At 48.5% G+C, this 142,714-nt stretch overlaps 1 protein-coding gene and 1 long non-coding RNA gene across 6 annotated transcripts; one reads left to right on the forward strand and one right to left on the reverse strand.

The window, feature by feature from the left end:
- The first annotated feature begins 9,727 nt into the window (after positions 1–9,727).
- On the forward strand, positions 9,728–108,440 carry CRTC3 (CREB regulated transcription coactivator 3). 5 transcript variants are annotated; one of them, XM_088024933.1, is made up of 16 exons: positions 9,728–9,965; positions 20,050–20,148; positions 22,854–22,925; positions 69,265–69,384; positions 77,297–77,358; positions 78,973–79,035; positions 81,083–81,183; positions 87,109–87,144; positions 88,824–88,909; positions 90,559–90,608; positions 95,492–95,709; positions 98,274–98,572; positions 103,207–103,407; positions 103,495–103,575; positions 104,865–104,967; positions 105,278–108,440. In XM_088024933.1, the coding sequence occupies exons 1-16, from the start codon at positions 9,834–9,836 to the stop codon at positions 105,481–105,483; spliced, it is 1,929 nt and encodes a 642-aa protein (XP_087881059.1). In that variant the 5' UTR covers positions 9,728–9,833; the 3' UTR covers positions 105,484–108,440. The 5 variants fall into 5 exon arrangements, with proteins under 5 accessions (XP_087881059.1, XP_087881061.1, XP_087881058.1 ...); XM_088024932.1 differs by having other exon boundaries at positions 9,744–9,965; positions 105,275–108,440; XM_088024935.1 differs by lacking the exon at positions 22,854–22,925 and having other exon boundaries at positions 9,737–9,965.
- Positions 72,393–74,186, reverse strand: LOC114223269 (uncharacterized). Its single transcript, XR_003612120.2, has 3 exons — positions 74,065–74,186; positions 73,538–73,804; positions 72,393–72,680 (listed from the first exon to the last, which is right to left on the reverse strand). It is a non-coding gene; the product is annotated as an uncharacterized LOC114223269 (long non-coding RNA).
- Positions 108,441–142,714: the final 34,274 nt, after the last annotated feature.

Consider the following 142,714-nt stretch of genomic DNA (forward strand, 5'->3'; position numbering starts at 1 on the left):
TCAAAGTTTTGGGGTTCTTTTTAATTAACTAAACTCCATACTTGATTCAGATTTCCTTGGTTTTTACCTATTATCTTTTTTCTGTTCCAGGATTCCACATGACATTTAGTCATCATGTCCCCTTAGGCTCCTCTTGGCTGTGATGGCTGGAGTTTCAGTTTTAAGTCCCAGAGAGTTAGACCAGGAACCCAAGCCAGGACCTCAGGTGTATTGGGAGAAGCAATCTTCTCTGGGACCTGAGCGGTCTTGGACATGCTGGCTGGTTATGCCGCAAACGCAAATCTCTGATCATTCTTTACTGGGCCATTTCTCAGACTTGTGTTTGCAGCAAGCAGCTTTGAGAGATGAGGTAATGCCTTCTTCTGGCACAAAGAACGGGCTCATTCTTCTCCCGTGACAGAACCCACTGCATGTGTAGGCATCCATGTGGGCCCTTCTGTATCACCCCTGTCGGACTTGGAGGGTAAAGGGAATTGACACAAAAATGATGCTCATGCTGGAATCTCTTGCCTCCTGCCAAAATCCACGAAACAGTGCAGATTAATGCATTTGCTTGTAAGGTAAAATTTCAGCTGGAAATAGTGAATGCTACCCAATGGTAAAGTTAACAAAGAAGCTTGGCTATCTCTGGCTGGGCTCTGGGGGGAAAAAAAAAGACAACCCTTGAGAAACCAAAAATTTGGCCCTACATAGGTTTAGGGTCTGCATTTACAAATCCATGTAATAAAAATCCTCATGTCTAGTAATTCATTTTTCTGTAGCTCATGGAACAAAGCATAAATACATCTGAGTCATATTCCCACTACCCAGGATTCCCATGATACCCACAGGACCAAAAAGAAAAAAAAAAAAAATCAAGCCCCCTTAAAGATGAAAGCATAGTTAAAAACTTTAGGAAACAATCCACCATAAGCAAGAGCCAGCAGATGCAACAAATAGGATCAGAGCTCCCCACACTTGGGCTAACAGAACGACATGCTGAAAGAGAATGTAAAATTGTATAACTAAAGGCATAAAAGAAGGGGAAAAAACATAAGAACAGGACTCTGAATAAAGATCAGGCTAGATTTGAAAAGCTTAGATGGAAAAACATAGTCCTTTTTGAAGATTTTATTTATTTATTTGAGAAAGAGTGAGCAAGAGAGCACAGGCAGAGGGAGAGGGAGAAGCAGGCTCTCCACTGAGCAGGGATCCTGACACGGGGCTCCATCCCAGGACCCTGGGATCATGACCCGAGCCGAAGGCAGCCACTCAACCGACTGAGTCATCCAGGCGCCCCTAGGAAAACATAGTTCTTAAAGAAGACAAAACTCAATGAGCAGGTTAAACAGCCAGTTAGATAGAACTGAAGAGCAAAGCTAATAAAGTGGAAGATGGATCTGAGGAAATCACCCAGAATGTAGCACAAAACTAGAGTGGAAAAATATGAAAGGTCGGTAAAAAGAAACAAAAAATAGAATGAGAACGTTTGATAAGCATCTAACTGAACTTCTAGAGGGAAAGAATGGAGAATATGGAGAAGAAGCAGTAGTCGAAGAGATTTTAGCAAATTTTCTAGAACATTCGAAAGGTGTGTAGTGGAGTCTTCTAGTTGTTCTCCAGTAGATGTTCTCCCCTTATCTAATGAAATGTTCCTCAAAGTGAGGTCCCAGAGCAGGCAGCCTTGGCATCACCTGACAACTTGTTAGATATGCAAATTCTCAGCCCCATCCAAGACCTCTTGAATCATACACTCAGAAGTGGGGCTCAGGAATCTGTGTTTTAATAAGCTCTCCAGTGATTCTGATCAACACTAGAGTTTGAGAACCACTGGTCTATCATAATAGAATCCTGATTTTTATTTATTTATTTATTTATTTATTTATGATTTTATTTAAGATTTTATTTATTTATTTGACAGAGAGAGAGCGAGAGAGGGAACACAAGCAGGGGGAGTGGGAGAGGGAGAAGCAGGCTTCCTGCCGAGCAGGAAGTCCGATGCGGGGCTTGATCCCAGGACCCTGGGATCATGACCTGAGCCGAAGGCAGATACTTCACTGACTGAGCCACCCAGGTGCCCCAGAAACCTGATTTTTTTTAAATGTATTTATTTATTTAAGAGAGAGAACACAAGAGAGCATGAGTGAGTGGGGGAAGGGGAGAGGGAGAGAGAGAAAATCCCCCTTTTTTTTTTAAATTATTTGTTTATTTGTCAGAGAGCACAAGCAGGGGGAGTGGCAGAGGGAGAAGCAGACTCCCCGCTGAGCAAGGAGCCCTGACGCTGGACTTGATCCCAGGACCCTGGGATCATGACCTGAGCTGAAGGCAGACGCTTAACCGACTGAGCCACCCAGGTGCCCTGGGAGAGAGAGAATCTTAAGCATGCTCCACACTCAGCAGCATGGAGCCCAACCCAGGGCTCGGTCTCATGACCCTGAGATCATGACCGGGGCCCAAATCAAGAGTCAGATGTCTAACTGCTCCTTGTACACACTTTCAACCAATATTTGTATTTTCAGCCCTGTCCCTCCCCTCCTCTGCTGCCTCTGGTCCACTTTCTGAAGTTCTTTGATGTAAATTATCTTGCTTCTTATTAGCTTGTCCCCTTTCCCTTGGTTCTCAGGCACTTTTTTTTTGGTTTCCTTTGTTCTGCTTTGGCACTTACCATTGGTCCATGTGTGGTGGGCCATAGCTAGGCCTTCCAGCAGAAAGCCCCCACCTGGACAAAAGTGAAAAGTTAAGGCACAGGTAAGCAGACGTTGCAGAAGTTGGACACACCAAGAATTTCAAGACCCTGAACCTGAGCCCAGACTCAGGACCCCCATGACCCAAGCTGTTTCCAGGTGCTGACACGGACGCTTCAGCAGAGGTGGAATTAAAACCTGGGAGCTTTATTTTGAAGCTTCTCGGGCCTGTTGACCATAGTCGCCACCTCCCCAAGCATCCCCAGGTTGAAGACCAGAAGGAAAAACCTGGGAATTCACACTTACTAATATGTCTCCTTTGTCTGAGTCAGGCGTTGGCAAACTCCTTTGTGTTAAGGGCCAGTGAGTAAATATTTTGAGTTTTGCAGGCCATAGGGTTTTATTTCCTTGTCGCTCTTCACCTTTGCCACTGTAGCAGGAAAGTAGCCATAAACAGCACATAAATAAATGGATATGGCAGCTCTCCAATAAAACTTCATTTACAAAAACAGACAGTGGGACAGATTTGGCCCATTGACTGTAGATAACTGACCCCTGGTCTTAAGTTATTCTCAGAACTTTTCATGTTTGGTAAAGATTGTAAGAGAATTGCTCAGTATTTGTGGGAATCAGTTGTTTGAAAATGCAGAATTTTGAAGACTTTTAAAAAAATCTTCTGGCTTCTTTGGTTGCTGGCGCTGTTAGCTTAATTACTGTTCCTTCATCGATAAGCTTTCTCTTCTCTTTTGTTACTTTACAGTTTTCTACTATGTTGAGTTGTGGGTTTTGATTTGTTTATCTTGTTTAGAACTCAATATATTTCTCTCTGAAGATGTGTATCAGTTAGGATTAGATTTAGCTATAACAGAAAAACCTCCCAAAAAGGGACCTTAAACAGGATGAAAGTTTATTTCTCTCTCGTGTAAAAGTTAAGGTATAATTGGGGCACCTGGCTGGTTCGGTATGTAGAGCATGTGACTCTTGATCTCAGGGCAGCGAGTTCAAGCCCCACACTGGGCGTAGAGCTCACTTGAAAAAAAGAAGTCAAGGTGTTTATCTTGTTGTTCTGCTATTCAAAACCTCAACTTTATGGTGTAAGATATTGGCATCTACATTCTAAGCAGCAAGATAGAGGAAGGTGAAAATAAGGAAAAGGGCACCTGCACTGTGTCTCTCTTATAAGGAAGGTTCTCAGAGGCTGCGGCATGAGCTTCTTTTTATATCCATCCCATTGAACAGAACTTACGTGGCCACACCAAAATATAAGAAAGTCACATGCCCAACTCAAAATCAGGATTCTATGGGACCCCCGGGTGGCTCAGTCGGCTAAGTGTGGAACAAAGCTCATGGAACAAAGCCTACTCTTCATCTCAGCTCAGGTCTTGATCTCAGGGTCATGAGTTCAAGCCACGTGTTGGGCTCCACGCTGGGTGCGAATGCGAAGCCTACTTAAAAAAATAAAAAAGCCACACACATGCACACACAGCTTACAGTCAGTTGTTTAAAACTGAAGGGTGTTTGTTCTTTCTTACGTTTTCTTGATGTTAATAGTAATACATACTTGTTTTTTTAAACACATATCATTTAGAAATGTGTAAAGCAGAAGATAAAAGTCTCCCAGTAGTCCCTACATCCCCAAAGGCAACTATTGTTAACCATATCTTGATATGTTTACACAAATTTTTCTATTTAAGTATAAAAGGTCCTGGTTTGATTCCTGTAACAAAGGCCAAAATAACAGGGCTTTAAACAAAATCGGTGCTTATCTTTCGGTCATGTAATGATCTACAAGCAGTCCAGAGCTAATATTGTGGTTCCACAGTGCTGGGATCCTAGGTCCCTTTGCTACCATTGTCCTGTCATTCTCAACACAAGGTTTTTATCTAATGGCCTAAGATAGCTGCTCCTGATCTAGTTACCACATCCATATTCCAGCCAGCGAGCAGGAGAGAAGAAACAGACTACTCCCCTTTTTCATGCAACTGCCTGAGAAAGTTGCCTATACTTCTTCTGCTCACACCCTATTGAGTGGAACACAATCACATGACCATACCTATTTGCAAGGGAGAGTGGGAAATGTAGTCTTTAGCTGGCTTTAGTTGGGCGTGATGTACCCCTCTAAAACTCCGGGTTTCCTTTAATAAAGGAAGAAGGAGAGAATGAGTATGGGGAGACAGCCACCAATCTCTACTACAGAATATTTAAATATATATATTTAAAAACATTTTTATTTCCAGAAAAAAGGAATCTATACATATTTATCATCTCTGCCTTAATTATGATTATGATTTTATTTTATTTTTTTAAAGATTTTATTTATTTATTTGAGAGAGAGAGAGAGTGAGAGAGGGAGAGCCCAAGAGGGGGTAGGGTCAGAGGGAGAAGCAGACTCCCTGCTGAGCAGGGAGCCCGATGTGGGACTTGATCCCGGGACTCCGGGACCATGACCTGAGCCGAAGGCAGTCGCTTAACCAACTGAGCCACCCAGGCGCCCTATGACTATGATTTTAGAGTCAAGGATCACCAGAGATCTGGGGAAAGCCTCTAGATGGAGGTTCAAAATGAACCAAAAAAAATGAACTCAGACAAAACCGAGGCAGACAATGTAAGGAGTAGAAGAAAATGTAAAAACAGAAATAACCTGTAATTAATAGCTCATCCATGCAATGAGTACAGGATGCTATTTTTTTTAAAGATTTATTTATTATTTATTTTGAGAGAGTGAGAATGAGAGAGAGAGAGAGAGTACATGAGAGGGGGGAGGGTCAGAGGGAGAAGCAGACTCCCCGCTGAGCAGGGAGCCCGATGCAGAACTCGATCCCAGGACTCCGGGATCATGACCTAAGCTGAAGGCAGTCGCTTAACCAACTGAGCCACCCAGGCGCCCGAGTAGAGGATGCTATTAAAAAAGAAATATTCAGGGGCACCTGGGTGGTTCAGTCGTTAAGCATCTGCCTTCGGCTCAGGTCATGACCCCAGGGTCCTGGGATTGAGTCGCAGGTCGGGCTCCCTACTCAGCAGGGAGTCTTCTTCTCCCTCCCCCTCTGCCCCTCCACCCACCCCCAATCATTCTCTCTCTCTCTTCTCTCAAATATGAAATCTTAAAAAAAAAAAAGGAACATTCAGAAACCAGGAAAAAGCTCTTAGAAGTTAAAAATATAGCAGAAATAAAAGTTCAATTAGCAGGGTCAGAGGATAAAGTTGAGAAAATGTATCAGGAAACAGAGCAACAAAAAAAGAAAAAGAAAATAGAAGAGAAAATATATGAAAATTAACAGAGCAATTTTTTTAGAAGAGCAATTTAGAAGATCTATTAACTGATAGATTTTCCAGAAAGAGAGAGCAAAGTAAATGAGAAGAAAATTATCCGAAAATAAGATGATTTTGGGGGTGCCTCGGTGGTTAAGTGGCTGACTCTGGATTTCAGCTCAGGTCATGACCTCAGTGACCTCATGACCCCACGTCGGGCTCCACGCTCAGTGGGGAGTCTGTTTGAGGATTCTCTCTCCCTCTGCCCCTCCCCTTGCTCGTGAGCACGTGCTCTCTCTCTAAAATGAATAAATCTTAAAAAAGACAATTTTTCAGAACTGAAGGACACAAGTGTCCAGTTTGTAGACACATATCACTGCCCAGCACAGTGGACAACAAAAACCCCATACCAAGGCATATCATCATAAAACATCAGAACATTAAGCCTTCAGAGAACAAGGGTGACAAAATAAAAATAAACAATAAGGGCCCTCAAAAACCGGGTCACCCACAAAGGAAACAGAATGTGAATGGCCTTCTCAATAGCAATGTGAGAAGTGAGAAAACAGTGAAGCAATGTGTTCACAGATTTAAGTGAACAGGATTTCCAATGAAGAAGACTATTCTTAGCCAGACTATCAATCAAATATGAGGGTAAAATAAACACACACACACACACACACACACAGCTGCAGGGGTTTTATGTTTTATGTACTCTTTTTTTTCTCAGGAAACTAGTGGGGACTGTTCTCCACTACAGCGAAGGAGTACATGAAGTGCGAGCACAACGGGGGATGATGGTGGGGGCAGCAGTCGGCCCCGCAGAGCAACTGGTCCAGGTGGAGCAAGAAGTCCAAGTGCTCTAGTAGAGAAGATCCCCCCAGACGACCATTCATAGACTCAGCCATGTCTTCCACTATTCTGCTGGAGAGTTTGGAGGAAGGATTTGTAATGGGTTGAGAGAAATGTAAGCAAATAAAAATCAGAGGCAGTAATTAACTCCTCCTGCCCCCACAACTGTAGAAAAATGGAACTATAGTATGCTATGTAAGCACTTACTGCTGACTTACCAAAAATTATCATATAACCACACTGGAAGAATGGGAGCAGGGAAGATCATACTTTTGTTGAGGATACAAAATGGTCAGAGTGTCCTTTTCCATCATAGAAAATGAATAGTCAATATCTAAAACTGAAAAAAAACCCCACAAAACAGCAGGACAAACTTATATATAGAGGGAAATGGGAATTACTTCTTTTTAAAATTATAGGCTTTGGGGCACCTGCGTGGCTCAGTCGTTAAGCATCTGCCTTCGTCTGCCTTCGGCTCAGGTCATGATCCCAAGATCCTGGGATCTAGCCCCGGCCCCGCATCAGGATCGCTGCTCAGTGGGAAGCCTGCTTCTCCCTCTCCCACTCCCCCTGTTTGTGTTCCCTGTCTCTCTCTCTGTCAAATAAATAAATAAAATCTTTAAAAAAAATAAAATTATAGGCCCTGTAAAACTATTGACAATTTGCATGTATTTATTTGATTAAAAAATTGAAAATGATCAGGCTAACTATAATAAGAATAGAAATGGAATGAATATCTTCCAAATCATAGGTCTTGTAAAACTATTGTTAAATACTTCGCATGTATTTATTTGATTAAAAAATTGAGAATGATCAGGCTAACCGTAATAAGAATAGAAATGGAATGAATATCTTCCAAATCATAGGTCTTGTAAAACTATTGTTAAATACTTCGCATGTATTTATTTGATTAAAAAATTGAGAATGATCAGGCTAACCGTAATAAGAATAGAAATGGAATGAATATCTTCCAAACCAGATCAGGGAAATGTGGAAATAAAAACCATTCAATGCAATAAAATGCAGGCATGGTAGATAAATGCTGGTGAGTCGCTGGATGAATATGGTGGAGTTAGCTCATTACCCATTCCTGTGTCCTCCTGGGCCTTCCTGTAGTTCAGAAGCTAGGATTCTGGATGCACTTTTGGGTCTTCCAATCACATTTTCTCTTATTTGATTTGTAAGGTGGAAGTGAAGCAGAGCCTGGGTCTGTGCTATTTCTGTGGGTGAGGACTGCTGTGGAGGTGTCTGATTTTTCTGTGGTGGCTTCTTATCATAACACTAGCCGTACGGTTCAGGAGCTGGCAAATGCAGCCACAACTTTCCCGTTCAAGAAGTGGCTTCCAGATTACAGAAGGGGCAGTGGCTCTTTTGGTGGCCTGGTTCTGCAGCATGCCTCTCAAACTCACTCCTGAAGGTTCAACCTAGAATCTGCTTCTTCTGCCCTCCAGAGAAGCCCTTTAGCCATTTTATACCCTATAATAAATCCTTTTGTACTTAAACTATCTAGAATGAATTCTATTCTCTGAAACTGAACCCAGAGGATATAACAGGAATGCAGAAAATAAAATATAAAAAAAGTATGAAAAATACCCCAAAATACAACAGAAGAATTCAATGACAATGAGAATTAACCCAATTATAGTTATTAAGACAAGCTTAACTCTAGCTAATAGAGATATACTCTCAAATTAAAATTTCTTTAAAAATCGAGCTATATGCTATGAAACACATGAAAAACAAAGAAATACTACACAGTAGTTAATCATACACACAGATGAATCTCCAAAACATAATGGGAAATGAGAAACGTTGCAAAAGATTATTCAGCATGACGTCATTTTCGTAAACCTGAAAAACAAAAATTGGTATTCTATACAGTTGGCAGATCCATACATCATATGTAATGAAACTATAAAAACGTGAGTAAGAATGATATGCACCCACTTGAGCCCAGTGATTGGGAGGAAGGGGAAATAAGGGTGGGGTTTTAGTTAGGTCTAATTTTATATTTCTTTAATAAGTACCAAGCAAATGAAGCAAAACGTTTTAGGTTTACTCTTGAGTGGGGGGCGTGGGTGTCATCAGTATAATTTTCTGGACTCGTCCGCGTGTCCGGTGTTGCCTAGTTGACAAAACACAGCCCCACTCTCGGCGCGGTCCAGGCGCCGTCGTCGGGGAGCAGCTCCTGGGCTGCAGAAGTTGGGGGGACAGCGGGGAGACGGGCCCCTGGCTGGAGCCGGCGTCTGCGGAGGCGCCGGGGAGACTCGGAAAGGACCTGGAAGAGGGGCCGGGGCTGAGCAGCGCAGAGCTCGCACCAGGGCGGGGATGGCGGCTCCAGGGTGTGCACATCACGAGATGGTTTTGGGGAAAAACAGCTGCAGGTTTGGTAGCGCCGGCTGCGCGCGCCCGGGCGGACCGTGAGCGGAGCCCACCGAGGGCGGCGCGGGCCGGGAGCGGGCCTGGCGGGCGGCCGGAGGCCCCGCAGCGCGGGAGCCGCGGGAGGGAAGGCTCAGGCTTCGGGCGCCCGGTCGTCTCCCCCGGGGGCGAAGCGGCGGCCCGGGAGAGGGGAGGCAAGAGGCCGGGGGCGTGGGGGGGGGGGGCACAAGCCGGTTCGAAAGTCGTAACGCGAACCGCGAGGCCACGATGCCCCCCCGCGCCGGAGCCCGTCGGTCACACAGCTGCTCCCACACGGCCGAGCCGGCGTGCTCTGCTGACCCGGCTCGCGGCGAGTCTCGGCGCCCCGCGGGCCGGGGCCGGGCTGGGAGCGCCGGCTGCAGCCCTCGGGCCGCGAGCGCGGGGCCGGGCGGCGGGGGCCAGGGGCGGGCGGCGGGGGCCGGGGCCGGGCGGCGGGCGGGCCGCGGCGAGGGCGGGGCCGGCCGCGCGGGGGCGGACCTCGGCGCGCTCCCGGCCGCTCGCTGGCTGTGGGGCCGCGGCGGCTCCTCTGCCGGGTCGCGCCGGAGGACGGGCCTTCGGGCGGCGGCTCGGGCGGCCTGCGGACGGACGCGCGGGCCGAGGCGCAGGCCCCGCGCCCGCCGTCTCTCCCTCCCGCCGGGCCGGGCCCGCGCCATGGCCGCCTCGCCGGGCTCGGGCAGCGCCAACCCGCGGAAGTTCAGTGAGAAGATCGCGCTGCACACGCAGCGGCAGGCCGAGGAGACGCGGGCCTTCGAGCAGCTCATGACCGACCTCACCCTGTCGCGGGTGAGCGCCCGGGGCCGGGGCCGGGGCCGGGGCCGGGGCCGGGGCGCGCGCGGGCGGGGGCGGCCCCAGCGGCGGGCTGGAGCCGGCGGGGCCGAGGCGGCGGCGGCGGCGCGGCCGGGGCCGCGAGGCGGAGCGGGCGCCGGGAGCGGGGCCGGCGCGGCCGTGGCCTCGGCGCTTCCCCGCCCGCCGGCCCCCGCCGCAGCCCGCGGAGGCGGGAGGGTCGCGGGGCCGGGTGCGCGGGGAGAGGGCAGGGGCCGGGCGGGGCGCGGCGGGCGGTGGCGCGAGGGCGGCCTGAGGGGGAGGGCGAACGGAGCCCCGGGAGGAAATCACAAACAGCTCGGAGGCGGGCGGTGCGGCTTCTCGTGGCTCCGCACATCCTCCGCCCGCCGGCCCTTCTGGACGGCGGGCCGAGGAGGGCCGCGGGGCCCGGGGTGGGGTGGGGGTGGGGTGGGGGTGGGGAGTCCCGTGCACCCTAAGCCCGGGGCCGGCGCGGGCCGAGGCGGGCTGGCGGGGAGGGAGGGGGGGTGCCGGGAGGGCATTGCGTGCCGAGCGAGGCTTTCGTCTCGCCGCGGAGGTGCCTTCTCGGGCCGCTTTACCGTGCTCAGCCCGGAGATTTAACGAGCCCTGGCAAGGTGCACAGCGTCGCTGGTGACGGAGGAGGGTCCAGGAGCAGTGAGTAAGGCGCGAGCCGGGACAAACACCCGGAGGTTGGGAAACTGTTGAGTGAGGCAGTGGAGGATGGAGAGCCAAGAGGAGTGTCGGCGCAGGGCTGCGGGGAGGAGAGTCAGCGGGAGCGGGCCAGGCCTTGAGGCTCCCTAATGCTGACCTTGAAGGACCGTCGCGAGCCCGGGGGAGGATATGCAGATGCTGGGCAGGGGGCAGGCCTGAAGGGGAGCTGCGAGCGGAGTTGCACGCTGCGGGGCCCCGCTCACTCAGCTGCAGACACGTTATCTTTCTTGGCCAAGTACAGTGTTTGGGAAGACGTCTTGAATCTGTTGCCAGAACTTTTTAATTGGAAGATTTTCATATAAAACCTTTCCCTCCTCTCTCTCTTCCTTTCTTCTTTCCTTCCTTTCCCTCTCTCTCTCCCCCCCTTTCCCTCTCTCTCTCCCCCCCTTTCCCTCTCTCTCTCCCCCCCTTTCCCTCTCTCTCTCCCCCCCCTTCTTCCCTCCTAGGTCTCTCCCCTCCTTTTCTTCTTTTCCTATCTTTAGATGTATATTTAAAATTGGGAGACCTGGTAGCAGTCATCCTGAATTCCCATATGACAGCTTTTGGCTGGAGCTGGGTGGTGGTTGCCCCCTCAGTTGGAGCGTGGACTCTCTAGTTGGCCACAGTTCACACCACACCCTGTCATGAGCTCCCACACCGAAGCTAGGTGTCATTTGCCATTTATCATATTTTTGATGTCTTCTTTTAATGAAGTAAATGGGAAATGAAATATTTCTTATATACGTATATATATATTTTTTTACAGATTTATTTATTTATTTTGAGAGAGTGAGAGAGAGAGAGTACATGAGAGGGGGGAGGGTCAGAGGCAGAAGCAGGCTCCTCGCTGAGCAGGGAGCCCGATGTGGGACTCGATCCTGGGACTCCAGGATCATGACCTGAGCCGAAGGCAGTCGCTTAACCAACTGAGCCACCCAGGCGCCCTATATACGTATATTTTTATGCTAAGAAAAATATAGAGAGATAAGGCTGAGGATTTCTTTTATTTATTTATTTTTAAGATTTTATTTATTTATTTGAGAGAGAAAGAGGGAGAGCACAGAAGGAGAAGCAGACTCCCCACTCAGCAGAGAGCCTGCCATGGGGCTCAGTCCCAGCACCCGAGATCATGACCTGAGCCAAAGGCAGATGCTTAACCTACTGAGCCACCCAGGCGCCCCAAGGCTGAGGATTTCAATAAATTTTTTTCCTCATGCCCTGAATAGCTTCACTCATTTATTTATCAGCCTGGTGTCCACAGGCATATACATGTGTGACCTTGGTTAGATTCAGGGATGAGCGTGATGAGCTCAAAGCACATTGGGAATGGTTGGGTGAAAGCTGAGAATTAATGCTGGGGCATGGGTTGTTATTTGTTGTTTAGATAAAGTGTGTGTACAAATACAGGCACTCTGTCTGTCTATATACCTAGAGTTAATCCAGTCTCACCCAATTCATAAGCCCTCTTTAAAGCATCCCTGATAAAGCCGTTGAGTAATGTATAGGCTGTTTTAAGGCAAAATTTTTTCGCAGATCCTCTGAGATTATTTAAACGAGTTTGGTTATGTTACTTAAATATGCTCAAACATCCACTGTACATAAAGTCCTTTGATCATAGCTGTGTTACAACCATAACTAAAAGACATGCACAAAATGAATTCACTCAACCTTAAAAAATGCAGTAAATTCAAATTCACATCATTAATTTGTTATGACATATGCTATTTTGCTGAACTCAATTGAAAATCTCAGTACGGATATGGTGCTAACCCCTATAGTTCAGGCTTTCTTGAGTTTAGCAAGGCTGATCAGGTATGCCCCATAGGGTAACTCAATTCAGCCACCACTTTTCTGTGTTCTAATTACTACAAAATTATGATGTCACTTTGCCCTTCCCCTGGTACAGGACATCATTTACGTGTTAATTCCTCCTGTGTTCTTTCTGTGCTACCAGTTGCAGGTAAAGTAATACTACTTTGGTCCACTGTGTTTATATTTTGTAATGTATTTTTAATTTTATTTTTGAAAGTAATCTCTACGTCCACCTGGGTCTTGAACTCACGACCCCGAGATCAAGAGTTGCATGCTCTTCTGACTGAGCCGGCCGGGCACCCCAGGGTCCAATGTATCTATAAACACAAAGGCAAATGAGAACACTGCATTTGCCGAGTTGTATTTGCTTATTTAAAAACTTTAAGGATTTGGGGCACCCGGGTGGCTCAGTCAGCTAAGCGGCTGCCTTTGGCTCAGGTCTGAGCAGGGAGCCTGCTTCTCCCTCTCCCACTCTCCCTACTTGTGTTCCCTCTCTCGCTGTCTCTCTCTGTCAAATAAATAAATAAAATCTTAAAAAAAAATAAAAATTTTAAGGATTATTTTCATAATGAAATTTACAAAACTAAACACTTCTCATAGAGAACTCTTAGATTCCCAGGCATATGTCTGTAAACGTCCAAGCGTCCAAAGATCCCAGATGGAGAAGAATCTGTCCAGCTCATTATATTTACTTATTTTTTATTAATTAATTAATTATGAGAGCCAGGGGAGAGGGAGAGAGAGAATCCTAAGCAGGCTCTGTGCCCAGTGTGGAGTCAGTCTCACAACCCTGAGATCATGACCTGAGTTGAAATCAAGAGTTAGATGCTTAAGCACTGAGCCACCCAGGCACCTCCAGCTAGTTCATTATTGGTCACTGGACGGCAGATATACTGACTTTCCATTATCAGCCCGTGACAGACATCGATAATCAATCTAGATATTCTTTCCTCTCTGAGCCTGTGCTGGGCTCCAAGGCGTTCTCTACATAATCAGAGCCAGTCCTTAGAGTTCGAGTTAAATCCTATTTGCCTGGTAGGTGGGATAGACTAGATTATGTGGAATTTTTCACTCTAGCTTCAGGGTTCAGCCTCATTAGGAAGCAGTGGGAATATTTTGAGAAGAGAATGCTAGCGGGGTTACTTAATGGTGTACCTGGGATGGTAAGAAGGGTGAAAAAGTAGAGGCAGGCGTGCCTGGAAAGAGGCTGTTCCTTTGTTCATTCATTCATTTGTCAGTCCTGGAGTACCCACTGTGGTTAATGGGGTCTGTGGGGGGGGGGGGAGGTGAAGTCATGGTGTCTTGCTTCAGAGGTCTTAGCAATTTGTTCATCCAATACTTACTGAGTCCCCAGTGTGTGCCAGAGGTTTAGGATGGACATTGGGGATTATAATAGTGAGCAGGCAAAACACAGTCTCCTTGTGGATTTTAGGATTTAATGGAGAAGATATTCTTTTGACAAGTTAAGGACACATTTTAATGAATATTACAAAAGGGGAAGCATGTAGCTCTGGAAATGAATGGTAGGGAGTCCTCACCTCTTCTAGTGGCCTAAAGGATTAGTGAGGGTAGGGAAGCCCTTTGAGGGTATGAGGTTCAGCAAAGGGACAAAGAGGGTGATTTGAGTTGAGGCAGTTCACAGGGATCAGATTGTAGAGACAGGAGATTTGGGACTTGATCCTAAGGACAATGGAGAGTCATGAAGGGGTTGAAGTAGGGGAGGTTTGCATTTTAAAAGGATGCCTGTAGCTCCAGAGTGGTGGATAGAACTGAGGGGAAGGTGGCAGAAAAGCCTGAGGGGGGAGGGAGGTCGAGATAGTGGTTCAGGAGATGTGATGATCGCCTTGACACTGGGGTGGTAGCAGATCAATACGTAGGAGCTAGAAATGACCAAACTTGGTGAATGCGTGTTGCCTGGCTTTCAGACTTGAGCCATTCAAGGTTTCCTCCGTTAAGAGGGGGAGCGCTGGTGGGGGCAGCGGGCGGGGGGCGGGGAGCAGATGCCTCAGTGTCAGGAGACTGCAGGGCACTGAGGTAGAGATGGTCCAGCAGGCCATTGTTCATATGGCCCTGAAGCCATATAAGGATCTCCAAATAAGGAGGCAAGTCTAGACTAGTGATAGAAATGTGGGAACCTTTGGTGTATAGTTGTGCTGCCTAAGAAGAATTCCTAGAACACATCTTGCAAATTGGTGACCTGAATTCTAATTTGGTCCTTGTGGGGGTGTAGGGTGCGTGTGTACCTGGATGCTTTTTTTTTTTTTTTTTAATTAGGACCAACAGTGAATATTGGGATTTTATACTAAAGTTTGGATTCTGGCTTCTTTTGAAAAATGAAATCATCTAACAACACTCACTACATTTCTGCATGACAGCAGTTGCCGGGAGCTCCCATAGTGGCTTCCCCCATTGCAAAGTGCATATATGTGTTCAGTTTGCCACAGTCCCGACCACTGCTCCCTGTGGTGTTCCTCACAATGACTCCAGCTACTTCACTTCTCTTCTGCACTTGGCACCTGCAGACCTTTGAGTTTTTGAGCCCTGCTATAGAGTGAAATGTGGAGAGACCAAGAGAAGCCCAGGGAGCCCCACCATGTAAAGGGGAGGTGGAGGAAGGGAGCCAGCAAAAAAGACCAAAGAGCAACCAGAGAGGGAAAGGAGAGCATGTCAAGCAGCCGAGCCCAGTGCTGTCGACTCAGTCTGACATGATAAGGACGTGTCCTTTGGTTTAGTCAAGTGGAGGCCATTGGTATTCTGGGTGAGAGCCCCTGTGTTCACAGTGAGGTGGTTGGAAGGGAGGTTGTGAGGTATCCAGGACCAAACGGAAGGAAAGAGAGACTGGATCGGGAGCTTGTTCCAGAAGTTCAACTTTGAAGGACAACTTGTAGTTTTCAGAAACCACGGGGTAAACACGGCACATCAGCCTGGAGTATTAATTTAGCTTGAATATTTGGGGAGAATCATTTTTATATTAAAACAAACAGATATTAGATGTGTTCTGTAGCAGTGAGGAGAGGAGAGAGGAGAAAAGAGGGGCGCCTGGGTGGCTCAGTCGGTTGAGCGTCTGCCTTTGGCTCAGGTCATGATCTCGGGGTCCTGGGATCGAGCCCCGCATCAGGCTCCCTGCTCCGCGGGAAGCGTGCTTTTCCCTCTCCCACTCGCCCTGCTTGTGTTCCCTCTCTCGCTGTGTCTCTCTCTATCAAATAAATAAATAAAATATTAAAAAAAAAAAAAGCTGACACACAGGGGCTCCTGGTGGCTCAGTCGTTAAGCGTCTGCCTTCGGCTCAGGTCATGATCTCGGGGTCCTGGGATCGAGTCCCACGTTGGGCTCCTTGTTCAGCTGGGAGCCTGCTTCTCCCTCTGCCCCTCCCCCTGCTTGTGTGCTCTCTCTCTCTCTCTCTCTGACAAATAAAGTCTTAGAGAGAGAGAGGAGAAAAGACTAGACATACTGGATTTGGGCTAAATAGTGAGTGCAGTCTCTTTGCCAGGTCCTGTGCTGACTCCTTTACATTCATTATCTCCTGTGGTTTTTCGCAATGACCCTAGGGAATGTGTATCTAGGTTATTCTTCATTTTGCAGATGAGCAAACTGAGGCTTGAGAGGTGCAGTTGCATGGCTGATTAGCGGCAGAGCTGGGGTTTGAATGTGGCTGTCCCCTTGAATGTCTCTGTGCCCCACTGCCTTAATCGCCCCCCCGCCCCCCAAGGATATCTGCTTATACCAGCAGCATCTGTTGAAAACACTTTCCTCATTGAATTGCTATGGTACTTTTGTCAAAAATCCACTGGCCAGATACTGTGTGGGTCTGTTTTTGGACTCTCTCTTCTGTTTTATTGATCCCTACATCTCTCTGACAGTAGCACATGCTTGAATTATTGTAGCTTTATAGTAAGTCTGGAAACAAGGTAACAGCCTTCCAACTTTGCTCTTTTTAGTTTTTTATTTTATTTATTTATTTTTAAAGATTTTATTTATTTGACAGAGACACAGAGAGGGAACACAAGCAGGGGGAGTGGGAGAGGGACAAGCAGGCTCCCCGCTGAGCATGGAGCCCGATGCGGGGCTTGATCCCAAGACCCTGGGATCATGACCTGAGCCGAAGGCAGACACTTAACAACTGAGCCACCCAGGCGCCCCAACTTTGCTCCTTTTAAAAATTGCTTTGACTATTGTAGGTTAGTCTTTTGCAGATCTGTAAATTTTAGGATTATCTTGTCAGTTTCTGTAAAAAGGTCTGCTGAGATTTTTGTTTGGGATTGGCTGCTGTGAGACTTTTTAAAAAGGGAATTAGTGAGGCGTGGCTCTCATTTCATATAGACATTGAAGGACGTTCCCCTAAAGTGTGTGGCTGCAAGCTGGAGGTTGCTAACTTAAGTTTCAAGGTGAGGCATGTAGGGAAAAGGAGTGGAGGAGCCAGGAATGAGTAAGTAGTAGCTGATCTCAGGCCATGGTGGAGGAATAGTAGGGCGCAGTGAGGTCTTGGACAAATGATGCCTCAAGCCCTGTGCAGGGGGACAGCTGCTTCTCAGTTCCACGCATTGTTGCCTTATCTTTCTGTCAAGAGAAGTTGGAGATCCAGGTTTTTATACAGTCTTCCAATTCAAAATGGAAGTGTAAAGCATTGAGTGGGTCAGTATCATGTGGGTCAAACAGAATTCTCTAAACATGGCCCCTGACCTGCCAACCTGTGACCTCCGCCTTTGGCTACTCATTCTTCGGTGCCCATTTTCATCCTCAGGAAGCATGACGGCGTTGAAGACAGTCTCTAAAGTTCTTTCTAGTTCATCGATTCTAGATTTCAAAAGAGGAATATATCCCGGTTACTCAGGGGTTTAGGAGGTAGCTGAGAATATCAACAATGATGATGATACTTTGAGAAGTTGTGCAGAGCTTTCCATTTTACACCCCACTGTCATATCTGTTCTCTCTTTTAATCCTTACGTTGTCTTTGTGAAGTAGATGGCAGAATAATTTCCCCAACCGCGTGGGAGCTTCAAGGCACACAGTCAGGTCTTCCAGTTCCGAATGCAGTCCTCTTTCCCCCATAACTCAGCAGTCTCTGAAGACTCTAGAACAGGCACTTTGGGAGGGAGAGCAGGTATGGGAGGTTGTGGGAGGGCCTTAGGCTCAGGTGAAGGCAGGTGTCTAGCTAGATTTAGAAACTTAGCTTGGTTGAAGTGTCAAGGCTTTTGGGAACAAGTTCAAGCCTTTGTGGGAATGCTCTGAAGGCAGGAACCTTGGCATGTATTCATCTTAGCAAGGCAGTGCTTGGCACAGTACCTAACACACACAGTTAAAAGTTTTTGTATAAGTGAATAAATGGATGGATTGATGGAAGAAGGAATCAAAGGCTTGAGATCAAGGGGGCCAAGAATTTTGTCTAGAGAATTTCAAGGACGGATAGTCAAATGCTTCTGGTAAGTGCTTTGAAAATGTTAAGATCAAAAGCTGACACTTTATTGTTATAATTCAGCTGATAGATGGAAAAGGCTAACTATGTCCTCCTCATATTTGACTCTTGGATCTGGGTTCTGATGAATAGATTATAGCTGCCTCCCAGTGCAGTGTGTTTGGGAAATCAAATACTGCGGGTACAAGGAAGTTAAGGCTGCCAAGGGGTTTTGTATGCCTTTAAAACTTCCAGCCAGATGTAGGCTCTTATCTTTTGGAGATGCATATTGAAATATGGAATGATACAATGTCTGGATTTCTTTCAGTGGGGTGCCATGGGTAGTCAGGGGGTAAAGATGAGTCAAGACTGGACATAAGATCATCGTGGAAGCTGGAAGCTATTAGATGGGGTTTCATTGTATTCATCTTTATTTTGTATATATTTGAAATTTTTCATAATGTAAAGACTGAACAAAACCAGAGAGCTTCATAGGCCCAGCAATGCTTTTGATCAACCAAACTTCATTTTTCTCTGAGCTTGTAAATAGTATGATCTTTGAGAGAGAAGTGGGGGTGGGCGTGCCTGGGTGGCTCAGTCGGTTAAGCCTCTGCCTTTGGCTCAGGTCATGATCCTGGGGTCCTGGGATCGAGCCCCATGTTGGGGGGGGGTCCCTGCTCAGTGGGGGGTCTGCTTCTCCCTCTCCCTCTGCCCCTCCTCCCTCCCTGCTTGTGTTCCCTCTCTCAAATAAATAAATAAATCCTAAAAAAGAGAGAGAGAGAAATGGAGCAAAGAAAAGGACCATGGCAGATATAAGAATGTGTGTGTGTTGTGTGTGTGTGTGTGTGTGTGTGTGTGTGTGTGTGTGTGTGTGTGTGTTTAAGAGAGGGAAGGGGTGGGGAGAGGGAGAGGGAGAATCTTAAGCAGGCTCCATGCCCAGTGTGGAGATGATCTGACAACCCTGAGATTAGAACCTGAGCCAAAACCAGGAGTCAAATACTTAACCACCTGAGGCACCCAGGCACCCAAGAATGTGGGTTTTGAGGTAGCCATAGCTTGGCCTCCTCTAGCTGTGTGACCTTGGGCAAATATTGAGCTTCCTTAAGTCTGGGTCTCTAGGTCTGTAAAAGCAGGATGATATGGTCTCCCTTGATGGTTGTGGAGAGGGTTAGCGATGAATTGGGCAAAGCGCCTGAGGACAGTATCTGGCTCATCTTAGGGGCTTCTATCTGGTAGCTTTTTATTACTATTAGACAAAAGATCAAATGATGAAAGCCTTCAGGGTTCCCATTGCCTCTTTCTTCCCCACGTGAATTATAAGTGCCAAGGGTTATATAACCACAGAGGTAATTTATTGTTTGAGAAACAGAACTCTTAAAGACCAAATTGGACCACTTTGGGGTTTATAAGAACTGTAACCAGTTTATTGCCTTTTGAAAAACGAAGCAAGGAAGAACTTCCAGAAGAAAGGCATATGAAAGCAGTGGAATGCCATTTGATACCTATTGAGTTGGCCTCCTCCTTTGCCCCAATTAAGGATGATATTCAGTGTTAGTGAGCTTTCTTGTGAAACTGTTTTCTCATACATACTTCGTATGTATACCCGCTGGGACTGCATTTTGACGTTATGTATTGAGAGCCGTCGAAAGGCCCGCGCACAGAGACTCAGGAATCACTCTTTGGAATGTGTTCTTAGGAAATACAGCCATTAAAGATGATTAATATCCTAGGAAAGAGTTAAGATGTAAGCACGCAGGATCATACCTGAGTTATGACTACTGCCATGCGGGTATTACACACACACACACGTGAGCGGAGACTGGACAGGAGAAGGGAGAACAGTTAATGTGTTAGAGACCTAGAGAATGGCTTTATTTTCCTTTAAGAGACTCTTTTATTGCTGTTAGAGGTTGTGCCCGCCTACACACAAAGACCTTGCAAAGACCTCACTATCATGGCGCATGGGACATTTGGAACATGGGTAGATTCTTTCCAAAAATAGACTAGTCAAAAATCAGAAGGCACTGGAAACCTGAAGGTTTTAGGTAGAAAAGAAACTGAAACCAAGACTTTCACTCTTGAACCTTTCTGCTACAAAATACCCGCACTTCAGTGCTTCCCTCAGATCTTTGCTGTCATCTCTCAACCATCTTGAAATCTCTTTGTTTCCAGGTCCAATTTCAGAAGCTTCAGCAACTGCGCCTCACGCAGTATCATGGCGGGTCCTTACCGAACGTGAGCCAGCTGCGGAGCAGCGCAGCAGAGTTCCAGGTACCTCCAGATACTTCCTTCCTCCAGTCTGAATCGAGTATAAAAAGATAGGCGGCGATTGTCCTTAGAAAGATTGGATCTTGAGGGATAAACTGGGCCTAGATACAGTTCAGTGTTCTTCTGGGAAGCCCGTCATTCTTTTTCCTAGTTTCTGTAGCCTGACATAGTATTATCTCATGGGCTGGCTAAGGCGGCACTGTCCAAGAGAAATATACTGTGAGTCACATATGTAATCCAGACTTCTCTAGCAGCCACATCAAAGACAAACAGGTGCGATTAATTTTAATATTATTTAAATAAATTATTATTTAACCCTGTAGATCCAAAATATTATCATTTCAATGTATAATAAGTATAACAAACACAAATGAGATATTTCACATTCTTTTTAAAATTTGTACTAAGTCTGAAATCTGGTGCATATTGTACACGTACGCACGTCTCCCTTGAGACTAGCCAATTTTCCTGCCTTCATGTGGTTGGTTTCTACCATATTGGACGGTGCAGATCTAAGGGCCAGATAGGGTCTCTTGCATTTACATTAGTGCAGTGTCACACGGTGCCTTAATCATTCATAGCATTGAAGAACTTTGTTCAAAATAACGTGGAATCGATATTTCAGACAATGGTATAGGATACTGTTGTTAAGATCCGAAGTAGACATCCGAGTCTGAAAAATTAGGAGCCTGTCATAGTTCTAATTAAACAATTTAAGATTTGGTGTCGAAGTTGGGAACTTCAAGACAAGATGTAAGTTGATTTATTTGGATGCCTGTCCATTTTAAAAGCACTATCTTCTTTCTTTGCTGTGAAAGCTGGGTGTATTTGTTTGATGATGGTCCTATAAGGCAAAAGTATTATTTAAAATAGAGACTTCCGTTTGAGAGTGCTAACAGGGGCTCTTAAATATAACGGTTATTAGAAAAAGCACAATGTGAACACACTTGTACCCTGTCATACTGGGTCTTAATTTCCTACATTGGTGTTGGAATCTCACTATCCTGCCGCCTATATCAGAGGCCTACCTCGGTAGACCAGATGATCTTCTGCATTGGCCTCTTGGATCATTCAGTATCCAGATAAAGCAGGTCTCTGCTTTATGCTGGATTACATGCTTCTGAAATCAGAGCACTGCCAAGGTGTGCTGTGTTTGAGATCCTGATTTTGTGGTACTTGGTAGTCAACTTTAGAGGAATATAGATAGAACTTACCATCCTGCCCCTGTCCTGTTGCAGCGGGAGGTGGGATGAACTAACAGCTATTGGCCTTCCCGGGATTCTTTCTTTGAATATGTTGGGTTTTTTAAAATTTTTTTTAAAGATTTTATTTATTTACTTGACAGAGACATAGAGAGAGAGAGAGAGAGAGAGCACAGATAGGTAGAGCAGCTGGCAGAGGGAGAGGGAGAAGCAGGCTTCCCGCAGAGCAGGGAGCCCGACGTGGGGCTCGATCCCAAGATCCCGGGATCATGACCCGAGCTGAAAGCAGATGCTTAACCGACTGAGCCACCCAGGCGCCCCTCCCCCTTGTCTTTTAAAGCCACCACTCATTGGATCAAGGGCCCACTCTAATCCACTACGACCTCATTTTAAGTTAATTACCTCTGTCAAGATTTTGTTTCTAAATAAGATCACATTCACAGGTACTGGGGGCTAGGATTCGAGCATATCTTTTCAGGGGAACATGATTCAACTCACTGCATTGCATTTATCTGTAGTTCATTCTTTTTTATTGCTGAGTAATATTCCATTGTATGGGGGTACTGTAATTTCTCTATCCATTCATCAGTTGATGGACATTTGGATCATTTCCAGGCTTTGGCAATTGTGAATAAAGATACTCCCATATAGTTTTTTTTTTTAAGATTTTATTTATTTATTTGAGAGAGAGACACAGCGAGAGGGAACACGAGCAGGGGGGTGGGAGAGGGAGAAGCAGGCTTCCCGCGGAGCAGGGAGTCTGATGTGGGGCTCGATCCCAGAACCCTGAGATCATGACCTGAGCCGAAGGCAGACGCTTAATTGACTGAGCCTCCCAGGCGCGCACATACAGTTTTTATGTAAATACTTAATAGAGAAATGGCTGGATTATACAGCACGCGTGTATCTTTAACTTTATAAGAAACTGCCAGGCTGTTTTACAATGTGTCTGTACTGTTTCACTTTCCCATCAGCAGTATAGAGAGTTGCAGTGATTCTACACTCCTCTCCAGTATTTCAGGGTGTTTTTTTTTTTTTTTTTTTTAATTTTGGCAAAAAACACAACATAATATTTACCATCTTAACCATTTTTAAGTCTATGGTTCAGTGCTGTTAAGTATGTTCACATTGTTGTGCAACTTTTTCATCTTACAAAATTGAAACTCTGTACCCATTAGACAACAGCTGATTCCCTCTTCCTTCCTCCTTGGCCCCAGGACCACAATTGTACTTTCTGGCTCTATGAATTTGACTGCTCTAGGCACTTCGTGCAAGTGGAATCCTACAGTATCGTCTTCTTGTGACTGGCTCATTTCACTTAGCATGGTGTCCTCAAGGCTCACCCATATTATGGAGTGTGGCAAGATTTCCTTTTTATTTAAGGCAGAGAGTATTCCATTGTATATAGAGACCACATTTTGTTTGTCCTTTCGCCCATTGTGGACACCTGGTCACTTCCACCTCCTGGCTATTGTGAATGATGCTGCTACGAACGTGGGTGTGAAGATATCTCCTAGAGATCCAGCTCTCCGTTCTTTTGGGGTGTATGCTCAGAAGTGGCATCGCTGCGTCATAACGGTAATTCTATTTTAAGTATTTCAAGTAACGGCCGTACTGTTTTCCGTGGCGTCTGCACCGATTTCTGCCTCCCACCAGCAGGGCACGAGGGCGCCAGTGTGTCCACAACCTCACCAGCACCTGTCACTGTCTGTGTGTCTCTGTTGGTTTGATAGTAGTCGTCCTGACGGGTGTGAGGCGGTGGTATCTCAGTTTAAAAGATTTTTGTTATTCTAGTACATGTGTAGTGCTATCTTACTAGGTTTTAATTGGCATTTTCCTAATGACTAATGATGTTGAATATCTTCTTGTGTGATTATTTGCCACCCTGATCTCTTCTTTGATGAGATGTCTGTTCAGAATTTTTGTCCAGTTTTTAAATGAGTTGCTCATTTGCCTGTTATGTGTGAGAGTTCTTCGTATTTTTTTGGATGCCATTTCTTTTTTTTTTTTTCTTCTTCTTTTTTCTTAGAGAGTGAGCATGCATGTGCGTGAGCGGCGCTGTGGATGTGGGGGAGGGGCAGAGGGAGAGGGAGAGAGAATCTTCTGCAGGCTCCAGCACGGAGCCCGAGGCAGGGCTAGATCTCCTGACCCTGAGATCACGAAATCTGAGCTAAAATCAAGAGTCGGGCGCCCAATGGACTGAGCCACCCAGGTGCCCCAGATGCCATTTCTTTATCAGATATGTATTTTGCAAGATATTTTCTCCCTGTCTGTGGCTTATCTTCTCATTTTCTCAACAAAGTCTTGAAGAGCAGATGTTTTTACTTTCAGTGAAGTTCATAAATTTTGTTGTTTTATGATTTGTGCCTTTCATGTCTTATCTAAGACTTATTTGCTTAAGTCAAGGTCACAAAGATGTTTTTCCTGTGTGTTCTTTGGGAAGTTTTATAGTTTTAGGTTGTACACTTAGAAAATTTCAAGTTAAGTTTTTTTTTATGTAGTGCAAAGTATGGATTGAGGACCACTCTCTTTGCATATGGAGGTTGAATTGTGCCAGCACCATATGTGAGGAGACTTTTCCTGCTTATTGAATTGCCTTCTCACATTTGTTCAAAGTCATTTGACCATGTATGTGTGGGTCTGTTTCTGGACTCCATCTTCTGTTCCACTGATCTCCATGTCTCTCATTTTGCTAATACCCCACTTTTTATCTATCTGCCTATTTATTTATTTTTTAAAGATTTTATTTTTGAGCAATCTCTACACCCAACGTGGGGCTTGAACCCGCAGCCCCGAGATCAAGAGTTGCATGCTCTTCTGACTGAGCCAGCCAGGTGCCCCTAATACCACACGTTTTTAAGAAGTATAATTGACATATAACAGTGTATTAGTTTCAGGCATGGAATATAATGATCCGATATTTGTATGTATTACAAAATGATCACCACAATAAGACTAGTTAATGTCTGTCACCATACCGTTACCGAAAAATTTTTTTTCTTGTAATGAGAAATTTTTAAGATTTACTCTCTTAGCAACCTTCAAATAGGCAATACGGTGTATTAAGTATAGTCACCAGGCTGCACATTATATTCTCATGACTTATTTATTTTATACCTAGAAATTTGTGCCTCTTAACCCCCATAACCCATTTCATCTGCCCCCCCTCCCCTTTAAGATTCCATATCTAAGTGAGATCCTACTAATACCAAACTATCTTGAGTGTTGTACCTTTACAGGAAGGCTTGGAATCAGGTAGTGAGAGTCCTCCAACTTTGTTCTTTTTTAAAGTTGTGTGGCTTACTTTAGTTCCTTTACTTATCCATACAGTTGTAGAATCAGCTTGTTGATTTCTACAAAGAAAGCCTGCTGGGATTTTAGGTGGGGTTGCGTGGAATCCGTCGATCGGGTTGGGGAGAATTGACATCTCGACGATAATGAGTCTCCCAATCCATAAACGTGGTACAGAAGCACAGATTGTGATTCAGGTGAAGTTGCTTATAATTACTTTTTAAACACAGTCCTCTTTCTCTTATGTTTATAGATCACTTCGGAGTTTACCAAATGCTTTCACATCTTATTATTTTACTGCTCTTTACTACAACATTAGTTTGGTGCCCACAGTAGTGTTTGAATATTGGTTAAAGATCAATTTTCTATCCTGATGGAGGATCTCAAAGCACATTCTTCTCCTCTCACCCATTGGGCACTTGTACAGAGAACAGAGACTTATCAGATGAGTAAGCCCAAAGCGAGCTTTTCAGGCTGCCTTCTGATAATCCTCCATGAGGGGTGGGTCATCAGTCAGGGGCGGCTGGGGTTACAGCCTCCAGTCTCTAGGCAGGGCCCAGCATGTGTCCACTGGAGGCCGAGAGAGGAAGCGGGATTATCTTCTCTGAAAGCTAGGGCTGTGTCTTTTGGGGGGGGACACGGGGGAGAGTGGACTGTTCTGCAGCGTGTCCCAGCCTGCCTGAGAGCTAAGGCACCTGTGGGTGGTGTGGCAGCTACAGAGAGACGGACAGACGGCTTCTCTCTGTGTAGGGCTATTTGGGTGTAGTTATAACCCTTCAGAGCCTCCACGAAACCTACCTTGTCCTTCTGAATTCTATCACTAAATCTAATCACACTTTTTGTCTTTCTGATTACTACATTTTAACAAAATTGTGTCGTCTTGTTTATAACTGAGGGTTTATAAGTTCTGATTCAGGGAACAGTCTGGTAGCTAAAGGGAGAAAGCCGTGTCGCACAGCAGTAAAACAGGGAGGGCCAGGTCCAGGCCAGTGATTTTCTTGGGGCCTGCTGCCAACGTGAGAGCGTATAATGAGGCTCAGAGTTTGCACAGTAAGTTTGTGAGAAAACCAGAACTTAAAAATCAAGTCTGGCTCCTAGTTCAATTTTTATGGTTTTCCCTTCAAATTTTTATAAGATTCTTAAAAAAAAAAAAAAAAAAAAAGATTGGCAAAAGATAATCTGAGTCAAATTCCAATAAATGGAAAACATTAGTAGTAATATTAATCTGAAAGTACTATGGATAATAGCTACCATTTATTGAGCAGGTTTCACGATTTGTTGCTATGTCACTTCAGCACATGAAACTCGAATCGTGCCACACAGTTGCCAAATCCACAGAAAACAGGTAACATCCCTGTTCACATTTTGGCTCTTTTCTTTCTCTCCTTTTTTTTTTTTTTTTTTTTTAAGAGTTTATCCGTTTATTTGAGAGAGAGAGCACAAGCAGGGGGGAGGAGCAGAGGGAGAGGGAGAAGCAGACTCCCCGCTGAACAAGGAGCCTAATCGTGGGGCTCAGTCCCAGGACCCTGGAATCATGACCTGGGCCAAAGGCAGATGCGTAACCGACTGAGCCACCCAGGCTCCCCTTTGGCTCTTTTCCTTCAGTAGTTTTTGCTGGGACCATAAATATTTTTAACAAAATCAGCATCATATTTACTGCATGTATAATTTCATATCTTATTTTTTCATGTCATAAACATTTTTCCATATGTTTAAATGGTCTTCAAAAGCATAATTTCCGGTGACTTAACAATATCCTGTCACACGGATGTCCCACAGTTTAACTGCCCCCTTATTATTGGACATTTGGGTTGTTTTCACTGTTTATTCATAGGATGCGTGTGTGTGTGTGTGTGTGTGTGTGTGTGTGTGTATAAATTGATCGTGCACTAGGCCAAAGAAATTCTCAGGAAATTAAACAAGAGAAATTGATTTCAAACATCATTTAAAAAATTGTAATCAATAATTTAAAAAAATCCAGCCACTTGATCAAACATTTACATCTTTTAAAAACTTATTGCATATGTTGTCAATGGCAAGTTAGAATATATAGAGGGAAAAAAGATCACATTTGTAATAGCTTAATAATATGTATGTGTATGTGTATAAAACATTTGTTTTACTAAAGAAACTTTTAAGAACTGTGTGAAAAAAAATCTATACAGCCTGAGAGAATATGAAGAGCTAAAAGTTTGCTTTCACTTTGAAAATCTGATGGAAGCTGTGAGTCCTGCCTGAGAAAAATATGTATACATGTACACATGCTCTCATTCACTTTCTTTTTTTAAAGATTTTGTTTTGTTTTTATTAATTTTTTCACAGGTTTATTTATTTATTTTTAGAGACGGAGAGTACAAGTGGGGGAGGGGCAAAGGGAGAGGGAGAGAGACTCTCAGGCGGACCCCCCGCTGAGCACGGAGCCCTTCTCCGGGCTCGATCCCACAGCCCTGAGATCGTGACCTGAGCCGAAATCAGGGGTTGGCTGCCTAACCGACTGAGCCACCCAGGTGCCCCGCGTTCACTTTCTTCAACTTTTTATTAGGGAAAATTTCAAACATGTTACACTCATGTTTGCACGTATTTTGATCCCATGTGAAGAATTGTTGGCTTAAGACGATTTACACTTATTTGTAAGTTTGTATTAAATATTTTAAAAAATCACTTGCCTTGTCTTTCTATGCCTGGTTTTCTGATTCTGTCAAATGCATCCAAAGAAAATTGTGGACAGTGTTTCAGTAACTTGGTACAAGGTTGGAGGGGCAGAAAAGGAGTTATTTAAAATCTTTGCTTTGCTCCCTTAATCCTCAAGCGGCCTTTTAGCAGCTTTTGATACCTCCTCTGTCCTCAAGCAGAAAATCCAGTCCTGTACACATTTTTTAAAATTATTTATTTTGGAGAGAGAGAGAAAGAGAAAGAGTGTGCGGGGCGGGGGGGGGGGGAGGGGGAGAAGGCGAGGGAGTGAGAATCTCAAGCGGACTCCCCATGAGCTTGAGCACGGAACCTGACGCGGGGCTGGATCCTGGGAGATCCTGACCTGAGCCGAAAACCAGAGTCAGATGCTTAACCCACTGAGCCTCCCAGGCGGCCCCTAGTCCTATCCGTGTTACTTGAAAGCCAGATCTTGAGAGCTGCTTCTTTGAATTTCAGAGTAATATTGTAGGTAGCGTATAGGTATCAGCATGCATGATCTGAAACACCTTCACTTCCTGCGGCCAAAGCTCCTCTCTCAGAGCTCTGCCCAGCTCTTGTCCGCATGGTAGACTGTGAGCGCTGGAGAGGGGGTAGGGGAGGGATGGAGCGTTGAGATCTGCCTGCCCACCCCATGGCACAGGGAACACTCCCAACCTCAGGAGCTGAATTCCAAGCAGGTGAGAAGCTATGCAGTGAAACGAGAGAGAATGATTCTCACTGACTATCCTCCCAGATTGCAGAGGGCGGAACATAGCATGAACAGCACACTTGGGCACCTGGTAGTCCATTTTCCCGGAAGGAAGGGCTGAGGCTCCTCCCTGCTACCTGGACGGCTCTGGAGGGGCTGCAGACCACCCTCCCACTGAGTCCCCTTAGGCGAAGCACAGAATTCTCTGAACCTTGTGATCATAATGACAGTGACTCCTTGTTAAAAGGATTTAATGAATGCAGAATAAAAGCAGAAGGGCTTTGGAAACTGTGATGGCCAAAGCAACCATCAGTTATTAACAGAAATACTGCTTAGAAACACTTTTGAAGTAGGAAGTTTGTATCTACTCATTTTTGTCTGTGCTCTTAAAGATTTTGTTCATTTATTTGTCAGAGAAAGAGCCCAAGCAGGCGAGCGGTAGGCCGAGGGAGAGAGAGAAGCAGACTCTGCTGAGCAGGGAGCCCGATGCGGGGCTCGATCCCAGGACCCTGGGATCATGACCTGAGCCGAAGGCAGACGCTTAACTGACTGAGCCACCCAGGCGCCCCAGCAAACTCTTTTTATTTCCTCTCCCTGCACCCCCATGACCTATGCTGTCCAGGGATGGTAGTCACTAGCCATATGTGACTATTTACATTTAAACGAATTAAGATGAAATGCAATTCAGAATTCGGTTTCTCTGTCACACAAGCCCCATTTCCTGTGCCCAGTAGCCACATATGGCTGGCAGCTACCATCCTGGGCAGCGCTGCTCCAGCCAGGGAGCATTCTCATGCCGAGCTCTGGGCCCCAGTCTCAGCCCCAACTCGCCCAGGCTTCCCCTTCCCATCCTGGCTGGTGCTTGAAGACCATCTTCGCCTCCCTCCTTTTCTTCATCAGCCAGTCAAGAGTCCTGTGTCCTGGCTAGCGTGCTTATTTGGCTGGTAAGAAGAGCATTCTGATTAAATTGCTTACAAAAAATTTTTGCAGAGTGCCTGGTTCACTCTGCCGGTTAAGTGTCTGCCTTCAGCTCAGGTCATGATCCCGGGGTCCTGGGATTGAGCCCCACATCGGGCTCTCTGCTCAGCGGGGAGTCTGCTTCTCCCTCTGCCTCTGCCCCTCCCCCCTGCTCGTGCTCTGTCTCTCTGTCTCAAATAAATAAAAACTTAAAAAAATTTTTTTGCCTCCTCTGTGGCCCATGCGTTTCAAAAGAGGATGCTTGCAAAATCAGATCTCTAGTGGGCAGAATTTCTCGCACTGAAAGGTGGCAGTTAACCTGAAAGCCTGTGTGGAAGGGCTCATCCTTAAGCTATATTGCAAGTGCGTGTGCACACACACACACACACACGAGTAGGTGTGCATGGAAATGAACAGGCTGTCCCAGAGAGGGCTTTGTGTTCTCCTGTTCCCTCTTCTAAGTGAGGAGTTCACTACTCTTCTTTTTTACTTCTCATTAACTGGCCGGTAGATAAATCATAAATAAATTCAGCGCATATTTCTTAAGCACCTGCTCTGGTGGCAGAAATCTAACACTTCTGCATAAGGTATGGGAAACAGAAGCGATTAAGCCAGCCACGCCACAGAAGATGGCGGCCCAGTTCGTCCTCGTGAACCACCACCAGCTTTGTGTCCTCAGGTTTGGTGGCCTGCATCCAGCCACTGCCCCTCACCGAAGGAGGGCTGCCCTGCCTCAAGCCGTGAATGATCGAGGAGTCTTGGAGACTGTCCCCAAATGGTTATGTCTTGAGTCACAGGTGAGAGAGTCTCCACAGAGGCCTCAAAGCTGTCTCTCTTGCATTCCATTGTTCTTCAGACATTCTGTCTCTGCCTTCAGCCCCCAGCTCCTCTTTCCTGACCGTCCCATATCAGTTCTTTTGTCCCCTGGAGTTTTGGCTGCACTGGCCACAAGCCTCTGCTTCTGCTGGGTGCTCCCGGGGTGGGGGTGGGGGGCGGCTCTGGTGTAAGGCGGGGTCTGGTGGGTGTGCAGCGGCCCGGGTGTGAGTCCTGGCTGCACGACTGTTTCGCTCTGTGAGCCTGGGCACCTCTTCAGCCTCTCTCAGCCTGTTTGTTCATATGTAAAATAAGGACCGTAGTAATTACTCATAGGATAAGCAGAGGAAATGGGGGACATGGAGGCACTGACCAAGAGATGTGGGAGCCAGAGCAAGTTCAGGGAGCGAGGATGTGGAGATAACTGATTCCTTCCCAAGCCGCTAACTAACCTCTGTTTATGTGTGCTCATTCGTCACAGCTCGTGGCTTCTGTGGTGTAGTCATCTGCTCAGAAGTTAAAAGTGAGAGGGAATTTTGTTCCCAAGGTCATAAGCCTTAGCCAGCCCTGCTCTTGGGTACAGCATGCTCTCTGCCAGCCATGAAACCCTTTTATCCAAATACTAGTAGATATAATGAGACAGGGCAGTGACCTTCTGCATGAGATTTAGAAGACATTCACACGTTATCTTAGCATGTTTTACGGAAAGATTTTCACTGATTACTAATAGCTATTTTATGTTATGTCTTAGTTTCTTTTTCAGAGAATAACATTTTTCTGACCTTGTCCCTAAATTCTCTTTAGGAGTCCGTACCTCCTAATCCACATGCACTTTGCAACTGAGTTTTTTTTTTTTTTCTTTCTTTTGTATTTTGTTTCTATCTCTGTTTGACTTGCTTACTGGTTTACCTTTGACTTTTGACTTCCAGCAGCATGTTCGCCTCTTCTGCTTGAGGAAATAGTGAGATGCACAGAAAGGGGCTTATTTAATAGATTTGGAATACGCATCTGTCCCCAAATAGGAACTGTGTGACCAAGAGTATGGTAGTCGTATTTCTTTTTTTTAAGTAGGCTCCACGCCCAGTGTGGAGCCCCACGCAGGGCCTGAACTCATAACCCTGAGATCGAGACCTGACCTGAGATCAAGAGTCCAGTGCTCAACTGACTGAGCCACTCAGGTGCCCCAGTAGTCGTATTTTTAATACAGATTTGGGTAGCACTTTTCCCCTTCCTTTTTATCTAATGTGTTGAATAAAAGACTTAGGAAATAAAAGAGAAAAGTAGACAACTCATGAATCTCTAGCAGTCAGGAATAAAGGTCTTTGAAATCATACAGGGGGCAGGAAAACATCGGCCCCACACACCGAATTAGGAACATCTGCATCCATGGGAACTCGAGCATGGGGACTGGAATGATGCCACGTTCATTCTGCCTTTCACGTGCTCCCAATTATTCATGCACTAGAGGGTCAGGGAGAGCATGGGTACTCCAAATAGAGCTTTTGTAGCTGACTTGTATTCCGTTCATTTAAAGTTTCAATGCCAGGAAGGTTGTAAGAGATGGGAACTTCTGCAAAGTCCATCTTTTGGGTGAAACGAATGAAAAGAAGCACCGTGAGGACTAAAGCACCAACGTAAGTGTTGTTTTAAAATTAAAGCTTTAGGGCAATACAGAGGCTGCGAGGTTTGCTGGCTGGAAGGTCAGAATTCAAATCCGGCCTCTGCCACTTCCAGCTCTGTGACCTCTGGCCAATCACTTAACGTCTCCCATTGCCTCAGTTTTCAGCTGCGCAGGGGGCATGGTAGTCATGCTCAGATCAGAATTTTGTTGTGAGGAGTAAGTGAGTTAAGGTATCTTACGCTCTTAGAGCAGCGTCTGGCCCAGGGGAAGCACGGTGGCGGAGTCTCCTCTCACTCTCAGGATTGTCGCCACCCCCGTCCCTGCTGTAGTCCCCTCCGCAGCCGCTCCCGCACCGTGGGCTTGAAGTCTGGCCCTGCCACTTACCAGCTGGCTGTCCTACTCAAGTCTACAAACCTCTAAGAAGGGGTGTGAATAAGGTACAACAGCACATGGGAGGCACCGAGCCCCGCCCGAGCAGCCGGTGCCACCACTTCCCTGTTGTGACTGCGGTGGCTCTCAGTGGGGGCGGCACCCTCCACTGCAAGTTGTGTCATAGGTTAATTTGTTCTTACTGACAGCTAAAACTTAACAGGTTTAATTTTAACAGGTGAAATGTATTTTTAAAAAATCATGAGAGGGGCTCCTGAATGGCAGAGTCGGTTAAGCGTGGGACTCTTGGTTTTGGCTCAGGTGGTGATCTCGGGCAGGTGGGATCCAGCTGGTAGTCGGCTCGCCCTCAGTGTGGCATCTGCTTGGGATTTTCTCTCTCCCTCCCCTCCTCCTGTGGACACATATGTGCATGCTCTCTCTCTCTCTAAAATAATTAAATAAATTTTTTAAAAAGATTTTATTTTATTTATTTGACAGAGAGAGACACAGTGAAAGAGGGAACACAGGCAGGGGGAGTGGGAGAGGGAGAGGCAGGCTTCCTGCGGAGCAGGGAGCCCGATGCGGGGCTCGATCCCGGGAGCCCGGGATCATGACCTGAGCCGAAGGCAGACGCTTATCGACTGAGCCACCCAGGCGCCCCATAATTAAATAAATCTTAAAAAAGAAAAAGTCAGAGCTAGGACAAGGTTATCCCCACCATAACATTGTTGCTGTTCAGTTCTATTTTGGGAAGTGAAGAGCACCTGTAGAAAGCAGGCCTGCTCCCCCAGGGTTGGGCGCACCCCGGGGACACCGGTTGGAACACGGGCCCAATATTGGAATGTTCAGTGTCCCATGTGGGGGCAGAAAACATGTTTGAGAATCTCTGGTGGTGGAGTGCTGTGCTTTCTGCCGCAGAGGCCACGACGCACACTCTCACATCCACGCTCCTCCACGTGGCAAACCTCTGCCCCCCCCCCGACTGCTTGCCAGGTGGCAGCCCCCCATGCTGAGCCGTTCTTTCCTGTCCAGACATATGTGCACACAAGGAAGAGGCGTATTTGACTGCTGAAGTCACTTTTCACTATAGTAAACAGCTACCGTAACTTGCCCTGACTTCTTATTCATTAACTGATATTGGTTGAGTGCCTGTTATGAATGAGATATTATTGGGTTTATGAGGATTACTGAGATAATGTCCATTTAAGAAGCTTATAATTAAGCTTGATGGACGACAGGTCATAGACACAAGAACTGCAGCTGAAAAACCTTTTTCTTCTTCAGCTTCCATTTTTAGACTTTTACATTCAGGAAAAGTAATTCATTGCTTTTGTTTATAGCTTGTTCCATAGTTCTTTGTTGTTCATTATAAAAGTAATACATGCTCATTGTATACAATTTGGAAAATATGTAAAAATTACAAAGGAATAGAAAAAAATTATATTTCATCAACAAATATTTCCACTTTAATGTGTTTTTTAAAATTTCCATGCATGGGGCGCCTGGGTGGCTCAGTCGTTAAGCGTCTGCCTTCGGCTCAGGTCATGATCCCGGGGTCCTGGGATCGAGCCCCGCGTCGGGCTCCCTGCTCCGCGGGAAGCCTGCCTTTCCTTCTCCCACTCCCCCTGCTTGTGTTCCCTCTCTCGCTGTGTCTCTCCCTGTCAAATAAATAAATAAAATCTTTTTTAAAAAGCTGTTAAAAAAATAAATAAAATTTTCATGCAACTTGTATATAGGTAATATCACTCTCCATATTTATGTTATGTCCTGTTGGTTTTGTTTTTCATTTCAGCCATTATATAATCATTATTTCCCTATGTTATTAAAATACTTTATAAGTAGAATTTCATTTTTTTAAAGTAAGTTTATTTTTTTGAGAGAGAGAGGGAGAGACATGGGGGGAAGGGGGAGAGGGAGAAAGAGAATCTCAAGCAGACCCCACACTGAGCACAGAGCCCAACGTGGGGCTCGATCTCACAACGCTGAGATCGTGACCTAAGCCGAGATCAAGAGTCAGACACTTAACAAACTGAGCCACCCAGGTGCCTCTATAAGTATAATTTTAATAGCAAAATATTTCATATATGATTTAGAACCACTCCCCCACATGTTGGACGTTTTGGTTGATTCCAGTTTTTCTTTATTAAGAGCAATATAATAATAAACACCTTGGTGTATGAGTCATCTGTATTTCTGATCATAGATTTCCATAGGCAGAATTATCCAGCCAAAGAGTAGAAATATTTGTTGTTTTTTTTTAAGAGTAGAAATATTTGTAAGGTTATTAATACACGTGGCTTCATTGCTTTTCGGCACAGATACTTAACCTAACAGAATTGTTTTGTTTTGCTCTGAATATTTATTACCTGAACTATAAGAGATCCAAAGCCTTTTTTGCACATGTAGCATTCCAAGTGTTGACTATTCAAGAGTGACTCCAAAGTTCATGCATAAAGTCATTTGCATATTTACTGAAGCACAGAATTAATCACATGGGCCTCGCAGCTGCTGTATGTAGTTAGGTCCCTTGGTTGTGAGTGACTAGGGCTGCCGGGCAGTCTCTGGAGTAGCTCATACGTGGCTGTAGAACTGTGCTTATTTTTTTTTTAAAGATTTTATTTATTTATTTGACAGAGAGAGACACAGCGAGAGAGGGAACACAAGCAGGGGGAATGGGAGAGGGAGAAGCAGGCTTCCCACTGAGCAGGGAGCCCGATGCGGGGCTCGATCCCAGGATCCTGGGATCATGACCTGGACCGAAGGCAGATGCTTAACCAACTGAGCCACCCAGGCGCCCCCTGTGCTTATTTTTTTTAATATGGAGAACTTCTGTGAAAACTGAAATGGCTGTTAATTTATGGTGTACAAATATGCAGAGAATATCTGTGTCCGAGAAATGTGACCCAAGAGCAAACCAGGAGTTTGTACAGATGTTTACATATTAACAAGAGTGAAGATTTGCAAAAGTCTCCTGGTTTCTAATTGCTTGGTAGTCTGTGTGAACCTGTCATTTCTGGAAAATAAGTGCAATTTCATTTTTAGTGCCAGCTGAAGAAATTCTTCTCTTTATAATAAATCATGAGATGGTTAATATGTATCTTTATAAGAAAATAGGAAAATAAGTACACAGATGAAATCATCCGACAGTGAGCTGCTAATAGATATTGTGCCCTTACTTGCTTTAATTTTAAAACAGAGTTCTCTGTATTTTGGTGGGAGTGTCTTGTCCTCCAGCTAGGAAAGAGAGTGTGGGGAAAATGATTTCATCAGTGTCTAGGAGTCTGAGAATAAGCGTAGCAGAAGAGACCTCGCTTGGGCCAATCACACATTAATCTGCTTAACCTTGCGCTTCTGAGCGGAACAGCCACCCCCCCGCCCCCCCCCGCCCTCCACGCCACAGCCTACGAGCAGCTCCCCCTCACCCCTTTGTCTGAGCTGTTGCTCCTTGAGCTTGCTTTCTGTCCTTTCAGTGACAGGGAAGTGGTGGTAGCTACGGATGCCTCCTGTCTGGCCCCCAGAAAACTAGCACCCCTGACTCTTCTCCCCATGAGGATCTCGGACACATGCAAAATGGGGCCTCCTCATGGGGTGGGGTTTTTGCACACCTGGACCTCTCAAAGAGTGACTGGCCTCGTGGCCTGCCCATGTTAAAGGTCTAGAATCAGTCTGTAATATACCGACGTCACCTGATGATGTGGCTGCGGGTGCAGATGGAGTCAGGTCTGTCTGGTTTCTGGCTTCTGTGGTAGCCTTCTTTCCCGGACTCCGGGGCCACTTGACCCCTGACTAGCCAGCCTATCGCCCGTCTCTAGGACCCAGCTCCATTTGAGGCCGAGGGACTGAGGCCGCCTCACACTCTGTAATTTGGCTTCAAGTCACTACATTGGCCTCGTGCCTCAGCTCTGATAACTGGACTCTTGTCTGGCTCCTGGGTGCCAGAATCCCATGGTAACCTGCTCATGTCCCAGTACCTCGTTTTTTATCAGCTTTCCTCCCAGGAACTGAAGTCCTGCCCTGAAACACAGTGACCGATGCACTTTCCTGATTTTGCCTCTCGGGCGGGATTCCAGAGTGCCCCAGATCTCTCACTGTTCTGCAGTGCCTGCAGTCAGGAAGCCTCTGTTCTGGACACTTATCGCAGCAAATGGCAACTCCATTCTTCAGTTAGTCAGGCCAAAACCTTGGAGTCATTCTTAACGCCTCCCCCCCACCCCTACCCCCCGCGCCGCCGGCATACCCTGTCCCACATCTGAGCCTTCAGCAAATTCTCGGTGCTACATTAAAAATCTGTCCAGACTCTGAGTACTTCGATCCGAGCCCCCCGTCATCTCTGCCCCAGATTCTTGCAGAGAGCCTCCAGACTGCCCTCCTGGCTCCGGTCCTTGTCCCTTCCAGTTAGCCTCGACACTGCCATCTGAGTGACCTGTTTAAAATAGGAGCCAGACCATGTCACTTGTCTTTTCAGAATCTCCAATGGCTTCTCCTCCCACTTGTAGAGCCAGAGTGCAAAGTGCAGTAATGCCTGGGAAGGGCCCGATTCCCTCTCCGTTCTTTCCCACGACACATCTGTCTAGCTCCTGCCTCGCTCGCTCCACTCCAGCCACACTCCCCGTTTCCTCTGCTCCTTGAGCCCTCCCTAGGATCTCTCTGCCAGGAACAGCCTTCTCTGGCCATACTGTATGTTTCTGTTACTCTATCTTGTTTATATTCTGGGTCCTCATTACAGTGCATTAGAACGCAAGCTCCCTGCGGGCAAGGGCACTTCGGTCCACTGCCTTGTTTTCCAAAGCCCGGAACGGCGCCCGCCCAGAGTCTGAGCTCATTGAATATCTGTTGGGTGCACGCGTCAGGTCATTGCAGATGTGCCACACGGCAGCCCTGTCCCCACGCACTGTGTGTGCGTTATCTCATCCAACCCTCCCCGTACCCTTGGGTGATGGTCCTTTGGTGATTCCCATTTTGGCAGTGAGGAAACCGAGTCTTAGGTTAAGTGACTTGACTAACAGGATCCGAGTTGTGACACAAATATTAGGATAGGGCAGCATGTTGGGACAAACATAGACTTTGTTAACAGAGTTATTGGACTCTGTCAGCTATCATTTGAGTTAAAACCTCTTCAGGCTTAAGTTCAGTTATGAAATGTAGGTAGTGATTCTATCTCTTGGGTAGAAGGACTGTGTGAGATCGTGGCTTTGTGACTTTCATATGTATTTTCTTGATTGCGGGTCCAAGGTTGATATTTTGTTCATGTATTTATTGGCCGTTCACATTTCTTCTTCTGGCAATTTCCTGTCCATAAGCTTTGCCCACTTCTCTCTTCTTTCTCTCTCTCTCTCTTTTCTTTTCAAGTTGCAGGAGTTCTTTGAATGTGTTATACAGAGTTTCTCCCACAGTAGCATTTGTCTTTTGATAATGTTTTTGGAATCTTCCTTTATTCGTATAGTTAGAAGTCCAGTGTTAGTGATTGGTCAAGTCAGTGAGAATACAGATTATTCATTCAACAAATATTTACTGAGTGCTAGAACTTTGTGGGATATTCTTTCAGTTGGGACAGCTCTAAATCCTGGCTTTTGGTCTGCGTCACTGACGGTGGCTCTCTGCTTCGGTTTTAGCAGATTCTTGAAAGAGAATGTGTTTTCTTAGAGTCAAGTAGACCCAAACATTTCCCAGACTTTGGCCACATAATCAGAAATTTCAAAAGAGTTCTGGAATTTATGGGCTTGGCTCCAAATGGTCAGGCATACGTTGTCTTCTCTGCAGGCAGTTTGCTTTCAGCTCACCCCACCCTCCCGGCAACTACGCAGCGTGAACAGGGCAGCTGATGAATACCTCAGACATCCCCTGTGGGGTGAACTGCACAGGCCGCCCCAGAAACTGGGCGCACAACTCATGGTCAGAGCCCGAGAGGCTCTTCCACAGCATGTGACATAACCTCAGGCGCGGCCCCGCAGATCCTCACGGGACTGGGTGTCGCAGCCGTGGGGAACGGGTGCAGTGCCCACAGGCTGCCTGCCCGCCACGCAGGTCCAGTTTGAGTCTGAATCATGGAAGCACCTTGACAGTCACCTGTGTTCCAGTTTCAGTGTTAGTTTGTGGAGAAATCTCAGCCAAGAACTGTCCTGTCAGCCACTTGGGAGCTCAGCCACACAGGTCCCTCACAGACCTTTGACACCACGCCGGTCCTTGCTCTGAAAACGCAGCTTCGGGAAATCTCTTCCGTGAGTCTCTGTGACCTGCCCCCCAGTGCGTCAAAGTAAACCCAGTTTTCATGCTGTGCTTCAGTGTTTCAGCATGGTGGTCAGGAGTCACACCAGGGAACCTGGTTACCGGTCTCCCCACTAACCAGCGTCGGGCCTTCGACACAATCCTTAACCTCTCCATGCCTCAGCCCACTCCTCTCAGATGTGGTTGCTCCTTAGGACCTACTAGAAAGTTGGTGTGAGGCATAAATTAGTTAATGCATGTCTATCCTTAGAACCACGCCCAGCACGTAGTTATTGCTCAATAAATGCCGTAGAGCTCCTGCTACAGACTCTGCTCCTGTTGAGCAAAGTACTGGCAGCTGGACCTCCCAGCCTTCCAGTTTGACTCAGCAGATGGTTGACACCACTGTTCGTTCGTTCTTTCCTTCCTTCCTTCCTTCTTTCTTTCTTTTTCTTTCCTTCCTTCCTTCCTTCTCTTTCTTTCGATTTATTTATTTATTTGAGAGAGAGAGAGCATGCAGGGGGATGGACAGAGGGAGAGGGAGAGAGAATCCCAAGCACACTCCTTGCTAAGCACGGAGCCCAGTGCGGAGCTTGACCCCACAACCCTGAGATCACAACCCAAGCGGAAACCAAGAGTCGGCCACCCAACGGACTGTGCCCCCCAGGCACCCCGTCCTCTCTTTCGTTGCAGTTACCCTCTCTAGGGCCAGAGACCGAAGCTTTGGCTATTTATATAAAGCTGCTTCTATTCCAGATGCCTGGTTACATCCTACTCATTCTTCGCTGACTAGATGAAAACACTTTGACTGAAAGTCTTCCTGAGCCTGTCCTGGGTGTCGATTGATGCCCTGATCCCCTGCAGCTTCTGGGAGATGCAGAGGGAAATGCCCAGAGGGAGGACAGGCCTGGGGGGCGGCAGAGCCAGCGCCAGGACCCAGCCCAGGTCCCTGGATTCCCTCGCCCTTTGACTGCCCGTGAAGTTCAAGTTATATTAATGTGGAGCTGAAGCTGAAGTCATATTAATGCGAAGCAGCCCTCCCCCCTCTCTTTCCCAGTCCATCCTTGGACTGCCAAGTCATAAAAGGGAGGGAGAAGCACTGTGTGGAGAGCCGCGGCCGTCTCTAACTGAACTTTCAAGTTCTCACATTTTTTTGGCCATGGAACCTGCCAAAGTTTTGTCCCCATTCCCTGTAGTTTCACAATAGTTGGGAGTCAGAATCGGTCCCTCTGTTATGAAACAGCCAGTTTTCATACTTTAAACTTTAAAATGAAGCTTTTACTTATTTATGATTACTTTGGACGTTTTCCAGGAGTCACGATAACATCTGTGGAAGATTCTACACAGGCCTTGATGCCAGATACCAAAGTGGTTTCCCTGTTCAAAGGCAACAGTCTGTGCCTCAAGGAACTCCCTGGGTATGGAAATTGGCTGCCTGGACAACAGCTAGCTAACGAACGCCTAGGCCCTTCTCCGTCTGTACCCCCAACCTCTCGGGGACGTGACTGCAGAAAGCGCTGTGCCCCCCGCCCTGGTTTCTCCTGCAGCCTCTGGGGGTGGGGTGGGGGTTGTCACCGTGGTAACCACCTGCTTTTATGCTGGTTTGCTGGGGCGCCGGGGAAAACCCCTCCCCACAGACGGTAATTAGGGAGAAGAGTACAGTCAGAGTCCCGGCCTCCCCTTGTCCTCACATCAGCCCTCCGACACAAGTATTGTTAACCTCCCTTCCACTGCTACATTAACAGTCATGTGCCCAAGGTCCCACGAAAGTTCAGTGACAGGATTCAAACCCAGATTTATCTTTCCCAAGCTTTTGCTCGTATTTTGCACATTAAACAAATAGGGACACACAAAACCAATTCGTTGTCAGTTAGGAAGAGTGTCTTCTTCCTTTTTCTCAGCCTGGATAGATGCTTCTTTCTGGTCACCGGGGGCCCTCAGATGTGCAGTTCCGTGTGACCTTTGCTTGACTCCTTTTAGATTAGGCTATTTTCTGTTTGTTAACTCCCTCAGCCACCTGAGACGTCTTTTTGCTACTTTAATCCTACTTTCAGTCCATGCCTGACTATCGAGGAAATCTCTCCTTAGGTTAGTCTTACTCCCCCCGAACTAGGATTTTCACCCTGGAATGTGGTCTGGAGAGGCCAGCCCTGGGACGCCAAAGGCAGGGTGGAGGAAGTGGATCGGTTAGCAAAGGAAGGCGCAGGCCGGTGGGGGTCCAAAAGGTTAGAGTCAGTGGGCGGCTGTCCACAAGAGCAGACATGGCCACACAGGCTGTGATTCGTCCTCCACTCTTGAGGCCACGGATGCCTGTGGCCTCAGGGGCCCGGAGACCCGATGTTGAATTAGAGACTGTGTTATGTCTCCTCAGTACCTCTCCTCCGCCATCTTGTCGTTCATGAAATGGCCCAAGAGATGCCCTCAACTGGTCTGCGCCTGTTCAGTCTCTAAGTAGTTTTGGGCGTTAATTTAGAATTAATTAAGTCAGGGCTATCATTTAAAAGGTTTGAAGCAGCTTGTAAGTTAAAATGTAACTCAAAACAAAGCAGAGAGAATATTAAAGGGGAAACATTTATGGGAAGCAAAACAGCCTCACTTGGGCTTCTGCCAATAATGGATGGCTCTAATTTGGAACAGAGGTATTTCCAGGACTACTTGCCCTGGCAGATGAATCAGAATTCTTAGAACCAGAATAGACCCTGTAGCTCTTTTGATGTAATACTCTCACTTTATAGGTCAGAAAATTGAAAGCAAGAAAAATTAGGTAATTAGTTTAATGTTACTCAGCTAGTACAGGAAGTGGCCGGTGCTAGAATCAAAATCTGCTTACTTAGTGTGGAGATTTTCAACTACTTCATACCATTTGACCAACACAGTTTGCACTTTGTTTCTGAATGCAATGGAAAAAGAAGTTTCCTCCCTCCCTCCCTCCCTCCCTCCCTCCCTCCCTCCTTCCTTCCTTCCTTCCTTCCTTCCTTCCTTCCTTCCTTCCTTCCCTCCCTCCTTCCTTCCTTCCTTCCTTCCTTCCTTCCTTCCTTCCTTCCTTCCTTCCTTCCCTCCCTCCTTCCTTCCTTCCTTCCTTCCTTCCTTCCTTCCTTCCTTCCTTCCTTCCTTCCTTCCTTCCTTCCTTCCTTCCAGACAAGGTTACCACTCTTAGTATAAGTGCTACTGCTAGTTCTTCCACTCCCACTGTTGGTGGAAATGTCCTGAATCGGCACCAGGCACTATGGTTCAGTGCTTTGTACACATTATGTAGTTTTCCTGGTACTCCCAGAGGTAGGTAGTTACTGCCTCTATTTATGGGGGATACAATGGAGGCTAAGAAGGAGTTCAACTTCCTTAGATCTGGGCTCTAATCAAGAGCCCAAAGTCTGGGCTCTTTGATTCTGGAGTCCACACTAGTAACTGCTAGTTATCCTTCTGGCAGGTTTTTTTTGGATGTTTTTGTTGTTGTTCTTTTGTTGCATTACTAAAACAGAACTATTTTCTCTGAATGCAGAAGTTGAAACCTGTTGAGGAAATTCAACCAGCGTATTTCTTGAAGAAAAAAGAAATCATTTCCTGATTTCTTCATTTGTTAGCCCCATGACATCAGTAGGGCTGGTACTAGCTGCTCTCATCCTCACATACAAGACCGAAGTGGGAATAGTTCTGTAAAAACTTCAGATGCTGCTTGGAGAATCAGGCCCTCGACTGTCCTCTTTGGTTCTGTCTGCTCTGCATCTGGCTTTTAAGCCTGGGGAGCTCACCATCCCAGCCACTGGGGAAAGACAGGCTGCGAAGACCCCAAGACTTCTCTCTGCAGTTACTGTGGACATTCTCTTCTTGATTCCGATCTGCTTTTACTATAAACCCTGTCTTGCTCATTGTCAAAACCATGGCTCTGAAATGGCAGCTCTCAAGCTAACTCTGAGCCTTTGGACTTGTTAGTATTTGCCACGGGTGGAAAAGTCAGGAACTAGGAAATTCACCCGGCAAAGAAATCTTTGGGAATATGTTTGTTGTCGCTATAAGCCATGACACATGCATTAAAACAGTAATGAGACACCAGAGGCAAGAGTGGTTAGCGTATGGGCACAGGATATAGGCAGCTTGGATTCAAAGCCTCCTCCACCCTTTATGAGCTTCACAGTCAGGAACATAAGATGAGGGTAGTAATGGTACCATTTCGAAGGGCTGTCGTGATGCTTCCATGGGATGATGGATATGAAGTGCCTGGTACTGTACCTGGAACACTGTAGATGCCAGTAAAGGTTAATTATTATCCAAGTGACAATTTAGCATTTTTGCTCATTAAATCAGGAAAAAATTTTTGAGTTAATACTCAGTGTTGGGGAAAGGGCGATGAAATTTCCTCTTGTATGCATTCTTACAGTTATTGTCAACTGGTATACATCTTTCTGAAAGCAGTTTAGGAATGAAGAGTGAAGATATTTAGTGTGAAGAGTATTGAGATAGGTTTTTTTTTTTAAGATTTATTTGTTTATTTTAGAGTGAGCATGCATGAATGGGGGGAGGGGCAGAGGGAGAGAGAGAACCCCAAGTAGGCTCCTCGCCCAGCATAGAGCCCGACTGGTTTGATCCTGTGACCCCGAGATCATGACCTGAGCTGAAATCGAGAGTGGGACATTCAACCAACTGAGCCACCCAGGCGCCCTTAAGGTGTTCTTACTCTTTGATGAATTCTATTTATGGTACTTTATCCTGAGAAACTATTCCAGGGTATAACAAGAAAACTTTAGGCCTGATAATGTTGTGGGATTATTTTTCATTGCAAATCATTGAAATGTATGATATTTCATTCATTCTGCTCAGTACAGTGTAAAATTTTGAATGTAAAGTCTCTGCAGCTACCTGAGGAAGCGTTGAGCAAAAATTTAAAAGGAGGTACAAATCGTATGCCCCGGCGATTACAGGAGCATATGAAGTTTCTGCATAGCTGCTAGGATGTAGCTGGTTTGTCTCCAGGGCCTTTCTGACAGGTGCCACTCTGAGACTACTTTTTCTTTTCGTGGAGTTTAAGAAAGAAAGAAAGAAAGAAAGAAAAAAGAAAACCTCACAATGAGCAAAACATAGAACCTAATCCCATGCCTGGGTCTCATCCACCTTGTCAACCTCTGATCTTGGGCCGGGGGTAGCGAGGGATGAGGCAGGGCTCTGAGGATTCGCTGGTATCTTATGTGGCTTTCTCTTCCAACTCATCCTTCTCTGGGTAGACCCTCAATAGGGAGGCAGGAAGGGATATTCGGGCATCAGTGTGATCTCTTCCTGTCTCTCACCTCACCACTGTTAGGGGTGTCCTCAATGAAATTCTTAACAATTTCTTCAGTAATACATTACATTAATGTTCTAATACTTCTTTATAATGACAATTTTGGGGGTCTAACAGTAAGTTTTAAAAACAAGCCACTAGACTGTAAACTAATTAGTAAGTACAAAGCGAAAGTCCTCAGGGATGAGAGGTAGGTTAGTGGTGAGAAAGGGCCCGGGATGCCTGTGGTCTCCTGTACACATTACTTGGTTATAAAAACAGTAATCTTTACTTCGGCTTATAAAAGCCTCATGTTTTGAAAGGGTGCAGCAAAATGTTCTCCAACCAAAATGACTGTGTCCCAAGGGCCTTGTCAAAATGTCTAGCTTGGGAATACAGCTATGAGAAAACATGCCCAGGAACATAACTCTTGGAGGAACACTGTGGTTGTGTTTGGATGGAAGGATCCTAATTCCCCCTTCCCCCTTCTGCTCCTCAGCTGTCTATGATGTGGTTTTATTTCTACAAGTCCAGTCTGACAAATAACTACTGAATACCGTCCATGTGTCAGACCCCGTCCTTGCTGCTGGAGATAGGACAGTGACCCATACAGGCATGGCCACTGTGTGGTTGAACTTCAGTGGGAGAGGCAGATGTTTTTACAAGTCACTGTGAGACCACGTGAAAGACGCAGGGTAGAGGAGTTCAGAGACTGGGTTGAATGCATCTTAGTGCTGCCTAACTGAGCCTGGGGGTGGCGGGGGGTTGGGGGGGCGCACCAGGGAAGGCTTCCCGGAGGAATAGACGTCTGAGCTGGGACCTGAGCAAAAGCAGCACAGTTTGGCAAAGTTGAGAGGCAAGAGAAAGTTTGTCCTGTTTGAGGAAGGGGAAGTTGGGTGACACTGGAACATAGCTGAGTGTGAGATGTGGTGGTGAGGGATGGCTGGAGGTTGAAGTAGGAACCGCATCACGAAAGACCTTACTTTCTCATTTAGATTTTGTCTTAGGGGCAGTGTAAAGCTATTGGAAAATACTTATTTGCTTGCCCACTTGCTCACTTATTCTTCCAAATTAATTTTTTTAAAGATTTTTAAGTAATCTCAAAAAAAGAAAAAGATTTTTAAGTAATCTCTACAGCCAGTGTGAGGCTCAAACCCACAATCCTGAGATCAAGATTTGCATTCTCTTCCAACTGAGCTAGCCAGGCACCCCACCAAATTAATTTTCATATGAAAGTAATACACATTTTTTGCAAAAAACTCAAATAATAGAGAAACATATAAAATGAAAAATATAAGTTTCCCTTTCCCTCACATCCTCCCCCAATCCTAATCCCCAGAGGTACCTACCGTTTCTTTAGCACCCTTCCAGAAGTTTCCTGTGTAAATGCAAGCATATATCGTATACACGTACTTGTTCTTCACACAAGTGAAAGCTGCACTAAATAATTTCTACCTTAAAAACGAAACTTGACATCTTGGACATTTTTTCCGATTAGTATGTAAAGATACATATTCTTTTCAATGGCTGTATTGTATACCTTCAAATCGCTCCCCCATTATTTACCTAACCAGTCTCTTATTGAGGGACATTTAGACTATGTCTACCTTTTCACTGTTACGAAGCAACACCGCCATGAGCGTTCTTGTTACGTATATCTTTGAGTATTTCTGAAAGGGTGTCTGTAGGATATGTTCCTAGAAGTAAAACAACTGGGTAGGATTGTTTGCATATTTAAAATTAAGGTAGATATTGTAAAATTATTCACTATAGATAAAACATTTTTGGCTCCCACTGGTATCATCAGAGTGTCTCTTCTTCACCCCAGAATATACCCATTTTAAAACTTGTCAGAAACATATAAAACTTACCATCTTTACCATTTTTCAATGTACAGTTCAGGAATGTTATGTACATTCACACTGTTGTGTAGCCAATCTCCAGACATTTTCATCTTGCAAAACAGAAACTCTGTACCCATTAAACAACAGCTCCCTATTTACCCTTCCTCACCCCCACAACCACCAGTCTATTTTTTTTTTTTTTAAGATTTTATTTATATATTTGACAGAGAAAGACACAGCAAGAGAGAGAACACAAGCAGGGGGAGTGTGAGAGGGAGAAGCAGGCTTCCCGCCGAGCAGGGAGCCCGATGCGGGGCTCGATCCCAGGACCCTGGGATCACGACCTGAGCTGAAGGCAGACGCTTAATGACTGAGTCACCCAGGTGCCCCCCACCAGTCTATTTTTGTCTTTGAATTTGACTTCTCTATGTAACTCATATAAGTGGAATCATACAGTACTTGTCTTCTTGTGGCTGGCTCATTTCACCTAGCATGATGTCCTCAAGACTCATCCATGTTGAAGCATGTGACAGGATGTCCGTCCTTTTTAAAGCTGAATAGTATTCCATTGTATGTATATGTCACATTTTGTTTATCTGTTCTTCCATCAATGAACGTTTGAGTTGCTTTCAGGTCTTGGTTATTATGAATAATGCTACTGTCAACATGGGCATGCAAATATTTCTTTGAAATCCTGCTTTCAGCTCTTTTGGGTATATACCCAGAAGCAGGATTGCTGGATCATATGATAATTCTATTTTCCATTTTTTGAGGAGTGACCATACTGGTTTCCATAGTAGCTGCACCACTTTATGTCCCTACCAGCAGTGCAGAAGGGTTTTAATTTCTCCATATCCGTACCAATGCTCATTATTTGGTGGGGGCGGGTAGTAGCCATCCTAATGTGTGTAAGGTAATAAATACCTTGTTGTGGTTGATTTGCAACACAGCATCACTGAGCATCTTTGCATACGCTTACTGACCATTTGTGTATCATCTTTAGAGAAATGTCTGTTGTCTGTTCAAGTTGAGTATCCATCTTTTCCATATTTGCCAGCCTAATGGGTAAAAAATTGTATCTTGTTTTATTTGGCATTTCTTTAATTATGAGTGAAATGTATTCATTTATTCAGCAAATAATATTGAGTGGCCCCTGTGTGTCTGGCACTGCTCTAAGGACGTAACACAAAACCCAAATGGAGCCTCTCTTTACGCTTCTCCGGCCATTTGTACTTCCCTTCTGTAGACTATGTTCTTAAGCCTTTTGCCTATTTTTTTTTTTTAATCCTAGTGCTTTCTTAAAATTTTTTTTAATATCTTTATTTATTTGAGAGAGAGTGCATACACACAGAGGGAGAGGAGAAGCAGACTCCCCGTAGAGCAGGGAGCCCAATGCAGGACTCGATCCCAGGACCCTGGGATCATGACCTGAGCCGAAGGCAGATGCTTAACCGACTGAGCCACCCAGGCTCCCTTTTTGCCTCTTTTTCTATTGAGTACTTTATTTTTTTATTGGCCTTTAAGAAGTCTTTATTATATATTAGGGAAATTGTCTCTTTGTGTATTGGTTTTCTATTGCTATGTAACAAATGACCACAAATAAAATAAAAATTACCTTTTATTATCTGACAGTTTCTGTAGGTCACAAGTCTGGCTATGGCTTATTTGGTCTGTCTACTTGAGGGTCCCCCCAGGCTGCAATCCACATATCGATTGGGGCTGTGGTCTCCTCAGAGACTGAGCTGGGAATATGCTTCTGAGCTCCTTCAGGTGGTTGGCAGAATTCATGTCCCTGTGGTTGCAGGACAAAAGCATCACTTTCGTGCCAAAGACTCCCTTAGCTCCTATGGGTCCCCGACACTTCCTTGTCACGTGGGCTTCTCCAACATGGCCTCTGACTTCATGGCAGCTGGTTTCTTCCCGGCCAGTGAAGAAGAGTCTCTCTAGCACCACTGCTAACAAGACAGAGTCTTATAAATATCATAACGTAATCATGGGAGCAATATTCCATCCCTATTGTGATATCCTGTTGATGAGAAGCAGGTGACACGTCCTATCCTCACTCACGGGCAGGGAATTACACCAGAATGTGAACACTAGGAGGTGGGGATCATCGGGTGACACCTTAGAATCTGTCCACCACAGTCTGCCATTTATAATCCAAATATTCTCTCCATTTAGTCATTTTTATTTGGGAGTTTTCTGCTCTAATTTTTATGAGACAAATGTATTGCTCATTTTTGTGGCTTCTGTGTTATAATTTGTAATATGTTTAGAATGGCCTTCATCACTCTAAGATTTCTTAAACTTCTTTTTTTTCAACTCATATTTTGTTCTAATACGATTATTACTTTGGAATTTACGGGGTTTTTTAAAAGATTTTATTTTTAAGTCATCTCTCCACCCAACATGGGGCTCGAACTCACAATCCTGAGATCAAGAGCTGCACGCTCTGACGGAGACAGCCAGGCGTCCCACTTTGGAATTTATTTTGATGTGAGATTTGAGACAGAGATCCCACTTTCCTCTACGACCAGTCTATTGTCTCAGTTCTTGAATAATTTAATTTTTATATGGTTCTTTCTGTTTTCTTGCTTTGTTCCATTGATTTGGCCATTTGGTCTCCTTTCCATTCCACATCAGTATAGTTAACTGTGGCTTTATGCTATGTTTTTTATTTTAATGTTACTTGTTTTTTGAACCTATATATGTACATATACATTCAAATATATATATATACACATATATATAAAAGTAGACATTCATCTTTGATATTTGTCTTTTGGCTTTCTTTATGATGGATTCTTTTTCCATATGTATATGTTCATGCAGTTCAAGATTAAAGATAATCAAAAGAGTGTCCAGTGAAAAATACTCCTGCCATCTCTATTCTAGACACTCAGTTCACTCCCCAGAGGCAATCAGTATTGTCGTGTCTGTTTATTCTTTCAGGGCTATTTTGTGTAGATATCAGCAAATGTGAATGTGTAATGCACTTTACCCTACCTTTTACCCTGAAGATAGCCAGCCATACACATTTCTGTACCTTGTTTTTTTCCACTTACTAGATCTTGGAGATCTTTCCATAACAGCTCACATATAACATCCTTATTCTTGGGTTTTGTTTTGTTCTTTGAATACTCAGTAGTAGTCTGTTTATGGATCTACCATAATTTATTCAACTAGTTCCTTGATTATGAACATTTATTTACATACTTGCAAAAAATACACACCTTATATACATATAATTTTATACACATGCAGATATATCTGCAAGAAGAAATTTCTAGAAGTGGAATCTCTGGGGCATTTATAGTTTTGGTAGATAGTGTCAGGTCTCCCTCCATAGAAGTTGTATCAATTTACATCCCTGTCTGCCATGTATGAGAGCATTGTTTGCCCACGTCCTCCCCAGCTCAGTATTTTTCAAACTGTTTGATCTTTGTCAGTCTTATAGGTGAAAAATCATGTTTCTGTGTAGTTTTAAATTGCATTTCTCCTATTATGAGTGAGATGCATTTTTTCCATGTTTATGAATCATTTGCATTATCTGTACTGTGAGCAATCTGTATCTTTTGACCTTAATTTTTTTGGGTGGTTGATCTTTTTCCTATTGGTGTTTTTAGGAGCTCTCTATGTATGAGTAAAAGTAGACATTTATCTATGAAATTTGTCTTTTGGCTTTCTCTATGATGGATTCTTTTTCCATGCAGACATCTACATCTTTTTATGCAGCAAAATTTAATGTTTTTAAATGGCTTCTAGGTTTTTTGTCATGCTGTGTTCTCTGATTCTTGTAATACTTTATGCCTTCATTTTTAGATTTAAAAATCTTTGATCCATCAGGAGCTTATGCTAATGTAAGGCATGCAATGCAGGTCTGACTTAATTTTGTTTTCAGTTCGCTTGCCAGTTGTCCCAACACTGTTTATGAATAATCATCTTTTCTCCACTAATTTAAAATGCCACTTTTATCATATACAAAATTCCTATGTATTTTGATTATATTTTGAGACTTCCTGTTCTCTTTTATTGATTTATGTGTCTATTCATACACCAGAATCTCATTGTTTTAACTGATTTTTGTAGCTTTATGTTATGTATTATAACTCTGGTAGGGTTAATTCGCTCTCATGCTTTTTTCAATGATTTTTCCAGGCTACTCTTGCATGTTTATTTTTCCGGGTGAACTTTAAAATCGGCTTGCTAGGATCTTTTTTTTAAAAATCCTGTCATTAATGGGTTTTACGCAGCTGAATAATGTGATCAGATTTGTATTTTAGGAAGATTACTCTGACTGCACTGTGGAAACGGGGTTGGAGGAAACAAGATTAGAGACAAAAAAGACCAATTACAAGGTTGTTACCGTAATCCCGAGAAGAGTGGACAGACCGAGAACGGAGAGTAGTAGTGGGTTTGAGAGGTGTTTAGGAGGTTAGAGTGGCCAGACCTGGAGATGCCTGGGATGGGAAGGTTTGGGGGAGGTAACACTCAAGGATGACCCCAAGTGTCCTGGGTTAGGCAGCTGGGTGGGGCCGTTCCCAGAGATCCAGAACAGATGGAATCGGGCTGGTTTTGGAGGAAGAGGGCAAATGCACTTCCAAACGTGTTGCGTTTGAAATGCCCGCGGGCTATCCTAGAAGAGTCGTCCGTGGGGCTGTGGACCACACAGTTCTGAAGCGTTGGAGAGAGATCTGGGCTGCAGAGACAGAGTTGAAGGACAGCTGTGAGGAGCCTCAGCATTCAGAGGGTGGTCAGGAAGTCCAGGAGTATGCAGAGAAGACTGGAAAGAAACACCCAGAGACGCAGGAGGAGTCATAGGAAGCCCGAAGAACATTTTTAAGAGTGAATTGTTACTGATTTCAGACGCCACTGAGAGGTTGAGTAACCGAAGCGCTGAAAAGTACCGTTGGATTTAGTAACAAGGAGAGTCCACAGTTACCTTGGGAAGAGACATTTCAGCGGAGTAGAGAGGGGAGGGGGCCGCGGGAGGGACTGGGGGGGGGAAAGGAAGTCTTGGCTGTAAGCCCTTCCTCTTTTTTTTTTTTAAACAATTTTTTTCTTTTCTTTTTTTTTTTTTTTTTAAGATTTTACCTATTTATTTGACAGAGAGAGACATGGCGAGAGAGGGAAGGAACACAAGCAGGGGGAGTGGGAGAGGGAGAAGCAGGCTTCCCACCGAGCAGGGAGCCCGATGCGGGGCTCGATCCCAGGACCTGGAATCATGACCTGAGCCCGAGGCAGACGCTTAACGACTGAGCCACCCAGGCGCCCCAGCCCTTCATCTTGACGCTTGGCTGCAAAGAAGAGAGGGGGACACAGATGGATGAGCCCATAGAGGGGCAGAGGGCTGGGATCCTCTTTGAGGACAAGGCAACACTGACATGGTTGTAAGGACTTAGAGAAATTGGCCAACGTGAATGGTCTAAAAGAGAGTGATCCCGTTAAGATGTTGGCATATGTTCTCTGACAGTTTTGACTTTTAATTTTGTTGAGTTTTCTAAATTTTTGTTTGGCTCTTCTTACATTTTTCAAATTCAGACAAAGAACCAAGAAATTGGAATCAGGTTTACAAACTTCATTGGCGATGAAGCTTAAAAGCAAAGTACAGAGAAGTGTACTAGTATGCCACCATGGGTGTAAAAAAAGGAGGAGCAGAAGTAATAGATATTCTTACTTGCTGTGCATGCATAATCCGTATTTGGAAGGACTTGAAAGAAACTAGTAATCAAGTTTCCCGTTGGGCGGTGGGAACCGGACAGAAGGAAAACAACAGTGGGAGGCCGCCTCTTCAGTGTCATCTTCACATCTTTTTATTTAAGAATGTAAACATTACTTATTCAGATCATTTGATCTAAGCTGGTTGGTTATCTCTAAAAGCAATGGTTCTGGCAGAGCCTGAATTTTTAGTTAGTGATAGCTCTAATTGTCTGTGATTTATCTGTCCTCTGCCTCCAAGAACCACTAAGAAGCCCTCCTGCCTTAACGCTGTGAGGTGTGGATCTTTGCCCCTTTCTCTACTCTTCCCCACGGGACACCAGAACCCTTGGGGAAGCGGACAGTCCCGGGTCTTGGGTCAGGGAGAAGGACTGTGGCCTGGCACCGCCTGGCCCTATTAACCACAGCTTGACTGTGTGGGCGGTTAAGGGTTGTGCGCCCAATCCCACCATGGGCACCGGGGAGCAGTTCTACAGTTCAGTCAGTTCTGACGCTGTCTACCTGGACACAGGATCCGATCCTACAGATTAAGGGCTCCGTCCCACCTGACTGCTCCCCGCCCCCTCACATGCACACACTTCAGGTCCCCAACTTACCTACAACTTCTGTCCAACTTGGCTACAAGTCAGAAGTTCTTAGGACCTCCTCCCTCTTTGGATTCAGTTAATGTGCTAGGGTGGCTCACAGAACTCAGGGAAATAGTACTTACGTTGACCAGTTTACTATAAAAGGATGTGATAAAGGATGCAGATAAACGTCCAGATGGAAGAGAGGCATAGGGCAAGGTATATCGGAAGGGGCACAGAGCTTATGCTTTCTCTACTCTCCCCAAATCTCCATGTGTTGAACCCCATCCTTTTGGGTTTGTACACAGGCTTCCTTACTAGGTATGAGTGATTAAATCATTGGCCACTGGCAACTGAGTCAAGCTCCAGTCCCTCTCCCCTCCAGGGAGATGTGAGGGGCCCTGAAAGTCCAGTCCCCAACCATGTGGTTGATTCTTCTGACAACCAGCCCTCACCTTTAGGTGTGTTCCAAAAGTCACCTAATTAATATAATAAAAGTCATCTTTGTTGCTCTCATCACTTAGGAAATTACAAGGCTTTTAGGAGCTCTGTGCCAGAAACAGGGATGAAAACCAAATATTTGTTATAAATCACAATCTCAGTTATAAAGCTGGTTTATGGGGAAAGAAAAGGAGAAAGGAGATCAGTCCTTACCCCGATACAGGCAGAAGCTTCACCCTGGCTCTCCCGTTCCCGGCTGTGGCACATCCCAGTGACAGTCCTGTGACTTTCCGTCTCTCCATGATCATTATAAATTATTCCCAGGGAAACGAAAACAGGATTTTAACAAGATATCTGCACTCCCATGTCCATTGCTGCGTTATTCACAATAGCCAAGATACGGAAACAACCCAAATGCCTGTGAGCAGATGGATGGATAAAAAAGATGTGGTCCATATGCACAATGGAATATTATTCAGGCATGAGAAAGGAGGACATCCTGCCATTTGCAACACCATAGACGGACCTTGAGCACATTACGCTAAGCGAGATAGGCCGGAGAAAGACAAGTCCTGTACAATATCACTTATATGTGGGATCTAAAAAATTAAACTTGTAAAAGAGTAAGACAGCGGTGACCAGGGGGTGAGGGGAGAAGAGTGACGGTGTTTAGGGGTACAAGCTTGTCATAAGTAGTAAATAAGCCATAGAGATGTAATGTACAGCATGATGAATGTAGACAGTATTACACTGGAATTATTATTATTATTTTTTAAAAGATTTTATTTACTTGACAGAGAAAGACACAGCAAGAGAGGGAACACAAGCAGGGGGAGTGGGGGAGGGAGAAGCAGGCTTCCCGTGGAGCAGGGAGCCCGGTGCGGGGCTCGATCCCAGGACCCTGGGATCATGACCTGAGCTGAAGGCAGACGCTTAATGACGGAGCCACCCAGGCGCCCCTACACTGGAATTATTAACGTGGTAAATAGTGCCATATCAGCAATCATACGACAATATATAACATGTATTAAAGTAACATGCTGTATACTTCAAACTTACACAATGTTAGGTATCAAATTTATTCAATAAAAAAATAAGTGTAGAAATGGAAAAAATTATTGCCTGGAACTCCAAAAGTTTTCAAAAGATCTCAAAATTTTTCCAAAGAACAAATAAGTAAAATACACTGAAAATGAAAGAAAAAACCATTAGCATTGCTCAATGGGTTTCATTGTGGTTTTAGAGCAAATATCTGAATTATTGCACTGGTTAAACATATTTTACTTTTAATCTCTAGTTTTATAGTCGATGCTGATCGCACACCCCACTGTGCAACATCAGATGAAATACAAAAAAAAATCACCGCAAAATGTTGAAATCCCACAGACGTAACCAAGTTCATTAGTGCTAGTTTTCCTTTTCCACTTTCTAGGGTACCAGGTCCCGTGGGATAGGTGAGGTTAGGGCTGTGTTACTACCCAATCTGAGTCCGCTGAACTCACTCTTCTTGCAACTAAGGAAGCTGGTTGATGACCATTTTCTTTTCTGGGCTGCACTAGTGGGGACCCAACACAGGATCAAATCATTAGCTTTATGATCTTCATTCCTGGCCACTCAGTAGCTCCGCAAGCTCCATGGGGCTGGGCCCTGGAATCAAAATGGGACATCCACACCCCCCCTTCCCTCCTCCCTCTTCCCAGAAGTGAGGCCATCTGAGCCTGCATAGGCAGGGCCACCCTGGCTCATCCCTCCAGTCACAGGCCAGAGCTGGAGAAAGGCCCACCTTCCTTGTAAGGGGCAGACCCTGCCGACCTGTTGGGAACCAAGACGCTGTCAGTGCTGCCCCCGGCGTGGAGCTCAGTAGCCCATCCAAAGGAGGGAGAGCAGCTCACGTCCGTTTTCCCCCTGCCCTGTCTGTAGGCAGAGGTGGGCACTTGCAGATAAGAAAAAAAGGCTTCCTTTTATGAGTTCTGCCCATTTTTCTATTTGGTTGACAAAAGGAATGCCCAACCAACTGAGCTCAGTCTCCAAACAAGCAACCGGACTCGCAGTTTTAACTCAAATTCAGTGAAGAAGTTGGTCCCACCGACACATTCTTCCACTGATGTAGCTTGCTTGCTTCCTTCTGGAGAAGAACCTCTGACGATGATGAATTTTTAGAAACCTCTCATCCGGGCAGATTCCCTCAAGAGATTTCTCCAGGGATATGTCCCAGCTCCGTGTAAGGGAAAACATACCAGAAGCACGGCTGCATGAGAGAGGAGTGGCCGGCCTGGGAAAGTGGTCGGTCCCGTCTCTAGCACGGCTGCCGGGGGGCTGCACGGGCCTTCCCAACTCTCGTGAGTGCGCGTGCGGCCGGCCGGGTGCTCTGTGCGCCTCTCCCTGAGCACAGGCCCACATGAGAAGTACCCTGGGCTCTTGGAAATCGAAAACAGGATATATTTTTTTAACTCAGTATGCTCTATTTAGAATTGCCATGTGCTATTGTAGCTAACTAAATGTACCAGATTATTTTATTCCCCCCCAAAAAACATTTTCTCATGATACTTTTTTAGCTCCTTTGTGAAATTATGCACTGATTTTGTCTTTTAAAGTCATGTAAAAAAAATATTTTAGTCATAATTTTTGCTGGCTGTGTGGTAGAGAACCTCAGCTTTTGCATGTCTTTGGAAGTTATTGGGGTAAAGCTTAAAAAGTGTTACAGCGCCACAGTTTTAATTTTTAAATAGTAAACTTTTGTGGGCGCCTGGGTGGTTCAGTGGGTTAAACGTCCAACTCTTGATTTCGGCTTAGGTCATGATCTCGGGGTTGTGAGATAGAGCCCCCCCGCCCCCCACGTACCACACAAGCTCGCACCCACTCTCTCTCTCATAAATAAATCTTTAAAAAAATTTGAACTTTTTTTTTTAAGATTTTATTTATTTATTTGACAGAGAGAGACACAGCGAGAGAGGGAACACAAGTAGGGGGAGTAGGAGAGGGAGAAGCAGGCTTCCCGCGGAGCAGGGAGCCCGATGCGGGGCTCGATCCCAGGACCCTGGGATCGTCACCTGAGCCGAAGGCAGACGCTTAACGACTGAGCCACCCAGGCGCCCCCCCAAAATTAAACTTTTTATTTGGAAATACAAAATGTACCCAAAAGTAAGGAATAGAATAATGAATGCCCCCCTTATACTCATCACCTGTTTCAATATTTTTTTCCAGTTTTATTGAGATACAGTTGACATGTAAATTATAATATAATATAATATAGTTCAAGGTGTACAACATAATGATTTGCTGTATGTATATGTTGTGAAATGGTCGTCACAATAAGTTAACATCCATCACTTCACAGTTACATTTTTTTTCTTGTGATGAGAACTTTTAAGATCTCCTCTCTCAGCAGCTTTCCAATGTACAGTATTGTTAACCACCGCTACCGTGCTGTCCATGACATTGCCAGAACTTACTTACCTTAACCTGGAAGTTTGTACCTTTGGACCACCTTCACCCACTTCCCCACCTCCCATCCCCCAATAATTTTCAACATTTTGTCAGTTTTATTTATCTCCACCCTTGCTTTTATTTTTAATTCAAAATTACAGATTTCTTCTAGACTCAGCGACGTGTCTTAGCACGTTTCATCACAGTGGTTTAGGCAGTGTGATTGGGAACGCAGTGATTGTGATTGGGAAGGCTGTGTGATTGGGAACGCAGTGATTGTGATTGGGAAGGCTGTGTGATTGGGAACGCAGTGATTGTGATTGGGAAGGCAGTGCGATGGGGAACGCAGTGATTGTGATTGGGAAGGCTGTGCGATGGGGAACGCAGTGATTGTGATTGGGAAGGCAGTGTGTTGGGGAACGCAGTGATTGTGATTGGGAAGGCTGTGCGATGGGGAACGCAGTGATTGTGATTGGGAAGGCTGTGCGATGGGGAACGCAGTGATTGTGATTGGGAAGGCTGTGTGTTGGGGAACGCAGTGATTGTGATGGGGAAGGCTGTGTGTTGGGGAACGCAGTGATTGTGATTGGGAAGGCTGTGCGATGGGGAACGCAGTGATTGTGATTGGGAAGGCTGTGTGTTGGGGAACGCAGTGATTGTGATGGGGAAGGCTGTGTGTTGGGGAACGCAGTGATTGTGATTGGGAAGGCAGTGTGTTGGGGAACACAGTGATTGTGATTGGGAAGGCAGTGCGATGGGGAACGCAGTGATTGTGATGGGGAAGGCAGTGTGTTGGGGAACACAGTGATTGTGATTGGGAAGGCAGTGCGATGGGGAACGCAGTGATTGTGATTGGGAAGGCTGTGCGATGGGGAACGCAGTGATTGTGATTGGGAAGGCTGTGTGTTGGGGAACGCAGTGATTGTGATTGGGAAGGCAGTGTGTTGGGGAACACAGTGATTGTGATTGGGAAGGCAGTGCGATGGGGAACGCAGTGATTGTGATGGGGAAGGCTGTGTGTTGGGGAACGCAGTGATTGTGATGGGGAAGGCTGTGTGTTGGGGAACGCAGTGATTGTGATTGGGAAGGCAGTGCGATGGGGAACGCAGTGATTGTGATTGGGAAGGCTGTGTGATTGGGAACGCAGTGATTGTGATTGGGAAGGCTGTGTGTTGGGGAACGCAGTGATTGTGATTGGGAAGGCAGTGTGTTGGGGAACACAGTGATTGTGATTGGGAAGGCAGTGTGATGGGGAACGCAGTGATTGTGATTGGGAAGGCTGTGTGTTGGGGAACGCAGTGATTGTGATTGGGAAGGCAGTGCGATGGGGAACGCAGTGATTGTGATTGGGAAGGCTGTGTGATTGGGAACGCAGTGATTGTGATGGGGAAGGCAGTGCGATGGGGAACGCAGTGATTGTGATTGGGAAGGCAGTGTGTTGGGGAACACAGTGATTGTGATTGGGAAGGCTGTGTGATGGGGAACGCAGTGATTGTGATTGGGAAGGCAGTGCGATGGGGAACGCAGTGATTGTGATGGGGAAGGCAGTGTGTTGGGGAACGCAGTGATTGTGATTGGGAAGGCAGTGCGATGGGGAACGCAGTGATTGTGATTGGGAAGGCTGTGCGATGGGGAACGCAGTGATTGTGATTGGGAAGGCTGTGTGTTGGGGAACGCAGTGATTGTGATGGGGAAGGCTGTGTGTTGGGGAACGCAGTGATTGTGATTGGGAAGGCTGTGCGATGGGGAACGCAGTGATTGTGATTGGGAAGGCTGTGTGTTGGGGAACGCAGTGATTGTGATGGGGAAGGCTGTGTGTTGGGGAACGCAGTGATTGTGATTGGGAAGGCAGTGCGATGGGGAACGCAGTGATTGTGATTGGGAAGGCTGTGTGTTGGGGAACGCAGTGATTGTGATGGGGAAGGCTGTGTGTTGGGGAACGCAGTGATTGTGATTGGGAAGGCTGTGTGTTGGGGAACGCAGTGATTGTGATTGGGAAGGCTGTGCGATGGGGAACGCAGTGATTGTGATTGGGAAGGCTGTGTGTTGGGGAACGCAGTGATTGTGATTGGGAAGGCAGTGTGTTGGGGAACACAGTGATTGTGATTGGGAAGGCTGTGCGATGGGGAACGCAGTGATTGTGATTGGGAAGGCTGTGTGTTGGGGAACGCAGTGATTGTGATGGGGAAGGCTGTGTGTTGGGGAACGCAGTGATTGTGATTGGGAAGGCTGTGTGTTGGGGAACGCAGTGATTGTGATTGGGAAGGCTGTGTGTTGGGGAACGCAGTGATTGTGATTGGGAAGGCAGTGTGTTGGGGAACACAGTGATTGTGATTGGGAAGGCAGTGCGATGGGGAACGCAGTGATTGTGATGGGGAAGGCAGTGTGTTGGGGAACACAGTGATTGTGATGGGGAAGGCTGTGTGTTGGGGAACGCAGTGATTGTGATTGGGAAGGCTGTGCGATGGGGAACGCAGTGATTGTGATTGGGAAGGCTGTGTGTTGGGGAACGCAGTGATTGTGATTGGGAAGGCAGTGTGTTGGGGAACACAGTGATTGTGATTGGGAAGGCAGTGCGATGGGGAACGCAGTGATTGTGATGGGGAAGGCTGTGTGTTGGGGAACGCAGTGATTGTGATGGGGAAGGCTGTGTGTTGGGGAACGCAGTGATTGTGATTGGGAAGGCTGTGCGATGGGGAACGCAGTGATTGTGATTGGGAAGGCTGTGTGTTGGGGAACGCAGTGATTGTGATTGGGAAGGCAGTGTGTTGGGGAACACAGTGATTGTGATTGGGAAGGCAGTGCGATGGGGAACGCAGTGATTGTGATGGGGAAGGCAGTGTGTTGGGGAACACAGTGATTGTGATTGGGAAGGCAGTGCGATGGGGAACGCAGTGATTGTGATTGGGAAGGCTGTGCGATGGGGAACGCAGTGATTGTGATTGGGAAGGCTGTGTGTTGGGGAACGCAGTGATTGTGATTGGGAAGGCAGTGTGTTGGGGAACACAGTGATTGTGATTGGGAAGGCAGTGCGATGGGGAACGCAGTGATTGTGATTGGGAAGGCTGTGTGATTGGGAACGCAGTGATTGTGATTGGGAAGGCTGTGTGTTGGGGAACGCAGTGATTGTGATTGGGAAGGCTGTGTGTTGGGGAACGCAGTGATTGTGATTGGGAAGGCAGTGTGTTGGGGAACACAGTGATTGTGATTGGGAAGGCAGTGTGATGGGGAACGCAGTGATTGTGATTGGGAAGGCTGTGTGTTGGGGAACGCAGTGATTGTGATTGGGAAGGCAGTGCGATGGGGAACGCAGTGATTGTGATTGGGAAGGCTGTGTGATTGGGAACGCAGTGATTGTGATGGGGAAGGCAGTGCGATGGGGAACGCAGTGATTGTGATTGGGAAGGCAGTGTGTTGGGGAACACAGTGATTGTGATTGGGAAGGCTGTGTGATGGGGAACGCAGTGATTGTGATTGGGAAGGCAGTGTGTTGGGGAACGCAGTGATTGTGATTGGGAAGGCAGTGCGATGGGGAACGCAGTGATTGTGATTGGGAAGGCAGTGTGTTGGGGAACGCAGTGATTGTGATGGGGAAGGCAGTGCGATGGGGAACGCAGTGATTGTGATTGGGAAGGCAGTGTGTTGGGGAACACAGTGATTGTGATTGGGAAGGCTGTGTGTTGGGGAACGCAGTGATTGTGATTGGGAAGGCAGTGCGATGGGGAACGCAGTGATTGTGATGGGGAAGGCTGTGCGATGGGGAACGCAGTGATTGTGATTGGGAAGGCAGTGCGATGGGGAACGCAGTGATTGTGATGGGGAAGGCTGTGTGTTGGGAATGAGAGAGGGAAGGGAGCAGGGATAAAGGTGGTCAGCAGCAGTGGGGGGGGGGGTGTTCCTTACCTCCCATCCCTACTGCGGGAGGAGGCCCACGCTGGGATGCAGCTAGGCTCAGGCACCCTGACCCCCTTTCCTGCCTGATCTGAAGTGCCCCCCTGACCCGTCTGGCCTGCAAGGACACCGCGGCCTCACTCTGCTGACCAGCTGCGGTCCTGTGTACCCTTGTATAACCCGCCTCTGGACTGGCCTCCTTTGCCCCTGTTACTGCTCACGTGGTAGCTCGCAAAAACCCCCTCTCTGCTTCCACAGCTCCGTCTCATCATTGTTGTCATCGTGAGAGGCAAATCAGCTTCTTCTGGAGGAAATAACTGGGCAGGCCCGGTTTACCCAGAACTAATCTCTGGGGTCACGATCATAGCCGCAGAGTTAGAGGTCAGACTGCACTCAACAGAAGGCCTCCCTCTCTACCAAACACATCACACCAGGCAGGAGAATGGGGTGGCAATGGACAGCTTCAGACTTCTCCCTTTGTGGGGGCTCGTGTGGCATTTCTGGAAAGACAGCAAGATGCCTTTAGAGGCTTGGGGTCTGCATTAACCCTTGCCGTGCCCACACTCATCCCGGAGGGGCTGAAGGGAAACTCTTCATTTTATTATGGAAAATTTTAGCTATCCACAAAAGTAGAAAGAGAATAATAAACTCCCATATAGCTGTCACCAGTTTCAATAATTATCAACATTTTGTCACTTAAACTTTCTGATCATGCACCCTAGCAGTAAAAAAGAGCTTTATATCCGCAATCTGGGTATCTCTGTTTGTTTATAAATTATAGACACATACACTCTACTGTTATATCATGTACACAAAAAGTAGAAAACTGAGTGGAAACAGAGCTTCTAGTGTCTTCTCTACACCCCATACACATCTTACACGCCCCCTGAGAGGCGCACACTCTGCTTTGGAGCCCAGTTATTTGGAAACATAATGATAGAGCAAATGTGTATGGGAACCCACTGTGCTGAGAGGGAAGACTCTGGGGGCGGTCGACAGGTCTCACTGCTTCTAGCCACTGCATCGGAGGGATGTCATCCCCACCTCTCCAGATAAGAAGGTGTGCAGTCTGGCCCAGGACACTGACCCGTCAGCCCCTTCCTGAACAGGAGCCCGCAGTGAACCCTGGGCCCCACACTCTGGGTGCGTTTTATGCTTTGCTGTTCTTTCTTTTCTTTAAGATTTTATCTATTTATTTGACACAGAGAAAGAGAGAGCACAAGCAGGGGGAGGGGCAGAGGGAGAAGCAGACTCCCCACTGAGCAGGGAGCCTGACACAGGGCTCGATCCCAGGACCCTGGGATCATGACCTGCCTTATTTCCCACAGTGTTAAGTCTTTTAACCGATTGAGCCACCCAGGCACCCCGCTTTGCTGTTATTTCTTATTCTGACAGATTATTTCTCCTGGCCCTCTAAGGTCATTTTGATTGCTTTTGTGTGTGTGTGTGTGTGTGTGTGGGTGGGTGGGTGGGTGTGTGGGTGTATGTGTGTGTGTGTGTGTGTGTGTGTGTGTCTGGACCTTTGAGCCATAAAAAACAAACTTTTATCTCTGTCATTTTTTAGAGTAATCTTTTATCTTAGTTTATCTCATTAACTTTACTTCCCTTTTACTTTTCGTTTATAATAAGGAGGAGGAAGGGGCAACATAAGGGCCCCAGATGTGGTGATAGGGCAGGTCCTCAAGGTGGGGTGCCAGCACCTCCCCACCCCAGGCCTGCTCTGTTCTTTGTAACTTCTTTGCACCTTCATGGTAGGGCTCGTTTGGTCCTTTGGAGGTCACACCCCAAATTCATTTGATCAAAAAGGGCATAGTCTCCAGGGTAAAAAACACACAAACAAAAACCAAAACATCCCTGTGGTGATTCAGGGGCTCTAAGGACCAAATCATCCTGCCGGGCTGGGGTAAGACTGGCCCGCTGCTGAGAGAGAAGCCTCACCTCGTTCCCCGAAGTTAGGAACTTTACAGTCTGGTGGACCCAAGACCTTACCCTCTGGCAGGTGTGTAGGTGCCAGCTCCGGCCTGGTCCTGACCCCACAGATGGCAAAGGAAGAGCCTGGGGCCTGCGGTGAGGGAGGAGGAGCAGGTCTGACTCTGCAGATTTGTAAAGGAGTTGGGTTTTTTTGATTTTTTTGGTAGTGGTATAATAAGAGTCTCTAATCCAGCTATGAAATCGTTTTTCTTCTTCACAGTTTATAAGGGAAAATTAAAATGGTCCGTGTAACCCCAAGGCAGTGAATTAATAGCCTCTTCTCTGTTGTGGGCAGGTCCATACAACTCCCTCTCCTCATCATGAGAACCAAGGGAGATATAGGCTGTGGCTGGAATGATCGCCAACTGGGTTCACAAGAGAGGCACAGTTGTCCCTTTGTTAGACTTGCCCTTTGACAAAGAGGGGGCCTGTAGCAGCTTCCATTAACTAGAGCCGCAGGCTCAAGGAACCTGCCTTATTTCCCACACGTGTTAAGTCTTCACTCTTCCCCACGAGAAGTTCCATCAGTCCTAGGGGCCAATCTTTCATAACTTCCCAAGAACTAAAGCTGTGAACTAAAGGACACCATCACGGGCAGGCCGGAGGTCCTGCAGAGCACAGGAGTGAGTATAAGTGTGACCTCGAGGCCACGCGTGAGCTCGCCCTCTCCAGGTGAAACTTCCAGCCAGTCCGCTGTCCCACCCCGCCCTGCTGGAGAGGAGGGACACAGGTTCGAGCTCCAGCACACAGAGGAATTTAGAATGATTGAAGAAGCATCTTAATTCTCTAGGAGGAAGCGTGGGATGGTCAATAAATAGCCTTGGGACTTTCAGCTAACCTTTTATAAAATACGAGGTTCGATACCTACTGCAGCTGGCACTGCTGGGTCCAATAGCAAGTTGCAGGTGTGCTGTTTATGCTGCAGGACAGTCCGAGATCCCAGCAGGGCTGGTGTCCTTTCATCAAATCTTAGCTCTTCAGTAGATTTACGAGGATGTGATTTTATCTGGAAAATTTCTCACCTTTTTACTTTCTTTCTGTGGTGTGCCAGCAAAAATCCACTCACAGTCTCAAAAACAACTGATTTTATGTAGGCTCCTTAGCCAAGGAGGCAAAATGGCGAGGTGAGTCCAACCCTGCAGGAGGCTCAGGGTCCCGAGTTCAAGCTTCTAGTTGTTACTAGCTGTGTCACCTTGAGAAAAGCCCCTCCTCATTCTGGATCCTGGTTTCTCATCTGGAGAAGGAAAGCATGGAGCTGGGGGCTGGTGGGGTCAGCAGTCCCTTTGCTTTTACTTGTGAAGCTCACCCTAATGAGCCAGCAGCCCCCATTCCTTCCTCTTGCTCTTCCCCATGAAAACGGGGTGGCCCGGTTTGTTAGGCTCAGGTAAGACATGATGGAAGACCTGAGGGGGCTCCCTTCTGAGTGCTCCCCTTGGGTGTTCTTTTTTTTTTTTAAGATTTTATTTTATTTGAGAGAGAGAGAGCACAAGCAGGGGGAGCTGCAGAGGGGAGAGAGAAGCAGACTCCCCACTGAGCAGGGAGCCCGATGCCGGACTCAATCCCGAGACTCCAGGACCATGACCTGAGCCAGAGGCAGACACTTAACCGACTGAGCCACCCAGGCGCCCCACCCCTTGGGGGTTCTTAACCGATTCTGTTGCTTAGAGGCTTTCTTTGCTTCCTGGTTCGCTGCTGAGATGGGTGAGGTTACTGCCTAAGTCACCCGTAGTTTAGGCAAGTCCCCTGTCCTCACACCATAAGGTAACGGGGACATCACACGGAGCACATCCTCTGTATTGTCGAAGCTGCCTGCCAGGATGTATTTCTAGTGTTGACAGTGGTATTCCAGGAGAACATACGCTTCTCTTACAGGAGTTTTATCTTTTTTTTTTTTTCTTGATCTGTAGTCATCATGCGTGCCAGTGGAGCTATTGAAAGTTGCCTTACGTAGAATTGTTTCTGTTTGAATACCGTTTGGGCACCCCTTTGTAAAGATGCTGTGGTTAGGATATTCTGGATCAAGGCTTTTCGAAGGAACTGTTTACATGCTTCATCCTGGTATTCTGCATGTTTTGTTTTTATTTTATTTCATTTTTATTTTTTTGAGAGAGAGCGCACACATGCATGTGAGCTGGGGTAGGAGGGGCAGAGGGAGAGAGAATATTTAAGCAAATTCCACACTCAGGGCAGAGCCTGATGTGGGGCTTGATCTCACGAGCCCTGAGATCATGACCTGAGCCGAAATCAAGAGTGGGATGCTTAACCGACTGAGCCACCCAGGCACCCCATGTGCATGTTTTAAGTACATTTTTATTTATTTTTTTAAATGCATTTTAAAAAACTCACTAAAGCTTCTTTTTTTTTTTTAAAGATTTTATTTATTTATTCATGAGAGACAGAGGGAGAGAGAGAGAGAGAAGCAGAGGGAGAAGCAGGCTCCCAAGGAGCAGGGAGCCCGATGCGGGACTCAGTCCCAGGACCCTGGGATCATGACGTGAGCCGAAGGCAGACGCTCAACCATCTGAGCCACCCAGGGTGCCCCTCACTAAAGCTTCTTACAATGTAAAAATGTATTTAGTCATCCTTTTTCACTTGAGAAAATTTGCAAATTATAGTTCTCCCTTTTTTTTAAGATTTTTATTTATTTGACAGAGAGAGAGAGAGCACAAGCAGGGGGAGCTGCAGAGGGAGAGAGAGAGAAGCAGACTCCCCACTGAGCGGGGAGCCCAACGCAGGGCTCTATCCCAAGACCCTGGGATCATGACCTGAGCTGAAGGCAGACACCCAACTGACTGAGCCACTCAGGCACTCCAGTTCTCCCTCTTTTAATAACATCGTATAGAAATACCATCAAAAGCTAGAATTGACCTTTGTAGCGAGAAAAAAGTACCACTTGGTCCTTCATGGGTAAAGAATATACTGTAGCCGGGTGCCTGGGTGGCTTAGTCGGTTAAGCGTCTGCCTTCAGCTCAGGTCATGATCTCAGAGTCCTGGGATCGAGCCCTACATCAGGCTCCCTGATCATTGGGGAGTCTGCTTCTGCCTCTGCCCCTTACCCCGCTCATGCTCTCTCTCAAATAAATAAAATCTTAAAAAAAAGAATATACTGTAGCATAAACAGAAGGTGTCTATATAGAATATACTGTAGGATACTTTCAATAATGATAATCTCCTGGAGTTGACAATAAACAGCTCTCCCACTCTCAGACTTGAGCTCATTTCATAACAAGGGCTTAGTAGGAATCTGCTTATGGCTTATTAGTCACGTGGAAAGATCTGGGGTTTCTAATTAACCACAAACTTGATATGCCAACGATGTGGTACATTTGCTGAAAGGGTTAATGCAAATATAGGTCACGTGGATAGATCAGCAGTGTCTAATTGGAGGAAGTGTTTTTCCCCCTCAGAAAGGTAAGGAAAGTCAGCTGCAACTTTTCAGCCCTTCATGCCAGGCTGCAGCTCTCCGAGGTGATGTGAGGTGGGCAGCAGATGGGTGCCTACACACAAAAGATGCCTAAATGAGATCTCGGTTCTCTGGGGGAGTGCTCAGAGCGCTCTGTCGTCTATGCCATTGGCTCTGGACTTCTCCCCGGAAATGCACAACTCTGCTTCTTTGGAAGATTTAGATATCCTGTTTCATCTCAGAAAGAGTTCTCCATCAGTACTGGCCCCTTCACACCACCCTCCCCCCAGCAGCCATCCCAACACCTGCACGCCTGAGCCAATTTGCCATCCACACGCAAATATTTGCAGAAACAATCAGCAGCCCAAGACCAGGGCTGTGTGCACGTGGACATTCAGTTCTCAGCAGCGCCTTGAACTCAAGATATGCCTCCTTCCCCCCGAAGCCCAACCACAGAATTGGTGAGAATTGGCTGTAGCCAACTCAGGAGTCACTCTGACCCCCTGCCCCCCACTCCGAACCCCACTCATTGCCCTTCACTGTTGAGGTCCTGTGGACCCTTGGTGTTCGGGCTGCGCTCCAACCGCAGTCTGCCTTCTCTCAGATTTGGTGACTGATGCCCAGAATCCACCTTTCCCTGCCTCGGGTGACCACTCTGTCCTTTCTTCCCACACTCAGCCCCTGGCAGTTAGGTCACAATGTGAAGCAGAATTTGATAGCTTACCCCTTTGCTGCTAAGGTTCCTGGGTGAGCCTCCTGCTGCCAAACCTCATCGTCAGGCTGCTGACGCGGGCACCTCTGCATTATCTCGGGCTGCCACTGAGAACATTGCCCCCCGGTGTGCTGCTCCCGTCTGCTTTCTAGTGCCCAGGGGGCCGTGTGAAGACTTGTGCTGACTCAGGCCCTGCAGAGATTATTGGACCCCCCATCCATGTATGTATTTCAGAATAAAAACCATTAAGCCATCCCAAGACAAAAAGGAAAGGAAATCCAGCTCAATTCTGATTTTTCCCACAATGATACTTTGAACGTTATTGGGCACCCTCTCAAGTAGATCCTTCCCCTTCTGCGTTGCCCTTGCCTTGCTGGTGCCCTAAGCATGTGCTTGGTCTATCTGTGGGTAGTCCAGCACTGGCGCCCTGACATCAACGGGGAGGAGCTCTTGTAGATGGAGGCACAGAAGCTTTCTCGCCTTCATTTGGTGTCTGGGTCCCGTGTTCCGAAACAGGATGGCATTTGGCAGAGTCCAAGCCTGAGGCCATCCTCAAAACACATAGGAACCAATTTGCAGGCTCTTTTGACTCGGCACCCCTCTTGGTGCTCTTCAAAAAATATAGGACTCTCTGTCTCACTGAGGCCTCTCTCTGCTGTCACTATTGTATTAGTCAGCTTTGCTTGGGGAATGGTTATTCCCCAAACTCTGGGACTTTGAGCACACTTTTTTTTTTTTTTTTAACTCTTCTTTGCTGCTGTTGTGGCTCTCCTCCACGTCTCTTCTCCTTCTTCAGAGGCCGAGGGAGCATCCCTGTCTGGGTCATGGAATTCTCATGGCAGCAGGAAAAGAGTATGAGAGGTTCTGTTTGGACAAACTCATATCAACGTCTGCTCATGAGCCATTGGCCGAAGCCAGTCACAGGGCCCTGCCAACGTTCGTTTCAGCCCTTCGTCCCCAGGTGGCAGCTTTCAGAGGTGACCTGGCATGGGCAGCAGATGGGTGCCTAATGAAGGTCTAGGTCCCTTGGGGATACTTTGGGAGGCTCAGGGTACTGGGTGAGCCCCTAACAGTGGTGCTGCTCTTGTGGTCCATAAAGGGACTCTGTAGGGTAGCCTCACCTTTAACAAGATGCTTCCCAGTGTCCACCCACCTGGACATGCACCCTCTGCTCATGCCCAGTGGTCATAGTCGGCTTGGGCTGCCCTAACAGAATACCACAGACCTGATGGCTTAAACAACAGACCTTTATTTTCTCACAGTTCTGGAGGCTGGACGTCCAAAATCAAGGTGTCAGCAGAGTTGGTTTCTGGTGAGGCCTCTCCTCTTATAAGGACCCCAGTGCTATTAGATGAAAGCCTTATTACCTCATTTCACCTTCTTTACCTTCCTGAAGGTTTTGGGTCCACAGACAGTCACACCGGGGGTTAGGGCTTCAACCTGTGAATTAGGGTGGGGGTGGGGGGACACTTCAGCTGGTAGCGCCCAGTATCCCTGGGATAAGGCAGCTTTCATGCGCGTGATCTAATTTCGTTTTCTCAACAAGCCTGTGAGGAAGTTATCAGCGGCATCATTTCCACTTTACAGATAAGGTGAAGTGACTTGCTAGTTAGTAAGGGATTCTGGACTGGAATCGTTTGACTCCAAATCACATGTTCTTTGAACTGCAGCATGGAGGGTGGGCCTTAGAAGGTTAGAAGTGAAGGACTGAGCACCTGCTGAATTAGTAACTATAAGTGTTATAGAGTATCCAGAAAACTGTTTACAAAATACTGTTGAGTACAGAATATAGACCATGAAAATAGATGTGCTCTGTGGGTACAAGCCTTGTAAAAGCTGAATAAAACTTGAAAAGGAACAGAAAGCATGATGTACTTGGCCTTCAGGGTGCCAGGGTTCTATTTCTTTTTGTATTAAAGTTGCCCTAAGAGATACGTTGTTTTTTTTTTAAGATTGTATTTTATTTTAGAGAAAGAAAAAGAGTGAGCGCGAGCAGGGGGAGAGGGAGAGGGAGAGTCCCAAGTAGACTCCCCACTGAGTACAGAGCCCGATGTAGGGCTCAAGCCCACGACCCTGGTATCATGACCTGAGCCGAAACCAAGAGTTGAAGGCTTAACCGACTGAGCCACCCAGGCGCCCCAGAAATACATTTTTAAATAACAGAATCTTAGCTCTCAGCAAGCCTAACACCATAGTGTTTCACGGGCTTCCTTGCTCCAAGTCCACTTCAGCCCCTGGCTTCCCTGACTGAACACCAGATTGAGCTCATTTCAGTACCATTTGGAGGGAGATCAGCTACCACAGGGGTAGAGAGTTGCAGTAGTGCCACAGTGAGGAAGAGAAGAAAATTAAAATGTTAGCAGAGACCATCCCCCCTGCCCCCGCAACTGAGTCCAAGTAGCAATACAGGATTTGGGCCCATGGGGATGAATGCAGAAGAGGCAAGTGTAAATAGCACATATGGGTATCATAGGAAGTCTGTAAGACGTTCCAAGAACTTTCCTGCTTTTTCGGAACCCCTTCTAAAGACTCTCAGCCCCACCTCTCTAGGCTGGCCTCTGAGAGCCAAGTCTGGAGTATTTGTGCTCTGAGACTCCTCAGTGAAAATGTGTTTTCAAGTACATTTAACATCGCTGTAGTGAATAGTGGTTGCATTACCAGAGAATCCTCCCTTTTATCCTGGAACACAGCCATCTGTCCCTTCTGTCTACTGTGTAAACAGGCTCTGAAAAAGTGTGGGTATGTATCCTCTTGATTTACAAAGGTATTTCAACTTGTCACTCCCTGGAAGAGTGTGCTGTATCGTCTGAGATCAACAGCCCGCTTATCCATCACGATGGCTGTCTCTCTTCCAGGCCCTCAGAAGTTGTTGCTCACCAAGATCTCTTTATTTTAGGAGTTAACAGATTAAGGTTGTAAAAATAGATTAGAACCGTTAGACTCAATCAGCCCAGACATTTTATCAGCCCACTGAGGAGAAATAGGAGTCATCCCCAAATCCAGGGTGAGAAAATCTGTATGTTTAACAAAGAAAAATTAATGACCAATTCTTAGCTAAAAGAAGCTCCCCTATAAAAACATATTCCATTATGTGATTCCTTTCAGAGTAAGCTAACTATTCATATATGATTCCATTTACATAAAAGAAAATCTGTTTTCATATGTTTCACAAACACAGCCCTTGCAGAATAGTGTGTGCACATCGCCACACATCATGTGTGTGATACAATGGCCCAGCCTAGTGTTTAGTCTTCGACAACCAAAACTAACTTGCCTTTTATGGTGCCAGTCTCAAAAATGTTACAAATGGACCCTAAGCCTCCTTAACAAAGGACTTTGGATTTATTGAGCATGGATTTACCCTGAATCTGTTTATATTTTCACTTGTGCCATTTGGGGGAATAATGAGTTGCACATTTTCAACTTGTGTTGAGGTAGTATTCTCTTTGCTTAACGCAGGGGCTAACATAGTAAGTCAATCCCGGGGTCGGGTGTAAGCGTTCAAAGCCTGAGAATGGGTGTCCCACCCAGAGAAAGCAGCCGCTCTCAATTTCTGTCCCTTCTGCTGTGTGGGAACATGGGACTGGCATGGCCAAGGGGTTCGGGTTTTTCACTGGAAGCCTCAAACCGGAATTTTTAAACATTGTCAATTCAATCAAAAATTTAAAAAGACTCTCTGCAGAACAAGTAGTCCACAGTCTGTAGGTGTCCAGCTTATCTGTCTTAGATATGTTCTTGTGCATTTCAGGTGTACTTCTGAGTGTCTGGGGTGTGATGTATGAACCCGTAGTCCCACCTCTGAATTATGACAGCTTTTAATATTATCATTCTTTCAGCTCTCACCTTAACACACAGAAGACTGTTTTAAATTGCTCTGTAACCCTTAAGGAAGAGCTCCACGTGCCGCGTGGTTGGATTTGCCTTGACTCGAGGCCCAGTCGTGAACACCTGTAGAAACCTGAAGTCGGTCCTTTCATCTGCTGTTGTTCCCTGTTGTTGTTCTTGAGGGTGAATGGCAATTTCATGGTCACGGGCCGACTCCTACCCCTTCTCTCGGCAGCCCTCCCTTCACCAGGCTGATAGCGTGCGGGGGACCCGCCACCACGGGCTGGTAGAGAGGCCATCCAGGACCCGCTTCCACCCTCTCCATCGAAGGTCCGGGGACAAGCCAGGACGACAAATATCCTTTTTCGTTGTCTGGGGAGGAGGTATGAGTTTTTGAAATGTTTGAAAGGTTTTCAGGACTTATCTTCCCCACAGTTCCCCTTTGGCCTCAAAGCCTTCATTTTATCTGATGAATGGGGGCAATAAAAATAAATGAGTTGGAAACTAGAAACATCTCTGCAGCTAAAAGTTGGAAAGATCATCGCGGGTATTTACTTGATGAAAACATTGATAGAGTTGAGTTAAGGGACGGAACATAAACAACCTGTAACCTAGCCCTGTTGCAAGGCCTCCTCAGCATTTTCTTCAGAAAGCAGCCAGGTCAGAGCTAAACCTGACTTTGAACCAGGTTAGAGAGAGTTAGTCTATCTAGCTCAAACAGAGAGACAGATAAGTGACTAATTTTTATTCCTGTTGACCTGGTAACCTGCCATTAGAACTTAGAGAAGAAATTTCATAGGATCTTCTCTATTTTTTGAGTTCCAAACTCAGCAAAGGACACCTGAGATATAAAGCTGGTAGTTAGGAAAATTCTTACACTGTCCATCCGCCAAATCCTATGCTGTTAAGTAGGAATAAGGAGAAGGAGATTGTGAGTTCCCCTGGCAATTTCGTTTAACTGGGGGCCAGGGCCGCGGGGGGGTGGGCGGAGGTCACCCGCTGGAACACCAGCTCTGTGCTCAGGGCTTCAGGGACACAGGACTGAGCTGGGTTTTGTGGAGGTTTTGTGGGAGAGGACAGAGAAGCAGTGTGCCAGGAAGGCTGGTGCTCTCCCTGCACGCTCCTCACGGGGGCGGGGGGGGGGGCACAGGAAGGCGGGGCGAGTGTTACTGCAGAGCCGAGTTCCTGGCAGTGATGGTAGAGCTGGCTTCACGAGAAACCAGGAAGTGGGGGGAGGGCACGCATGTTTGCTGAGCACCTACCCATGCCAGGCACTGTGCTGGGCAATTGATGCGTCACGTAGTCCTCAAAACTCACTGAGTAGTTCGTTTTTGTTTTTTTTTTAACCTCCGTTTTCCAAGGAGGAAACTGCGCGTCAAAGTCACTTGTCTGAGATTCCACTGCTGAGGTTGGAAGGGCACAGACTGAGCCCCGGGGCAAGCTGAGCCCCGGCCTGGGCCTCTCCCCTCAGGGCACCACTCGGTGGGTCGGCCCAGGCCCCCCCCCCCCCCCCCCCCCCCCGCCGCCCCGTCAAGAGAGGCCCTGTGGGAGGAGTTGTAGGACCCACCAAGGGAGCCAGGACCTCTCTTGCCTCCCCCACCCCCGTTTCTTGCTGTTTTCCATTTGGAGGCAGGGAGAGTGACCCCAGGAACACAGCACTTTGGTCCGTGAGAGACGCTGACTTGTAGTCTTCGTGGATTTCGTGACCACTGGTCCGGGACGGTGGGGATGACGACTGAGTCCTTGGGTTCGCTCTGGAACTGTCCTAACTTCCATGGAATCCAGCTGATTCTTCCGCTAGTGCACACGTGTGGATGGACTGAGTACATCAGACCGTTGTCCAGATGGCTGGGAGTTTTCAAGCAAAAGGCTTTGAGTGTTTCTTTGCCTGATTTAACAATATATCTTTCTCCAATTCTCCATTCTCTTTTTCTCCTGTAGGTGTTCTCTCTAAATATGATAATATGTACGTGGCATATTTATAAATACCTGTTTGTAGCTATCTCAGATCCTCTTTGCAGCAAGTGTGGTCTCAGTACTGACATGTGCTCACTGCTTTTCTAACTGAAGGAGTGACTTAGAAGAGGAGGGGGTCGAAGGAAAGTGACAGGACGAGGAAGGTACTCGTTCACGGAAAAATAATTTAGGTGTCCACCAGTGTCAGGCCCCGCTCCGACCCTGTAGGTGTAACGGCGAGCGTGATAGGCTCCCTGCCCTCACGGCGCTCTCGGAGATCACAGCACAGTGTGCTGAGTCGTAGCCAGGACCACGCGGGCTGCACGAGCTCATAGGAGGGGCAGCCTGGACCAGTGTTGGCCGGAGAAGGCATCCTGGAGGTAAATCTGAGGCTTGAAGAAGCAGCAGGTAAGGGGATAATGCATTCATGTGTTCAGCAGACAGCTACAGTGTCTCTTCTCTGTAGAAGTACTGTTCTTTTTTTTTTTTTTTTAAGATTTTATTTATTTATTTGAGAGGGAGCACGAGCAGGGGGAGAGGCAGAGGGAGAAGCAGGCTGCCGGCTGAGCAGGGAGCCCGACACGGGGCTCGATCCCAGGACCCTGGGATCACGACCTGAGCCGAAGGCAGACTCTCAACCCGCCTGAGCCACCCAGGTGGCCCTGTACTGTTCTAAGCACAGGACACTCGATGGTGAATAAGACATGTCCCTGCCTTCATGGGTTTACAGTCTGGGGGAGGGGACAGCCAGCAAACAGTACAGCAATGATTAAGGCAAATGACCGCACATGGTGGTAAGTGGTACAGAGAGAGGAAGACAGCTGGAGAGGGAACATTCCAGGCCGGGGGAATGTCTTGTGCAGAGTCGCGGAAGGAGTGACTACACTGTATGTTAGGGTGTAACTTGACCCCATGTACGAGTCACCTTTTGACAGCAACAGCAAAAAGCAGGTCACCTCCAAAGGGGAGGGGAAGCAAAAACTAAATATGCCCATAAATTAAAGTTTATCAGACGGTACAGGTCTGAAACGTCTCTCCGTATGCTCTTCCTAAGCATCTAGCTGGGGCCTGGGGACTGGACTTCTGCTCGTTCAAAAAAGCTTAGGCCTGTCCATAAATGGACAGCACATCTCTCCTGCAGAATCAAGGGACCATGAGTCCCATGAAATATAGGAGAGGGATGATTTTATGTCGAAGATGCTAATAGATTCAGGAGAACTTAGAGAAAGATTCCATCTTTCCTTTCACGCCACATTCATTTGATTTAGAAATAATTTGCTTTAAATGGTGGCCTTTCACGTGTGTGTCTGTTACCTCCCTAATGCCGCTTACCCACTTCTGTCCTTTGCAAGTGTTAATGCTGGTTTGAACAGTTTGTTAGGACAAAGAGAAAAAATGTATTCAGACTTGTCTTTTTTTTTTTTTTTTAAGATTTTATTTATTTATTTGACAGAGAGAGACACAGTGAGAGAGGGAACACGAGCAGGGGGAGTGGGAGAGGGAGAAGCAGGCTTCCCGCGGAGCAGGGAGCCCGATGCGGGGCCTGATCCCAGGACCCCGGGATCATGACCTGAGCCGAAGGCAGACGGTTAACGACTGAGCCACCCAGGCGCCCCAGAGTTGTCTTCTTACAGCTGCTTCTTGGCTTGGAAGTTATTTTAGAAGGGGCAGATCAGCCTAGACAAGGGTTCAGTCCTATGATACACAAAATGAACATTGTTTCATAAATATTCTGGCTTCCGCCCAGAGCGGGCAGCTAGAGCAAGCAGAGCTTGGGCTGGGGAGATTCCTTCTGCAGTGGGCGGCCGTGGCCTCCGAGAAGGCGAGTGCCGTGGGCTTTGTTGCTGGCATGGGTGGCCGCCACAGGCAAAGACCAGGATGCTGTCCCTCTGGGCTCTGGCCTGGGGCCACCCTCAGGGCACAGGAGAGGCACTGCCTGGTCCCTGGCTGGGGCCTGGGTTTGAGAACTCAGAATACAGGCTCTTCAAGCGCTCATGCCTTCAGCAGCCCTCTTCACTCCTCGAGGGCATTAGACAAGGGTCCCAAACCCCATCCTGCTGAATTTCTGAACAATTAACATAAGTATTATCCCTGTGGATAATGCAGTGAGAAAGAAGGGGACACACTGAAGAATCATAGAAAATGCCTTCCCCTAAATGTATTTTTAGAAAGAGAGAAAAAAGAGTGAATGTCTGAGAAATTTCTGATTTATATTCCCAACAAGGTTCAAGAGTGTATTGCATCTGGGAAACCAGCACGGACAGTCGTGAAGAGAGGCATTAAGACTGGCCAAAGTTAGGAATGGCTTTCGTCTTTGGAACAGGCTTTGCTTTGATTCTTTTCATACAATGAGATGAAAATTTTAGGGCACTGGTTTATAGAACACTTTCTTTGACACGCATGGCCTGTTAGGTTTGAGGAAACACTACTCTCTGTCCCCCCACCCTGAGCTTCGCAGTCGAAGCTGGGGCTCCGAGAAGCCCTGCAGTCAAGAAACGGTCTCTTCACCCAGGACTAACAGAATTTATTTGATCACAACACCCGATTTTTACCTAATACCCATCAGTGATTTCCATCGTGAAGGACGAGGAAATGGCTGGGGTGTAGAGTTTTCAGGGGAACCGAGTCAGACTTCAGAATTGCCCATGCCGTCTGGCTGTCACTCGTGTGCTGAGGGAAGCGGGAGGACGTTCTCGTACACGGGAGGACTCCAGAGGACCCCGCTCCTACACTTCCCTTAACATTTGATTTTACGATGTGTTCTAGCGGGACGTAGTTGGATAATCAAGGACAAGAGGAAGTAGCGTGATGGCAAAGACCTGGTTGAGAAATGAGGAAGGAACCAAACTGTGACCAGCTTTAGGTCTTTAAATCTGACCCTGGAACTCGTCTTGGTGGGCGGGTTCTATCAAGCCGACTCGGGGTTCCCTCGCCCCGCCAGCTACACGGGAGGTCACAGGCCTGCCCCGCGAAGGCCGGCCCGGGAGAACCCGGAGTCCTCGAGGCTAGGAGAGAACGTGGCCGGCGTCCAGACTGCCTCCAGCAGGCCGGTCCCGAGCCCTGCCCCAGGTGCACTTACCACAGGGGAACAGGAAGCCGAAAGAAGAAGCCCGGCTGTGCTCTCCAGCCACGAGGCAGGGAGCACAGAAAAGAGGGTGGAACTCTCTGGCGCTTCTGTGGCTCAGTGACCCCACCCATGGGTACGTGGGCCAACAGATGTCCTGTCTTATCAGCAGAAGAGCTACTCCCCTTCCTTTGGGGAAGAGTGAGTAAGAAGCTTCCCTCTGCGGCTGCCCATGTGGAGAAGGAGTTAGGGGCGCCCCTTTGTCGCTGGGTTGAGGCAGGAACACGAGGAGGAGTTTCCTCTCCAGAGCTGTAGGCACTTGGGGAGCACCTCGGTCAGGGAAATACTGAAATACGGGCGGGTGGGCTAGAAAAGGGGCAGAGGCGCCAGGGGGGAGGAAGGGGGGGGAGGCTTTCAGGTGGAGGCTGAAGTACTTTTGTTGTGAAGCTGAAGGGGCAGCAGGAGACTCAGACTTGGGGTCCGCGTGCTGTTGGCAGCCGGGGTCTGGGTTTGTGACTTGCTGCGCTCCCAGGGCCGCCTCGAGCCAGAGGCCGGGGTGGGGCTACCCAGGCGAGCTTGGGTGGTCCCAGCTCTGTGTCCTCAGCACGCCGCCCCAAGTGTCTCCGGCCTCCGGGGCTGCCACCGCTGCAGGGCACCCAGCGATTCTGCGGCCCTTTGCCCCGGCAGCTCCTTGGGGAGAGGCTTCGAGGCCGCAGACCTCCAGGAGTGGCAGGATTGGAGGCAGAGGAGGAGGTCGCAAAGGAGCTGGGAAGGAGTGCATTGGGTGGGGCAGATACAGAGGTGCAGGTGGAAACGTCTTTAAGTCTTTAACGTAGGCTAACTGACCAGGGGGTGGCGGGGGGTGGCCTAGGAGCTGGTCTGGCTTGCTGAAAACCCTGCGTTTCTCTTTGGTTGCTAGCAGCTGGTAGGCATTCCAAAAATGTTTGTTGAATTAATGGTAAATTCAGGTTTACAAATAAGGCTATTTTCCCCATCCTAAGGTTGTTCTGTAGGACCTGTCAGTGTGGTGGAGTAGTCAGAGCCACCTGAATGAACCTTTCTGAAATCAGCAGAAGAAATGAACCTTTTCTAGGTTTCCCTTTGGTTGACTTTTTTTTTTTTTAATATTTTATTTATTTGATAGAGCAGGAGAGCACAAGCAGGAGGCACAGCAGGGAGATGGAGAGGGAGAAGCAGGCTCCTCGCTGAGCAGGGAGCCCGATGTGGGACTCAGTCCCAGGACCCCGGGATCGTGACCTGAGCTGAAGGTAGACGCTTCACCGACGGAGCCACCCAGGCACCCCACCCTTTGGTTGACTTTAACCGTCAGCCGATGATAACATTGGTGGTTCTCTTGATGCCAACAGTTCTCGGGCTTTTTTAATATTCAATAAATGAGATGTGACAGTGAGAATTAAGAATGCTCAGAGGTCACATCTCTTCACATTTGATGCCTCAGCCGGGTCGTATTAAAAATCCCAGCCGAGCATGGTGGTGCGTCCGGTCCCTGGCCCCTCGGGAGGCTGAGGGGGGCACGGCTTGAGCTCGGGAGTTTGGGGTGTAGTGTGCCATGCCGGTCAGGTGTCCAGGCTCAGTTCCGCACCAACACGGTGACCTGCAGGAGTGGGGGACCACCCGGTTACCTAAGGAGGGGTGAACCTGCCCAGGGCGGAACAGAGCAGGTCAGCAGGGGGATGACTCCTGTCAATAGCCGAGGAGCTGCAGCCTGGGCAACATAGCCAGATGCCCGTAAAAAATAAATTTCAGGAAATCACTACACTTCATGCTGTTAATATACATCGGAGAGCTTGAAATGCTAATTGGAACCTTAACATTGAAGTAATCGGTGTTTGATCATGATGTTCCTGTTCTATCCCTGCACGCTGCGTTGTGTTAGCTGGATGGAGATTCATCAAACTGCAGGGAAGGGAAAGGTGGCTAACCACAGGTGGTGGGAGTCAGCGCCTCCTCACTAATGGCTCTGTTGGCGAAGATGCTGGAGCGTTTCGTCTCAGGGGGAGGGGGAGCTGCTTATTTCATGACCACATTCGCCTCTTCTGTCTCCTCCTGTAGCATATTCTCATCTGCCCTTCGTCTACGTGAAGCTTAACAGTTAATGTTGAAGAAATGGTTCTCTTTTGAAAATCCTCTCTTCTATTGTATTTACTTCGATTCAGATGAAGGAATAAGCTAACTGGATGGGACAAAATGAATACACAGAAAGTGAAACTTGGGATCATAACGCTTCTCCTCACAGAGGAGGCCGTTCACACCAAATCACTGGGAACCCGTGAGTGCCACCTAGTACGAGTGCCAGATCCTGGGGCGCCCAGCCCAGGCCTGCGTAATAGGCCCCTCCCTTCCCTCCTGAGCCCAAGCAGGTGGCGGCTTCTATATAGAATCATTAAAGATTTTTTTAGCAGGAGAATATTATGATTAAAAAATTTTTTAAAAGATTTATATATTTATTTTTAGAGAGAGAGAAAGAATGGGGGGGGCAGCGGGAGAGGGAAACCCAAGCGGACTCCACATTGAGTGCGGCGCCTGACACGGGGCTCAGTCTCCCGACCCTGCGACTACAGCCCTGAGCACACGACAGATCTCATGCGACTCTCTTATGGTTATAAGTAATGGGAATCCTCTGCTCGAGGAAAGGAAACTCACTGGCTTATGTCACTGGAAGCCCAAGGGCTAGATCCAGGGGTTCATACGATAGCATCTGTGAGGTGCCACGTCTGTGTTGACTTCCCGCAAGGACAGGCTCTCTCTTGCAGAGCTTTACAGGACTCTCAGGCTCAGCACCCCAGCTGAGGGCACTCCCTTTCCTCCTCTGAGGCTCTCTTGGGCTTGTTTGTGTCATGAGCCCATCCCTGAGCCGATCACTGTTCCCAGGGGTATAAGGTACCTTGACTGGAAATACTGAGCCTGGTACATCCCCCCGGGACAGAGGGGCCCACGCAGAAGGATGTCGTCACCAGGTTTGGGGTGAAGGGCGGGAGCAGTTCTTGAAAACAAAAAGATGCTATGCAGGCAAAAAAAAAAGACCCCCACATAAATCACAGAGGGCGCTGGTGGGAGGAATAGGTTTTCCAGAGGAAGGTTATCAGAGAGAGCATGGAGGAAGAGCTGTTGGTGTATAGAGAGATAAGAACCAGAAACTCGGGTGTTTAACTCTCCACAGTTCTGGCTTCTTCATTCTGCTTCACCTTTCCATTAATTTTATTTTTCCTTTATTAAAAAATTTCACTTTGATGGTAGTACGTTCGGAGCCAGTTACTCCTCACAGCCCCTGGATGAGAGTTGGCCAAGGTAAGCAAGCTGTTTTAAAAGCTATGGTGGGCACGTGTTGTTTGTCGATTTCACTTTCTCTTATCTACCTTGAATATGGTTTTGGAAATTTCTGATATGAATCATAGACTCTTGTTTTCTCTTAGAAAACGTAGGTCTTTCAGGTAGACTCATAGGCTGATATGGAAGTCTAAGATGAAAAATCATTTTAAAAATCTAGATCTTCATATTTAAAATCAAATGGAAACACACTTGGACTACATCTACCAGTAGGATACCCTGATTTGGTATTCTTTTATTTTTTTTTATTTTTTTAAAATATATTTTTTAAAGATTTTATTTATTTATTTGAGAGAGAGAGAATGAGAGAGAGAGAGCACGAGAGGGAAGAGGGTCAGAGGGAGAAGCAGACTCCCCGATGAGCAGGGAGCCCGATGCGGGACTCGATCCCGGGACTCCGGGATCGTGACCTGAGCCGAAGGCAGTCGCTTAACCGACTGAGCCACCCAGGCGCCCCGGTATTCTTTCATTTGAGACATGGAAAAATAACTGTCTTCGCTCAGGGTGTCTTAGCCGCTGGAAGGAGTGAAAGATTTAATAAGCTTCTCAAAATGTAATTTGCACAGTGGATTTGATTTAGGGTCTCTGAGTATTTTTGTATACAGAGGATATATGCCCCCCAAAATTGAGTATTTTTGAGTATAGAGGGTGACAGAACCTAAAACTAACTGCAAAGACGGGTGTATCCATTGCTTGTGTGGTATCACTCTCAGATCACCAAGTCAGATTTAGGAGACATTGAAGTGTACGTATCAAAAAAGAGACATTCAAAGTGCTCTCTGCGTTGAGGTTGACTCTCCATCCACCCTCTGGGCAAACCCTGACCGCGCACTTACGGTGAATAACGTAGTCAGGACCTGGGAAGTCCGTATGAGGATGAGTAACAGCAGGCTCCCGCCTCCGGGCGGGTCTCGGCTGCCCCCAAGAATCCCGGGATCCAAGGTCGTGGGGTCGATACGATATGGTATGTTCGGTCATAAAAAGACATCTCCAGACCGATTTTCGAAAATTTGTATCCAAGGAAAAGGTGTCTGCAGCTGCCCAGAGCACCGGGAGTAGTGAGAGAAGTATTTTCGTGAACCGGACACCTGAGCCAGCTGTGTCCCTCCTCACGGCTGTCTCTGGGAAGGCACTTTTCACCTCCGGATTGTCAGGGCTCCCCCTGCACACACTCTCGGGGTGTGTGCTGAGCAGTGACTTTTTACACATCTGGACTGAGACCTCGTATCCCCTAGAGAGGAGTCGGTCATAGATTTTGAACTATTTCAAAGATGCTTGTCTGCCCTTTTTAAGACAAAACAAAACCAAAGCTCCATATATGCCTCGCTGGCTAATCCTGTTCTCATGGACTTGTGGTGGTTTTTAATCATGGAAATCAGGAATCATAGGAATCGGAGAGATCACTCAGTCTGACCTCATTTTAACGATGTTGAGCAAAATGAACGAGGCATGGAGTGTTTGAAGTGACTTTGCCCAGGTGAGTAGAAGAGCCAGTTCTCAAACTCAGGCCCGAGGCTCCCCTTTGCTCCTGTGAATTGAATGTCTTTACTTTTTCTGTCATTCTGGTTTTTAAAGGCAGCAGCATCCTTGGAAAGAAGAAAAGCACCCTGGATTCAGGCTGACATCTGCTCTTAACAGGTACCCGGGTTGATTCCTAGTAGAAAGAAATTTAAAGACGACCAATTTGATTGTCCTGATGTTCTTTATATATTATCCAGTTGCCAGAGGGTATTCATGTCACATGTGTTTATAGGAAGTATTTTTTTAGCCTAGATCTCCCGCCATTTATTGACTGTCTGCACGGATAGTACCGAATACCTAGAGGGGGTCCCGGGGGGACTACAGGGCTGGCTCTTACTGTGTGACTTTGACTAAGTTACATAACTTCTCTGTGCCCCGGTTTACTCATCTGGAAAAGGTAGATAACAATACCTCTCTCACCCTGTGAGGGTGGTGGGTGGCTGTGAGGATCAGCTAAGATTTATAAGAAACGGGGGAAGCATTAGCACTCAGTCAACGTTAGCTCGTGTCGTGATCGACCTGGGCTGGACTCCAGGGGTGAGTGTTCTGTGGAGGTCAGTGTTTTCAATCCTGACAGCAGCCTTCAAGAATGAATATTATTTTCTGTTTTAAGAGATTAAATGACCTGTCCAAGGCAACGTAGCTAACACGTGATGGAACTGGGATTTTTTTTTTAAACTGTTTATAGTGCAAAATATAAAACACACAAAAGAGAAAAGCATTGCTAGAAGGCCCCGTGCCCACGCTTCGGCTTTGGTCGTCATCTGAGTACTGCCGTAAACCCCCGCCGCAGCCCCGCTAGGTAGACTGTTGCACCTGTAAACGTCTCTAACAGGAAAGGTTGCTAAGAACTTCTTTTAAAGAAAACACAACCACAATGCCATTATTACACTTAACAAAATTAACAGCGATTCCTTACTATTAGCCAATACCCAGGCTATATACAGATTTTCCCAGTTGTCTGTCTGCATTTGATTGATACTCTCTTGCACCTCTTTGCATCTCTAAAGGAGCTGGAATCCAAACCCGGGGGTCTCTCATCCCAGGGTCCGTACTCTTCCTGCTGCCTCACACGGCTTCCGAACCCTCCCCCGCTCCCCGACCCTTGTCTGAACACAGCAACTGCCGCGGTGCCCATGAGGCTGTCACCTGGAACAGACCACAGAGAAGCATGTTAGGCTAATTTGAAGTCTCTCACAAGTTCTTTTTATGGCAGATAGTTTGACCCTTGGATGAGAAAAAGTAAATAATCATCCCTTACAGCTAAGGCTATGCAGAAATTGGAGCCATCTGGGGCAATTTCCGAAATTTGCTATATATCAGGGGTTCCCAGACTTTTTGTCTGAGGACTCCTTTACAGTCTTAAAAAACCACTGAGGCCCTCCAAGAGTGTTTGCGTACATGGCTGTGGCTGATATTTATCTATTGATATTGGAAATGAAATTGAGAGATTTATAAAGGATACTTGTTAATTTAAAAATTAAAAAATAGCAGTAATAAACTCATCACATGTCAACATAAAAGGTACCTTCTTTTAGGAAGCGCAGTTATGTTTTCTGAAACAAAGAAGACTTTATTGAGAAGAGTGGCATTGTTGTACCTTTTACAAAGCTCTTGAAGATAGCTGGCTTCTCTGTTTATGCGTTCCATCCACGGTGACCTCACAGCCTCACTGCTGGCAACTCTGCCGTGCTCGTAGGAGAATGAGAGCGGAAGGGCAAAGAACGTTCAGTATTATTTTCAAAGTTGTCTCGACCTTGCATGCTCCCTGAACGACTGCTGTCAGGGACCCTTCATACAGGAGGATTTACTCTCAGATGGAGAGAATCTGGTGCAGAGAACGTGCTGGTCCCAGCTGTCTTCTGGGTTGCAAGGGAGAATGGGAAGCTCCTTAGGGGAAGCTGTGAGTCCAAGCTCTGCATTGTTGAAATAGATCATTATGCCCTTAGCCTCAAAGTGTAAGACCATACAGGTACAGATTAAAATCTTTTTGGGTGTGGGCGATCCTCAGAGGCTGTTACCGATGTGAGGGACTTCAGGTAGGTTCAGACTCCTCATCTTAAGGGTGCTTGACTTCTCTCCTTTGGTAATTTGCAGCAAACAATATTGCATTCTTACTAAGGAAAAATGGATTTTCAGTAAGACTCTCTCCTCCTCCCCTTAGGACCAATTCTGATTCCGCTCTTCACACGAGTGCTCTGAGCGCCAAGCCCCAGGACCCCTATGGAGGAGGGGGCCAGTCGGCCTGGCCTGCCCCATACATGGGTAAGACACACAGGCCCCTGCTCACAGCGTCTGTGCTTTCTCATTCTGTTTGGAATGACTCGAGCTCCGGGATTTGGCCCTCAGTCACCTCTGTTGGCCACGTGAACCACTCTTGATGCGTCTTCCTTTCCCTGTCTCTTCCTCTCTGATCTACCCCAGCCTACCTGACCAACACTCATGGCTTTGTTGTCACTTCCGTGGGGCCATCCTTGACCTTCCTCCCTTTGCCAGCCCGGAACTACCCGTGTCCTTGTCACATGCCAGAGTTCCTCCGGGCTCAGGCCTGTCTTGGCACCTGTGCCACTCGACTGTCTTCTCTCCCCCTGCTCAGTGGGGATTTCTTGAAAAGTCAGCATCTTAATGGTCTCACCGCCAGCGCGGTGCCCGGCACAGAGGAACCCTCAGTGATGGAGAAATTACCCAGTGGCTTGCAGGCACAGAGCCCTTGCTAGAACACACGCTGGGTGCTGACATCTCACCTGCCAGGAACCGAACCTGAACCTGGCTCGCTGAGACGCACTCCACGCCTGCCTTTCCTTCTGGGGGTGATAATCTAGTAGGAACAATGGTCTTGAATTACCCGTTTCATATGCAGATTGACTCTTGTCCACAAACAGGGCTAGGTGTTTGGTCTTAAACCTGGAATAAGTAAATCTTGGTCAAGATAACCCAGGCTTTCTCGTCGTCTTTATTTTTCAGACCATTTGAACCCGAAATAGTCTCTGTTCGGAGAACGTGCAAGGTCTTGTTTCCTTGCACATAGTAGGGGCGGGATTTAGTAATAACTGTCGCCGTATCTCTTCCCTTGATGGAATTCATAGATGACCGCCTTTGCCTAAACATTCCCTTACTTTTCAAGTGTGAGATCTACGAGAGTCGGTCTGGGCCATCTAGCCATGTTTCCCCCCATGGGAATGGGAGCGTCAAGCTGGCACAATGTGGGAACTGGACGGGGAGCCTACTGCTCACTGCTTAGAGGAGTGGGGTCTATGGGGAGAGGTGCTAGTTTAGCTCCAGGAGAGGCAGATACAGGAGCATATAAACAAAGGCCAGAAAGGCAGAGACTGTGATCACTGGGGGTGCCAGGAAGTACAGCGACATCCTGGTCTCCCTGGATGGGGAGGGAACCAGGTGGATGGGTTTTGACCCTGGAGCCCTGGATACAGAGCTGCCTCTCTGCCTCTTCCATTGCTTCGTTTCTCTTGTCCTATCTGCAAAGTTTGTGCTTCTGCAGAAAGAGCCAGAAGCGTGGATCGCAGAAGGCAACCATAGGTGATTTAAATAAAGAGCCTTTCAGGCCTGCACGCAGAGAGAAAAAGCGCAGAAAGGGATTAACTGGGTGCAGTATTTATGCCAGGAGCCCTGTAGCCTTTGAGGGGAGAGAGGAGAGATGTCGGAAGGGGTGCATGAGGAGGAATCAGGCAGAACTATGTCAGTGTTGCCCCTGGCAGACAGAGCAAGAAAGAAATCCGGGAGGAGAATTCCTGGGTTGACTTGAGAATCGAGGTGGTCACTCCTTGTCAAGTCAGCGGCTGGAGGTCGTGGGTCCGCAGCGTCTGACGGGCGCGGGGGGTGTGGGGGGGTGTGGGCGGGCCCCCAGCTCCAGCGTCCGAGCCGTGGGCCTGCTCGTGCACACTTGCCGTGCAAGTACAGCAGAGCTCAGAAACACGGCCAAATATGGATGTGTTTACGTGGGAAAGCCAGTGTGTTTAAAATATTATTCAAGTCTCCAAGGATGGGGATTATTTCTGGAGAATTATATTTGTTGGTGGGAGCTATTTTAAATGGTTTCGTGTATTTTCCCCCTGTAATTCATTAAAAGTTTTTCATTTTCTTTCCTTTTGGATTTTAAAAATACCAGCTAACTTTGCAAAAAGGTATTTATTATAGAACCAACCAAATAAAGTAAAGATTTAAAAAGCAATGGGAAAATACAATTGAAGCCCAGGATTCGGGCTCTAGCAGAAGTAATGGTAATTGCTCTTTCCCTGGGAATCCTTCCTGAGCAGAATGATGCAGCCTCTGTGTTCCCACTATCTGTTTGTTTGTTTCTTTGCAAGCTGATGATAAGAGAGCATCTGCTCTTACTTAACCACATGAGTAATAAACTGGTACGTCCACGAGCAGGAGTTTGTGTCCTCAGAGAATAAAGCCATTAGTCTGTTCATGCTTCGTAATTTTCACAATGGTTATTGAGTTGCATGACAATTAGGTGTCAGTGGTAAGTGGTCGATGTAAATGACAGGAATAAGCTTATACAACCAGACAAGGTTTTTAGTTTCTTCTCATTTCATTATCCAGAATCTGTGAAGAGAAGCGATGACCAGATTTCCCTGGCGACAGGTGTAGTTTGCCATTTCACATGCACACTGCCGGGCAAGCGTAAGGGCTCCCTGTGGCCCTGGCTGTGTCCCATAGCCCAGAACTGTCCCCTAACAGCCCTCCGTTCCCACGTGGTCATGGAGGTGGGGGCTGGGGTGGTCCCTGTCCTTTCCGGGAACAGTCTAGAGCTCAGGACCGAAGAGTGTGGGAGAATTGTCTTCTCTGCACCCACAGCTGTAGATAGATAATGAGTTGTACCAGCTTTGGGAACCGTAGCCCCAAGCTCCTCCCCTGGGGAAGAGGCAGGTCTTGGACCTCCGTGACCTGTCAGCAGGCAAACGCTATGACCCGCATGGTTAAGGAGAAGGTCTAAAATGCAAACAACCCCAAAGGAAGTGAGCCTGTTAATGACCCCTGATTGCACAGAGAGGACAGAGAGGGGAGGGCACAGGCATCCCAGATCTGAAGAGGGGCCGAAAGCATCACCCAGCTGGCAAGAGTGCCCAAGTGGGGAGGCTGAAGCCCCAGACGCTTGTTGTGAAGGGACCCTGCTCTGCAAATCCAGCCGGTGCGAGGAGTCTAGATCTGTCAGGCAGGGGAGCGGGTAGAGGGTACATGGTCTGTGTTGCACTCGGGAGGTCAGCGATCAGCGGCTCGGAGGCCTCCAGGGTGCTCGGAACCCAGATGCAGCCCTGGCCGCGGCCACCCCTTAGCCCTGTGGGACGGATGTGAGTGAGTTTCCTCTGTTTCCAGATGTCCAGTCACAAAGCGTTCCCTTTTTAGTTTTAACGCTTTATTTCTAGTTATATCCTACAGTATTTTGTGACCCAGTAATAAAAGTCCAGGCGTGGCTACGCCGGTTCTGCGTTAGCTTGGCGCCCACACAGCAGTTAGCGCCACCACCCTTGTTCTGCTTACCGGGGCGCTAAACCCGGGAGCCGGGTGTCTGTGATCACCCTCATTCCCGCAGCCCTCACACCGTCAGCAGCCAAGCCCCGGCGCTCCTGCCCCGCAGCGAGCCTCCGAGGGCCCCTTTCCTGTCCTCATGCCCGGCCCCTCCTTCCTTCTTGCCTGGACTAGCCTCCCGGTTCCCCACATCGTCTCCCTGCCTTGGGGGCCTTCCCCTTCCATCTGTCCCGCCCCCCGCCGCTAGAACACTCTCTCCAGAGCTCAGCTGTAATCCTGTCAGTCCTGTTTCCTGCGTCCTGCCGAGCTACCGGCAGCCTGCTTCAGTGCAGCCCCCTCTGCCGTGCCTCTCGTCTCATGCTCCAGCCCGACACCGTTCCTGCTCCTGCCAGACACACTCGGCCTCCCCTTCCCTCTCCTCCTCCTCCCGTCTCTGCACTGGGGCGTCCCCTTCCGCCTCACTGCCCAGAGTCCGCATCCCTCCAGCCGTCGGACATTCTGGAGGCACACAGGCCCGACCACGCATGGTGCGGTCTCGGGGCTGCTCTGAGGACGACGCGGACTGCCTCACAGTGCTGTGAAGCCTGGCCCGGAGGACGTGACCCGTAATGCTGGCTCTTAACTATTGCCATCCTCGTCATTATCCTTCAGGGCCTAATTCACGTACCACTTCCTCCATGAAGCCTTCCTCCTGTGCCCGTCTGAGGGAGAGCGGTGGCACTAACGGGAGAGCAGGTGGGGTTTCTGCTTGCCACTCAGTTCCGTCAGGTAGCCCTCAGCTGGGCCCCCGTGTTTCAGGGCCAGGTCGGCCTGACTGAGGGAGCCGAGGGTGTTGGGGTCTTGATAATGAACAGGTGTTGCAACATACCATACCAGGTTGCTGTTTATTATTTGTAACGGGATAATCACTGTTTCGTGGTCAGAATGGTCAAGTTCCCAGCCCCTTCCCAAGATGAGGGCTCCAAGGAAGACAAGAGATGAATCCGAAGTTTCTCTCCCCTCCTCCTGACAGTGCTGACTGTAGAGCTTCACCTTTTGTCTCTCGGCACCTCATTTTCTGATGTTCTGCTCACCTTACTTTCTTTGTTTTTTGTTTGTTTGAAAATTTTATTTTATTTATTTTTATTGAGTGGGCTCCATGCTGGGTGTGGAGCCCAACATGGGGCTTGAACTCATGACTCTGAGATCAAGACCCGGACTGAGATCAAGAGTGGAATGCTTAACCGACTGAGCCACCCAGGCGCCCCTTAAGATTTTAAAGTACTCTCTCTATCCAGTGTGGTGCTCGAACTCACGACCCCAAGGTCAAAAGTTGTATGGTCTTCCCGCTGAGCCAGCTGGGCAGCCCTCACCTTGCTTTCTCCGGATGTGTCAAATCGGGATTAAGCTCTGGCCTTGTCCAGGTCCCTCAGTAAGCAGGCCAAGGACGGTCTGCGGACAGTCCTCAGAGGTGATGGTTAAAAACAGATTCCGGGGCCCATTCTCACACCCTCTGAATCAGTCTTTGAGGCTTGGGCCCACGAAGCTGCATTTTAACAGGCTTACCCAAGTCTTCCCGTGCACTAAAATAAAGTCTTCAATTACTAACTTAGGTTCTGCTTCCATGGGCTGAGAGAAGTTCTGTCTTTATGAGTATGCTTAATTTATCAACCTGTTGGTGCTCCTGGGGATTTTCAGTGTTGCCCCTGCCCCTGGGCTCCACCGAAATCGTCTGTCTTCTACCTGTTTTAGAGAATTTGCTTCCGCGTTCCAACTTTTCACCCGCGCTCTACCACCTGGCCACGCCTAGCACTCCCTCAGTGCAGGAACTTGACGGATGCATGTTGAATGAATGATCATTAGACCTTGTGTGGAAGCTGTAGTGGCTCATCAGGTTAACCGATAGACTGAGCATCTCCAGAAACTTTATCTAAACTTTAAGCAAGCACTTAAGTATATTTAAAGGCCCAGAACTTAAAACTTTGGCCTGATTTTATACTGAAAACTCATTTAGTGCGTTTGATTGTCTCCAAGGTGGATGGTCACACATCACATTCTTGGCATAATTCATGGGTTTTAGCTTAGAGCAATGGAAAATATTATACTTTGTAATCTGGGGTATGTTTTATGGATTAAATATATTTGATTCAGCCAGAATTTATTCCAAGTCAAATGTTTACAACTTTGTGAATAGCTCTCATACCCGCTATTTGAATTGACAGAGACTGCAGATAAACTTCTTTTAGAAAATAATTTGATTATTTGCAAGCAAGATATATATAACAACATACAATATGGGACTTGTAGTCTGTCCCTCTAGACATGCATGGTACGTGTGAAACAGTCACGTAGACTTTTGGAGTTACCTGCCCTTCCCCACCACCACAACTTACAAGAGTTTCAATCTGTATTTTTTTATTTTGTGATTTGAATAGAGGTTCTCAGACTGCGTATATTGTTCTTTCAGGACAGGCAGTTAAAAAAAATTAAGACTGAGATCATTTTAAAGGAAAAGTAGAAAGGAGCCAACTTTAGACTCAAATAGGCCATACCTATTTTAATTTTAGTAGAAACACTAATGGACCTTGAATGAGCATCAGTGTACCAAAATTGCCTTGGAATTTTCACAATTCTATTTCAAATCAGAAAGAGTCACTAATTCTTAGATAAAATTGAAAGCACCACATAAAAGTTGTTTTTTTTTTTCTTTCCCACCAGGTTTCTGTGATGGTGAGAACGATGTACATGGGGAAGGTATGAACTGCTTTCACCTACCGGCGCTGAGCGAGATGCTGACCGCAGTGTCTCTAGCCTCCCTTCATGCTCCCGAAACTCCTGTTTTCAGGACTTCCCCAAGTGCCGATGGCAGCTGATCGGTTCACTTTTCTAAGAGGCTGTATAAAATCCAGGCTAGCCACAATCAAGGGCACAGGAGAGGAACCGTGTACTTGGATCACAAAGACTCCCTGTCATCCGAGTGCCCACACTCCTGTGGTCACACGGTTGTGCAGGGAAGCTAAAGTTGTAACCACATGAAAATATGAATGAATCGGTCGCTCAGACCCTTAGTTATCCCAAGACCCTTTCCTTCTCAGCTGTCTGTCTCTTCCTACTTTAGAAAGTTTTGCAAGTCAGTGATTGACCAACGTAAGTAAACAATGCCAGAGAAAGGCAAATTGATTGCAAAACGAAATTGCAGAAATTATAGGAGATAACTGAGTTTCATAAAGCCAGTTGATGTTGGAGATCTACCGAGATGACACTGAGAGCCAGTGACAAATGAGTGGCACAGTTCTTTTATTCATTCGGCACCAGGCACTGTTTTCTTTCTTTGAATCTTTATAACCTCAAATTTGACTTGGCCAAATAAGCTCTTCAGAAGAGAGCTTGAATACCAGGATTAAGAGAGACACCTGGGAGCGTGGGGGCACCCCAGAATATCCGGGCAGACATGACGGCCGTCTTCCTGGCACCGAGTAAAGAGCATTGCATCTCAGAATTTGCTCTGCAACTTTGGTCTCTGTTTCAAGTGACTTCTTTCCGGGGTCTGTTATCCTTGGGTGCACGGACTGCCCTGTGTGGGGCTAAGACGGGGCAGCCGTGACCCTCACCAAGACCTGACAGCATCTGTAGTTTCAAGCAGTCACCAGTGTCTCTCGTGATGCACCCTCTTCCTGAGATCAGATGGCATGATCCCCGTTTCTCCCGGCCAGACAGAGAACGATAACGCAGAAAACCCTGGAATGGTCCCTCGGCGCAGAGCTGGCCATCCTGCGGCTCTGCCTTAAGCCCTCTGGGTTCTCCGTTCCTGTCCACGCCCCGCTCCCAGCCCATCACCAAGCAGCCTCACGGCCGCCCCGTCTCCCCTGTGGTGTTCCTCTTCTCCTGACTGTCCTCATTTCGTCCCTCCTGGGCCACTGTGGTCCCTCCCCATCCCATCGGCTTCCACGCTCTCCTTGCCAAGCTTGCGGGGCCCGCTGATCTGGCCTCAACCTTCTAAACCTGATCTCCTGCCTGTCCTTTACTTAGGCCAAGCTCCACTGAGAAGAGCGGCTCGACTCCATAGTTGCCCACCGTTTCCTCGCTTCTAGGCCTTTTTTTCTTCTCTCTCCATCTCAGGAATGCCCTCTTCCTGTGCCTCCAAAGGCCTTCGCCCCGCCCGGCTGCAGAGGCCCGCACCGACTCTTCCCTGTCTACACCACAGCAGCCCTGCACCCTTGGGTTCTCGCTGCTCCTTGCAGTCCTGGGCTGAATCCATGTCTCACTCCTCTGTGGGGTCCCCACAGACATGCTCACAGCCCCTTCTCTAGTACACGGTCAATGCATATGTATCATACCAGTCATTGTTTTTGCAAAGATAATTTGGCCAAGGGTGGGATGGCTGCCTTCTAAATGCAGTGAATATGCGTTTTCTCCCCCCCCCCCCCCTTTAGTGCTATCTTTCCCGGGCCCATTGAAAGAAGAGAATCTGTTAAACGTTCCCAAGCCACTGCCAAAACAACTGTGGGAGACCAAGGAGGTAGGGGAGCAGTCTGTTTGTTATTTGAATATTTACACTTGTGAGATCATTGTAAAGTCTTGCAGTGGGAGAAATAAGAAGAATTGAGAAAAAAGGAAGTGAGGATGTCAGGGGACAGAGATGAAAGAATATATTAGGGAATGATGGTTTAAATGAAACTGACCACAATTTTTTTGATGAATTAGTACAGTGATCTCTTGACTTACAATTTTCATGTGAATTTACTCATGCAGAAGAACCTATCCGTCCTTGACTCCTCATTCATGTTCTTAAAAGCTCTGAGGCCTGTGACCAGTCATAGGCAGATTTTTCTGTTTTAGAGCCAAACCTTCTCCCCGTCACCAGCTTCTGTGCGGAATTGCTGGTTTACCAGATATCCGTTTCTTTGATGAAGGGTATTTGACCTGAGTCCTCAGGGAGTCAGTAAGTCAATCATCTGTTCTGTGATTTCTCTGAGGCTCTTGAGTATTTGCATGTACAGCTGACCACCACCACAGCTGTCTGTGAACCTCACCCACTGTGGAAGGAGCATGGCCCCATGGTACTTGACTTGGCCTTTCTTCCCATAGGGAAGCTGTGTTTCCTTTGAAAGAAAACAGGTCATCTGTTCCAGCGTTAGTGATGCTCTGTTGCAACTGTTTGTGCTGCCTCATGGTCAGATTCCAGTTTCTTCTGCCAGATCTATCAAAGTCATCATTAGCCTTAAAGGGGGGCTTGAAAGGACCTTTTTTTTTTTTTTTTTGGTAAAAGCAAGATGTATATAATGTTTTTTGTCTTTTTGGGAGGGGAGGGGGAGATATAATTTTAAATGCACGTACTTCGGGGCGTCTGGCTGGCTCAGTCGGAAGAGTACTCGAGACTCTTGATCTCGGGGTCACGAGTTCGAGCCCCATGTCGGGTGTAGAGATGACTTAAATAAACTTAAAAAAAATTAACATACCAAACAGAGGAGAAACAGTCACACTGTCCTTGTGGCCGTGGGAGGCACAGGTGGTTTTGGAGGCTTTTATTGGAGGACGGCCCTATCTTCTCCAGCGGGAAGGGCAGCAGCACCCACTCTTCCCCAGGTGCCAGGGACTGCTCTCTCCGGAAGGAGGTGTTCACCCTACTTCTTAGGGATTTGCAGCACTCCATAAATCATTTCTGGGAGAAGAGTTGAGTCAGTGGTACATTCATTTTCCCCAGCATCTATTTATCGAGTCCCCGGCACCAGGTGCTCTAGCTGCAGGGATAGTACAATGAACAACATAAAAAACCCTGCCCTGTTGAAGCTTATGTTCTAGTTGAAATACGTGTTTCCTTCTGACATTAATTTCCTTCTTCTTCACCCTGTTTTTTTCTGTTTTCTTCTTTTCCTCTGAGGCCAATTGGAAAAGTAATGCTCATTTAGAAACTCTCTCTATAAAACATTGGCCTTTTTGAGGGAAATAATATTCACCTAGAAGATAAATTAACAAGGCAAAAATTAAGAAAACTCACGAAGGTCATGCCTCCCTTGTGCCAGGAAAAGTCTAGTCCGAATTGAAGTAGCTGTTGTGTGCAGATGCTCTCGCTTGCGCCGACTGGAGCCGCAAGACACAAAGATACTTTTAAAAAACTTGAATTTGACTTTGCAGTGAGTAAGGCCGGGTTTCTGTGTCTCTCCCCAGATTCAGTCCCTGTCAGGGCGCCCTCGATCCTGTGATGTTGGAGGCGGCAAGTAAGTAATGTTCTTCCTGTTCGAGGCTCAGAGACTTTCCCAAAGGTTTTCCTGAAGGAAAGTCTTATGACTTTGTCCCAAAACTCTGAGAAACTTCACTTGTTATGTGTAACTTGGAGGTCATCCGGACGTTCACAAAACAACAGCTCCCTTTGGTACTCATTTTTCATTTGTTTAAAGTAATTAAGTTACATAAGGGCGCCAGCAAGTAAAACGGCCATAAATACACTAGAGCATAGCATGGCCGGGCATCGGTGAACACACAGCCGGGCCCTGGAAGCAGGGGCGCCCAGAGAAGCCACCAGCCTCGCGCCCGTGGCCGATTGACAGCGTGTCTGTGAACATGCTGCATGCCACCAAAACCGTTCACGGACACGTGATAAACTTCCCATCAGGTGTATTTTACCGCCGTTCTTAAAAATCAGCGGAAGGTGAGTAAAGGAAAATTTGCAAATATAGAAAATGCTTACGAAGCCACTACTCAGCGTATTTAGTAGCGTTCAGCTCTACTCCCTGGAAGATTGCAATTGCAGACAGCTTGCAAAGATAGGCATGGTAGCCACATGGATGAGGAAGCGTGTGAGGAGATTGGGACAAAGGACGGGTGGGGGGAGCTGAGAGCTAATGCAGCACCCACGTCTGCCCCGGGGCATGGGTTTCGGGGTGCACAGCAGTGCTCGCCGGGGAGGAGCTGCTGCTCCTGGGCCATGGCTGCCTGGAAGAACTTTCTTTGGACAGGACGGACCCCTGGGGACCCGAGGGAACTGTGTGCCCGAGGCCGGTTACCACGGTGTGCTCAGGGCTCTGCCACCTCTTGAACTGAAACCAGCTCCGAAGCAGCAACTCCTTCCGGGGCCAGAATAATGTGGTTTGAAAATGGGACCCTTGCACGATCTCTCTGAGGACGAGCACACACTTCAGAAGTCTGTGGATGCAATAAATCTCCTTCAGGCCGTCCTTAAATATTATTTGCCCAGCAAAGCGTTCCATGAGTCTTTGACAGCGGTTCATTCAGGGTGTTCCCTACTTTTCTTTTTTTGGCTAAACATAAACTCCTGCGATGAAGAGTCCACTGAGCTGAGCTGAGGATTGACCTTCTCTTCAAAAAGTCCAAAGGCCCGCCGGGACGCTTAGCTGGACAGAAGACCGCACACCTCGGGGTGCGGGGCGTCCCCACAGAGAGGGCTAAGATTCTCCTCGAGAACCCTGACAGTTGAGTGATCAGTGCTCTGAAGGCCTGCGTTCCGGAACGGGGCCACAATATTTGGCCACCCGTCCTCCCCGACCAGAGCTTTAAAGCAGGTGTTTCTCAGATACCGAGTGTTGTTTTCTTGCTCTTAGGTTAGAGGGAGAGTTCCATTCAGTGACTCGTATTCATTCAGGTACTTCTTGACCCCTAATTCCAGGTGCTGGGGTAGAGCCGTGAACAAAGCAGGTCAGATCCCTGCTTTCCAGGAGCTGATGCTCTAGCGGAGAGAGATAGGCAGCAGCAGTTAGGCAAACATGTCCTGTGTTGGTAAGCACCATGAAGAGAAAGAAAGCACGGTAACAGAGGCAAGCCCTCTCTTGATAAGATGCTGTGTGCCCAGAACCTGGGAGGAAGTGAAGGGGGCAGGGGCTCCAGGCAGGGGGACAGCAAGGGTAGAGACTGCGAGCCGGGGGTGCCTGGAGAGTAAGGAGGCCCTTGCCGCTTGCTCTGGACGTGAAGTAAGACGGATGTCATCAGAGGGTTTTGAACCCGGATATAGCACTACCTATCTCCTATCAGATTCAAGGGAGGACTCCGGCAGGTTGTAGGTATATTTGGAAAGTTACGATTTGTGTTTCTCTCGTCCAGAGAGAAAACTGTTTTGAATGTCACCAATGACCTGGTTCGCACCGGCCCCAGGGACTTTGTCCATCCTTGCTCCGTGCCGGTGGACCCTGCCTTCCCCGCTTCCTCCCCCTGCCTTCATTCCCGTCTGCCACCCATCAGTCAGAGAGCCTGTCCGCTGTCAGGCTGAGCAGCTCTGGCTTCTCAAGGTCATTTCTCTAGTCCTTGACCTTTAACCCTATAACCAATCTCCTACATCCAGCCCCTTGGAAAGACAGGGTATCACATTCGGTTTTTCTACCACCAGAATCTTTCTTCCTCCTCCGTCAGATTGGACCCCTTCCCTTCTTCCCCATGTCCCCCCAAGCCTGCACAGTTCTGCCAGCCCCCCTACCTGTACCAGGAAAAGGGGGGCCACCAGGGAGGCAGGCTCAGCTTCCCTCCTGCTCCGGATTCCCCTCGCCAGTGTGTCTTCCTAGTCTCGGAGACACAGGTGTCCTCCTGGCCAAGGCTGACCGCCCGACTCACTCCCTGGCCCTTGTCCGCACTGGCCTTTCTGAGGCCTCTCCCCCCCCCCCCCCCACCCCCTGCTCCCGGGTGTTCAGCCTCGCCTGCTCTACTAGGTTTTCTCGCGGCGTTTAAATGTACTTATTGAGGAGTTGGCACAGAAAAAGTCCTTCCTTAGCCCTGCATTCCCTTTTAATTACTTCCTGCTCGTTTCCAGAATTTCTTAGCCACACTCTCGAAAGAGTATTTGCTCTTGAGTCTTCTTCCCTTACTGCTTGTCCACTCCGCGCCCCACTGTGGCCTGGCCTCCACCCACACTGTTCCAAGGGAACTGTCCTCAAGAGACATCCCTGTTACGCGTCCTCTCGTCCTGTGGAAACTCAGTGTCTAAGACAGAATTCGTTATCCCCATAGCTCCCACCCGCGGCCCCAGTCTGCTTACACACCTCGGTGTCCCTAGGCCAGTGTCCCCATGCCGGAAGATCAGGAGGCCCTCTCCAGTAGTGCCTTCAGCGTCCCTCGACTCCATCCCCATGCTCTCCTGTGTCTCCTCGGACTCCTGAGCGGCAAAAGCCCCCACTCACCTCTGTGCCCCCAGGCTCTGCCCCCTGGGCCTTTCCTAACCTCCCCCATCCCTTAGCCACATGGTCCTCAGAAGTGTTGTGTCTTTTCCTGCTTCCAGCCTTCCCCTGGCTCCTTGTCAGTCCGAGCCTCGTGTGGTCTCTGCCTACCTGCCCAGGACCAGCGCCCTCACCACCGCCTCTCCTGAACTTGACCTTCCTGCCGTATTTCCTGTCGTATCTAAATTCCTCGAGCATGCTGTGCGGTTTCACACTTCCCAGCTTTGCCCGTGCCATGAGCTCTGCCTGAAGTGGTTTTCCCACCTAGACCCTCTGGGTCTTCGAACTCAGCCCAGGGAGCCTCCCAGCCCGCTGGTTAGCTCCTGCACACCTCACGCCGCCAGGCTCTGTCCTTGCATTACAGACTTGTGCCACGGGGCTGCCTCCCTGCCTTGTCCGAGTCTCTTGAGGCCCTGATGCCTGCAGCTGGTCCCTGGGAGGTGCTGTGTGGACGGCAGCATCCTCGGCGGAATCCATTACCCTCCCCTCACTGCTCTCTCCCTGGGTCAGGCCTGGCCCATCGCTGCCTCACTGTCTGCTCCGTTACGCTGTCCTCCACGCCGTGTCCACAGTGGTATTTCTGAAGGGTCATTCTCCAGCTTACACTGGGCTCCCTACCTCCCCCAGTCCCTGATCCGGACTCTCAGAACAGCACATCATCTTACCCTTGCTCACTTCACTCCCCTTCTAATCTCATCTCCTGCTCCCCACCCCTTCCTGGCTCTGCCCTGACGCCCTGGCCACGCCCGGCTGCTTCCCTGAAGCGTGAGCCCCCCTGTCAGGTGCTTGGTAAACTGTTAACTTTCCCAGCCCAGCCTGACACTGACAACTCCCGCGTCTCTTGTCCCTCATGGTCATCCCACCCCCATCGGCCCTGGCCCCGCATGCTTCCTTCCACATTGCAAGTGCTTGCTTTACCACCTCTCTGTCTCTCCTACTTGCCCATGAACTCCAAGAGCAGTGCCCTGAGACCTGGGCTAGGCGGCTCCTCCCAGAGCCCACACTTTAGAGACCCTGCTCCCGTGGAGTCTGGAGTCCAAGGGGCCACTGGGGACCACACCATCTGCCTGAGGGGCACCGGGCCGGGGGGACGTGGACTGTGGCCAGGGCTTGGCCTATAGGCTGGGATAGCTGCACGGGGGCCCTGTGGTGAGGAGCAGGCTGAGGACCATGGCCACCTCCCCTGTGTCCCCGTGCAGAACGTCCAGGAGCCGGAGGATTCTTCATTTCAGTCTGGCCTTCCAGGCTCTTACGGAGGTATAATTTGTCAGGGCAGAAACATAGAACATAGTTTATTTAAGGGTTTGTTCATTTGATTCATAACTTTTAGAAGTTTAAACAGATGGTATGTGGGCCTCCGTGCACACTCTTCCTCCAGGCCTGCAGATGTCAGGGGTGGGCCTGACCGTGAACCCACATGCCTGGCTCCTTGGTCTTTGTACCGCCAGCACTCAGCCCAGTGCCTGGCACACAGCGGATAAGTGAATGCTAACATCTCTTTCTCACTTTAAAATTGATGAAAACTGTAACCAGGTATATCTTGGAAGTATCTGCTTGATGCAGAGAGACTTGTGTGTGTGTGTGTATGGGAGAGATACTTTTTAAAGTCTAGCAAAAAGAAGCGTACAAATATAAAGCAGTGCCTCACATTGTATGTAGGGCTTTATAATTTTCAGAGAACTTTACACCCATAGTCTGATCTGGTCTCGGAAGATATTTCTGCAAAGTAGGCACAGCTGACGTCCTTAGTCTGATTTAACAGGTAAGGCAGTTGCCCTTCAGAGAGGGTAAGCCGAGGATGCAAGGTCTCAGAACGAGGGAGAGTCCAAGCCTACATAAGGACTTGGATGTTTGATACCCACGGCCTTTCTTTGACAAGTCTGTTCTATTCCCCAGCAACCAAATGCACTTTAGAAAGTAACACTTCTCTCTCTTTTTTTCAGTGGTTTTCCCCACAACGGTCAAAACATAGGCCTCTCACCCTTTCTGGGGACCCTGAACACCGGGGGGTCATTGCCAGATCTAACCAACCTCCACTACTCTGCACCCGTGCCAACCTCACTGGACACCAGTGACCACGTCTTTGGTAGTATGAGTGTGGGGAATAGTGTGAGCAACCTGCCAGCTGCTATGACTCACCTGGGCATAAGAAGCTCTTCTGGTAAGTGTCCCCCGCTCTGTGAGAACGTGCCCACGTACGTACCCTGGTGGCTTAATCATAGGTGGCCCCCAGTGAATCACTGAATGAGAATGGTTGCCTCTGAGTTAGAGATAGCTATGTACCTATTCTTAGAGCCCTTGACCCTGCTGACATTTCACTTTGGTGGTCTGTTTCTGCTGGATTCCATGAGCTCTGGGACGCTCTGCTAGACCTCCTTCTTTATTGTCTTCACCAGCCCAGGTGTCCTGGGACTTGGAGAGTAAGATGCGAGAGTCAAGAAAAAAGCGTCCATTCCATTCTGTGTTCACTGAACAATGTTAGTGGCTCTTATCAGCATGGGATGATGGTTTATCACTGCAGCTCTCTCTCTGGATCCCTCTGCTTTCCCATTGGATTTCAGAAGAGAATATTTTGAATTTTAGAACATTTATACTAGATGTGATGAAAACATTTTATACTCCATAGATAGGTATATTAAATAGAAATCTACCACAGTTTAAAATCACTGGTTCAGATTTTCAGAAGGGCTTAAGAGTCAGCATGTGGCTGTATGAAATTGCGGCCCATGTGACTTGGGTGTTACTGTACCGAGTTTGAGCGCCCGCAGCTCAGACCCCATGTTGAAACACGACTAAGTTTACTTGTGTCTCGACAGACGTTCTTGCAGATGTCTGAGGCCGGCGTTGATCTCTTACTCCCAGTGCTGCGGTCCAGCCCCCGGCTGTCCCAGTTCAAAGAGCTGTGGTGTAGACCATTTCCTTGGGAAGGGGTTGCCAGTGATGGTCCATCAGAGGGGGACATGCCTGCTGGTTTCCACTCTGGGTTCAACAGGACTTGTCCACACAAATCAGAATCCACCACTCACAGGAGAGAAGTCCCCTTTACAGCCGTCATCTGGAAGGTTCTCTAAAGCTTGCAGTGGCACTGCCATTGTCCCACATAATTTTAGGTTTGAAGAATTGATTTTAGAGATAACCTCTACTTACTCACTTAGGTCATTTTATTATCCTGCTGCTCTACCAAGTGTCCTGGTAAATTCTGTATGAACAAAGACATCCGAGATCACATAAGTAACACAGCATCAACACTTAGCTCCCTGGGGTCTTGGGGAAGCCACCATTCTCCAGGGTGGCCTTCGCCACTTCGCTTCAGCTGAAAATCCTATGTTTATCGCTGTGTATTTTCCTCAAAAAAGCATCATTTTGTCCAGAACTAGTATCAAGGCTTTATAGTTTCTAGGCATTCCTTAAAATGCATGGTATACAAAGTTGTACAGACATCTTTGAGCTTTCCTTCTGAATGAGTGGCTTGCTTGCTTGCTTGCTTTTTTTTTTTTTTTAAGATTTTATTTATTTATTTGACAGAGAGAGACACAGCGAGAGAGGGAACACAAGCAGGGGGAGTGGGAGAGGGAGAAGCAGGCTCCCCGCAGAGCAGGAAGCCCGATGTGGGACTCGATCCCAGGACCCTGGGACCATGACCTGAGCCGAAGGCAGACACTTAACGACTGAGCCACCCGGGCGCCCCATGGCTTTGTTTCTTAACTGAAGCTCACATGTTTAGCTCTGACTGTGACTCAAGCTGGCCGGATCCATGGAGAGTTGTACTGTGGGACAGCTGCATAGGGTTTTATCAGACACATCATTCCTGTGTTTAGAAAAATCACTTGCCAGCAAAAAATGCTTTATTTTGTCCTTGCTCCATTGTAGTAACTTTTACCGAACACCTAGTTTTTTATGAACATGAAAGAACACACAGTTGTACGCACCCCGGCGGCTGGTACCAGGATGACGGGCTGAACTGTGAAACACAGGCATTGCCTTCTGAGGTACACAGAAGCATCATGAAGTCACAGAGCGAAGCCACTCTGTGCCAGGCCTCGTGCCAAGGCTCCGGGAGGACACAGGACACGGTCCCTGGCCTCACGGAGCAGGCTGTGTCATGGAAAGTTTCCCAAACTCTCCAGCTCACGCTAAAATTCACAACCCCTCCCCACAAAGAAGACAGAGCCCCAGCAGAAACTTCATTTTCCGTGAATTGGAATAGACTGTGATGAATAATTCTCAGGAGCCAGAAAAGCAGAGAGAAAGCAGGAGACGTGGGAGGGGGTCCCTTCCTATGACTGGGGCGTTCAGGGTATTTTCAGGGTGCCCCGAGGCGGCGCCCCAGAGCCATAACTCTCAGAAGGCAGCAGAGGGTCCGGGCAGGGTACCTGGGACAGAGGCATTCGGGGGCTCTAAACAGAATGTGTGTACAGTCCTGGGGTCTTTTCGCTGGGTGGGGGCTGAGCCCTGGCCTCTGTTCACCTAGCCCTGCCACCCAGCGGCTGTGTACACGTGTCCTCATGGGTCAGACTCACGGTCATCCTCCGTGTGCACGCGTCTCTTCCCCGCCGCGGGTACCTCTGATACGTGCGCAGTAGGAGAGCCGCCCGGGAGCTGCCCCCTCACACAGAATCATCGTCAGATACGGATGGGAGGAAGTTTGGTCTTCTTTAGACTTTGGAAAAGGAAAGATTTGGCCTGCAGTCATGGCAAGTAACTTGTGCGCTTGTTGTCTTGTAGGTCTGCAGGGTTCTCGGAGCAACCCCTCCATCCAGGCCACGCTCAATAAGACGGCACTCTCCTCCTCCCTGAACAGCCACCCGCAGACGTCCGCCCCCAGCGCCTCTGCTCTTCACCCTTCCCTCCGGCTCTTCTCCCTCAGCAACCCGTCTCTCTCCACCACAGCCCTGAGCGGCCCCTCCCGGCGGAGGCAGCCTCCCGTCAGCCCGCTCACGCTCTCTCCCGGCCCCGAAGCGCAGCAGGGTTTCAGCAGACAGCTCTCGGCCACCAGCTCTCTGAACCCCTATCCTGCGGCGCAGGTGAGAGCAAACCCACAGCCCAACGGGGGGAGGCCTGTGGGGCCTGGATTGGGCCCCCCTCAGCTGGTGTAGTCCCCGAGGTCTCCCGTGAGACCGGAGGGAGCAAGTGGGAATAGCCCAGGAAGCCCTACTCTTGTCCTCACAGCACGTTTGTGGCGATGATCGCTGTTGCGCAAACAACACGATCTGCAGTCACTGACTCACAAACCTTGGCGTTGCGGGCCAGGCAGGGCGTAGAGAACACGGTCCAGACGCATCTAAGGTGGCTGGGGGTGACCAGGCTGGGGCTTTAAAATTGGTGTGGAAAATTATCAATAACTGAGTCTGTGAGTATTTTAAGCCACAGGGGAAAGCCAAAGAAGACGTTTAATACCTTCCTGAAGCTTTGGTATTGGATTAGACCTCTCCCCTAACTACGCCTACAGGTTTGAGAAGCAGTGCTTTTATTGCTCATGAAGGGATAGGGGTATAATAAGGATCAGGGTCCTCCGTAAAAGGACCTAAATAAGTCTGTTTAGAAAGAGGCACATTTTGGGGCACCTGGCTGGCTCAGTGGGTAGAGCGTGTGGCTCTTGATCTTGGGGTCATGCGTTCAAGCCCCATGTTGGGTATAGAGCTTAAAAAGTAAAATAAAACCAAGCATTAAAAAGAAAGAAAGGGGCACATTTTGAAGTCACAAGCCTGTTAGAGAAATTCAGATGTCAAAACATCCTATTTTGTCTTCCTGACTTCGTTTTTATTCTGCGCTCTTGGGGTGGCTCTTACCATAATCATCAATGAATATATTTTCAACCTATTGGTCCCTCCCTGGATACATTGTGACATCATTTACTCCCCGCCTCACTATAAATGAGTCATGATTTAGCAAGCAAGAGTTGACAGAACACAACGGAAGGAGTTAGCAGATCCAGTTATTAGTCACTCTTAACATGAGTAATCCCTTTCGGGAGATGGTGAGAGGGTATTTCATAATTGTTTTTTTAATGGTTCTTTTTATGTTATTGGATTGCCTTTACTTTTCTTTGGTAAGGTTATTTTAGAGGATGTAAAAAATACTACTCTTGCTTTCTGGCTACATTTTCAGGAGCGCTGTAGGCACAGAGAGCATCCTTTTCCAGACGTTTCCATTTTTTTTGTTTGCTTAATTACTAAGACTTAAAAAAAAAATCAGCGTTATCGGTGCACATAGGTTAATAAGTCAGATAGTTCTAAAGGGCTTGTTATGAAGCAACATTGTCTTCCCCTCCCCGACGCACCGTATTTCTCACTCCCTAGAGATGGCTCCTTTCCACCACTTTAATCTCTTTGGTATATCCATGTTATTTCATGCTTGTTTTGTTCTGGATTTTTAGTGTTAGGTATTACCTGATGACATCCTACCGTGGAGGATCAGGTTACGGCTCTCTTTCACCTCTCCCCAAACCCCACCCACCTACACACACATTTCCTCCTCATTCATACTGTGCTTTGTTATAATTTTGATGAAAGCAATAGTCAGTGTTTAGTGTTTTCCCGGTTACGATAGCCAGAGTTGAACCATTTAATATTCCACGAAATAACAAAATGAAAAATATTTTTCTCCTGGGAGTTGATGGATGTTTTACTCTGTGAGTCTGGTTTTCTATGTGTGTATCGCTTGTCCTATCGCCACCTCTTGGAGTTGGGTAGATCTCCTCTCAATACGTTTAAAAACAAGCCCTCTGGGGACACCTGGGTGGCTCAGCTGTTAGGCGTCTGCCTTCGGCTCAGGTCGTGATCCCAGGGTCCTGGGGTCGAGCCCCGCGTCGGGCTCCCTGCTCCGCGGGAAGCCTGCCTCTCCCTCTGCCACTCCCCCTGCTTGTGTTCCCTCTCTCGCTGTGTCTCTCTCTGTCAAAAGATAAATAAAAAATCTTTAAAAAAAAAAAAAAAAAACAAGCCCTCCATGGGCACCTGGGTGGCTCAGTTGGTTAAGCATCTGGCTTCAGCTCAGGTCATGATCCCAGGGTCGTGGGATCGAGCCCCCGTGTAGCATTGGACTCCGTGCTCAGCGGGGAGTCTGCTTCTCCCTCTCCGCCTGCCCGTGTGCTCTCTCTCTCTCTCAAATAAATAAATAGAATCTTTAAAACAAAACAAAACAAGGGGGGAAAAAAAAGCCCTCCAGTAGATTTCCAGCAAAGAGTGCATGTGGCCTGGCATGACTCAACTATGTCTTCCTTCTACCCATCATTTAACTCATAATTGGCCAGACACAGAATTCAAATCTGAAATAATTTTCTCTTAAAATTTTGAAGGTATTAATTCTTTGCCTTTTAGTTTCTAGAGTTGCTACTAAGAAATCCAGTGCCATTCCAATTTTTAATACTTTGAACAAAATGTACTTTTTTCCCTCTGGAGGCTTGTAGGATCTTCTTTTTGTTCCCCAGAGTTCCAAAACTTCAGGGTCACATGAGTCTGGATGTTTGGTGGGTTTCCTCAATCTGGAAACTCCTGTCATCCTTCATTTCTGGGAAATCTTCATTAATTACTTCCTGGATGGTTTCTTCCCTTTGATTTCTCTGTGCTCTCTTTCTGGAACTCGTATTCTGTGAATGTTGGACTGCCTGTACATTTCCTCTCATACCCTATTTTTTCCATTCTTCTCTTTTCTCTCATCTTTTTTCACCCTGCTTTCTGGGAGAGCTTCTCACCTTTATCATCCTGCTGTTATGTCGAGTTTTCCTTTCTGCTCTCATACTTTTAAATTGCCAAGAATTCTCTTTTATCCTCCAAGTGAGTGTTCCTTTTTATAGCACTGTACTCATCCTATGGATGCAGTATCATTTTTTCGTCTCTCTGAGGTTTTCAGGGGTAATTTTCATTCTGGTTTCTTTTTATTTTTTGTAACAAGTTTTCCAAGTTGCATAAAAGTAAGAGAATATGATGGAATGAATCTTTCTATACCTGTCATCCAGCCTCAACCATTATCATTTTTTTAAAGATTTTATTTATTTATTTGAGAGAGATAGAGAGAGAGAGAGCGAGCATGAGCAGGGTGAAGGGCAGAGGGAGAAGCAGACTCCTCACTGAGCAGGGAGCCCGATGCGGGACTCGATCCCAGGACTCCAGGATCACGACCTGAGCCGAAGGCAGACGCTTAACGACTGAGCCACCCAGGCGCCCACAATTATCAATCATCATTTTTGTAATCTTATTTCATCCACATCCCTACTTTGAAAAAATATGTATATAGAGATACACATTGCAAATATTTTATTATGTATTTTTAACAGGTAAGGATTTGTTATAGACTAAATAGTATAATGATAATTTTGATTTTTTTAAAAAGATTTTTATTTATTTACTTATTTACTTTTGTGAGAGAGAGAAAGCATGAGCGGGGGGCGGGGAGAGGGAGAAGCAGACTCCCCACTGAGCAGGGAGCCAGATGCAGGACTCGATCCCAGGACACTGGGATCACGACCTAAGCTGAAAGCTTAACCTACTGAGCCACCCAGGGACCTGATAATTTTGCTTTTCATGACGACTTCTTCCTGCACAGACCTCTCCAAGTTTCTTTTTTTTGTACGTCTGCCTTGGTCTCTGATTTCTATGCAGATGCTTTCCTCACAGTCTGGTGATCTTCGGTGCTCCGCTCATCTTTAAGAACAGGACACAGAAACACCACGTAGACGGGTGGGCTTGTTGAGCATGGTCCTCACTGTACACTGATCCAGCTCGGCCATTTCCCTGGGGAGCCTCTGGTGCCCCAAGTTTCAGAGTTGTCTCTCGGGCTGGTCAGATCCCCAGAGGGCACTGGCGCATACCTAGACTCCAGCCTCCTGCGAGTCAGGTTGGGAAAGAAAGGTGGAGGCCTCAGGATTCAGTGGTGAGCTCTGTTGCACGCTGCGTTTCCAGTGAAGCGCCTCACCCGCTGGGCTTGCTGTGTCCTGCCCGCAGACCCTCAGCTCTGCCCTCTTGCCGCCCCCAGGCTCGCCACGGGCAAGGGCTGTGAAGCCTCACCGCACCTCCTCCCGGCTCTTCAGCCCGCCCTGTCCGCCCCGGGACGGGAGTCCGGTTGCCTCCTGGTTTACCCCCCAGCCGCCTCTTGTCTTTCCCAGCGCCACTCACCCAGCCCCGGCTTGGCCGTTGCTTTTCATTTTCCAAACCGTGCTGCCACTTTCTTCCTTCCCATGATCTCTGTCCTTGTGCTGTTTATTAGCATTTTAGTCTTACTTATTTTCAAAGTGTTGTTCATTAATATCTCCTGTTGTTTAATGTTGTTTTAGTTGTTTTTAATCGAGGTTTGGGAGACAGTAGGGCTAACTAAGTTCTTTTTTTTTTTTTTTTCTTCAGTCTTCCATCTTAAACCAGACGTTACGGCTTTAAAAAAACAAACATGATTTTCACGGAGGTCACTGGCTAAATTGACGGGTGTTTTTGTTTTGTTTTTTTTAAGACAATAGAAATTGTCATTGAATGGGAAATGTCTGCTGAGGAAGTGAGATTTAAGATCACTTCGAAAGAGCAGAAGTAAGAAGTAGGCTTCGGGGAGCATCGCACAGAGTACCCCGGGGAAGAAGGGCTCAGGCTTTTCCCTCACTTTGACACCTCCTAATCTTAAAGGACTTACCACTTAGAAACGCCAGTCGAAGCTGATTAGTGGCTTTGTTTTACAGATGGTGTCCTCAGATCGAAGCCCACTTTCCTTCCTGCCCACAGAAGCTCAAGCTCAAGTGTCCCCACCGCCCCCCTACCCCGCCCCCCAGGACCTCTCCCAGCCTCGCCTACAGCAGCCCCCTGCCCAGGAGCCTCCTGCTCAGCAGCCCCAGGCCGCCTCATCCCTGCCTCCGTCCGGCTTCCCGCTCCTCATGGCCCAGGTGGGTCCTAGCGGGGACCCCGGTCACAAGGGAACACTTACTTGCCCCAAGTTCCGAGCTAAACGTTCCCTTCCTTATTCCCTGAAGGGTTCATCTTTGACCAGCTTCTTCCCAGATGTGAGCTTTGACCAGCAGTCCATGAGGCCAGGCCCAGCCTTCCCTCAACAGGTGAGCGAACATCCCTCTTCCTCGGGGCAGGACTTGCACTGTTCAGGCTGCTCAGGGCGTAGAACCCACCACACCAAATAGACTAGGTACCCCATCGCCCGGATTTCAGGTGGGCTCAGCCGCTAAGGGAGCCTGCAGTCTCCCCTAGCCCCCAAGTGCCGGTGCTGGCTGCCTTATTTGGTGTCAGGGCTCTGCAGAGGAACTCTTTGAACAAGTGGTAGAAGATTTCTGATGACAGTCTAGTTCTAGAACTGTGGAATGGCTCAGACAGAAGGGACCACCACAGTCCACTGGTCTGTCCTGCGGAGGAGACTGAGACGCAGGAGGGGTTGGGCCCACGGGCCTGGCTGCCGGAGCCGGCCCAGTGTGGCTTCCCAGGGGAGCTTGGTCCAGCCGGGGCCAGACGTCCCTCCCTCAGGTACTTTCATTCAACCCCTTCCTTTGGCTTTTTAGGTTCTCCCTAACATGGACCATTTAAAATATCTCTAGATGTTATAGTGTCCATTGAGTATGGATTGGGCTCTAGGATGGATTAAGGAGAGAAGGAAGGAGTTTGAGCATTTTACAGATCTTAATAATAATTACAACGGTAAAAGAAATAAAGACAGAGGTTTCCTGAGTGGGCCGTGGTGAAGACTCATGGCATAAACCAGTAGTCCCTGCCTCTCATTTTCTGAAGAAGTCCGTTGAGTTTAGATGAGTCAGTATCTCCCTGAAAGATGGTAGAAATGCCTGCTTTTGAAAGGTTAAAAAAAGAGTTTGGAGTATTAATTTCTGGAAAGGCACCTAAGATAGGCCCCAGTCCTCACCAGTCGTCCCAGAGGCTGTCTCACGGAGAGGGGACTGCCTGAGGTTCCTCCCTCTGAGCGTAAGAAGGAAGGGGCCCCCCTGCCTCATTTTTCTAGAAACCAAAGGGCAGAAGAGCCCCTTGGTCATATCACTTCCTTGGTTATAGAAGGAGCCTTTGAAGGGTTCCCACAGACGGTGTTTCCAAAGGCCTCGGTGTGGCTGGGAAGGAGGGGGGTGTGGGACCAGAGGGGCCACAGAGACCGTGACCGTTGGTGCCTCTTCAGGTGGTTTAGTGGGCCGGGCTGTGTGTGAGCGGGGACGAGTCACCCACACGGTGGGCCTCGGGGAGCCCTCCTCCACCCCAGCGCCTGCCTGCCTGAGAGGAATATTCTGTGCGGGATCCTGGAGAGAAGGGACCCAGGACAGTTCCATGCATGTTGCATTCTTCACTCCTCGAAAGCAGAGATCGTTCCTTACGGTGTGACCTCTGATGCTTCCAGGTGCCTCTGGTGCAGCAAGGTCTCCGAGAACCGCAGGACTCATTTCATCTGAGACCAAACCTGTATTCCAACTGCGGGGGTTTCCCCAACGCCATCCTGACAGGTGAGTGTGGGCCACTCCTCAGCTCTACTGTACTGTTTGTGTTTTGCTGCGTTTTTACAGATGCCATTGTAAGAGAGTTTAAACATCATATAAAGCAAAGAAATGAAAGTCCCCCAGCTCAAGTTTAGCTTTTCAAAAGGCAGGCGATCCCTGTCCTGGCGGGGACGCCGGGAGTTGGGGCGGGGGGGGGGGACGCGGGCCGTCGCTGTCCTGGCTGGAAGATGACAGTGCCGGCGTTTGCGGGGATGTCGTCTGTTGTACATGCCTCCTAACCTGCACCGTTTCCCCCTCTTGCTGCTCCTTCCAGAAGACTCGAGTACCAGCCTGTTCAAAGACCTCAGCAGTGCGCTGGCGGGCATGCCCGAGGTCGGCCTGAACATGGACACTCCATTTCCATTGGAAGAAGAGCTCCAGATTGAACCCCTGAGCCTGGACGGACTCAACATGTTAAGTGACTCCAGCATGGGCCTGCTTGACCCCTCTGTGGAAGAGACGTTTCGAGCCGACCGACTGTGAGCAGAATGGAATGGGCCAGGAGCGTTTATTGCTGCAGGAGCGGTGCTAGAATGGCAGGGCACGGAGCCAGCTACACCCCCAGGGCTTGAGTGATCTCGGGCTCCTGACACGGAAGGAGCCAAGTCCGTGGCTCCTAGCTCTCCGACGAGGCCCCATCTCACACCCCATGGCTCACTGCCGACAGCGGAGCTGTGCCCTGGCCCTCGGGCAAGCGGGCTGCTTTCGGAGCTTCCGATGACTCCCTCGTCACCGGGACCAGGACATCCTTTCCTTGGCCGTCTAGTCCGTCGATGTGTAAAAGTAGAGCAGAACCGTGGAACAGGCCGCGGTAGTGTTGTGAGGCGCTCAGAACCACTGATCTTAGTCCACACTGAAGAGAGGGCCTGGCCTGCGAGGCAGGGAGGGGCTGCAGGCCTTCGGGAGTTGGCTCAGCTTCGAGCAGCGGTACCACAGCACCACGGTGTGTCCTCCGCTGCCGCCGGCCTGGCTCGGCAGCTGCCCGCCGCTGACCACACGTGCCAGGATCGCCCAGGTGCCTTAATTCCAGTATGAAGAATTTTTACCACGATTTCAAGAACTGATTTGAGTTAAGCAAACTGAACGCTCATTTGTTTTCTCCCGAGTATGTAATCTCCTTTCTGCTGCTTCAGTACACCTTTTCCTGTGGACGAGGGGAAAGGAGGACCGTTTTATTCAGTCACTGAAAAAAAAACAACAACCAGTCCCCCGGTGATGGACGAGCCTGAAGAGAAAAGGGCTTCCTCTCGATGGGGGTGGGGTGGGGGGGGGGTGGGAAGAGAGGAAGGCCGTAGGTTTCTCGCAGACCGGCGATGTCTTCCAGATGAGCTCCAGACCAGCGTAGGCCTCCCTCTCCACAGGCCGGCTGCGGGGATGCTGGGGTCCGGGTCAGACCCTCCGGCCGCCGAGCAGCGGCGGGGGGAGCTGTTTCTCTGTGCAGCAGGAGTGTTCATGTAGCCCCGCTAGACCGGAAGCTCCTTGAGCGCAGGGACTGTGCCTTATTCGCTACCAAACCCCAAGCGCCTAACAAGTGCGGGCACTGGGTAGGTGCTGTGTTACTGCGCCCTGAAGGCGTGAATGAACAAACGGGAGAAATGAATGAATGAATCTGCCTGGCTGCAAGGCAGTCTAATCTTTAGCTAGCCCCATTCCTTGCCAAATCTCAGAGCTTTAGCTTTTCTAACACTTGTGCCTGTGGTTAAGCTAGGCATGCACTTTAATACGCTTCTAACACTAGGTGACCAACTCCACGGTGAGACCGGGCCCCCGTCTCCTCAAGGGCATGCTCCAGAACAGGCGGGTGGAAACTGTCTTCTGAGCACCTCTGGGGAGGGGTCTGGGCAGTGGGGCGGGATGTGGGCACGGGGAGGACAGGAGCGCTCAGGGAGAGATGAAAGACGCTGGAACTTTTGCCCAGACAGCCACTGCCCTTCCAGAAGACACCAGGAGTGTGGCTGAAGGTCACTAGACTCCCCTGCCCAAAGAAGCAAGGCTCTACCGCACAGGTCTGAATCAGACGCGACGGCGCCCCATGGCAAGAAGAGTCTGGAACGGGATTCTGGGCTCTTAACCTCTCCAGACCTCATCCCATTCCCGTCTGCAGAGGGATCACTTTATCTCCAGTCTCCCAAAGAACCCCGATGGCACACCACTGCAGCTTCCTCTGGGGCCCAAGTCCTCAGCCTCACAGTAGCCCCGAATCTCTGCTGTTGAATCCAGCCGGGGTCCTCGCCTGAGCTCCAAGCCCTGGTCCCAGTGAAACTTTCAAATCCCTTTATCCTGAGGATCTCGGGAGGGGCGTGACTCGTTCAAGTACAAGCCCGTTCCTTGTGGTGGTACACAGCTCCCCGGTGTGCCAAAGGAAGTCAGCTAGCTCCATGCTGCCTTTCCTGGGTCGGAGGCCCCCCCAAATCTGACCTGGCCTTTCACACAGGGAATGGTGCTGATGTTAGGAGTTTGGTTTTGTGTTTTTGTTTTTTTTTTTAAGTGGCCGTCTCAGCATAACCCACTTGTTGCGCAGTGCCTTACCCGGGGTGGGGGTCCAGCTCTGTCTGCACAGCAGTCCTGCTTACAGCAGGGGGCCCGGGACCTTACGTGATGAAGTACGCTGCCCCCGGGGCAGTCTCCCGGTGACTCGTGGAGATGGAGGCTCCCGGGAACAGTGACTTGTCCAGGGGGATTATAATGATGACAATAAGGTTTAGCACTGAATTAAATCTGTCCTTAGGTCCACCAGTCCAGTCTTTTCCTGTGAAAAGGTTTTGGGCATTATCCAACCCACTTTGCTTACATGGCGTCAAGGACACCCGTGGGCAGGTGTCACTCTGACCCCCAGCGGGTACGTCTGCCTTCACGGCTACCTTTGCAACAAACCCGGCGTGGTCCTCGGCATCTGAAGCGGCTGCAGGCATCAGAATAAATGATCTTCTGCTCTTTCGTCTCGTGACAGGAAATCGACGGCCGCACCACTGTCATTTACTAAGCAGTTAAACAGTATCGAACTAAAAACCTATCTGTGTTCCATTTTTTTTTTTTTTTTTTTTCTGTACCGTTGTGGTTTTTAGGACACACAGTGTTAGGAGAAAATTTTTCTGATCAACGCCAAGACCACCATAAATTCTCCTCTGTCGTGTTTCATCTCTCCTCAGGCTACTGTACAGTAGCCGAGCTGAAGCCCTGTGTACGCTAGTCCGTATCCCAGCCCGCGTACCCGACGCTGTCCCCGGCTCGCTCTGCTTGGCTCCGTTACGCACAGGTGGTTCCTTCGCTCCGCGGTGGGACCGTCACGGCAACTAATCAGACTTCCCGCCAGTGTCCTAACTCCCGGGTCCCTTGTCAAAAAAATATTTAAAGATTGGAATTTGTATAAAGTCGCTTCCAAGTTTTATAATACGTCGTTTTACATCTTTCGTAATTAAAAGCAGCACAGTAAGGTCGTATCTGCACTTGGTGTTTTTCGTCAGCCTCCGGAGAGAGGGACCGGTGGCACGCCGTCCGCCTCCCCCCCCCCCGACCCCCCCACCCCCCCTCCCACCCCCGCAGCGCGGCTTGGCCTGCAGGCAGGCTTCCGGGCCCCGGGCTCTGGCGGCCCGTCCAGCGCTGCTAGTACACGCGCCGTTGGGCCCGCACCCGAGAGACTGGAGCGGGACATTGGGGCCCAGGGTTCCTTCAAAGCCAGGGAGACCAAGGACAGAGGGCAGCCCGGCAGCGCCTCACTGCCTGCCACCCGCTGGCAGGCCCCTGCCCCGGCCCTCACCTCCCACACCTCCCGCTCTGAGCTTCGGGCCACAGGTGCGCCTTCCCCAGCGCTCTGCTCCCGCGTCCCGGCCTCCAGCCGCCCCCTCTTCGCCAAGGGCTTTGGCGCCGTTTTCCGCCCCAGGCCTGCCCCCTGCACAGGGTTCCCAGGCCTGTCTCCCCCTGCCCCCCAACAGCCGTGTCACACCCAGGATTGTCACAAAGGTGGCTGTTCCAGCGTCTTACTCAGAAATCCCATCTCCGACCCCAACTTCCTGAGCCACCGTGTCTCCTCGGGTCCACACACACCCTGTTCTCTGACCCCACAGAGAGTTCTATCCCTGGTCCCTGCTTGCTGCCTCCCTGTCGTCTCCTGGCTTCCCTCCCTGTCCTGGCCTCGTCCGCTGGGCCGGCGGCCTCCACGAGCATGGTCACAGCCCTCCTCCGACCCTCTGCCTTGCCCTGCTGGGAGCTCCGCGGGAGGAAACCAGCAACCCCAGGTCTGCTGACCTGACCCTCTCCTGCCGCGTGGGGTGCTCCAGACCTTTCCTCTCCAGAAGCCTTCGTTTCTCTCCTCAGGCCCAGAAATTCCTCACTCACCACGGCTGTGACTGACCCACTCTTCCTGTGAGGAAGCCCTGCCTACCCCCGCCTCATCCCTCTCCGTGGTCCTCCCCGTCAGCCCGCCCTCCGTGGTCCTCCCCATCAGCCCAGTTCTCCGTGGTCCTCCCCGTCAGCCCGCCCTCCGTGGCCCTCCCCGTCAGCCCAGCCCTCCGTGGTCCTCCCCGTCAGCCCGCTCTCCGTGGTCCTCCCCGTCAGCCCGCCCTCCGTGGTCCTCCCCGTCAGCCCGCCCTCCGTGGTCCTCCCCGTCAGCCCAGTTCTCCGTGGTCCTCCCCGTCAGCCCAGTTCTCCGTGGTCCTCCCCGTCAGCCCGCCCTCCGTGGTCCTCCCCGTCAGCCCGCTCTCTGTGGTCCTCCCCGTCAGCCCACACATATGCCTTGTCGCCTCCTTGCTAAGAACAAACAGAGGCAAACAAGCCTTCCTCAACCCGGCTTCTCCTTGGACCACAACCTTCTCTGCTTCCCCTCCTGAAAGAGTTGCTCGTGTTCCACTCATTCCCCGCTCTTCGCATCCACAGCCCCGGCTGCAAACCCCTCTGCCCAACCCACCCCCGGGGGCCCCTCCAGTCCCTCTCCTCCTGGCCCTTCCCTGACCCTCGAGCCCGTGGCCACTCACTTTCCGCTCCTTGGCTCCAGTAAACCCCCTTCTTGTGCCCTCAGGTCACACGTCCATCTCCTCTGCGTATCCTCCTCATTTTCTTCGGATCAACCGTCCAGTCCTCCAAGTTGACGACCCTCACCTTCAGCCTCCTACCCCATCTGCCTGTTAGCTCAGGTTCACCCGCACTCCATCCCATGCCGCCTGCTGCCCTTGTCCTTTGTAGATCTCTGTGCACCAGCAAGCGCTCAGAATCAGCCTTCGACACCCACCTTCCCCACGGGGCTCTAGCCCGCGAGGACGGGGGCCATGGCTGCGCACTTGAAGTCTGTATCTCCGAGCCGGGCGTGTAGGCGCTCAGTGAATATTCTCAAACTGCCCACTCCTGCGTGCTCCCTCTCAGACCACAGCCTCCGCCCTGACACAAAAGCTGGACGTGAGCCAGCCTGCACCCTCGTCCCCCTTCACTGCTCAGAGCCAGCCCGAGTCCCAGGGCTGTCTCAGCCCCCATTCCCTCTCTGCTCAGCCTGGCAGGGGCTTCCCGTCTGGCTGCCTCCTCATCTCCAGCTCCGTGACACAGCCCCTACCTGCCCTCAGAAATCAAAAGTGACGGATTTTGCTTTTATCTGTGTGCCTCAGTGTTCCTATCTATGAAATGGGACAATAAGCACCCCCCCCACACACACACACACACCCCACCATTTCATAGCGCTGTGGAGGGTATAATGAACTCACACAATTAAAGGACCTGGAATTGTGCCCAGCACATGGTAAACATTCAATAAATGTCAATTATTGTATTACTTGTTGCGCGACTATGCTGTCCTTCCAAAGACAGGAGGCACAAATCTTTAGTAGTACTGAACCTGTATAATGCTTGCTTTGAAATACCAAATCTTAGGACAGAGAGGAATGTTTTAAACTGATCTTACGTACAGCCTGTTAGCCCAATGAATGCGGTACCCTTTGCAAGTATGGAAATGAGGATTTTATAATAAGCCTGTCACATGTGACCGTGTCCCAGTGTGGACACTAGATGGAGCTGAGACCACATGCGTGGCTGTTCGGACCCAGAAACAGGGGAGAGAGCCACCTGACCCTCTTACATGGAGCCTTCAGACCGGGCTGGAGGCGGTGCTGGTTCAAACTGGATCCCCAGTTGGAAGAGTACACTAAGAAGTCTGTCTAGTGGCCCCTCAGCCGCGGACGACAGACACTGCAACATCACATGTCCCTCACAGCCACCTGAGAGTAAGGCAGGGCAAGGGTGACTTCCTGGGTTTAGAGGAAGACGCAGCCCCGGAGAGGCTCGGCCACCTGCTCCGAGCCCAGGGCCCAGGGCCTCCCTGTGGCCGTGCACGCGGAGCTCCAGGAGTCGCGGGGACCTCGCCCTCCCGAGGGGACCTCGCAGCGGGGGGTGGGGGTGGCCCCGCCCCCGCCTGCCCCAGGGACAACTCCTACCCTCTCTGTGGCGGGGAGCTCAGAGGGCATTCCCCCGCCCCCACCATGGCAGGATTGTCTCTTTTCCAGAAATGTGTTGTTTTTTAAGGCTCTGCTTGTATAACAGTCGTGCCCACTCATTATAAGAAACTCATGTAACACTGAAGAGTACAAACAGAAAACGTCCAAGTGGTTCCGAAAGCCAGCACCCCCAGAAACGCTGACGGAGACCCCTTTCCGTGTCCATCTTCCGAGAGAAGGACGGGTAGATGGATGGAGAAAGCTTTCCAAGAAAAGGGCTCTCATACAATACATGCTCTTCTGGGAAAAGTACTTAAATTTCACAGAAGGAAAGGAAGCCTAGATGTAACCAAAGAAATTGCCCGGCTGCAAATAATTGTGCTTCTTATGTTTCTAAATTATTTCCCTAGAAGGAAAGAAAAATACCGAGAGGCTGGATTCCTTTCTTGAAGCATGTTTCCACGGTAGATGGCATCTCTTGACAGCCCGTGATTTAGGATGAGGAAATGAGCTCACCCACTTCCCATCCCCTCCCCCCTCCCAGAAGCCGTGACTTCTTATTTTTACATTGTCAAGGTTTGTGCTGTGTGCATCCTGTCCTGAAACCATCCTTCCCACCATTGTCTGGCCCAGTTCCGTGTGCTCATGGGTCCTCCGCTCCCTGCCAGCGCTTTTCAAATGGCCTTCCCAGTCCCGCTCCTGAGTTCGCTTTATTTTGGTGGTGCTCCTGCTGGCCTGACTTGGCCTTCACGGAGTCCCTTCCCTGAGGGCTGTGTTCGTCCCAGCCTCAGGGTTGGAGCCTCTGGGCTGCAGGACTGGAGACCTGAACTCTGTAATGGGGGCAGGTGGGCTATAACATCGGCTGATTTATGCTGGGTGAAACTGGCACAGTTCCCCAGTGTGGGAACAGCCACTACACTTTCCATCGTGACTCCTTGCCGAAAACCGAGTCTTGAACTTGATACGTAGCTGAAGTTTCAGACTCTGGAAATGAGGGAAATGACGGGTGGGTGGGGGTGGGGAGAGTACTGTGTTCAAGGAGAGCACATGCCAGGCTTCTAGCCCAGGGGACCTCCATGACCACGCTTCCCATCGCTACCCCCACCCCCGTCCTTCCAACCCTTTGACAGCCGTGCCCTAGCCTATCTTCACTTGGGAAAAATCCAGCTTCTCCTTTAAGGCCTAGGTCAAATGACACCTCCTCTGTGAAGCCTTCTGGGAAGCTTGGATTATTATTTGGCAAGTACATAGTTCCTTCCGCTTCCATTGCGGGAGGAGTATACCTCCAGCCCCTTTGGCCAATGAGATGTTTGGAGACTGGGCTGGAGCAGAGCCTTGACATGGGCTTGGTGGGACAGCATGCCCTCTACTTGGGCTGCTGTCATTGCTGTGGGCACAGTCTCTCCCTGCATTGTCCAGTGGGTCCACAAGAATGAGATAAGGCAGATCTCAACCAAACCCCTGCCCAGGAGCCAATCTAGCTGCCCAGCTGAAGTTGGCAGGGCTGCCCCAGTCAATCTGCAGACACGGGAGTCAGAAGTAAATGCTGCTAACGGAAGCCATTGAATGATGGCGTCATTTGTTACGGAGCATTGTTGTGATAGCTGACTGATACACCTTCTCTGTCCATTTCCTCTTTCCTACTTTGTCCCACAGATTCACTTTACTAGCCATAGGGCTGATTTTGTTGTAGAGTCTGCCTTCCCTCTTGTCTGTGAGAAACTTGAGGTGAGGACTGTGTCTTAACCAGTTCAGACAACCCAGTGCCCAACTAAATGGCACCCAAAGTCATCATCTCCATCGGCACCCTCTCCAGGACAGCTCAGTCTGAGTGGAGAGCCCCAGGCCTCTGCCTCTAGGACACATCTGTAAATTTGGACAAGAAGATTCAGAAGCCCCAACCTTTGGTAACCACTGTGGGGTGGGGCGGGGGGTGGGGGAACACTCAGAGCGCAGCTGCCCTTCCCGGGAGTATTGGGACCACACGGCTCCTTTCATAGTCAGGCTCACGAAGGGAAACAGGGAGAAGATCTGGTCAGTTCATATTAGAGAGGTGGGGACAGAGAGAATATAAACAAAGAGCCTTGGAGTCATAGAAATCGCGGAAGGCCAGTTTGCAAAGGCGCCCAAATATCCAGGGGGCAGTGATGGCCACCCCACTAACATAATGGAGGTCTGCCCCAGGAGAGTGAGCACGGGAGCCAGAGTTCTGGGCTAGTGAGGGGCAGCTATAGACCCAGTTTTCCATGCTCTGCCCACCAGCATCTTGCTAGGATAATCTAGGTTCCAGCTAGCCTAGTTTCCTTAAAAGTTGTCATCCAAACCAGAACACTTGGTGAGAGTGAAAGGAGGTGCTGTTAGGAATTGTGCCGGGACAAAGCCTTCACGCGGGCTTGGTGGCAGAGCATGCCCACTCCTTGGGCATAAACAGGGCCTGGCGCGAAGAGACGTATGGTCAGCCTGGGCATGAGGAACAGGATCTACAGGTGGTATCGCCACGTTTGAGACTGATGTTCTGGGGAACACGCTGAGGAAGACATGGAAGCAGGAAGGGATGGGCGAGGGCAGGGTGCAGGGGAGACTTCGAGACTTGGAAAAGAACCAAATGGAGAGACGGGGAAGGGATGGCTCAAAAACCGAGAAAGAGGGGTGCCCCGGGGGGGCTCAGTCCCTTAAGTATCCAGCTCTTGATTTCGGCTCAGGTCACCATCTCGGGGTCCCGGGATCCAGCCCTGTGTGGGGCTCTGTGCTGGGTGTGGAGCCTGCTTGAGATTCTCTCCCTCGCCCTCTGCCCTTCCCCCCCCCCCCCCCCCCGCCCCGGGCTCCCCTCCCCGGCCCCTCCCCCACGAGCGCTCTCTGTCACTCTCTACAAAAACAAAACAAAACAAGAGAAACAGCACAAGGAGAGGCCGAGAAGGCACCCAGCGTTTCCGACGTGCCCGTGGGCCCAGGCTCAAGGAAGCCCGAGAGATGCCTCTGACCGATCGTATTATTATGACATCCATTGATGACCAGCGTTAATGTAAGTATGTGACTGCCCACGAAGCCACACCTGAACTTGAACGCGAAGCGGAGACCGGGCTGCCGGCCGTGAAGCAGGCCCTGGCGGCCTCCCGCTGCCCGCACACGCCTTCGCGGCCCCGGCCCGCCGCCCCCCGGGCACGTGCCCACCCGCAGCCTCGCGCCCCGAAGTTGATTTTTTTTTTTTTTTTCCTCTTCTCCAATTCAAAATGGTCTGGTCATCTGGTTTGTGTGAATGCGTGCGTGGCTTAAGATGTTTTTTGGTAAAATGAGCATTATTTCCAGGTGACATGATTCTAGACCCGAAAACCTGGAGAACATTTTATATATTTATTTATATTGATATATCTATATTTTTTTGAGTACAGTTGACACGCAAGAGAAAAATCAACTTGACACCCACAAGACCCAGGACGAGAAGGACGTCGGAGGAGTACGGAGGCGGCGGCGGTGAGAGACGGCGCCAAGACGGCGGCTCGGGGCCTGCTTCCCGCCCCCGCGCTCCGACGCAACCCTCTAAACGTGACCGAGAGGGTATGTATTTTTTTTTAATATTTTATTTATTTATTTTAGAGAGAGAGAGAGACACGGAGATAGTGACAGAGATAGCGAGAGAGAGCACAAGCAGGGAGAAGTGGGAGAAGCAGGCTTCCCGCCGAGCAGGGAGCCCGATGCGGGGCTCGATCCCAGGACCCCGGGATCAGGACCTGAGCCGAAGGCAGACGCTTAACCGTCGGAGCCACCCAGGCGCCCCGGGAGATCTGTATTTAAAGCCTCTGTCAGAGGGCTAGAAGCTGCAAACTGATATCCTTCAGTATCAGAGATTATGAGAAATAAAGGATGCTGGGGGCGCCTGGGTGGCTCAGTCGGTTAAGCGTCTGCCTTCCGCTCAGGTCATGATCCCAGAGTCCCTGGATCGAGCCCCGCATCGGGCTCCCTGCTCCGCGGAGAGCCTGCCTCTCCCTCTCCCGCTCCCCCTGCTTGTGTTCCCTCTCTCGCAGTGTCTCTCTCTGTCAAATAAATAAATAAAATCTTTTAAAAAATAATAAAATAAAAATAAAAGCAAAAAAAAAAAAAGAAAGGATGCTGGAAAGTGAAAGGCAAGCAGATGGGATTGAGTTGAAGGTAAAATCTAAACTTAGATGTTCAGAAAAGGATGCCGGGAAGAGAGAGGGCTGGCTCTAGGGGTGCACCAGGTGCGGGGGGCGGCGGGGGGGGGGTGGGAGTAAGGTCCAGGGAGCTGACCAGGCGACAGGTGGAGTGTGGTGAGGACTGCCTCCTGCCCCATCCACTGCGCCCAGCAGCTGGTTACACATGCCTTTCACGGACAGCAGAGAGATAAGGACAAACTGGGGGAAGGCCGGGTGGGACGCAGGGCTCATTTCCTTTGTAAACAATGAGTCCTTTATCAATAGGATAAAGGCCAACACCCAGCTGAAAAACTGGGACCCAGATAGGATCAGGCAGTTCACAGAAAATGAAATACAGAGAACTAATACCCATATGAAAAGGTTCTGGACCTCACTCATAATTAAAGAGATGCTAATTAAAACAAGGAGATACCTGTGGTTCACTATTAGCAAAATTTGAAAAGACTGCAGAGCTCAGGGCTAGTGAGGGTGTGGGCACACAGGCTGGTGTGATGTAAAGTAGCACAACCTTTCTGGAGGGCAATTTGACATTAGCTAGCAAACGGAATTTAAGGGACTGGAAGAAAATATGATAAAATATATTTTTTTATATTCTTGGGGTGGGGAAAACCTTCCTAAGGCAAGACACAAAATCTAGAAACCCTAAAGGGAAAAATGGACAGATTTGGCCCCCAAAATTTAAAACATCTGTAGTGCTAGAGTCCCTATCAAAGATAAAAGACAAAAAAAGACAAAAAAAAAAAAAGATAAAAGACAACAGGTACAACATGCATAACGACCCTAAAATATAGAGCGGCCCTTCAAAGCAAATATAAAGCTTTATATTCCAATATATAAATGGTTGAACGACAAGAACAGGCAACTCACAGGAGAATTCAAATGGCTGCTAGGTGAGAGGAACACGTATGCTCGCTAGGGATCGGAGAAATGCAGATTTAAAAATTGATAATATCTAGTATTGGCTAAAGGAACAGGGATGCTCCTGTATGCTGTGGTCATTATGTGCTGGTAGAGTCTTTTGATGGGCCATTGGGAGAACCTACGAACATGTAAAATGTGCAGATAATCTTCCAGGAATCTCTTCTTTGGAAAGACCTGCTCAACTGCACATGGCTATGCGAACAAATACGCTCATCACAGGACTGTTTGTAGTCGAGAAACACTGGAGATGATCTAAAGAATCAGAGGGTGGGAAGAGAAAGGCAAGTTCACTTTTTAGATTTTCGTATCTGAACTTTTTCTATTTAATATTTTTTGAATTGATGTCCCAGTTGGGGGAAATGCTGTGTGTCTGATTTTCAGGAAATTATTATCATGAGCTGACATTCCAGCACCTCCTATCCCTAAACCCATTCAAGTGTCCTTGAAATCAACCCAAACAAGCTCTCAGGCACAGGCAGAACGGAGAGAGGAAGTGTCACTCAGAATGTGGGATCCATATGAGCCAGCCCCTCCAAATGGGGAGAGAGGAAGAAGCAGATTCCCTTCACATAGCCCCTTATCCCACCTGGCTGGGGAGGCTGATGCGAGGTCAGGATGTGACCATAACTGTGTGGAGGCAGAAGGTAGCTCCTGGCACTGGCCTGTGCCTGGTGCCCATAGCTGGGCTGAGCACTCTGCCCAGCCCAGGAGAAGGAACCAGAACAACAGCCCAATCATCCAGCATCAGGTTCAGAATTGCTTTGAGTAGAGCAAGGAAGAGAACTCTTATCACCCCAAGTCATGGGGCATCTACAGCGAGGTCACACAGCTCAGGAGCCCAGGAGAACAATCCAGGGACAGGAAGAGCCAAGACGCTAGTCAAGCCGGGCAGGTGGCAGGTCTTTGCTCTGCTCTCTTCCAAACAGCATGGGTGACTCAGCCCTCCCGACAGCGCCCCTTTCTCTCTGCTTCCACCATTTGGTCTCATCTCACTCATGACTCCCCTCTACGTGATGACTCCTACTCAAGGCTGATAATCCAAATACCTACCAGCTACGAAAGCATGGGCCCCCACCAGGCAAAAGAGACACCAGCTGCGAACAATGGAGAGAGGTAGCAATATCCCCCTAAACTCACTGGCCTAGAACAACAAACACTTATGATCTCACCCACTTATGGGTCAGGATTTGAAGCTGCTTAGCTGGGTGGTTCCGACTCAGGCCCTTTCCGGAAGTTGTGGTCAAGATGTCAGTTGGAGTTGTAGTCATTTGAAGGCTTGACCGGGGCTGGAGCATCTGCTTCTGAGCTGTCTCACAGGACTGTGGGCAGGAGACCTCAGGGCCCCACCGTTGGACCTCTCCATAGGGCTGCTTGAGCATCCTTACAACAGGGTGGCTGGCTTCCCCCAAGGGAGCGATCTAAGAGAGCAAGGCAGAGTCACACTGTCTTTTATGACCTAGCCTCGAAAGTCACACGCTGCCCTTTCTGTAGTATCCTGGTGGGTGCACAGATCAGCCATACTCTGTGTGGACGGGATTGCACAAGGCTGTAAATACCGGGAGGTGAGGCTCGGTGGGGGGCATTCTGGAGGCTGCTCCCTCTTTGAAATCCTCTAATGGATTTCCACCATCCTTAGAACAAAACCCGAATGCCTGCCCCTGGCCTGTGAGGCCTGGCATGACCCGGCCCTTGCCTCCTTCCCAGGCTCATCGTGTCCTTGGCCCACTTGCACTAACCTCCGGACCCAGCAATCAGTCCTTGTATGAGCCACGTGCACGCACACACCACTGTTGCCCAGGTGGGCACTTGAAGCTGGAGAGCACCATTGGGCTGCCTGCCGCTGCCGCCTCTGGGAGCCAGATGGATCTGCTGTATTCTCCAGAGAAGGTTCCTTGGCATCTGCTTCTCAGTGTCCCTTAGCCTCGTGCAGGTGCATCTCATTGGTGGCATCTTGTGTCACATGCTCTGCTCCATCTGCAAGCGAGACTGGGAACTCAACCTGATTTCTACCATGGGGAGCTGTGAGTTCATATGGTGGGGAATTCTCGAAACCAAGAAAGAGTATTCCATGGTTTGGGGAGGCCAAAGTGAATTGATGACCCAGATCCTCCACGGTCTCCTTCGCTTCGTCATCAACCCTTCTTTCCTACTTAAAACTTACAAACAACAACAAAACCCAGTAGTGAGCCAAGAGCTGTTTCCCAAAAGGAAAACGGTCGCTTGTGAAAAGAGTTCACGGCTTTGCTCCAAAACTTGAGGGCTTTCTGCCATTCTCTGACCATCTTGCTCATGTATTTATTGCTTGCCTCTGGGTAAGTGCTGTGAGAACAGGGACGCTGTTTATCTCTGTATCCTCAGTACCTGGAATGGGGCCTGGCACATCCTGGGAGCCCATAGATGTTAAGTTAATGAACTGTGTACACGATGTCCCCTCCCCACATTGAGTAAGGCTGACCTGCAGAAATGACAGTGCATGACTTTCAAAACTCAGCTCCTATGGCTAACCGCCTTATTCTTTGGCTGTTCCCAATTTCAGGTTCCAGAGAGGAGGAATCCGATTGGTCATCTTGTCTATTTGTCCCAAGCCATCGATTGTCAGGAGGGCCTATAAATTGGAGGCTCCGGGGAGAGGTGTCTGCCGACATCAGCCCATCAGAAGGGACCGCGAGATCCCAAGATGTGTGTGAGGTGCTGACATGTCTGGTACAGTGGGGTCACATCTCATCTGAGGATGGGATTCTCAGCTCCCCATGTAAGACGTTGTGGCGTCTAGTGAAAGTCCCTTACATGACCACAAATTTCTCTCCAGAACCACACCACCTAGGAAAACTGCAGCTCAGCCTGTTTCCCTTCCAAGTGGAGACAGATGGCTCCTTCTCTGGTGGAGCACCAGGCAGAGCTGGATTGTCTTAATGGGTTGTGTGGTATGGAGAGCACACGTGAGATGCTCGCAGCGTTAGAGGCACAGGGGACCCGGCCCACTGACAAAGCACGGATGCCCACCACACCTTCTTCCCATCGCTCCCTGAGGGACACCCGCTGTGAGCCACGGGACGCAGGACCTCAGCCCTACCTACACTGTCCTCCCCTCCCCGCTTCTTTCTGTTTTCTTCTTTCTCTTCCCTCTCGAGCACGTATGTACTACAAGGTTTGGTGATTAAAAAAAAAAAAAAATCCACTTGCTCTTGGTGGATTTACACATGAATTTCACGAAGTCTCAGTATAAGAGGAAGAAAATGAATCTGATCCCATGAGAAAGCCCCGAGCATAGAAGTAAAAGGAGAAAGCGGTGAAATCTTGTTGATAATCCTATTCTCTGAAATAGATCTCTCAGATGAAAGGAAAGAAGATTTTAGAAAACAGCTATTCCCTATTGTCGGGGGGATGAGACAAGGACAGTGCAGGAGAGCTGGGGGCCCGTCACCTCAGCTTGTCGCTGGAACCTCTGGTTAATAGGATGACAGGAGGTTGGATGATTAAACAGAAGAGAGACAAGAGAAACCTTCGTGGCCTGTGGGGGCAATCACTGGCGAGAGGGAAGGAGGGCTGGGGCTGTGCCGGACCTCTAGGAGAAAATGTGAGCATGCAGGGGGGACAAAAAAGTCCCTGAAATTTCAGAATAAATTAAGTGGAACAGAATCAATAATCAAAACGTGTTTATGTTTTCTCTCCCTCTCCCTCTTCCTCTCCCTCCCTCCTCCCTGCCCCCCTCACCTGCTGTCTGTCTGTCTGTCTCACACACACACACACCGGCAGAGAGTCTTGTCTGTTTTCTTCACGGCTGTCTCCCCAGAACTTAAAAAAGTGCTTCCCCCAGAAGCGCCTGGCTGACTCAGTCCGTGGAACATGTGACTCTTGATCTCCAGGTCCTGAGTTCAAACCCCATGTTGCGCCTAGAGCTTACTTTAAAAAAAGACAAACAGGGGCGCCTGGGTGGCTCAGGCGGTTAAGCATCTGCCTTCAGCTCAGGTCAGGATCTCAGGGTCCCGGGATCGAGCCCCACGTTGGGCTCCTCCCTCTGTCTCTGCCCCTCCCCGCCACGCCTGTGCTCTCTCTCGCTCTCAAATAAATAAATAAAATCTTTTAGAAAACCGAACAAAACCCAAAACAGTGCCTAGGTCATAGTAAGCCTTTAATATTTGTTAAATAAATGAGTGGAAGACTTTATAATGAACTGAGACAGGTCATGTTGCACTAATTAAAATGAGAAGCCCACTAACCTTAAGATACAACTTGGTGGGATCCCAAAACTTGATGGAAAAAAAAATTTTAAGCAGAAAACACAAAGTTAAATAGTTTTCCAAAAATCTTCATAACCAAGACAGCTTTGAACTCCGCAGGGCAACAGTCACAGCCTGAGACCATGGAGTGAAAACCACAGAGTCCTTGAGGGAATGCGAGGCTCCCGGGACTCCTGAAGCCCGGAAGGCAATGGGAGGTGATCTCCAATGGGGCGCGCAGAGAAGCAGAGAATGGGCCTCATGGGGCCTTTGGTGAAGGCAGAGGTTAAAGGCCACCAGCAGAGGGAGAGCACTTCCTCCCTCCACCAACACTTTTGGAGCACCCTCTGAGCCCTGCCCACCCTGTCCTTTCTCTCAGGCCTGGAGCCACAAGGGAAGGAAGACTGAATCAACGCTCGGAGCAGGGGTGGCCTCGCTGCCAGGACGTTGTCAGGCCTAGTAGCGCAGCCTCGACCCTCCCCAGAGGTCCGCTGGGGAGGTCGCCGCCCAGCCCACCCCTGGCAGCTGCAGCTCTGTGACCCTGCAGGCCCCTGGGCCCCGGGTGGTGACCCACAAGACAGTCTTCCCAGGACCTATGATCACACTGTGCCCTGGGGTGGGCTCAGGCTGGGCACCCCTTCACCCTGGCAGAGTTGGGGCAGGGACGCTGGAGGCCGTGGAGAGCTTCATGGTGATGAGGTCCTCAGAGTCCGGCCAGCGTATCTGTGTTCGTCGTGATGTGGAACGGGCAGCCCGGTCCCTTTCCCGGATCCCCTGTGGCCCCCGCCCTCCAGAGCTCGGCTCCTGTGGACCTGGAAAAGCCTTCTGTCCTTCCAGGTAAGGCAGACCAGAGGCAAGCAGGCGCCTGCCCCCCCCGCCCCCCCCCAGCCTCAGTATGCTTTCAGGGCAGGAAAGGCAATGGAGAGAGCACCCCTGAAGCCCAGATCCTCGGCCCCCTGCTCTCCTTGCTCCCCCTCTGCCCCCCTGCAGCCACGTTCCGGCCACAGCACTCATGTGTACGCCCCTTGCGCATCCTTTCCAATGTGTTTGGAGAGTACCCACTGTGTGCTACGAGCCGGTGGGCAGACGTCTCAAAACGTGCCGTTGTGGGGTTTTTGACTCTGCAGAGGGGGTGACCAAGGCAGATCTCTACACAGATCAAGCATTCCCGGCTCTCCGAAGCTCTGGAACACATCACCCCGCCCGTACACAGAAGAAAGTAAGCAGTACTTTTTGTACCTTGAGGACAAAAATAAAAACCCAGCCACTTAAGTGTCACTCTTGCAGCAGCCCTGACTTAATGACTAGGAAAAAAAAAATACCATTGTCTGAACAAAGAGACATATTTGGGGAGTTTTATTATACTGACTGACATGCTTAATTCCCAGGCCTCTGGGGGAAAGAAAGCACCGAGTGTTCCCCTCACCCCCACCCCCACCCCCCCCCCAAAAGGATAAAAATAGATTACCAGAACAGACACAAAATAGCAGCCCCAGCTCCCTTCCGTGCCAAGCGCTGTCTGGTGACTGACTCAGCCAGGGACTCTTCCGAAAGGGACAGAGTCCCGTCGTCCGTTAGGTTAAGAGGAAAGGCCGATGCGCCTGCCGGTGGCGGGACCAGCTCGGGGTTGCTGGCGGAGAGTAGCCAGGCCTGGGGGCAGGGGGATGTGTGGGGAGCCAAGGCCAGTCTTCTGTCCCTTTGTCTTCTCTGTCTGTGCGTCTGTCTCTGTCTGTCTTGCTGTCTCTCTGTCTCCTGGTCCCTGTAGGTGTCTGCCGGCTGGCCTCTCTCAGGACACGAGATCTGTCCTCTCTGCTTGCCCAGAGCATCTGCTTTTCCTCTCTCCCTCTCTTTGCAGAGTGGCTTTCTCATCTCTGCTGAACCACGACGGTTCTTTTCATGACCCTAACAAGTTTGGTGTCCACACTAGCTGACCTGGTCTCCAGGTGTCCCGGGTCCGAGTCCACAGGGTAGAGGGGGAGGTTGGCTCAGCCTCCGGAGCACTTCCTCTGGGCCAGCCCTCCCCACTGTCCTACGGCTCCGGGAGCATGCGTGCTGGGGCACGGGGCAGGGAACAGCAGGACCCCCTCTTGGGAACGGTGGTAGGTGTGAGAATTCTCAGATACAGGGGCAAACCCTGGGGATACACCTCCAAAAAGTCTTCTATGTTACAAACCGCACAGAAGAGGTGTTCTTGGAAATCTCTGGGGCGGACCCCACGGGTAATGCTCCCTTTTGCAGGTTTTATAAATATATACAAATTTCTAAGGCTCAAAAAAGACATGTTTCACATGTGACTGTGAAATAAAATAGTAAAATAGGTCCCCGTTCTACATGATTCGGGCTGAAAGCTTTTCTAAATGCGGCTAGCTGCATTAGCATCTTCATGCAGCCTCTTCCTAATTTAAAGAGACTATAATTATATATCATGCATTGACATTGCTGAAAATCTGTGTAGAAACTTGGCCTGGGAAGGACCTACCCAAAACACGCAGTTTCCTTGGTTTTAAAAATGGCCAGAATCACGTCTGAAAAAAAGCCTACATATTGTCCGAGACAGCTCTGGGAACGGTGCTTTTTCCTGTGCACCTTATCCAGATCTCCTCCTCACCTCTCTGCAGAGGGCCGGGAAGGAACCCGTGTAGCCCGGGAAAAAAACGCTCACTAAACACAGCTTCTTAAATGGGGAGCCAGGACAGTCTGTAGGTTTCCGGGAACACAGCCTGGGGCAGAGCCTCCAGCCTCTTCCAGCTCCTGAATGCCCAACAAACTGCAAAAGAGAGATGTCGGCGTTCGAGAAACGAAATGCAGCAGAATTCTGCCATCCTGGACCCCAGACTAATTGTTGTTCGAGTAGCTGTGTCGCATCCAGGGCATTTGGCGGTTCTCCCCTCGTTTCCTGGGCATTTCTTGAAGCCACGGTTTGTCCAGTTTCCAGCTGTGCGGTCAAAGTCCCCAGCGTGGGTGGCACCAGGTCTGCCCTCCTAGCCCGGGCACGGAGGCTCTGAGTTGATCTGTTTCCATTATTTTCCTAATTTAATTTTGATTTGGTCAGTCGGACGATAAATATTGATTCAACAGCAGCAGTCCCCCGCTCGGGCCCCGCAAAGTTCACATTCTCAAGTTAGTTCTTTTGGTTTTTACCTCCATAATCCTCAATGATGAGCTCCCATGATTGTTCATGGGTTTTCCCGTTTGAGCCATCCGGTCCTGATTCCTAGCCTCCGGCTCTGGAAGAGGACGCTCTTATCACGCCCCCCTCCCCCTGCACACTCCAACGCCCACACTAAACACACCTGTCCCCCTCCCTTCCCTCCCCAGGAGAGTGCTAGCGCACTTTTAATTTAATAGTGTTTACATTATTCTGACCGCCGAAGACGCTATTAATACCCTCCCCCATCATGGGAAGGGCACCTAACCCCAAGTCGGGGGTGGGGGGAGATCTCTGGAAGAAGGAGGAGACAAAAGTGGGAGTTGAAGCACAAGCCCGAGACAGCAAAGGGACGACGAGATGCTGGGGCCCGAGCGCGGGCAGTGGGCCCGGAGCCGGGGCTGAGGGGTGGGGGGCGCAGCGGGTCACGAGCTGGGATGCCGCGGGGCAGTTGGGCGCAGAGCAGTGTCGCGATCAGACTGCATTTGAGAACGAGGCCCGCGGCTGCCCTGTGAGCACAGATGGAAGGGGCAGGCCCGAAGCAGGTTCCCCGAGGAAGACATGGTGCAGGCCTAGACCCAGCAGTCGGGGAAGGAAACCCCAGGGCACCTGACCGGGTGGGGATGCCAGTCATGGGAGTAGAGAGAAGGAGAAGCTGGCTTCCAAGGGAGATGATGAACTCTGGTTTGGACACCCTGGGTCTGAGGTATCTGCGGGATGATATACAAAAAGGCATAAAGACTAAAACAGAACACTCACGTCCCATCACCAAGTGTAAGGAAAAGAAAACAGATGTCACCGAGAGAGTCAAAGGCCCCAGAGGGTCCCTCTCTCACTGCATCCCCTCCCCCTGCCTCAAGGCACCTGCTACCTTGAGTCTGGGGTGTCTCCCTCCTGCACCCTCCACCACAGCAACCCAGACAGGATGGCCTTGTGCGGTGAGTCTTGTGGGTGAAGGGGTGGCCTCTCAGCGTTGCAGGAACAAGTAGGAAAACAAATCATGGCGGCAACAAAAAAGACAGGAAAACTCTAGCAAATAGAAATACAGCAATTGCATGGGGCGTCTGGCAGGCTCAGTCATAGGAGCATGCAACTCTTAATCTCAGGGTTATGAGTTTGAGCCCCGCGTTGGGTGTAGAAATTACTTAAAAATAAAATCTTAAAAAAGGAGAGAGAGAGAGAGAGAGAGAAAGAAATATGGCTATTGCAGAGAGAGAGAGAGAGAGACCAGAAGCTCTCTGTCCCTGATACATCGGCTCTGACACAGGAGTGACAAGTTTAGCAAGTGGCCACCTTAGGAGACAGAAGCCCGGGAGTGGACAACCCACGGGACAATGACAAAGGAACAGGGCCTGGACCAGGAAGGACCCTTCCCAGCTACCCGTGGGAAGGTTTCGCCCAGGTCCAGGGGTGGAGGTGTTCCCAGTTCATACCAGACAGAGCGATGTTTCCAGAGGTGGCCCAGTATCATCTGACTGGTCCAGTGCACTCAGCCCATTGCATGGTGAGGGCTCCGTGTTTCCTACAAGGCGATACTCAGATGGGTCTACCCACAAGGCTCACATTTGGCTCCGGAAAATCAAATACAAGCCCTATTGGATTGTTGGGCTGTCTTGGAGCACTTCCGAGGGGGACAGATGAATGAGAGGCTGTCGGTTGACATTTAACTACGGTTCCAAATTTATCAAATATCTCTGTGCAGTATGTCCGAGCCAGCCTAGAGGTGGACCAGGCCCGGTGGCCAGAGGGGCTGTGGGCCTGCCGTTTGTCCTGCCTGCTCTCTCCTCCTGCCCCACGCTGGGCACAGGCCACCTGCCTGGGTCGTGAAATCACTCGCCTGGGCTCCTATCAAGGGTAGTTTTCTGTTCAAGACGTCTTTCTCCTCTCTTTGTTCTTTGTGTGGGTCACACGGTATAGTAATCTGCTCGCTCGAACTGCCGTAACAAAATACCATAGACCCAGCGGCTTAAACAACAGAAATGTATTTCTCCCAGGTCTGGAGGCTGGAAGTCCAAGATCAAGGTGCCAGCAAGGCAGGCTTCATTATGAGGTCTCTCCTGGCTTGGAGGTAGGGGGCCACTACCTCGGTGGGCTCACAGGACCTCGTCTTTGTGCACGTTGGGGAGGGGGAGGAGAGAGTGAGCTGTGGTGTCTTTTCTTCCGACAAGGACATCAGTTGTGTTAGATTGGGGCCCCACCCTTATGACTTCATTTAACCTGAATTACATCCTAAAGACCCTGTCTCTAAATATAGTCACATGGGGGTTAGGGTTGTAAGACATGCATTATGGAAGAACACAACTCCCGTTGCACATAGACACCCAACAACTGCTCATAATCTCGTCTGCAACCCCACAGAGAATAGAAAGAGTCAACTTTCTGTAAGTGTTAGAAATGTTCTGTATCTGTGTGGTGGTTACACAGATGTGTGTGTGTGTTGCATAAATTATTCAAGGTATATACCTAAGAATTGTATGCTTTGCTATACGTATGTCACACCTCAATAAAAAACATTTTTTTTTTTAATGAACACGCAGAAAAGAAAAGAGAATCCAGTTAAATCTCCGAGGCCTTTGGGAATGAAGAAGGTGCCCTATGATGTCCTTAGGCTAAGAATTGACACCAAGGCTTTAACGTGCAGGAATGGAAGCATCTTAGCTTTTATTGAGCATTTTTTTTTTTAAGATTTTATTTATTTGACAGAGAGAGACGCAGCGAGAGAGGGAACACAAGCAGGGGGAGTGGGAGAGGGAGAAGCAGGCTCCCCGCGGAGCAGGGAGCCCGATGCGGGGCTCGATCCCAGGACCCTGGGACCATGACCGGAGCCGAAGGCAGACGCTCAACGACGGAACCACCCAGGCGCCCTGAGCATTTTGTTTTGTCAGGGTAGTTTGGGCTATAGGAAAGGGAAGTCTACTCACTGTGTCACGTAGAAAGAGTCTTCCATGTATCCAAAAGAATCTGAAGAGCAAGACCTCACAAGGGGCAGAAACTGGGTTACTCCCTCTTTGCTAACTCAGTCTCTCCCTCAATCTCTCTGTCTCTGTCTCTCCCTCTTGGTCTTTCTCTGTCTCTCCCTCTTTGACTCTTTCTGTCTCTTTCTGTCTCTCTCTGTCCCCGTCTCTCTCTCTCCCTCTCAGTCTCCCCCGCTCTTCTGCAATTTCTGCCTATGCCTGTGTATCTGCCCCACTTCCGTCTTTGGACCCATTTCCTCTCCTTTCTCATCGTGGTTCCAATATGGCTGCCACAGCTCTTTGGTCAGTATGAGTCTCCCTCCTCAGCTCCTACCATCAACTATTCCTTCCCTTTGTGTCTCTTAGGTCAACCTCCCGAGAAGGGTTCCAGCACACCTTTTTAAGCCAGTGTCCCAGCTGTAAGTGAAAAGGCTGCCCTTGGGTCCAAACATCTGCAGCAAGAAGAAGGAGGTCATGTTGGACAGTTTGAAGTTACGTATCGGCCAGGTGCCGGGTTAGAATAACCCATTTTCAAAAAAGCTGTGGAGGAGAAGGCAATAGGAGATAACTTTCTCAAGAACGGTAAGTTTTAAGGATCTCCATACATATTTCCTTGTTATGTTTTTAGTCTGGGTCTCGAGGGAAAGCTGGTCAGAAACAGAGCATTGGGAAGTGTTCTCTCTTCAGTTTTCTGCAAGTGTTTGTGGAGAACTGGCATTCTTTCTTCCTGAAAGGTTTGGTGGAATTCAACAGTAAAGCCATCTGGGCCCGGAGTTCTCTTTGTGTGCAAGTTTCTTAACTACAAATTCAATTTCTTTAATAAATATGGGGCTACTCGAGTTAACTGTTTCTTCCTGAGTTGGCTTTGGTAGTTGGAGTCTTTTGAGGGAATTGTCTGTATCGGGACACCTGGGTGGCTCAGTCGGTTAAGCGTCGGCCTTCGGCTCAGGTCATGATCTCCAGGTCCTGGGATCGAGCCCCACATCAGGCTCCCTGCTCAGTGGGGAGTCTGCTTCTCCCTCTGCCCCTCCCTCCTGCTCATGAGCATACGCACACGCTCTCTCTCTCAGATAAACAAAAAATCTTAAAAAAAAAAGAAGGAAATTGTCCATATCATCTAAGTTATTGATCCTATTGATATAAAGTTGCTCATCCTATTGCCTTATTAGCCTTTTCACATGCGTACAATCCGAAGTGGTGTCCCCTCACTCATTCTTGTTATCGGTGAATTGTGTTTTCTCTATTTTTTCCTGGTCAGTTTGGCTAGAGGTTTATCAATTTCACTGATTTTCTCAAAGAACCAGCTTTTGGCTTCATTGATTTCCTTTATTGTTCTCTTTCCTATCTCGCTGATATCTTCTTTGATCTTTATGATTTCCTTTCATTTGCTTCTTTTGCATTTAATTTACTCACTGTTTTCTAGTTTCTTAAGGTCGAAGCTGGGGTCACCAATGTGAGATCTGTCTTCTTTTCTAATGTAAGCATTTAGTGCTGTAAGAACACAGGTCCCTGGTAACAGCCCATGACTTGAGCACTGGGTCAAGTCTCATCTGAGGCCACTGGTTCTCAACTCTGGCTACGCGGTAAGCTTCTAAAAATACCCATACCTGGGCCCCACCCCAGGCCAATTAAGTCAAAATCTTTGGGAATGAGCTCCAGGATGAGTAGTTGTCAAAACTCAGCTGGTAGGCTTAAGGGACAGCCAGGAGGGTGAATCACCAGCATCCTAGGCTCGTGTTTCTCAAACTGTCTGTAACAAAGGCAGTATTTTGGGTTTTTCTATTCATTTTTCTATTCCTGTTATCTTATGATACTTTGTAACATATGATAAAAATGAACTGTATGGTTTCTCGAAGTTTCCCTGCTGCAGAGGGGTACTTCTGTTGCCTCGTAAATCCAGGTGTTCTCATTATTCTTTATTATTATCAACAGAGGAAAGGAAGTTTGTACAAAGAGGATTATGCGCATAGTCGTGTCAACGGGGTAGTTGTATCTCACTGTGGAACAGTAACAGTTTGTGGACCATTCCAGTCCATGGACCCTGCTTTGAGTAGCACTGTCTAGATGTCTTGGTTATATGAGCCAATAACTTCTTTTTATTGTTTAAACTTATTTGAGTTGGGTTTTTGGTTAGAAGAGGAAGATTCCAGCTGAAGTACCCCCCCCCCACAGACACATCCATCTATTCTGCAGTCCCCTGTTAACGTGTTTCTGTCTCCCACACAAGAGCTACAACCATCCCAGAGTAGTGCGCAGTCATGGTGTGTTTGATGATGACTATGTGATTACCGTGTACCTCATTCTGCCTCCCTTTCTGGAGCAGAGCCAAGATGATGCAAACTTCCTTCCCTCCATTGTGGATAACGCTAAAGAAAACTGAGAACACGTAAGTTTGAGAGGAAATGGAAGCACCATTTCTTTTTATTTTATGAAGGAAAACTCTAGAAGCCACAGGATAGCAGATATGGATTTCAGCATATTGGCATTTTTTTGACACTCAAATCATCCCACATGTGAGCAGAGAGAGCTCCTTCAGCTTGCCCCTTGTGTCCTTTAAATCTACCTCATGATCTTTTTGATACCCTCCTTGCTTGACCCTTCCAGCCTTGGGATAGCCATTTCTCTGAAGCCCTGGCTCATTTCGGTGGAAAATGGTATTTAAAGACTGGAAAATGGTATTTAAAAAGTCCTTAGGGCACCTGGGGGCTCAGTCGGTTGAGCGTCCGACTTTTGACTTCCACTCAGGTCATGATCTCATGGTCCTGAGATTGAGCCCTACATTGGGCTCCACACTCAGCACAGAGTCTGCCTGTCCCTCTTTTTCTGCTCCCTTCCCTGCTCGCTCGCTCGCTCTCTAAAATAAAAAAAAATCTTAAAAAAAAAAAAAAGACTAAGATATATATGGTTGATCCTTGAAATAATGCAGGGGTTATGAGCATTGACCCCCGCACTGTCAAAAATCCATATAGCACTCTTGAGTCCCCCAAAACTTAACTGCGAATAGCCTCCTGATGACCACAAGCCTTGCTGATAACTTAAACAGTCAGTTAACACACATTTCGTATGTTATATGTATTATATATTATTTTCTTATAATCAAGTAAGCTAGAGAAAAGAAAAATGTTATTCAGAAAATCCTAAGGAAGAGAAAATACATTTACAGGACTGGACGGTATTTATTGTAAAAATCTGTGTACCAGTGGGCCCACACAGTTCAAACCCATGTTGTTCAAGGGTCAACTGTGTATTTTTTAAACACAGAAATTACAGGATTTTTTTCAGAAGATCTGTTTGTTTGTTTTCTTTAACCGTAACTAGAGGCCTTTTCATTAAGTCAGTTAATGACCTGAAACCATCGAGTCGCTTGGGATTAAGGAAGGGTTGGTTTGGATTAGAGCAGTTTCTCAACCTTAGCACTGTTGACATCTGGGCCTGGAAAATTCTTTGTCGTGGAGATTGTCCTGTGCTCTGTACGATGTTCAGCAGCCTCCCTGCCCTCCACACACTCCATTCTAGTAGCCCCCTCCCAGCCGTGACAGCCAGAAATGCCTCCAGACATTGCCAGATGCCCCTTGGAGTGCCAAAATCATCCCCCGTTTAGAGCCACCAGATAGGCTCTGGAATTCTACGGGAAGCGTCTTGGACCAACTAGAGAAAACCCGGGCCCCGATGGGCCACTTTGGGCAAGCTTCCTTGCCTCTCCTTCCCCTGTGGGTCTGGTCAGGGTAATGGCCACCGGGTAAAACAACACATTATGGGAAGCCATCTGACCCGCAAGGAGTCATCGGCGAGAAAGTGAGGATCAGACATTACGTCACGGGCAGCCCCACACTGAAGCCACATGTCACTTTTTGCTCACTTTGCTGAGCCCGTGCAGCATCTGACTGAACCAGCTCAAGGCCCGAAGATTGCTCAAACTCTCCGTGCTCCCACCAGGCTCCTTTTCATGTTAGCCCTGTTTCGGAGCTCTCATTTCACTGTCACCCAGAGAAAGTCCCACTTAATTCATACCAGATGCTGAGTGAGTCGTCGTGAATCAATACAACATCATCCAAAAACCACCGACATGAATCATAAGGATAAACAGGGCTTTTTTCTCTCTGCAAAACAGTGACTAAAACAGTGTTTTTCCCTTTTAGTAAAAAAAAATATTTTACGAGGTTAAGAACAGGCTTAGGGCCCCACTTTGCATAACCCACGTGTCAGTGGGTGTGAAAGGGGGGAGCACATGTCCTCCCTCGAGACAGTGTGTGAGGCCTGCAGCTGCAGGAGGTGAGTCTAGGCTGGGGGTCCAGTGAGCCCCCTGATGCTGTTTTGCAGCTCTGTTTCCATCCGAGACTCAGAGCAAAGGAATCTCCATTGGGAAGGGAGGGCCCCTTGGGAGCTTGTGGAGGGCCTTCCAGGAAACGAGCATCCAGACCTCCTCTCTCCCGTGAGCCTGCCTCTACTTCCCCGGATTCTGGCCCACGGGCGTTGGAGCCGGTGTGTGTCCTCTCTGCGGGCTGAGGACCCGGGGCGCCCCAGGCACTCTCTCCCGGGACTCTGGCCCTTGAATGGGAGGAGCGAAAAGCTGGGAACCGGGGAGGGCTGAGCCGTCCCTGCAGCGGCTCGATGAGACTGACTGTCAGTCGGTTTCTGCTTCTGGGTCCCCAAGGCCTCCCTGGTTTCTGTCCTTTATCAGAGTAGGTTCTTCACCTTTCCCCCCCATTTCATGAGGACTGTGTCCTTGCGGGGAACTCCCCCGTGGTTGGGGCCAGCGTCTGTCGCTCACCACACGGCACCAAGGCCTTCTGCGAAAGGCGCCTCCCGCCGAGAGCCTGTGGGGCTAGAACCACGCTCAGTGACATTTACGGGGTGCAAGTTAGGAGGTCTCCCCTCTGCAAGGCGAAGTGGGAACCACTGAGGCCGCGGCCTCCCTGCACGTAACTGCATCATGCCCGGCCGAGGACCTGGCCCTGGATGTGGGCCAGTGGGGGATGGCGGCGAGAGACGGAGGCCTCCGGCAACAAGAGAAAATGAGCCTATAGGCAGGGAGGACCCCAGTGCCACTCTGGGCTCCCGCCACGCCGTGCCGGGGCCTGGGTGCACGGGCTCGGCTGTGGAGCCCCTGGAGAGGCCCGCCCCCGGGGGCTCCCCGGGAATCCGTCCTCACTCCGCCTCTGGACCCTCAATCCTCTTCCAGGCCCCCCACTGCTCCCTCTTGCCCGTTGTCTGACAACCCTGCCACGCGTCACCTCGCTCTCTCCCTCCTGAAACGACTGTCTCAATTATCTGTTCTTTCCAATCTCCGTGGCCTTCCCGTCCCCTTCACTCCCAGAAGAAGGCAAGTTTCTTACTCTACAGAAAAAGTTTAGACCGTCGTACGGGAACTCCCCATCTTCCCGACACAAAACGTGCGCTTCCTTCCCCTCTGTGCTGCCCTGGCTTGTGCCCTGCAGGCTGTGTAGCAGCTCCCCCAGCCTCTGTCCACTAGACGACCCTCCCCCCATGAGTCATGACAATCGGAATGTCTCCGGCCATTGCCACGTGTCCCCGGGAGTGTAAAGTCTCCCCAGGTGAGACCCATCGATCTAGACCAACCACCGGTCACTCTGTCTTAGGCTTGGCGCCCACGTCTGATCCACAGGAAGTACACACATTTGACCAACCTTCACCTACCTCTCAAATAGAGCCCTTCGTGAAAGCCTAGCCTTGGCCATGGCCACAGCCTCCCCTAGATGTCCAGGCATGACTCGGGCACGCCTATGTCTCTCCGGCTCTAGGGACCACCCTTCAGGTCCTGCAGATGGCCCCCCCGCAGCTGATTTGAGAAAAGAAAAAGCACGCCTCTCCGCTCTGCTTGCATTCTACGGTGCAGGCATCTCCTGCAGAAATCAACTTCCGAGTTCCTGGTTCCTCCCTGGGCCCATCCGACCTCTGTATAAGGTGGGTGGTCAGTGTAGTGACTCAGATCCAGGGCTCTGACATCTCCCTTCCTGGCCCTGCTTGGAAGCTCCGGCATCGCACGTGGAAACGGCGGTGGGGCGGGGGGGGGGGGGGGGCGGCCCTTGTCAGGGGCCTAAGCCGCCGTGAGGCAGAAGGACCTGATGTTAACATCCGTGGGCCCTTTAGAGGCAACTTTGCTCCTCTCCTCTGGATTCTTTCTCCCTCCTGTTTATTCAGCCTCCACCTCCTCACTAGAACCTTTAAACATATTTAAATCTCTCCCAAAATTAAAAACAAAACCAACCTGCTCTGACCCCGAAGCTCTTTGCAGCTATCGCCCTAATTCTCCCTTCCCCTTCGAAGCCACACTTGCGAGAAAGCTGTCTACGTCCACTGTCTCCCTGCCCTCACCTCGCACCCATTGCGGTCTGGCTTCCGCCCTCACCAGGCCCCGGAGACAGCTAGAACGGTCATGATCCGGGCAGGGCTGAGCAGCGGCTGGAGAGCAGGAGGCTGGCCTGACCCCAGCAGGGACTCTGGCCGTGGGAGCGGCAGCAGGGGACGGCCACGGTCGGCCCTCCCCAGGGTTGTGAGCAGAACTGCAGATGGTAGCTTGGCCCTTCCGAGCAATTCCAGAAAGAATAGCTGGCCTTGAGTCCTGGGAATGTGCCAACACCTCCTTGCCTTCATTCCTTCCTTCCTTCGTTTGTTCCCTGTCTATTGAGCATAACTCAGGCCAGCCACTGAGGGAGGCACTTGGCCTCCACCTTGTGAATGAAACAGACCTAGTCTCTACCCTCATGGGGTTGACGGTCTACTCAGGGCGCTGGGTAATCAAGAGTCAGGAAGATACACAGTGACCACCTAGATGTTTTATAGAGAAAAGGTACAGAGCGAAGAATAGTGGGGTTTGGCCTCCCTGGGAAATCAGGAAAGATAGCTTGAGGCTGAGGTCTGACTGTTGAGGAGGCATTAGCTAGTCCAGGAGGAATAGGGAGGAAGAAGGTGACAAGGGGACTGAGATAAAGGAGTAAGGGCAGTCTTCCCCCAGGGTACCAGGATTCCAGAAGGAGGAGAGACCCACGGGGCAGGGCGAGCGGGACGAGATGGGCTGGGCAGAAAGCAGGTTTTTATCTCTGCCACATCATCTCTGTGCCATGGTGGCCTCCTGCTGAGTTCTGAGGGATGTCTGCACCCGCTGTGGCGTGAGCCCTGCATTTCCTCTGTTCTCCGAGAGCTGCGTGTCAGGACCTAGCTCTGACCTGCCCTGAACGGGAGTGTCCCACAGAATTCCACTCGGGCTCTCCCCTCCACCAGCACTCTCCTTTCCTGACATTGTCTCCTGGGGCTATGGACCATCCTGACAGATGTGCCGTCCAAAACTCTCTCCCGACGGCCAGGTGCAGAGCTTCATTGGCCCAGTGATTGTCTCTACGTGGGGACCCTGCCACCCTCGCAAACACGGCGGATTGCAGTTTAAAAATCTAAGTCTCATTTATGTCGAAAGAAATATAGAAAATAATATGTCATCTTTTTTCTCCCCCAACCTGATGAGAAAGGGATCAGCTAAGATGGAGAATCTTGAACGGAGCATGAGCATTCGATCCAGACCTATGGAAACCGGGCACAGATGGTGAGCCCTGAATAGCCTTTCTTTACCCTGATAAGGAAACTGAAATCAGACAAAGTGCTTTGATTAGCTGATTAATCAAGTTGGAGCAAGTTCCCAGGAAAGCTAAATTTAACTCTGCCCTGTTCTGTATCCCAAACTGCAGACTTCCTGTTTCATGATTCCTTCCAACTCAGTGTAATTGGAATGTTCCGTCTGGGTGATGGGTATAGGAGGGGATCATTACACTATTCTTTTGTGTGTGTTTGAAATTTTTCATGAGAATCTAAAAAAAGAAGTAACATCTCTCTGTGTGTGTTTTATAAAAGTAACCAGTCTGTCTTAATTGGTCGGTGAGTGCTTATCTGTCATGCAATCCTTAACCTTGTTTAAGAGAATTGCCTGGGCTCGTGACCGTGCTTTTTTGCAGGACATCATGGGACACGAGACATGTAACCGTGCACCGGAGTTGCGAATGACATCATCAATGAATTATTTTTCTTTGTGCTCCTCTTCTTCATTCTTCTAACCATATGTGTATATAAATGTGTGTGTGTGTGTGTGTGTGTGTTGTGTGTACTCAGGGTTTCTGAGCAAGGAGGAAGTGGTTCAATCTGCTTGTCTCTGAGCAGCTGCTGGCTTTTAGAATAAAGAAGGGTCTCTGCCTCGTTTCTGATTCAGATGCAGCATGAGACTTGCTTTCATTCACCACGTCTAAATATAAATGCCTGTCTTCTCCCTCCCGTAAAACTCAGTCCTCTTCCCTGTAACACCGAAGAAAAGACCTGGCTTCGCACGGTGTTTAGGTTAAAGCGGCAAGAGGCGTTTAAGTGTTGGGGGAAAGAAGCGTCCAGAAGAGGATGCACACCCGAGCGGAAACGTGCAACAAGCTCAGCTCCGCGTGGCCGAGCCACCGCCGCGCAGCCGCAGGCCTGTGGGTCCGAGAGGCGGGCGCCCGACCTCGCAGCTGGGGGATCGCGGGGGGCAGCTGAGGGCTCCGCCTTCCGTTTCCGCCACCGCCACTTTTATCCCTTCCCACGCTCCTCCCCCTCCCGTCTTCCATTCAGCAGAAAAAGACAGTCCCTCTTGACAAAAATTTGAGTCGTTCAAGATGATCAGTTGGCACACTTCACCCACTTTGTGGAAGTTTGTATTCTGGTACACGGTAGTCACCCCTTCTCCACGGGGGATACGTCCCAAGACGCCCCAGTGGTTGCTGACACCGCAGATGGTACCAAAGAGACACACGACGTCTCTTCCTACACGTACATACCTAGGAGGAATTTGGTGTGCAAGTGAGGCACAGTAAGAGATGAACAGCAACGACTAATGATTAAAACAGAACAATTACAACAATCCCCTGTGATACAAGGTCGGCGAACGTGGTCTCTCTCTTCCTCTGAATGTCTTATTGTCTGAACTCCCCCTTCTTCCTGTGAGGACGTGAGGGGACAAGATGCCTCGGTTGATGAGCTGACACGAGGTAGATGACGTGGACATTGTGACTTAGCATTAGGCTGCCGGAGAGCTTCGGAGGAGGACCATGGCTGAGACGGTGCAAAGTAAAACTGCGGGTGAGGGGGGAGCTCACTGTGGTGTCGGACACTTGGAACACCTGTAGGAACAGTGTCAGGCGCCACCACATAGCCTTTACTCTGGCCTCGCTTTTTTTTTTTAGCTGAAGTATAGTTGACACGCAAGGCGACATTAGTCTCAAGTATACAACGCGGTGATTCAGCATCTCTTTGCCTTACGCTGGGCTCACCACCTGTCGCCCCACAACGCTATTAGGGCACCGCGGACTACGTTTCCTCCCCGTGACTTACTCATTCCGTACCTGGAAGCCGGTACCTTCCAGTCCCCAACACCTATTTTGCCCATCCCCCCATGACACCCCCCCCCCCCCCACCTCTGGCAACCATCAGTGTGTTCTCTGGATTTATGAGTCTGTTTCTGGCTTTTGTTTGTTTGTTTTGTTTTCTTAGATTCCACTTTAAGTGAAATCATATGGCACTTATCTTTCTCGGTCTGACTTATTTTACTTAATGTTATACTCTCTGGGTTCAACTATGTTATTGAAAATGGCACAATCTCATCCTTTTTAAAAAATGGCTAATATTCCTGTGTGTGTGTGTGTGTGTGTACCACATCGTCTCTATCCATTCATCTATTGGACACTTGGGCTGCTTCCATATCTTGGCTATTATAAATAATGCTGCTATAAACATAGGGGTGCCTATATCTTTTTGAATTAGTGTTTTCATTTTCCTCGGTAAACACCCAGTAGTGGAATTAGTGAATCATATGGTAATTCTGTTTATAACTTTTTGAGGAGCCCCCATACTGTTTTCCACAGTGGCTGCACCAGTTTGCATTCCCACCAACAGCGCATGAGGGTTCCTTTTTCTCCGCATCCTCGCCGACACTTATTGTTTCTTGTGTTTTTGATGCTAGCCATTCTAACAGGTGTGAGGTGATACCTCATTGTGGTTATGATTTGCATTTCCCTGAGGATGAGTGATATTGAGCATCTTTTCATGTGTTGGGCATCTGGATGTCTTCCTTGGAAAAGAGGACCTGTCTATTCAGGTCCTCTGCCCATTTTTAATCAGATTATTTGGGGGGTTTTTTAGTGTTGAGTTGTATAAGTTCTTTTTAAAAAAAAAGGTTTATTTTAGAGAGAGAGAAAAAGAAGGGCAGGGGGAGAGGGAAAGAGAGTCTTAAGCAGACCCCCCCCCACACACACAGCAGGGAGTCTGATGCAGGGCTCCATCTTACAACCTGATTTGGACCCATAACCAACTGTGCCACCGAGGCACCCCAAGTTGTATAAGTTCTTTATATATTTTGAATATTAACCTCTTATTGGATATATTGTTTGCAAATATCTTCTCCCATTTGACAGACTGCCTTTTCATTTTGTTGATGATTTCGTGCACTGTGCAAAAGCTTATTGTGTTGGTGCAGTTCTAACAGTTTATTTTATTTTATTTTATTTTATTTTATTTTATTTTATTTTATTTTATTTTTTTTGCCCAAGGAGACATATCTGGAGACGTGTTGCGATGGGCGATGTCAAAGGAATTACTGCCTGTTTTCTTCCAGGAGTTTTATGGTTTCAGGTCTCACATTAGGTCTTTAAACCATTTTGAGTTTATTTTTGTGTCCGGTGAAAGAAAGTGGTCTAGTCTCCTTCTTCCGCATGGAGGTGTCCAGTTTTCCCAACACCATTTGTTGAGCTTGTCTTTTCCCCTTGGAATTCTTGGCCTCTGTTGTTGTAAGTTAATTGACCATATAATTGTGGGTTTATTTCTGGGCTCTCTATTCTGTTCCGTTGATCTGAGTGTCTATTTTTTCGTAGCCTGGTCTCACTTTTATTTTCTGTCTCTCTCTTTTTTGCTAAGTCTTTATTGGGTTTACCAATTTCATTCATCTTTTCCAAGACCCAACTTTTGGTTTTCTCTATTTTTGCTGGTTTTCTATTTCACGGATTTCTACTCTTGTCTTTATTATCTCCTTTCTTCCTGTTATTTTCGACTTAAGTTGTTCTTTTTCTCGCTCCTTAAGGTGGACCGTTAGATCACTGATTCAAAACTTTTGTTCTGTAATATAAGCACTTAAAGCCATGAATTTCCTCTAAGCACAGCTTTATCTGCATCCCACATATTTTGATATGTTGTATTTTCATTCTCTTTAGTTTAAGGTATTTTTATTTATTGAAGATTTTATTTGTTTGTTTGTTTGTTTGTTTGTTTGTTTTGGAGGTGGGGAGGGGCAGAGGGAGAGGGAGTGAGAGAATCCCAGGCGGACTCCCCACTGAGTGAGGAACCTGATGCCGGACTCGATCCCAGGACCCTGAGAGCATGACCTGAGCTGAAACCAAAAGTCAGACACTCAACTGACTGAGCCACCCAGGCACCCCTAAGATATTATAAAATGTTCCTTGTGGATTTTTTCTTTGACTCGTGAGGTTTTTAGTAGTGTGTTGCTCAATTTCCAAATAGTGGAGGCTCTTCTAGTTTCCTTTTTATTATTTCTCTTCAAAAGAAAACCACAGACCCAGAATTATATCACTTCGCTTAAGGCCCTAAGTCAGTAAACTAGGACTTAACACCTAACCTAATTGCAGTTTCAACCCCCCCAGAAATGTAACCTTTTACCAGTGGACGTGGCGATTTCCTGATCAGCATTAGGAAATATACTGATAGGCTCCTTCTGTTCCCCTTAAGAGGGTAACCTGGCCTAGAAGAATGAATTCTTTGCTATAATTTCCTTTTTTCCACTCCCACTCTACCTTTAAACCCCCCCCCCTTTTCTGTGGCCCTTTGGAGCTCTGTTCTACTTGCTAGATGGAATGCTGCCCGATTCATGAATCCTTTAATAAAACCCCTTAGATCATCAAATTTCCTTGGTTAAAAATTTTTTTAACATTTATAATATAATTCCATTGTTATCAGAGGACAGACTCTATAAGATATCAATCCTTCATTATTTATTTATTTATTTATCTATGTGTTTATGTATTTATTTATTTCACGGTCTAGCATATGGCTTATCTTGGGGAAAGTTCCGTGTGTTCTTTTTTTTTTTTTTTTTTAAATATTTTATTTATTTATTCATGAGAGAGAGAGGGAGAGAGAGAGAGAGAGAGAGAAGCAGAGGGAGAAGCAGGCTCCTAAGGAGCAGGGAGCCCAATGCGGGACTCGATCCCAGGACCCTGGGATCACGACCTGAGCCAAAGGCAGATGGTCAACCAACGGAGCCCCCCGGGCGCCCCCCGCCCCAGGATCGTTCCATAGCAGTCAGGAAGAACAGAGTCCCTACCAAGAGGCCCTGTGACTGCTCCTCTTGAAGCACAGAGGACTCTGGTGGGCATTTCACTGGCAGCTTCTGTCTGCTTGTCAAGAGCAAAGCGGTAGGCATTATCACTCTGCCTCTCTGAAGCCGAATTCTCTTTGCAGGAATGGATTCCAGGCCAAAGACTTTCTGCAATGTTTCAGTAAGGGTTTTTGTTGTTTTTGTTTTTGTTTTTTTCTGGTGGACTTTGATGTGTATCCCAACGTAAGGCTATCTCTCCATGGCCCCATGGTTTATAGGGATGTTGGTTTCTTAGGTTGGGTTCCCAAAAGCAGATACTGAGACAGAAGTCATGTGCAAATGATTTATTAAGGAAGTGCTCCAGGGAGAAACAAGGGAAGGAATGGGGGAGAGACATATAGGAAAGATAAGGAGCCAGCAAGAGTGTGATGTTGGCCAAGCGCCAAGAGATACAGAGGGGAGTTCTGAAGGGTAAACCATGCCTTGGAGTGTGTCTCTCCTCAGGCCCCCGCACAGGTCAGTAGCCACAGACTCAGAGGAGGGGCACATTAACTCCCAGGCATCCTGGCAAGCTTTGTGTGCTGGTGTGCACAGCAGCCCCCGTAGGCCAGGGGGGGGACCCTCAAACAATTACGGGGAGAAGCTGCTGGAAATGAATGGCACAGGGGCTGGAGGATCGCAAAACAGAAATGGTGAAAGGGATTGTGATATTGTGATTTATAATAAGAAATGTATATTTGGTCTTTGTCCCTGATCCTGGCACAGAGCTCCTAAAATCCTTGGAGTTGTCTAAGTGATGAGAGTCATAAAGGTGTCTTTTAAAGTTGGGTGAATGAGGTGACCTGGGATGCCCTTAGGTCTTCCTAAGGCGAAGGTCTTGCCAGCGGAGCCAATTTTGTGATCAGAGCGTTGGAACTTCCGGTCCTACCCCCTGACCTCCAGGGAGGGGAGAGGAGCTGGAGCTTAATCATCTGCCAGTGGCTAATGATTTTATTAGTCATGCCTATGTAATGAATCCTCCATAAAAAAACAGAAGGATGGGGTTTGGAGAGCTTCCGGGTTGGTGAACAAGTGTAGATTTGGGGAGACTGATGCTTGGAGAAGACATGGAAGCTCCGCACCCCTTCCCCATCCCTTGTCCTGTGCATCTCTTCCATTTGGCTGTTGCTGAGTCACATCCCTTTATAATAAATTGGTAATCTAGTGAGTTCAGTGTTTCTTTTTCTGTGAGCTGCTTTAGAAAATTAATTGAGCCCAAGGAGGGGGCCATGGGAACCTCCAATCTATAGCGTTTGGTCAGAAGCCCAGGGGACAACCTAGACTTATGTTTGGCATCTGAAGAGAGGGACCGTCTTGTAGGACTTTGCCTTAACCCGTGGGATCCGATGTTATCTCCAGGTAGATTGTGTCAGAACTGAGTGGAATTGGATAGATGGTGACGCAGACAATTACTTGGTGTGGGAAAAAACAATACCTGTTGGAATTGGAATCAGAATCAGAGGGATTGAAAGGGATATAGGTGAAGCACCAACAGCGTTTGCTATGGTAGGACACTTAGGTATGGAAGAGCTTGACATACTTTTTTTTTTTTAATGCTTTGCACTACTTTAGTAAGATGGCATTTAGTATATGATGCTTTTTAAGTGGGTGTCCCTGAGAGTATAGAAGAAAGTTTCATGAGTCAACCCATTAATATTTCAAGATGAGAAATTCTTGTCTCTTTCATAGCTACGCATCTTGTGCTTGCAAGAACGAAGGGCAAGATCTGGGCTGTTTGATTCAGGTATCTGCCCATATCTTGGACAATTTAATTTTCAAAATCCTATTTTGCCACTTCACCCCCCTTGCTGAAAGTCTACAGTGAATTTCATGCTGTTTCTGAGAGGCTTCACAGACTTCTTTTCAGTATAATCTATAAAGTGTGTGTCTCCTTATCTTAAAGACAGGGGTATTTCAGATCTGACTGTGAAACCTTTCCACAGCTCTTTGATGACAATAGTATATTACATTTTGCATATGGTGATATTTCTATATATCCTATGAACATACATTTCTGTTTATGTGATCAGTAGCTCTTCATCTGGATGAAATTAAACAGAATAATCTTGCTGTGGATTGTGCCCTTCCATTGCATGCTTTAAAAATGGCAGGCATGGAGCCCTGGGTGGCTCAGTCGGTTAAGCGTCTAACTTCGGCCCAGGTCATGATCCCAGGGTCCTGGGATGGAGCCCCACGACAGGCTCCCTGCTCAGCGGAGAATCTGCTTTTCCCTCTCCCTCTCCCTCCGCCCCTCCCCTCGCCTTCCCTCCCCTGTGCTCCTGTTCTGTCTCTCCCTCCCTCTAAATAAATAAACAAACAAACAAACAAACAGACATAAAAATGGCAGGCACGACAGTACTATGACCCACAATGGAACACTCAGAACGCATCAATAGCTTTCATCCGACTTCTTTATCATACCTGCTTTATTCACGTGAGCAGTTCCTGGAGCATGTGAGCAAAGTGGAGAAGATGCTCGGGCGCCATCAAGTGGCCATCTGGGGTATTACCTAAGGTCATCTGGGTGAAGACTCTCCAGCCTCTCAGCTGTCCCTCCCCCCGCGCCCCTCCCCCCCCCGCCCCCCCCCCCCCCCCCGCCGCCCCGGAACGTGGGGCCTGGTTTTGGAGCAGAGCAACTTTCAAGAAAGTTGTCAAAGGAGGCTGGTTGGTGGGTGAGGAAAACAAAGCGGTGGCCTGAGGAGAGAAATGGTTGCAGCTGCCAAAGCATTTTCAGCTGGAGCATCTTGCAAGGCTTCTTTGGAAGACAGTTTGTAAGGCATAAAAAGTCCTTAATCTAATGACATTTGGAGATTTATTTCTCTTCATTGTTTTCCTTGGCCATAAATATGTACAATCCCAAAGTCACCTGCAGTCAATAAAAACATGGGTAGATTTATTAGAAGGGTACGTGTGTTGAAAGTAGTCAGCCCATCACCTGCGCAGATGTGAGACATCAAAGGGGAGCACTACCCTACCTCATGAACTGAAACCAGTGAACAGATCCATCTATGTGAAAGACAGTAAAACGTCTTTGAGGCCATTGTAGTTCAGTCAGATGGACAGTAACTGCATCCGTTGAAAACCCGATATATCAGTCAGGGTCTCAGCCGGAAAGAGATGGCATGTTGAAAAGGGGACATTTCGGAGAGGTTAATGAAGGGATTACAAAGTATGGGCTGGGTTCAGGAAAGCAAGGGGTGTAACTAGTAACCGAGAGAAGCTACCCTCGTACTTGAGAGGGCAAAGAGAAGGAGTAGTTATGGGAACGGCTCTCTATTCTTACCCTTTGATCTACTCCGGCTTCCTGATCCAGAGACGAGTGGACAGCGGACCTGAAGTGCCAAACAGGAAAAATGTAATATACTCAACTTCAATTTGGCTTTAAAAATTAAGAGCATTTTATTTATCTAACAAGATTTCCTCAAGTGGGGAAGCTCCATGATTGGTATAATTGGGGATGTCACGGAGGACCCAAAGTCTTTCCATCTTTCTCCT

The sequence above is a fragment of the Eumetopias jubatus genome, unplaced genomic scaffold (assembly GCF_037043125.1).
Source record: "Eumetopias jubatus isolate StellerSeaLion01/CBP00866 unplaced genomic scaffold, mEumJub1_p1.0 scaffold_7, whole genome shotgun sequence".
Classification (NCBI taxonomy): Eukaryota; Metazoa; Chordata; class Mammalia; order Carnivora; family Otariidae; genus Eumetopias; species Eumetopias jubatus.

Coding starts and splice junctions, on each gene's coding strand:
- CRTC3 (XM_088024932.1), top strand. CDS start 9,834: ATGGCCGCCTCGCCGGGCTCGGGCAGCGCCAACCCGCGGAAGTTCAGT. Junction 20,149..22,853: donor GCAGCGCAGCAGAGTTCCAG/GTACCTCCAGAT, acceptor GTGGGTGTGAAG/ATATCTCCTAGAGATCCAGC. Junction 69,385..77,296: donor GGGACAAGCCAGGACGACAA/ATATCCTTTTTC, acceptor AAAAAATTTCAC/TTTGATGGTAGTACGTTCGG.